We start from the raw sequence: 127,324 nt of genomic DNA on the forward strand, positions 1-127,324 counted from the left end.
TTCAATATTACAATTTTTTGATGATTAAAATGAGGAAGCAACCAACGAGAAAAGGCGAACAACGGGCAAGGGAGAGAGGGAGCCATTGGTTCCCACTTCCCACATTCAGCACAATTGAATGCCAGAAAAAATAACAAAGTCTCAAATTATAAGATTTGTTTATGAATTGAAAAACATTTTTCAGTGTAAAAGAAAATGGGGCTTAACTTAATCCAAACATTTTTTTTTTGCCTCCACCACAAAATTAACACTGGGAAACTTGAGCCGAAAATGTTGTTTTGATTTGGTTAGGAGTCTCTGTCAATTGTGGTGAATAGATGGGGTCATAGGCCTACATCTTGGTCCCAAGACAAGACTAAACCCACCCACATTAAGTCAATATCAACTACCCACAAACCCAAACCTCACCAATCATTGAACAACTACTACTCTGCTACAGTGTTACTTCAACAATAGCACCACCAATTCACCATTTCGATTTTCATCACCGCATAATAATCCTGGAACCAAAAGATAGCTAACAAAATAAAGCGAAATCTGAAAGATAATAATAAACGACAACAATGACAATATTTAAAACAAAAAGCTCTCGGTGCAAATTAAAATCTCAAATTCCGATCTGATACACATAGATGCTGATCGAAAAAATGAAAAATCTAAAAATGACCTCTCAACAAAAGTCGTTTCAATTGGTAATACAGTAGTAAATTAATACGGTAATTAACTTATGTTATGATCCTATCATCCTATGGTAAGGGTCTAGTCCTGGAATCCCGTTTTAGCCCAAATCGCGTTTCGAACCCTACTGAGATCGCGTCCTTTGAGAGTCCTCCCAACTCCTTCGTGCACCGAGAACGAAGCGATTCTCGTCCTCGCCAGAAACTCGTGCGGAGGCACTCTCCCAACTCCATCTTCCTCATCGCTCCGCGCTTCGTCGTCGTCGTCGTAGTTCCTCCTCTGGTTCCGTCCGTACTCATCGCCGAGAATCTTCGACCAGTCCGGCACGTTCACCGGAAGCGACGCCGGAGCACCGACGCGGGCGGCAGAGGAAGAGGAGTAGTTGTGAAATCTGGAGGAGCGTACGGATTTGGCAAGTTCGGGAGAGTTAGCGCGCGCGGAGTTGTAGAGATCGGATTCGTGGAATTCGAAGGTGGAATCGGAGAAAGAATCTGTGTCCATGGCAGGGAGAAAGCGATAGGTTGCTCTACGAATGTTGGTGGCCATGCGAATCGCACTTTGGATAATCTTTGTTAGTTGTGGAGTTTGAACGTTCTCAATTGCTCTCAAGTTTTCAACTATACTCCGTGATGTGCTTTTATAAAGGTTAGATTGCTTTTTGAAAAGGGGAAATAAATGGTTGGTTTTTGTCTGGATAAGGGTGGTTGGAAATTACCAATATGCCCTGGGATGAGAGGAGAGTGAGTTTGAGGGTTACGAGAAGGATTGGAGCGGGTTCGAGAAAAGAGGACAGAGGTGGTCCCGTTGAGATGTTGGAGGAAGAGGACACGTGTGAAGGGGCATGATGCACGATCATGGGATATCAATTGTCCTCTCAAATCCGACACGCCATAATCACCATGTTCATCGTTTCAAACTTCCAAATTATATTTATCATTCCCCAATTGCCAATTTGATTAATGGAGCCCTATGATTTTTGTTTCGTCCTTTCATTTTCTCTCATCATTAAATTATGTCTTTTTCGTCTCCAAACTTTTTCGGCTTTTATGATTTTGGTTCTTTAATCTTTTAAAGGCTGGTCTTGATTTTTAATTTTTTCCGTCTAGTATTTTAATTATTTCCATCCAAATTCATAGTTAATTGCCTGCGTGATGGTATTATTTATATTAAAATTCTTATTTTTTTTTAGTAAATTACAGCAATATCTTTTGGAATTTTCATTAATTAATTATGCATGTATTTTCTTTTTTTAATATCTCTTTTACACTCCCTTGTTTGATAATACTAACTTCTGATAAATTTTTGAAGTGAGTCACGATAATATTCTTAATGTTTAAAAAAAATTAAAAATTAAATAATTCTCACATTTTCTCCAAACTTTTCCTTTTTTCTTTCAACTCAGTGCACTATCATAACATGACCACGATTCAAATACCATCACATAATTATTCCAAGTTAAACATGTTTAACTATAGAGTTCTTAAGTGATGGACTATCGAAAACTATATGTATCTTGTTAGTATGAGTAATACCAAATAATTATTTTAAGTTATCTTCAATTATACAATTTTATACCTGTACAATTTCCAAATCTCTTCCGTTCTGGTGTGATTCATCGGGGTGTTGCAACAATCAGCTTCACCCCACTCATCCTCAACCATTCAAACTTCAATGCCACCACCTTGCAGCACCTACAACCTTCACCCATATCACCGCACGACCCATCACCCACTATAACACCCATTGTGCGTGTCACCATCGCCAACAACACCCTTCCTCACACATGTTTGTCGAAGCTCATCAAAGGAAACAATCCATTTCTATCGCTTCGATAGGAAGAATCATAAGCAAAATAATGTGATTGTTGTTGTCGTCGATGAATTCATGAGCGCCAACGAAGATGGTGTTACTTAAGGCCTGTAACGGACCCACAACCCTTGTCAACTATGGTCAAGATTCTGGAACGGTTTCCTACATGAAAAAACATAGCTCAATGCAAAATGAAGGTGGAGTGCATTTTTCCACCGAGTGTTTACAAAGCTACTTGTTTTTCCTAATTGGGTATTTTGATGTTAGAAAATTGAAAAATGTGAAGGAGAAGATGAAGAGGAAGAAGAACGAAATGAGAAGGTTCTTGTCGTGTTTGTTAATGGGTTCCGCCCACGGTAGGTGTTAATTCTTATTATGTTTACTATTAATTGTGTTCATCGTTTTCTTTCTATTGGTATCTTTGTTGATTTAACTCAGTTATAGTGTATTGGTTTTTATGGTTGTGATGCTGCAAATTATTTAGTGGTTTGGTGGAGATTTATTATTGAAAATTCATTTAACTAAACTGGCCATTGGTGAAATTTTGCTGTTTTGCTGGTGGTTTCTTGTCACCTAGAGTTTATTCCATCTACCACGATAATATTCATTTAACTAAACTGGCCATTGTGTAAAAATTATGCTTACCAAGTGAAAATTGCTTTTCCATTTTTTTCAAAGTTGTTCACATTCTGAAAATGAAATCTCAAGAAGGGGTGAAGATATTCTGGGAATAAAAAATCATTAAAATATCGTGTCATGCCACATGCATAAACCTATTAACAAATGTAACATTGATTGAGGCACTGGGAGACATGTGTAACGAGAATGTAAAAGTTAGAGCATTTTGTGTAGGATAAAAAAAAAGGGTGCCTGTATAATTAGAGTAAACCTCATGAGATGTTGTTATAATTTTCTCTTTATTTTATTTTTTTACATATTTTGGTTGTTAAAAATCATCAGAAATTGCTTGAGTAATTTATTTAAAAGATCATAAACATATTCACTAATTGAAGTCATGCTAACCAAGAAAATTTCCAAATCCAATTCACTACAACGATTGAAGCATCACCTTAGACTTTCTTGTCAATCTCATGATTTGAAACTCAAATATAAAATCGATACCCACAATCAACCTTTCCCTTTGTGCAGGGTGTTTGGGTCGGGTTGCTACCCGATTGTGATGGGTGCTAATCACAGTGGTTAAGTTTGGTGGCTATGGCGGCACGATGATGGTAGTGGCCTTGGTGAAGGCGACGCGCGTCAGTGATGGTGCAAGTGCTGGTACGGTTATGGTTTTAGATTTGGTTCTTTCCTTGAGCAATTCCTTCTTTAGTTCTCACAAATTTATCATGCTAAATGATTATGCGAATCGAGAGTGATTTCATATTTGACTCGTGTGGTTTCAATTATAGTTTTGAATTTTTTTTAATATGTTCTTCAATTTCATGTGGTTTTTAACGGCCAAAAAATGGATCATAATAAAATAATAATAAAACGACACATAATCATTTAATGGTTAAACATAAGGAAAGGATCAAAACAATAATTGATAGGTGTCATCGTTGGGACAATAACAAATCTTTAGAAAGTTAAAAGACCAAAACCTTACAAGTCAAAAAGTTCAAAGATAAAAAACATAGTTTACTCTTACAATTATTGATAGGTGTCATCTTTCTAACTACAATATTTCTTTGGGTATTAAATATAATAAAAAGATATGACACACTAATTAAGAAAGTTAATTAATTACGTTTAATTGTACTAATTTCAATTGTGTTTTTTTTTCAACTTATCATTTATTGAAACTTTATATCAAAGATAAAATAAAGTTATTGAAACTAGAATATCAACTAAATGACAATTATTTTAGAGATAATAACGTTAAATAAGATAAAATAATTAAAATTTTATTGTATTTAAAATCAAGAAAAAATATATATTTTTCCATATATTTGAGACTGAAAGAATACCTTTTTGCATAACTACTCATAAGCTAGTACTCCCTCGGATGTCAAAAACAATTTCTTATAACTTGACGAATTTAAGTTCAAATATTATCAAGAGAGGTTGTTTCGTTTAGTATTCAACCATGTTTTACATAAGATTGCTTTGGAAAGATGACATACATGTGGGAAAAAAAGCTAATACAAATAAGTTTCAAATAAATATGAAAAATATTCATTTGACAATGCCTTTCTATTTCTCAGCTTGTCGACGAAACTTGCTTCGCAGGCTAACGCAGAATTGAAGACTCATTGAATTATTTGTATTCATCTCGCCCTTTGCTAGGGTCTGCTTCATAGGACCTAGGCTTGATTGGTTGGAGTTTTCTTGCAATAAACAGATACATAAATGTTATTTATGCACGAAATTGCAATTTCTACACAATTGTTGCTATATAATCGATTGTACAGGTTAATTAAATTGGATCCATGTTAACCGTTGCATTATTTTATATATATTTGACGCTTGATAATCAATGACAAAATGATGGACCAAATTTTCCCAAGTCCATCCGCCTTTCACAAACACAAGGAAGATTTTAAATTATGAGACTAACCCCTTCTAGGTTGTAAAAAAATATTAAGTGATCCTTGTTGATTATCATCTGGTTTATGGTCTCAACCAATCTTTACGTTATATATGTAATACATATTTTTAATTATTCTATCTTAATTTACAAATTTAAATAATGTTACTCAGAAATTAGTCGGAACCATGATAATAATATAAAACTATCTAATAATTTTTCATACATTGCACCACCTATTGTGATTGGACTTGTCTTATTTTTGTGACATTCGCAGTACGTTACTGTAGTTGGGCTTTGGGCCTTTGGGCCTACCATAATGGAAATTGTTTTTAGGCTAAATAGACATCAACACTTGCAAAAATGAAACGTTCCTACTCTGACAGAATGGGGATCTTACGCTCATGCATCATGCGGTTTAAAATTATGTTTTTAATTACGAGGCAAAATTTATAATTACAAACCATAACCTCGTGTCTGCGATCTTTTCAAATGGAGATTAAACTAGTATATATAATAAAAGGATGAATATTGGATGAGTTTATATATACAATGAGAGGGGATTATCCATCTGTTGTGGATTCTCCGAGTAGTGAAAATTAGCCAATAATTTTAATTGATCTTACTATTTGCCACTGTCAATGGACGACCCTAGCATGTCATCAAGAATAAGATTTCAATTGTACGCGTGTATGCAAAAACACCCTGTCAGTATCCTGTTCTATCGATGATGCACGGAAGAGAGAAAGAAGAGTAAGTAAAATGGTTTTGAGAGTGAAGTATAATAACCAAATTTGGCTTCAGCTAAGAAGGGACGAGAAAGAGAAAGATGGACTCTTGAGATGGTGCGATGGTGATTCAAGTCAGGTGACATTGTTTGATGGGTTAAAAAATTGACTCTCTAGAAGAAGGAGGGTGAAGTCACAATTTGCATGAATTATATATAACTTATTTATCCTATCCATTCAGTAAAATATAAATATTTCTAATATCTAATGGTGGCGAGTTAGTCGCCTTTGCAATTCTGTATCTATGCGCATCTAAAACTTAAATACTGTAGTAACATTATAAATATTTTTGAGTTCTTTGTTTTATTTTAATGATTAATCGTACCGACTTTCATTTTGTGAATCATGAAAAATAAAATTTATTTGAAGAATGATATTAAAAAATATTTATAATATTATATATTTTTTTCTTTCCTCGAAAGTTGTTTGTTACAAAATATTTAAATAATTAATTTGTGGAGGAAAAATATTTACATCTACAACAGAGATTAGTGTATGTTTGGTTTAGGAGAAAAAGTAAAAAAAAAAAGTAGAAAGTGATACGAATATATTAAAGTTTAAACGTTTTTATTTATTAATTATATAAAAAGTAAAAGAAAAAAGCATGTATATAAAATAACATAAATAGAAGAAAAAATCGTATACAAAAAGAGCCTTTATTAATTATTAATTATTATACAAGTCACCTTTTTATTTTCTCCCCAAAACCAACTGATTATAATTGGTGGTAAGTTAAAAAAAATATATAACTAAAAAAAGAAGGATTCTAAGGGTAAAAATAGGTTAGAGTAGACTTAAAAAGATCTAAACTTAATCTAGGATGAAGTTTTGAGGCCTGAGTCTGATCTATAGTCTATCAAAGGTTTTTATTTTGGCTCGGTTTGACTTTTTTAAAATCCTAGCCTGACGTGATAGCCTTTTTAAAAGTCTTCTCCACACTAAATTTTTAATATTTCTTTACTCTAGAGTAGGAACCTAATAAGAAAATGTTAAAGGAAAAGGAAACGTTAAGAGAAGTATGAAAACTAATAAAAATAATAAGGAATATAGAGGGGCACATGACTCACACCTAAATTGTAATTAAATTCTTACTTTATTATAGGAATAAAAGTTATAAAGCAGTAATGTGTTTGTTAGTTTTAAAAAAAATTTAATTGTACCCAAAAAATAATATAAATATATATTGCTACCCAAAAAATAACATAAGTATATATATATATATATATATATATATAAGTCGGTTTATCAGGCTTATAAGACTTTTTAATAAGTTTAAGTCTGATTTATTTAATTTAATAAATTTTTTTAAAAATTTAAACTTAATCTTTTAATTAAATAAGTCAATTTAAACCAAATTTTATGTAAGTCAAGTCCTAGATCCCTATTACATATTCCACCCCTACTCATAACAAACGTGTTCATATTTTTCACCTAAATCTAAAGTTCTTATGATGTTTGGGCCACTTACTGTTTTGCTGGACAGGCGGATGTGGATATACCTACTAGGCTTGGTATACGTAAGTTCCCAAGCAATTTGGACAAGTACTACACTGAACATCTTTTAAAAAGGTTGGCCCATATATAGGACCAATTTAATTAAAAAGAAGGTGAATGTTTAGAATACCACAACAATTATTGGCAGACTCCAGCGTGTCAATGCGCTGTCATATATGACAGGCTCAGTAATCGAATGGGACCTAAAAATAGTTAGTCATCTTTTGCATAGTATATAGTATATTAGAAAGATGCTATGGTCTTATTTTTTCAACCACTCTCCGGACATGGACAACAAATCTGCCATTGAAATAAATATATGGAGCAAATAATGATGACGACCATTGCGATAAGAACACAAAATTGACGTGTATCGCCGCCCACCTAATTCCAGTACATATATGGTTTAGTCATATTCCCCTATTTCAAATATCATGTGCATATGAATTTCGATTTTCCAATACCCTAAGTGATGTTGTGGCTGAGAATACACCACGTGTTGAACGCTTGTGCACCAAGATTATGTTCTCTTATTGCCCGTGTAAGATGAGAATGACTCTTTAGGTGGACGGTGGCTCCTTTGAAATTTTTAAGCAATAAATACAATTTCATTAACTTATCTTTATCTTTGTGTTTCAGCGGCATTTTCTCGCTGTGAATAGAATTATTATTATGTTTGTTGCTCATTCTGACTGGAACTACCACATTTTTTTATTTTTATTTTTATCATGAACAAGGCAGCTTAATCATGTCACTGTCCAATAATTCCTTCTCTCTATTGAAATTGTAGACAACTTCATTATTCACTGGAAGATGAAGGAAGGAAATTATAAGCAGAGAAATAGCAAGCGAAGCAGAATATCAGGAATCCCTGAAGGCATGCATGATCAGTTAGTCAACGAAAAAAACTTGTGATTCTAATTCATGAGTAATCTTTTCGACAGTCCCTACAAACAGGAGAAAGGGAAATTGTTCTCGTCCATTAATTTATACATGTTTTATGCGTGAATTGAAAGAAGTTGATTTGTGCTACACTCCTACGGGTGATAAAATCAGTTTACCTCGTAAATATAATTAAGAAATTCTCTCTTGAATGGATAATAACAACATATATAATTTCCTACCCGTAAGAAAACTATATATATATATATATATATAAGCTATTTTGTTCAAAATTAAAAAATTTAATTTGCTTTTAAAATATTTATAACTAAAAAATGTATGCTATTTTTTGTTAGATTATAATTACATAAAATATTTTTATTTTATGCCAAAAAAGTATTTTTTATTTATTTTAAAAATTGGTTAAAATTAAATCTTTTAAAACTATTAAAAACAAATTCTCAAAAATTAATAAATATTTTTTATTTTACTTTTCTTTTGAAAGTTTAAGTATTACGTACACTGAAAATTAACTTTTTGAAGTACTTTTTTAAAATAAAAATAGAAACAGATTAAACTTACTCATAAGTGGCGAAGTACACATTTTGTTATGTTATGTTATAACAATTTATTTGAATCAACATGTATGGTTGGGTCAAAGGAAAAAAAGTTACTAAAGTTTGAAATTCTAATAGAAGATGCGTCGATATTTAATGTTCTACAATGTCTTGAGAATAAGATTATTTCAAAAGCAAAATACGTATTTCAAACAAAAAGAATTGAAAAGAAGAAAGAAAAGGAAATGACAGTAGTATATTGATTATTAATTGAGGAATTTTTTATTGTATTTTATTTTATAAAATTGACTAATAATAGTATAATAAAAATAAAATGAAGTTAGCATTAATTGTTTCATATATATTGAAACAATAACTTTGTTTAGTCTTTTTGTTACATATTATTTTTTGACAAAGTTTAGATATAATTTTTAAAATAAGTTAAAACTTAGCTTGTATATGTCAATCTATATATCAAATATTATTTAGTAAAATAATTTGTGTTTAATTTTTATTATGTATAAATTTTTGTCTGACTCATGGGTTGGGAACAGTCGTGATTTATGACCGAAGGAAGAAAATATATCAATTACTATTTTCTGTTCTCTTTACCTATAATTGGTCATTAAATATTCATAATAATTTTGCTACAAAAGTTTTGGTACCAACATGTGTATAATTTTTATATTACACATATAATAATATGTAAACAGAATCAGCAATTTAAAATGTATATATAATAGTATAAAAGTGCAATTTTTGATATAAAAAGTATTTCAAAGTATTATTTTCCAACTGTTCCCAACCTCTTTTCTATATTTTTTTTATAACAACTTGTCAAATAACTGAATAAGACAGCAATGAAATCATAGGAAACTTTGAATATTCTTTGTTTTATGGTTTAAACTTGTTCTTCTTGTTGGATTATCAAAGCGGATGCAGAAAATATAAAATTAGAAAAAGAACTGGAAAACCAAGTTTAAAATAGTTATTGTGATTTAAACTTTGCATAATTAATTGATTTAATTACAAATATAGTGGCCTCGTAATTGTGACGAGGATAAGGTGAATCGGCCTTTTGTTTTGAACCTATTTGGTTTTAGGTGCGTCCAGATAAGTTCATCTGGCAAGCCTTCGTCACCCAACAAAAGTGACAACTACTTTTCTCCTTATTTTAATCACATCAACAATTACACTAATTAATGATTGATAGCTTTCTTCTATTTCCCAGTACAAGATATCTTAATATATTGCTATTTTCTATGCTAATATTTCTTGGCCACTAACTTGTGCTCGAAAGTTCTACAAAGGTATACTCAAATTTTAAGAAATGGCAAAGTTCAGGCAAATTAACGATAACTTCACATCCAATACATTATCCTCAAAAATAAAAAAGATAACTTCACATCCTTTAGCAAAATAAAATAATCAGCAGTTTAAAAAACTCCAATTTTCTATGTGCCACGAGATCGATCGTATGAGATTGGAGTTGTATTAAATTCATTTTATGTGATGAAGTTCTATTAATTTACGTAAGCAATATTCGAAACACACAACTGTACAAACTAATATGAAATTTCGTGGCTAATTTTTATTTGTGTATCTATTTAAATTCATTATTAATAATTTGTGTACGTTTGAGAAGTATTTTTAGTTCCTTTTACAAGTTTGTTTGAATTTATTAACCATTTATTATAAATAAGTTTATTTAGTAATTTGCAATATTTTTTATAATTTTCTTTTATTAATGTTGATGGTTAAACATTTTTGGTGATAATTTATATTAAAATTTCGATTAGCAACGTTCTTTAGTTGAAATTAATGCTCAGTAGATGTAATTTATCCAAAAATCTCCCACCAGCATATCGGTGGACAGAAAAGCATATCAGACCGTTGAATTGGCTATTGCTTGCTGCTTAACTTGCGTATCTAATTTAAATCTCATGGATTTAAGTAACCTATATTATTTATTTGTCTCTTTTGTTATTTTTTAGTTAAGAAAATTTGCCTTTTTTTTTTCTATTTCTCATAACATCATATATTATATCTATTTTTTTTCATCCTTTCTTTATCTCTTTTTCTTTCCCACCCTAGTGCTCTCAAAATGAAATTCATGTATACAATTTTTCAAAATAAAAAAGACAATAATTATTAGTTAATTTACTATTTACAAGACTTGGCCTTAGCCCTTAGCCACATGTAACCGTTGAATTAAAGAACGTTATTACTTATTAGGCGATGTTGGCCCACCGAAAGATAAATGTAATACTAAAAAAATGCAGATTTAAATATAGAAAAGATAATGGCAGAAAGAGAGAACATTGAGAAAAAAAAAAATAAGGAGCACAAGGTTGCAGTGTAGGGTAAGCCGCAGCATGGGACCATGCAAGCGAAATCAAGCTAATAGGGCGGCAAAAAAATACGCTAATCATGTCATCCTTCCCACATAGGCACATACGTACAAAACCTTGACAAATTAATTATTAATTCCACTCATTACAGCACTCTTCCTTAAATACCATCATCTTTCTTCACACCACACACCACACACCACACACCACACACCACACACATAGTAGCTATTATACTCTCTAGAGTAATTGCGGAATCTGCTAGAATTTTCTAATAATGGCGAAAGACGTTGAGCAGGTCACAGAGCAAGGTGAATACTCCGCGAAGGACTACCATGACCCTCCTCCGGCACCGTTGATCGACCCAGATGAGCTCACAAAGTGGTCCTTGTACAGAGCCGCCATAGCTGAGTTCATAGCAACACTCCTTTTTCTTTACATCACCGTGTTGACCATTATTGGCTACAAGAGACAGAGTGACACCAAAATCCCCGGTAACACCGAATGTGACGGCGTTGGCATTTTGGGCATCGCTTGGGCCTTCGGTGGCATGATCTTCATCCTTGTTTACTGCACTGCCGGAATCTCTGGTGCGTTCACCATAATTATAGTTTTTCTCACAAATCGCACACCGAACATAATATATATATACACACACACATAAATGAAAAGACAAAGTTAATGTTTATGAAATTGTGTGTATTTAATAATTTACAGGGGGACACATCAACCCTGCGGTGACATTCGGGTTGTTCCTTGGACGCAAGGTGTCTTTGGTGAGGGCGTTGTTGTACATGATAGCACAGTGTGCCGGTGCAATCTGCGGTGCTGGGTTGGCCAAAGGGTTCCAGAAATCGTTCTACAACAGGTACGGAGGTGGGGTTAACACTGTCAGCGATGGCTACAACAAAGGTACCGCTTTGGGTGCTGAGATCATTGGTACCTTTGTTCTTGTCTACACCGTTTTCTCCGCCACTGATCCTAAGAGGAACGCTAGGGACTCTCATGTTCCTGTAAGCATACCTTAATTCTTATTAGCTAGGTTTGGTGTTTTTGCTGGAACATATATCTGACGATATATTTTTTTTTTCTTAATTAATAATTACTTACTCATTCATTCAATTTACTTTAATAAAGGTGTTAGCACCACTTCCCATTGGGTTTGCCGTCTTCATGGTTCACTTGGCTACAATCCCTGTCACTGGAACCGGCATTAACCCTGCAAGGAGTTTCGGACCAGCTGTGATCTTCAACAACGACAAAGCCTGGGACGACCAAGTAAGTAAACCTTAACTTTTGGACAAATTAAGGGTTTATTTTTTACATGAAAAAATATATATATTTGTTAACACCAATAACATATGATTGTGATTGTTCTTTTTAGTGGATTTACTGGGTTGGACCGTTTGTTGGAGCTGCGGTGGCTGCAATCTACCATCAATACATTCTTAGAGGTTCTGCAATCAAAGCTCTTGGATCCTTCAGGAGCAACGCTTAATTAAAAAAAAAAAAAATCAAGTTTCTCCACTACCTAAATTATGATGATTTGGTCCTGTGTCACCCAAAACAAGAACAGTGTTTCAGTTCAAGTCTGTCTACAGGTCCCTCTCTTTTGGCTTTTCTGCTTACCCGTGGGTTTGGGGGAAAAGCCAAATACCGTGGGCTCTTGAATTTGTAGATAAGAATGCTTTTATGTCAAGGGTGTATTTGTATCCCTTTTGTTTTTAATTTCTTTTTTCTTCCAAGTATTTATCATCATGTGTTCACTTTTATATAATGTGGAGGATCATTAGCCAAGTTTTCTTTTTGCCTGTTTCATTCGTAAGTGGTGTATCTTCATCATCATCATGCTTCCGCACAAAAATTTATCACTCTTTACCTCTGTTCCGAATGCCTTAACAATTATCATCAATCTTGACTTTAGTAATTGAACTTTTCCGCACTTAATTATTGCTGGTTATTATTTCATTCACACACCTACCCGTGAAATAAAATAACTAATAATATACATAGCCTTCTTCTTTCAACTATTCTTCAAGTGGTATTTATGGAAACACTTGAGTACCTCTGTGGAACCAGTCTTGTAGTACGTTTACTTCTGATAAATTTTAGCAATAAATTTTTTAAATAGACTATAAGAAGAATTTTAAATATAAATAATCTAATTTAACTGCATACTTAATTGTTAAACTTTCTGTTTTGTGTCGTACAGTATTTTAAAAATAGTTTACGTGTTATCCTTCATCATAGCCTCTTAGACTTGAAAACGGATAAGAACAAAAGTGAGTGGCCCTTCCAATAGGCAAAATTTGTTGTGCTTTCACAATCATGCTACCCGTAAATATGTAAACTACAAATTTCTTGAACCTTCGTATTAATTCACCTGTTATCCCCTCACTTCATCAACTTCTTTCCCTAAAGAAACAAACATAACTTCCCCTGTCTCTGCTCTGCTACAGATTCCTCAAGTACTGTTGTGTTCACTGTTGAGGCCTAATCTGGACAACTATTCTCTCACATTTTTTATAATAAATTTATGTTTGAATGCTTATCCCCCAATGTTTAATTTATTGGAAAGAATAACAGTGTAATTAGTATCGTAGTTAAATTATAATTGCTGTAGAAAACTCCCAGCTTATAATATTATCTGACTCGGCTTTCGTGCTGGTCGTATGACACGAGATAAAGCAGTGGGTTTTTCTTTTTCTGAAAAAATTTCATGGTTGTAGTTGTTATGGACACTATAATATAGTTTGAAAGAAAACATATAAAAAGAAAGAAGTAATAAACACGTTAGGTTGATCATTCAGGATTCCTTAGTTTTGTGCCCCTCTGTTCATATATACAATAATAGATTGATGAGGTAATGTACTTATCTTTGCCATATTTTATATGTCTCTGGTTGGTATTTTGTGGCTATTTTCTATGTATAAGATTACGAAACATTTAGTCATTGAGATAATGAGATATAACATTTATATAACAAGTCGAAGAATATTTTTTTGGTCTCTCTTCTAATATCACTAATTTTATTTTACATATTTTTTCTTTTGCTTTTCTTTTATTATATATATATAATATGTTTTTTGTTTAAGATAATTTCTCTTAATTGTTTTATTTATGATCAGAGTTTGAGTATGGATAATTGAAGTGGGGCATGAGTGGGATGGTACAGAGTACAGACAGAGACAGAGCACTCATTGTCATAATAATAGTAGCGGTAATTAATTTCTTCGTGATTTGAGTATTTATGAAATTTGTCATCATCCCATAATTGGTTCTTTTCGACTATCTCACGTTTTCAACTTTCTTTGCTATTCTCTCCGGTTTGGATGGTAATGAATAGAGTTTGTACAGGATACCGTCTCTCTGTCTATAAGAAAAAAAAAAAAAGGACAGCTGAGTTTATGTTGGGTGCCAAAATTTTATACTTATATTAATATTAATTATTTTTATGTAAAATATACTGCCTCTCATACCCGCAAAATTTTTGTAGTTAATTACCCTCATATAAACCCAAACTTATTCTATAAATTCGTAGGCTTGAGTTTACTTTTGATATTATTTATTATTAATTCTTAATATAATCCTTATAATTTCTTCCTTTATCTTAATTCATTAATTTACTTAATTTAGGTTTAACCTTAAACTATCATAACTTTAAAAAAATTTGGTTTGCTTATTACCACACCATGTTAATGGTCTCACAAGTTCGAGAGACATGACGGTTCAAAACCAAAAAAAAAATGATGATTTTTTATTATATTAATACAAACATATATTACAAGTCATAAATTATAGTTATAACTTCTATAAATCTGTTTTTCTAAAATAAAAATTTAAAATTATAAATGTCAATTACAAATTTTGTATTTTATTATTAAAAACAAAATATAAAAATAAAGTCATTGTTAGTTTTTATCAACGACCATATTTATTTTATTATTTGTCTTCATGTCACATTCATTTTATATAAAAAATAGTAGTTAACTTGAAACTAAAATTATTAGTTTGTTGATTTAAAAGTATAATCATATACCTAAGAGAAGAATTTTTCACCATATCAATACAAATATATAATATAAGTTATAAATTATAGTAACGACTACGAAACAAAAATTGAAAAAAATAATCAAAGCCACAGATGACAACATATTTTTTGCATTTCATTATTAAAAAATAAATTCGTTAACCCTATCAATGAATTTATTTAATTTATTATTTGTCTTCATGTCATATTTATTTTATATTTAAAATAATAAGTTCTTATTCACACTTAGAATCTTTTTTTTTTTTTTTACAGAACTTTGAACCTACTTTTGTAGTCATTATCCATATTCGATAATCACGGCTTACATACCACTTTTAAAAAATATTCAAATTGTTGACTAATTTAGTAATTTTTTAAAATAAAATCATGTCACTTGATGAAAAGGCCAAATAAACCTAATGAATCCACTATGATTGGTCTTACATCAAAGAAATTTAGATAATGTTTATGAAGTTATAAGTTCAAACCTAATCAACAAATGTTCTATATACTTCATGTTCAGATCCAACAGTGAATAATGATCTTTCTTCGCCATTCTCGGATGTACAAAGCTTCACACTGACTCACTTTATCTGGTTCGCAAAGGTTGGGGCTGCTTATCTTAAATTGCAGGGACATGTGGGTTTGCTGTGGAAATTGGTTGTGCATTTTCAGCCCATAGCAAGTTTAGTGGCCTGGGCAGTAAATAAGCAAACACAAAATTTGTACACACATTTCCCCCTCAATATCCAATTAATTTTTTTATAAAGATTGTTAATTATTTTCATTTCTTTGTTTTTTGTATGCATATCTTAAAGCCTCTATTCATTCCAAATGGGCCTTAGTCCGTGGCTTAGTTTTTGTGATAAATTCGAATAAAACATAAAAATCTTGAAAAAAAAATAAAGCATAAAAATAGTATTATGTGTGCATTTTTCATAACAAAATTATATATAGCGACAAAATTACAAATATTTTAAGTAGGTAATTTTTCTTTTTGTCTGAAACTCATTACAATCAAACAAATGGCGGGATATTAACAAGTATGCATGAAGTCTTAAAACACTTTTATTATTGTTATTGTAGAAAAGAGAAAAAAAAATTAAGTCTGAAAATCGTGTATGAAAAGATATGGTCTAAATAAACTTCGAGGGATACAAGTGAGTAATAAGAATGTGAAAAAAAACCCTAAAAGAAAAAAATATTTTTTATTTGTTGAAATAAAAAAATAATTTGGTTTTTTCGAACATAGTCAATATGCTTATAATGTGCTTATGTGCATATTAAGGTTAAAAATGCAAATAAATTGGCCAGATAAGCAAACATGTTAAACAAACGTTAAGGTTGTGTACCTGTGTTTGTTCAACACGAAAAAAAATAATGAGAGGAAAAGTTGCTGAGAAAAAAAATGGATAAAACATGTTTTTCTCTCGCATTTGCTTCGCATATATAGAAGTAGAACCAAGCGAGTATAGAGAAAAAAGTTAAAGTAGGATACCCAATTTGAAAATATCGGGAGAGAGATACTTATTATTTTATTTTTAATTTTTCTGATGCTCTTTGTTACATCAAGTTATATAATATCACATTTTTAAACTAGCTGTAAAAAAATTAATATTTCTATAAAAAACAAAAAATGGAGGTGATAAGTGAGTTTAGTTACTACTAGCTTTGTGAAACACAGCGCACACGATTCTTAATTAACATAGCATCAACTTCTCACATACATGTAGTGGAGGAGTGGGGCCTAGTGGGAGAAGAACACATTTGATTAATATTCAGCTCTTGCATGCGCTTTGTGCCTTTGTAATAATGTGACAGAGTGGACCAAACAGAGCCTTTGCTGCCCCTCTAAGCTAAGGCAACCCCCATGCTTCAATTACTACTCCTTTTCCCCGTAGCGACTAAGCAAAGCATAACCCCCCTTCCTCAATATAGTAGACATATACACATTAACAATTGCTGAAAAGTTCACAAAAATTCTATTTGGCTATTAACACGTGAATAAGACCCCGATGAAGATGAGTTTGTGATTAATACGCCAATAACCAATGCATTGCATGCTTTGCATAATATTAGCAGTGAGGGTTTTACTTCAAGGAAATGATTAGTTAGGGTGGTTGATTAATTACTGTATGATTTATTCTCTTGTAACTAATTACTCGTATTAATTGTATGCACTCAAGTACATGAACCAAGCTTTCACAGTCCCTACTTACTCAAGTGTAAGAATCATTCTTGGAGCCACGTCAAGACATTCCAAATAGCACAATAATAATCTGTATGGTCATGACAAGAGGCCATTTGACTCTTTTGCCCAAGCTGTTCCAATCAGTACATTTTCTTGTACTTAAAGTAGAAACCATTTTGATGCGGTCAGGGACAACGAGGAGAAAGATCAAGGAAAAAAAAAAAACCCACGTTGATAAAGGATTGAACAAAACTTAGATGCAGTTGTGATTAAAAGCTCGTATTAAAAGTCAACATTGATTATCAAAATAAATTCCTATTTTGATTAGAAAACAAAATCAAAAGTAACTCTATAAATACCTCTAAGTTCTGTCCTAAATGATTACCAATTCAATTAGTAAAATATTTAATATTATGAGTGGCAGTAGAGACGACATGAATGTAAAGACCAGTTGTGAATTGGAATCTAAAAACTGTTACACTATCAGAACTAGCTAGAAGTAGGTAGTGGTTCATGGTGACTGTTTCAATCAACAGAAAGAATAAACAGTAGAATTTATTGACCTATTGAACAGGAAAGCTCATTTGGAGTTCTCTTCCTTTACTGGAAACACAAGGAAGGTGTCTGCATGAAAATCGATGATGGATTAGTAGCCAACATAATTTAGTACAACTACTACTATACTTACTAAGCTTAGATTAATATTTAATGGGCAGTTTGGGAATTGCAAAAACATTCAATGTTGGAGTTGGAGTCCTCATAATTCTGTTTCCGATTCATTCATTAGCCTCCTTTTCCCAACACAAAAATTCATGTCCAAGGAACAACCACTTCCTCTGGAGTCAGGACCATACCATTATAAAAAGCCAGTTCAACCCACCCACAACACAAAGTCAAGGAGACAAAACAAACTAAACATGAATCCCATTGGTTTCTCTCTTCTCTCCCTGGTTTCTCTAGCACTTGTCTCAATTGTCACAGCCCAAGAAAGAGCCCCTCATGGGCTTGTTTACGAGAACCCTGAAGCCTTTTCACCATCAGCATATAACTTCTTTCACCCGAATGAACGAAAGCCCGAGACCAAAGACCCTTGTGCTGCATCCAAATGCTCACCAATGCCTTTAGCAGCACAAGTGGAAGCTACTGAAATTCATGAAAGCAAAGCCTCAACACCTCAAGGAAGTAAGAAACAATTGGTAGCTGGTGGCGTAGCTGGCATTATCTTTGGTGTTGCTTTTGTTGTGCTTTTAGCTATGGGGGTCTACCATGTAAGGGTCACTGGCCGAGCCAAAGCCAATGGTGCTGTTGCTTGATGTGCCTTGCCTTTAATTCTATCATAATTACTTCAAATCTCACCCTAGATTTAGAACAAGGCAGTGTAATGTAATGCCCCTCAACTTTTATTCCTCTAATATCTTACTACTAGACTATTAGTTATCTGCTTTTATCTTCTTCAATTTGTTTTTGGTTAGCCAATGTATCTACTGTTGTGAATTGTGATATAGTGATCAGTTTCAAATTTGGATATTGTCTAACAGTCATCAAGGTCAATCGTTTTCAATTTCGTGCCAGCTTCTTAGATTATTCAATGGGAACACCTGCAGATAGAAGGCAAATATGATACGAGTAATGCAGGAAAAATTGTGTAGGTACTAATTATAAGAATCCTGTCGTGCGTCATATGCACACCGATAAGACTTCAGAATTAAAAATGAAATCAAGGACCAAGGAATATATAGCATTCCTGTACATTGCAATATTTTCTTCATAAGCTAAAATTTATTGAAATAAGTGGATATGGATTGTTTGAACTTGTATACTAGTTCAGCTCATAACTACATTATTTAGACCTATAGACAATGTTCAATAGATCTGTGTGTCCTTTGCAATATTAAGTAAGAACCACGACTACTCTAATATTACATAAAAAAAAACAAAGTCATTTTTTTTTTCAAAAGTCCTTTTGTAACTAGAGAAATTCCGTTGTACTCCCTCCGCTTTTTTTTTAAGTGTTAGATTTAGAAAAAAAAATTGTTTCTATTTATTTATTATTTGTAAAATTCAGTGTCACATTAATTATTCTTTTATTATTTATATCTTTATTTTTTAATATTTAATTATTTTGAACATGTATTTATTATAGAGTGAGAAGAAAAAGAGATAAAAAAATCCATGACTATTTTATTAGAATTAAGAAAAAAAATTTCTTTCTTAATTTCTATATAAAAATTTTAAACTACACATAAAAAGACGGAAGGAGTATATCTTAACAAATTCCATCATGTATTTCGACAGAACTCGTTCAGATATACAATGGAAATAAATCTTTACTGTGTATTTCGATAAATCATATCAAAATATATTAATAGATCTTATCTAAGTACGTAACAGAAATAAACTTCCGCTATGTGTCTCGACAAGATTTATCTGAGACATACGACAGAAACATTTTTTTTTTTGCAGGATATTTTGATAAAAAAAAATTCTTTAGAAAGTTAGGACGAGCTTAGCAAAATAGGGGTGACGGGGTGAGAAGAACCGTCCCCATGGAGGAAACAACGTCTTTCAATGGCAGCCTAACAAGTTTGGCGGGGATGGGAAAAAGAAGGCTATTGCTTCCTGCACTTTTGTATTGCTTCTTGCACTCCCTTTTTATCTTTCGGAATGGTAAATCTGAAAAGTAAAATTACATTCTGAAATACATTCCTTTTTTGACTTTTAAAATAGCCAATCCAATCCAGAAGGTCAAAAAAATATTTCAGAAAAAGTGCAAGAAAAAACTTGAGAAGTGCAAAAAGCACAGCTGAAAAAGAAAACGATAAAAGGTTGAATATTCACGACGTCGTGTTGGTCTAAAATATCCGATGGACTTAGTTGTAGGGTTATTCTCTCGAGTTCAGCCCAAACACATGTTATATAAATTTTCAGCCCATATTTTTTCTTTTCTGTCTTTTATTTTTATAATAATTTAAATAAGTAAATTGATTCTGTGAAAATTTCTTATTGTATTGTCGCTTCAGTAAACACCTAAAACGTATTTGAGCATCTGAGTTTGGGTTAGAAGAAAAATCCATGTCATGGCATTTTAGTGTATGTTTGTTTACAGTTTAGAATAATTAATTTTGATATTTAATTTTTTTTTATAATTATCTCGTAAAAAATTAATTCCATATTCAATGACTAACTAGGATATTTATGTTATATTTTCGACCATAAGGATGATGTGAGAAAAAAATGATTGACAAGTTACAAATTCATATGTTCACGAGTAAAAAGTTTAGTTGAAAGAGTTAGAATTAGTTTTAGTAATTCTTTTTATAAGCACTCATAGATAAAGAAAATAAAATGAATCAATGTTTTAAGTTAAAAATAATTTAATCACCTCAGTTTTTTTACAAACTCTCTCGTTTAATTTCATCATAAACTAAAGCATATAAATTAATTTTAATTACTTTTGTATAAATCTTGGGCGAGAAGTTTATTTAATTTAAACTTAACCTTCAACTTATTTTGGACGCAAACATAATTCAGATAATCGTAGCCTTAGATAAAAAATGTTCCATATAACTTGCTAAATGTCATTAATTTAGAAAACAGAGTAATCTTTTTGACCATCAAAGTCAAAAGTTTTTTTTTCTTTTCAGCATGTGACTTCCTTGTTAATACAGTACACCTTCTTCTCATGTGATCTTTCTCTTCCCTTATGCTGAAACATTTCATCACTTACGGTCCCCACAAACACCTTCTTAAGTCAGCATCGTGCAACAGATCACTCCATTGAATCCAAAAGTCCCATGGTTCTTTCTTTTTAGGATATAGGATGTTTCTCTCCATCTCGTGTCCATATCCTTTCAACTCAACCACTTCTTCTTACCCTTTTATACTTACACAGTGACACATCATTTTATTATAACAAACTTTTCAGCATGCACACGTATTCCCATGTTATTCGACACACCACACCTTCATTCTCAACTTAAAAACCAAAATCAATTCAAAAAAAAAAAAAAAGAAAAAGAGTTCGAGTAATCATCGATCTCATTAGATTTTAACAAACTTTTGTATTTCTTCTAGTTGGACAAAGATAGCTGTGGATTTTATTTTAACCACTAATTGTTGGTTATTCTAAATAACTTAATTTTTATGCATTGTTAGTATAGATTATTTTACACCGTGAACTAATTATATATTATGATTTGTTTTAGTAAAAATTCTTTACAGTACATACACTTTATTTTCTCTTTACTTATTACCCATTTTAACTATTTAAGCTACAACTTAATAGGTCTATTAGTTAGAGGGCACTAGTACTTCCCAAGGACACGTGAAACAAGATTGAAATTTAAAGATCTCATTCTCAACTAGTCACGACTCACGATGGATATAATGATTTGGCTGAAAGAACCATCTGTGATTGGGATTGTCTGCACCATTTGTAGTGGCTGCTATCAAGGCAGTGGAAAAACTCTTTTCCTCCAATGCTAATGGGTAAGCAAAGCAGCCAATGTGCTCTTCTGTGGGAGCTATAGAGCTTAGAAGTAAGCATTTTACATTGTCCCCGAAAATAAAAAAGATACTATTGACAAAATTAAAAAAAAAAAAAAAAAAAGAAACAGCTATTAGGTCTTCTGCAACACTAGAAGAGCATGTACTGTATTGATGTACAGATTCTCTCTTTCTCTCTCTGTTTGTTTGTCTCCTGTTACTGTTTCTGTTATGCCATGAGTCCTGTAAATGGTGATTTTTTTTTCTTTTTTCTTGGGATTATATCTCTTAAATCAGTTCTAGACCCAACCTGAATTATCATCACAATTTGCCACTTTTCTAGTTGTACTTTACTTGCTTTAGCCTCAGCTCTTTCTAGAGATCTAAAATTCCATGAGCTTTTGCTGACAAAGATCATGTTTTTGGCTTTTGTAGTTTACCTTCCTGAGAATCATCACTTTATGCTTTTACCATGGTCCACACTTACAACATTTTCTGCTCTCATTGCACTTTGCAGGACCAACTATGCTGTTATATGAAAGAAAAAAAAAAATAGAATCTTGATTTTGCTTTCGTAAAAATGATAACTCTTTGCTGAATCAGTGAATCTATTTTCAATTCCTTGCAGGTAATTGGGGATGAGCTAGGAAATACAGGTAATGGAGTTTTTGAGTAATCCATCAGTGCTTGGAAAAACACTTGGCTCTTAGTCCAGGTTTTGAGATTCCTTGAGAATATTTTGGGATTTGGAACTCCATTTCCCTGCTGGTGAAATTAGTGGGGTTTTTATTAACAATGTTCAAAATGAAACCAGCAATTCCACCTGTCCATTTCAATGAAGACAACCTGTTTAAAGCTTTTTCCAGCTTTTCTTGTTGCCTTTCTTAGCTGGATAGTATACTTATTATAGTCAACCAAGACCACTGTTTGGATTTTCGGGAAGCTAATGCTATAGACTAGAGTCTTAGTCTTACACTAACCTTCCTTTTTCAATCACTTTCACAATTACTTCTCTTACTACTTCCACATCTCCTTGGTAAATATGTAGCTTACTCTAGATGCATGCAAAGCGTGTGTTCCATTCTTTCTCTATTTTGACCGCTCTATAAATCAGTGTGCTGTGTGACTGTCTAATCTATTCTCATTATGGCAGTTCATTACATTTCTTGGTATGTTTCATTGCATTGCCCCCTTGTGCTATTTCTTGTTATTAACAAATACACTTCATTGTCACTTTGGATCTTGGTTTACTTTTAGGTGTCTCCATTAGTTTTTCTGAGAAATTTGACTGAAACTTACTCATCTTTCACATTTATTTTCGCCCCTTGAATATGTCATATGTGCATACTTTACTATGTCTCTTGAAGAGCTTATAAGAATGAGAGTTTCTTCTTAATATTTAATGACGATCTTTTGAAACCATATAGGGGTGGATCAGGGACGTTTTAGAGGCGAGTTTGATGCCTTTGCTTTTTTAAAAAAAAAACAAGAAGAAACTGAAACTGAGAACTCATTAGGAGTTCATAGGGGGATGCATGTTTACAATGCGATTGCTATGGGGGCTAAGGCTGCCCCTACTCATACTGATTCAACTTCTATACTCCAACAAATCAACCTACAAATTATACGGTAAGCTTTTGTTATTTTTTTTTTAATCTTATATCATGTTCATGAACAAGTTCTCTGTATAAAAAACTTTTTGGAACTTCAGTAAAAAATGAGAGGATTTTTCATGATCTTTGTGTTTAATTTATTGAGTTCCAAGTGCTATTGGCTTGGTACTTCCATTAGAATGATTGAATGTGGTAGTAATTGACATGGTCTAGATTTTGACTTGGGTAGAGTGCTGTTAATTGGACAACTTAAATAGTAAATTTTTCAACTATGTTCTCATTTTCCCATGGAAGTGTACATAGAATGTGGGAGAGTCAATGATTTCGCTAGTTACAAGAACTGAATAGGCATTTATTAACTGCAGCTGAGGCTTTGTTCACTTTCAAGGGTTCTCTTGGAGGTCCACAGCAATTAGGATGCAGCATTGTGAAATATCCATGTCAAATGCAATGGCCTTGTCTTGACTGCTATAAACTAAAAGATCCAGGTGCTTTTTTCTCAAATTCTCTGTAAGCTCCTTGTCTCCGTCTCTCTGAATTTGTGTGTGTAGTGATTGATTCCGAGGATATTGATCATTATGTCCATACTTGTATAAAAAGATAAAATGATTTAGGAGTAATATTTTATCCATACTTGTTTTTCAATTTTTGTAACTTAAGGTTTGAGATATTAAACATCGGTCTCCTCTTTTGACTCCATAACAAAAAATTGGCTAAAAGTCTAAAACACATTTTTCCCTTATCTTATTCTTTTTAGTTTAGTTCGCTAAGTTTAAAAAAAATTATTTTAGTCTCTAATAAAAGTGTTTGACAAAATTGAGTTTTTCATCAATCTGGTAATATTTGGTCAATTGTACGATATGTCTCATCATACGAGCATTTGCAACATGCCCACATCAATTTAAATTATTTTTTTAATGCAAAAAACTGATGGAAACAATAACGAAAACTTCGAGGAACCAAAAATGAAAATTTTCAAACTTGAGAGATAAACTGAAAAATAAGGACCAAAAGTGTATTTTACTAGTTTTAGCCTCACTTCAAATGCTTTCCTTGAAAAATCCCAGTTCAATCATAAGAATCGTAAGAAAAGCTCTCTACTGAGAAACAGGTGGAATAACAGCAAAGATAGATGGGAATAACGACGTTCCAACACTTACACCTCTTCAAGAAACTCAAGTTAGAAAACCAGGAGGAACAAGGGCTGCTGCCATAGTCGGTATTGTTGTTGCTGCCTTAGTCGTCATTGTCATTTTGGTGACTGTCTATATCTGCTTGATGCGTGTTAAAAGATTTATGAGGCAAACATCTGAGGTTGCTTCTTCTATGCCATCTCCCACTGGTAAGTTAATGTCTCTTTAGGATAAATACCCAAATTTGTCTCTAAAAGTGTGAGGGCTAACAAATTGATTCCTGAAAGATGAAAATAAATTAAATTTAGTCTTTAAATGTACAAAAAGTACAACAAATTAGTCATGCAGACAATTTAATGACAAATTAATCCCTAAACTTTACAATTTAATGTCAAATTGATCCTTTCAAAACATATAACTTATTGTCAAATTGATCATTAAATATTACACAAAATGGTCTCACAAATTTAAAGGACTAATTTGTTACATTTTTTCTTAGGAACAAAATTTGTATTTTTTATTTTTGAGGGACTAATTTATCACCGCATGACACTTTCGGAACAAATTTGGTTATTTACCTAAGTTCTTTATTATCATATTATGAGTAGATATAGTTTTGATTCATCTGGTTATAATCCGACTATGATATTATTTTTTGACAGTTGAGATAGGAAGAGTCAACAACGCACATGTTAATGCTTTCTCTCCACATTATACGCATAACACAAGACAGTTAACAATTCTGGAACTAGAACAAGCAACACGAAATTTCAGTCATAGTAATATTATTGGTGAAGGTGGATTTGGTTTTGTATACAAGGGCTTACTTCAAGATGGATCCATAGTGGCTATAAAAAGGCGTCTATTTGTTCTGACACAGGATTTTGTCCTTAAGGTAATAAAATATGTAATGAAGTGTGTTTCTTTGTATCTCATAATATATGTATGAAATATTGGAAACTAGCATTCTTCGCTCCAATATTGGCATATATGAAGGTTTAGACAACTTTTACCAAGTATTTTGATTGAATGGCAGGTGAAACAGATAGCTCATATTCACCACAATCATCTTGTGAAGCTCATAGGCTATTACGAAGATAGCTATCAACAATTACTTGTATATGAATATCTCCCTAACGGCAATGTAGGGAGTCACCTATATGGTACTCTTTCCCTCTATGTTTATGTGACATTTGTTTCACCTCGCCTTATATCTTTAGTGCTTAATGCATGTGGTTATGCAAATATGCAGACAGTGAAGGTTTACCTATTGGAAGGTTGGATTTGTGGCGAAGGATATCTATTGCTTCAGGCGCGTCCAAAGGTAAACTTATCTTGGCTATGATTTTTGCTGTTTGTTGTATTTTTCTTTTGAAATTCAAAACAGTCAATTCAGTCTCTACTTTGCAACAGGTGTGGAACATCTTCATAGTTTGGTCCCTCCTTTGATTCACACAAATTTTAGAACTAGCAATGTTCTGTTAGATGAAAATTACACGGCCAAGGTTTCTGATTATGGATTCTGCAATTCGAAAACACAAGTTGATAATGTTGGCTCATCTTCAAATGTAGACTGTTTTCTAGACCCAGAGTATGCTACAGCTTACTCTTTTATAGTTTTATGGAATCCAAAATCATTTTGACTTTCCATGTTGATTTGAATTAAATAATAAACTTTTTTTTTTATCTCTCACAAAGGCTGAGCTTTCCACAAAACTATACGGAGAAGAGTGATGTATACAGTTTCGGGGTCTTCTTACTAGAGTTGATTTGTGGTTGTGAAGCACAAAACAAAAGCATGTCAAACCCAGATGAAAATATAGTGTTTCAGGTATACAGCTTCCAAACTTGATGGATGTTGGATTTTTCCACTTTAAGCTTTACTTATCCTAACTTTAATTAATATTTTGAAGGCAAAAAATAGCGTTGACTTGGACAAGTTTGTTGACATAACGCTGGGGGAGCAAGAAAAGCATGGTGCTAGAAGAGTGATGAAATTGGCATTGCTCTGTGTGGATGTGACTAGTAGAAGGCCATCAATGGCTCAAATTGTGCATGAGCTGGAGCAGATTCAAAGAGAAATTGCTCCAATGTATTCTCAATTCAACGAGGAGATTGGTGCCGTGACTCTAGGGAGTGAGCTCTTTCAGTAAGCCTTGCGAATTGCGATGCCACTTTAGAAACCTTTATTTTTCCCCCTGTTTGTTGCGTAACTATTATTATTGTTATGGTTATTGACTTTTGTAGGTATGTTGGTCCTGGAAGGATATTATTCATTTGTAATTATTTCAAAGTAAATAAAATGTTGAAAATAAGTAGAATTAGATTGGATTTAATAATAAAAAAAGATTTCATTTAATAATTTTTTACAAAAGATGTTAGTTTTCAAGATATCCTGGGTTTATCTAATAGGTATAGTTTAGTTGATAACACACTCGGACCAGAGTATGATTTTTGCATAATACACTTTTTGGAAGAGACAAAAGAGTTTAAGTGTCATTAAGTACAGATAGATAATTAATTTCATAATCGATCAAAACTTGTGGAAATATCTTGATATATAATTGGGGAACCTAAGGTCTTAATTATGTTCTCAATTATAAATAATAAAAGTCAAATACAAATAAATTTTAATTATGTATCATTTAATGAGATTTTCTCTAAAATAACTTTTATTTAATAAGATTAAAAACTTTTTATGGATTTGATATCAAGTTCCAACGAAAGATAATTTAAGAAAAATATTTATTTTTTAATTAAAAAATAATATAATTTAATGAAGTTAATAATGCTGTTAATAAAGTTGAAGTATTTTTTTTTCTTATAACCTAAACCAAACGAGTGGATTGAATAGAATTAATGGGGTGGAAAATCAAGCTTCTTAATTGAGCTTGAAGGATAACACTAGCTATGTCTGCCAAATTCGACTCCAAATTCCAACAAACTTCATGCAAAATAAGCAGCTCTTTTATTGAATGATGATATTAGGATGATTAATAATTTAAACATAATATTGCTCTCTTTTTTATCAATAGTTTTAAAACTATTATAAATGAATGAACAAAAATATTTGAATGAATAAATTAATATTTACTACTATATTTTAAATTAATGTATTGGGCAATGATATTAGAATGATGTTAGGGCATGTTTGATAGGAGATAAAAAACTTATTTTTAAAAAATCATAGGTTAAAAAATGTAATTTGTCATGTTTGATATGTATTTTAAAAAAATAGCATTCATAATAATTTTTTATGAAATTTTTTTCATGAGAAAGTGAGAATTTTGTTTTCCTCGATCTATTTTTTTTGTTATATTAAAAATATCATATTATTTTTTTATTAAATTATATAACATGGTTAATAATTAAAATAATCAATAAAAATATTTTATTCATCATAGAAAACATTATTCCACTTCTCCCCGTAAAAAGTGTGTGAAGTATTTAATTATACATTTGTCTTTATTAATTAAAATGCTGACAGACTCTCGCGGCTTAAAAAAACTTCTAATATTGTACAATTCTATCAAATTGACTATTGATTTTTCTTTAAAAAAAAGTAAACAAAATTGAAAAAGAGAAAAATGATATGGAATGTACAATGATAAAAAAATTCTATTTAACTGACGTATTCTAAAAAAAAGTAATACTGATAAAAACACTAAAAAGGTAATAAAGAATACTAGGTGTTAGTATTAAAACTAAATATATTCAACAGAACAATTAATTATGAATGAAAAAAGCATTAATGTAGTGGAATAAATTTAATTAAAGAAAACCAAAATTTCAATATGTCAATGAATTTGCAATAAAAAGTGTATGAGCGTTAAAACTGGATACTTGAGGCAAGAAACTGTTCCGCTCTCAGTTGAAAGTCAACGAAGTCTCACAGCACACTCAGATCTCTCTTCTCTTTCTTCAATTCCATTGTTGTTTGGTTCCCTTCACTCTCACAATGCGAATCCTCGTCCTGCTCTCTCTCGCCACCCTTCTCCTCTTCTCCTCCTTCTCTCCCACCTTCTGCGACCACCTCGCCGACGACGAGGACCTCAGCTTCCTCGACGAGCCCTCCGCCGCGCCGGAGCACGACCACCACTACGGCGCCGATGACTCCAATTTCGGCGACTTTGAGGACTTCGAGGAGGACGACGCGGAGGCGTACAAGCAGCCCGAGGTGGACGAGAAGGACGTCGTCGTTTTGAAGGAGAAGAACTTCACCGACGCCGTCAAGAACAACCGCTTCGTCATGGTCGAGTTCTACGCGCCCTGGTGCGGCCACTGCCAGGCCCTCGCGCCGGAGTACGCCGCCGCCGCGACGGAACTCAAGGGCGAAGACGTAATTTTGGCAAAGGTGGATGCCACCGAGGAGAATGAATTGGCGCAGCAGTACGATGTTCAGGGTTTCCCCACTGTCCACTTCTTCGTTGATGGCATTCACAAGCCTTATAATGGCCAAAGGACCAAGTAGCTCTTTCTCTCTTTCGCTACAACTTTTTTATTTTTATTGGATCTGACGAGTGACGATTTTTGTTTTGTTTTGTTTTGTCTTTAAATTTGATTGAAATGCAGAGATGCTATAGTGACGTGGATTAGGAAGAAGATCGGACCTGGCATATACAACTTGACTACAGTGGAGGAGGCTCAACGCATTTTGACCAACGAAACTAAAGTTGTTTTGGGCTTCCTCAACTCTTTAGTTGTAAGTCTTCAGATTTCTTTCTGCATCGTTGGATTCATGTTGAAATACCAGTTAACGTGAATTTAGCTAAATTTCACATTTTTGGTTCCAGAATTTAGCTAAATTTTATACTGAGTTTTGCTAGTAACTTGCTTCTAGAATAATAATAACATTCAAACATAACTCGCATCACTTTAGAATTAATTTTAACCAAAATCAATTTGGTAAACACTCACCCATAAAACACACATGAGATTGACGATTTTAGAATATAAAGGCCTTTTGCAGATGTTGATTTGAATCTCTGGATTAAATTATAGGCTTGAGCTGTAATACTTGAATGTATGAAATTGTTGGTTTTTATGCTTTATTTATCTTGTGATGCATAATGTGCAGGGTCCTGAGAGTGAGGAGCTTGCTGCTGCTTCAGGGCTTGAGGATGATGTCAATTTTTATCAAACTGTGAATCCTGATGTGGCAAAGCTTTTCCATATTGACCAAGATGTTAAGCGTCCAGCATTGATCCTCATTAAGAAAGAGGAGGAAAAACTTAACCACTTTGGTTTGTTTAATTTCTCATTCTTAATCTTTGTTTCCCTTTGCCAGGTTTTTTCCTTCCTTGTAGACTTGATGTATTTTCACTCTGTCTCTGCAGATGGCAAATTCGAGAAGTCAGCAATAGCGGACTTTGTCTTCTCCAACAAGCTTCCTTTGGTAACAATTTTTACAAGAGAAAGTGCCCCATCAGTCTTTGAAAATCCAATCAAGAAACAGGTAGGTATTTATATACATGTATCTTATTATATTGTAATCTCTTGAAGAAAAATATTCTTGATAATGCTGCTTTGTGTTTGAAACTTCACTTTTAGTTGTTGCTGTTTGCAACTTCAAATGATTCAGAGACTTTGGTCCCAGCATTTAAAGAAGCAGCAAAGTCTTTCAAGGGAAAGGTATATTTTATACAAGCTACTAATTATTACACTCTGTTATGTTATTCTTTCTCTGGGAAAATTTGCATGTCTTTAATTTCAGAAATCAAAACAGTGCAAATAAAATAGAATTCATTGTTTTTCATGCAAATTCAGGGGCAGGGCATTGCTTAGTAGGTCATGAAAGTAGATTGAGAGGAAGGAGTTCTGAAAATTAAGTGGTGGATGTAGTTTTGTATGGTTATTTGCTAAACTTATAAAGTGGATAACTAGGTACAAAGTAGGTTTAAAATCTTACAGTTATGGTAATTGCTGAAAATTTGAAAGCTAGTTCTTATTTGATTAGCTTTAGATCAAGATGAGTACAGAAGAAAGTGCTGCGCAGAATTGTTTCTAAGCTAATCACTCTTTACCTTCTCTGTTTATTGTTTTCTCATATCTATGTCACTATCCATCTGTATCATTCTACTTTATTTGATATTTTAAAAATAGCACTAGCATTTAGCTAACAAATATTTTGTGTGAAGTTTGTTTAAAACCAATTTTTAAACACAATTAAGTATGTTCAAATTTATAAAGATTGGCAAAACTTAAAACTTGACCAGTTATGAACTTTTTACCATAGGTGTATACCTTACTATAAGTAGTGACACTGCCCGATTTTACCGATAAAAATCTCATATATCATTTGTTTAGCTCTTGCCCCAAAAGGGTACTTAGATTTTTCATAAGAATTTAATTGTGTTGCAGTTGATCTTTGTATATGTGGAAATGGATAACGAAGATGTTGGAAAGCCTGTTTCAGAATACTTTGGTATCAGTGGGAATGCTCCAAAAGTAATTGTTTCTTCCCTGTTTTAATTTTTTTAAAATGATAAGTCATGAAATTCATTACATTAACATGTTACATCCTTTAAATAATTTGGAAGTATATTTAAGTAACCAGTTGAATTTCCAATATAGGTACTTGGATACACTGGGAATGATGATGGAAAAAAATTTGTGCTTGATGGAGAGGTGACTACTGACAAAATTAAGGTACTTGTTGCTCCCTTTTTGCCTAGGGTTCTGTTAATTTTGCTAACATGTTAATGTTAGGGAATGTGCATGGATGGTTTATCTATCACTTAATAAGGTTTGAAAGCAATATTTTGACTAAATTTCTAATCTTCATTTTTCCACAGGCATTTGGGGAAGATTTCGTTGAAGACAAGCTAAAACCTTTTTACAAGTCAGATCAAGTTCCTGAAAGTGTATGTTACTTAATTTTCCCACCGTCAATTATGTCCTATTAATTTAGTTTTTCATGCCTAACGTGTTTGCTAACTTGGTAACAGAATGATGGTGATGTGAAAATAGTAGTTGGGAATAATTTTGATGAAATTGTCTTGGATGAGTCAAAGGATGTTCTCCTCGAGGTAAAATTTAACCCTTTACTTTTAGTTATATTTGCATCTGCACATTGATCATGTTATTTAATGCTCGGTTGAATCAGATTTATGCTCCCTGGTGTGGCCATTGCCAATCACTGGAGCCAATATACAACAAGCTTGCAAAACATCTTCGCAATATTGATTCTCTTGTAATAGCCAAGATGGATGGAACAACAAATGAGCATCCCAGGGCTAAGGTAAACACAAATTTTAACTGCAAATATATGGTGCATGCTATTGTTAATTATCAATAGAAATGGTATTCGGTGCCCCACTCATGCTATTGTTAATTATTAATAGAAATGGTATTCGGTGCCCCACTCATGCTATTGTTAGTTATCAATAGAAATGGTGTTTGGTGCCCCACTCGTGCTAGGGTTTGGATTTTCAATGCAGAATCGGAAGCCGTTATTCCTTTCATAATCCATTTTTACTGAGTAATGAAAGATCTGACAATTTATTGGTCCATATTGATTTATTTTAACTGCAGCCTGATGGATTCCCCACTCTTCTCTTCTTCCCGGCAGGAAACAAGAGTTTTGACCCTGTACGTGAATATTAAACAACAGTACTTTTTTTTTTTTTATCAATTTTGCTATTCTAAATGTGCATGTATGCTTTATCATTGGGTGATTGAACTATATATAATTGGTTCATTGTGTCTGCAGATTACTGTTGATACAGATCGTACAGTGGTAGCCTTCTACAAGTTCCTCAAGAAACATGCATCAATCCCATTCAAGCTCCAGAAACCAACCTCAACTTCTGAATCCGATTCCAAGGGGAGCTCTGATGCCAAAGAGAGCCAGACTAGTGATGTGAAGGATGAATTATGAGGAGTTAAGTGATATATTTTTATTTATAGAAACTATGATTCAGACAGATGATGACATAGTGACTGAGGGAAAAAATACCAAGTTGCTTCTCACCCCTGGTCAATAAAAAACAAACGGGGAGTGGGGGGAGAGAGACAAATGCGAGGCACACATGTATTACTATTAACTTCAATTTGTACAACAGTGGGTAATTTAGAATTTTGATTTTGGGTTGAGACTTCAATAAATTCCCCCTTAAATTTCACTTTTTTCCTCCGCACTTGTGTAATACTCCATAAACAAAGTTGCATTGCATGTATCGTAGATCTACTTGATACGCGTTAATTAAATGTACGCAAGAGAATTAACAAATCACATGGACTTCGTGGAGAAAAATGCTAGAAATTTTATCATTTCTCGTGCTGAAGTCAGGAGTATAGATTCTGCATGTAGTATAGAGTACCGGCGAATTGGCGGCTATAGTGATTGGCTTAAAATTGAAAATTTTAGAGTTTATTTGTTTTTATATAAAAAAGTAGGGTAGGATCAATTGATAACCGATAAGCATCGAATTGTGTAGAATTATACCTTCAAAAATACTTTAAATAATAATATTAATATTGTTATTATTACAAGATTTTATCATGAATGATTTAGTTAATGAATAATTATAATTTAACAGTTAAGTTAATAAAACATTATATTAAAAAATTATTGAATAAATATATAAACAAATTAAGTCTACATCAATCCCTTCTTTTTATAGTAAAACAAATAAAATTTAATTACCGTGCGTGAAGGAGCTTTAAATTCTTGAAAATGAAACCTATAAATGGCGTTTGCGTGTTTTGAACATGGCATTCCATCACTGCCATCGATAGCTTTCCATTATTTAGATCAAGTTGACGTTTGGAAAATCGGAGAGGATGAGGTTTCCTTTTCTTTTTGTTCCTTGTATTTAGACGTCAAATTATTATATAACATACTTTTGGTTCGAATGTAATGAAGTTAATTTTATTAAGAAAGCATTTGAACTTGGAATAAAAAAATGTGATTAAAAAAAATCTTACTAAAAGAACAATTATTCTTTAAAAAAGATTAGTCAAATAGACGGTTAGTGAACTCCGCACCATTGTGGTAATGACCTAGACAATGTGTAATTACACTTATTAAGAATAAAAAATAAAAAAATTAAGCAAAATATATTATTAAAATACTAAATATTATTTTTCATCAAATGTTTTTCATTAATCAATTCTTTCACAAATATTTTCAAAGAATAATTATAAAAATCCTCCTATAGCATCTTAGTTACTAATCCTGCTACTTCTGTGTTTTATATTTTTAAAACATAAAATCGTGTACTTTTTATTTAATATTTTATTTATTAGATGTGTAAGAAGATTAATTATCTAATTTTAATCTTAAATTCTGGAACAATTTATGTTTTCATTTGTATATAGTTTTCTATTATCTATTTTGCAATTTAGATTTAGGAGCGGTTTGTGTTTTCATTTTGTTTTTATTTGTTGCTAAACTTGAAAATGCAGTTGACAATTTGGGAGAATTAAGTTATCTATTAATTAACAATTTTATATCAATTAATTTGTCTATCCCATAAGTCATCTAACTAGTAATTTAAATGTATATTTGCGAAGATCACTTTAGTTATTCCAAAAAGGAAATAATACCAGCTCACTTTCTAAATACTTCTCTGCTTTGGAAATATTAAGGGATTGAGGATATCAATTTCTTGTCTTTCTTCCAAAAAAAAAACTCACACTACTCGCCTCCTTTAAATTGCAAGCAAGAACGTGACAAGACCATGATACAATTCATACCCAGTGTGGGATAAATACACGGCGTATGAAACTATGAATCAACGTGCGCCGACGTAAAAAATAGACATGCATATTTAAATTTAAACCGGCAGAAAATGTGAAGCTCTTTCCTAAATTACATGAAAATTGAAAAGCAAAGTTTGTCATCTCCTAAAAAACGCTTCTGCGTGTGTCCAAATACATAGAATCCAATCGATGACATCCTCTTTTCCTTTTCCTCTACATGTACACCACACCATATCATAATTGCTTAGTGCGTGTTTGGTTTGTTGGCAGCATGAATTCCACAACTTTAAAATGAACATTATTAACTATTAGCAATGAAGTACGGACACTCCAATCCCTTGTCGTGTCCGGTGTTCGACACACGTCCATATCAATGTCCGACATCGACATGACACTCGTACTATATTCTGAATATTACAGATATTCACGTGTCTGTGTCTATGTCGTGTCCCGTGTTCGTGTGAGTGCTTCTTAGACTATTAGTCATAGGTAAGCATCAACGTGATTTTGCATCACGTCAAGTCTCACTCTTCTAAAGTCTAGTTTCTTTCCATTGCTTGCATTTCCTTCCTTCAGGCTTCAGCTAATACAAACCCACTTTCTTTCCTTACCTATCAATCCAGTGCAACAACGAATCGCGCCGTATTTCCTTTTCTACATTGCCACGTGTCGCATATCGAGGTCTTCCCTCGCTTTTTAACTTCTTGCAGACAGACTCAGATCCACTACCGGTTTTCCATATCTTCAACTTTTCAAACACTTTTTCTCTCATTCTCTTCAGAATTCAGAATTTCAGATCTACATTCTCTCTTCTTTTTTCTAGCAATAATTAACCAATGCCAAAAGCAAGATTATTATTCGTTCTTCCTCTCTTTTCCACAACACCTCACTCTCTGTCTCCCTCTCCGTCACATTCCCTCCATGCTCCGAACGCTGACGAGGATGACAGAGCAGAGAATTCAGCATCGTGGCGGCGATCGTGATGGTGTACAAGAAGCGGAAGCAGAATATACGGCGCTCTCATTATGCATACGCCGTAAGGAGAGAATTTCTCTAAACACGTACATGTACACACTCTTCCGGAGGTTTGTTAATTTTCATCCTACACTCCTTCCTTCTTTTTCTAGATTCTTTCTTCTTGCTCTTCGTCTGTCACCATTACCACATTACTTGTAATAAAGATTCTGATATTTTTTATTTTTATATTTGTCAACATTAATCATTTTATTTCATATTTTTTTTCTTTTACAATAAAAAATTTGAAATGTATTAGTGTGATGATTGATGAAGGAAAAAATATATAAGAATTTATTTATTTTTCTGATATCCGTCGATCGGTTGGTTGATCGAGTGCATCCTTCTTGTTAATCCATCCATTTTATGTACCATCCATGTTTGGAAAATGGAAGTTTATTAATGTTAAACTGAACTCCTTATGAATATATATACAAGAGTTAAACATTGAGTTTAGCCTCCAACCATGTCAAGACTTGTAATAGTAGTATTTTATTATCATCATATAAATGAAAATACTTTATTTAGTAAGAGAATCTATATTTAATTCTCATGTAAAAAATTTCTTGAATCAGTAAGTCACGCACGGTAAGTGTGAGATTAGTCTCTCATCAAGTGTGTTGAGCGTAGAATTGGACGTGCAAGTAAGCTCGTATTAGTCTCTCATCAAGTGAGTTGAACGTAGAATTGGATATGCAAGTAAGCTCGTCCCATGAATTCACATTTTAAATGGGCTCAAATTTAATGAGCTTGCACCCACTTGCATAGCCCACAAGTTTAGCGGGCCAACCCGCATTAGACAAACACAATTAAGAAAACAAAAAATTAAATTTGAAAATATAAATTTGACCCATTTTAAAAACTTTGAAATGTTTGATAAAAAAATTATTTGTCCAAAATGATAACATAATTTACATCTTAAGCCACCTCTCCAACAAAAGTGCTTACATGAGTTGTTTAATTTTTTTTTCACTTGAGCATATGATGTTAAATTGCTTATATAAGAAACCATTGCTTAATAATATTATACCATAAATAACATATTTTTAAGCATCATAGGACTCATATATTATATCATATGTTTTGCTTGAAATGCTTAAATCTATATGACATTATAAAACCCACAAAATTATGATAAACAACTCATGCAAATAACTATGCATTGTAGATGCTCTAAAACATTTTTCTATATCATATTTACTTAATATATAATTCTATACAAAATTAACATATTTTATCATCATGCACCAACCTTTGAACCATATATAAAATACTTAAATTATATATATATATATATATATATATTAATTTTACTTAGTTTATATTCCTTATTTATTAGTATTCTATGTTTTTATATTAAATTAGAAAAAGTCCACCAGACCCATAAATCTTGCAAGTAAAACCCGCTTAACCTATGACTTAATTGGACTGGGCTAAAAAGCCCCCAATTTAAATAGGCTATAAAAAGAGTGTTGCTAGGTGCACCCAACATTATTGCTGGTGCACCCAACATTCTAAAAAAATGGTAAAATTGTCCTTGCTTGATTTTCCTCTTACAGATCAACTTGATCTGTAACTTTCGGATCAACTTGATCCGTAAGAGAAAAAATAAAATTTTGTTAATTATACAAGATATTTAAAGATATTTATTTTATAATATAATTTATACATTTAAATATATTTATTTCATTAATTATAATATAATTAAATATATTTATTTATTTTATTAATTATAATATATTTATAAATATTGATTTATTATAAATAATTCATGTTAATCAATCAATCATGCTAATTAATCAATCATAATCATAATTCATGCTAATCAATCATAATGCTAGGTGCAAATTTCAGAATCAAAAAATGCATTTTTAAAATTGCTAACTCTAAATTTTGTGTATTTTTTATTCTGAAATTTGCACCTAGCATTATGATTGATTAGCATGAATTATGATTATGATTGATTAGCATTAATTATTTATAATAAATTAATAAAATAAATAAATATATTTAATTATATTATAATGAATGAAATAAATATCTTTAAATGTATAAATTATATTATAGAATAAATATCTTGTATAATTAACAAAAAATTTATTTTTTCTCTTTTGGATCAATTTGATCTGGAAGAGACTTCCGGATCAACTTGATCCGTAAGAAGAAAATCAAGCAAGAATAATTTTTTCATTTTTTAAAAATTCTGGTGCACCAACAATAATGCTCAATACACCTAGCAACACTCTTGTAAGAAAACAAGGCACGTATATCGTACGGACCGTGGGTTTCATTCCATGAGACTAAGATTGTTTGTCCAACTTTAGTTGGGACATCCATAATCTCTTATAAGAAAAAAAAAATAATGAGTGAATGGACAAAAAAAATTAGATAACTAATTCAACATTTTCATATTATAACAAATTATAAAAAGAATTAAAATAGATAGATTTATACCAATATAAATTAAATCATTTTTACACTGGTGCGAATTTTAGTTTTATACTTTTTAGCATATTTCATTTAGAAAGAGAAGTTATATGATTATTTTATATTGATCCAAAATCCTAATTATTCACTAACATGACCGAAACTAGACCAAAGTCCTAAATAGTAGTATATATGTGGTCCACCATAAAGAAAGAGAATATCATAAAAATAGATAGACAGTAAACATAATTAAAGACATTTAATAATACAAGAAAAAAGTCAAAATAGAGAAAAAATATAAATGATGCTAAAATATAAAATGTAATAGAAAAATATTATGTAGTTGACTGTGTAAAACTATTTTAAATGTAATTTTTTTAAAAAAAAATAGTTAATTGGGTTATTGAATTAGTTTATTTGAAAAAAAGTTGAACCAAAATAGAGTATGACTATAATGGGTAAAACTAAATGTAGGTTGAAAGCTTGAAACGGGAAAATTAACTTATTAAATTATAAGTATTCGATCAAATTAATTATTGAAGTAGTTAAGAAATGTAACTATAAAATGACTAAAAAATAGGGGTGTCAAAACGGGTTGACCCTCTCCGCCTTGCCACTAATCGGTCAAAAACGGGTCAATTCACCCCTCCTTGCATTTCATATATGAATTCAAAGTATCAATTCATTCTTTTTTTGTCAGGTTGGTGGCTTGGCCAGTCAAAATTAAAATATTAAGAAAAAATAAATTATAAATATATTTTAATTAATTTTATCTTTTATAAATAGTAACTAATAAATACTTATTAAAAAATTAAATGTGTTACCTCAAATTTTGAATAGTAATTTATTTAGACAAAAAAATAAACTAATTAAAAATTAATATATATATATATATATATATATATATAAAATACCAAAATAAATATTAAAAAAATATTTTTTTTAATAAAAACGAGTTGACCCACCCACTTTTCTCTCAATTCATTTTTTAGTGGGCTAAAATGGGACGGGTTGAAATCCTAACCCGCCTCGCTAAAAAGACTAGCCGAAAAAGGTTGGTTCGATGAATCCAACCTGTTTTGTCAGTTGTCATCCATACTGAGAAATAATAAAATTATGATTTATTTAAAAATAATAAATAGAAAATTTAATAAATATATTAAGGATAAAAAATAAAAAAAAAATATAAAAAATTAAAAACTAACATTATAAAAAACATCACTTCAACTAATGTTTTAAAAAAACATTAGATTTTTTGAACTAGTAAAAAAATTTAAAAACTAACTAAAATGTCTTGCGAAACATAACCTATCTACTCATTCAATAAATATCTTAACCATCGATAAATTTATCATATATATATTAAAAAAATATAAAAAAAAAAACTTTAGAAGTCTTTTCCACTATTATAGAATATTTACTATTGTACACCATCATAGACTATTTACCCATTCAACAAACCTTTTAACAAACCAATTTAGACTAATTTAATTGCTTTGGTTGAAATGTCATTTTTGGACTCAACCTAATATGGTAAACATGCTGCAAATGGAATGAATTTCTTCGTTAGTTTGTTGCCTTTCTTTTTCTTTTTTCATTTTTGGTCAACTTTGCTGGCTTAGATGTTGGAACGATTAGAAGTTGGAGCGTCTCGCTAAGAAATTGAGTCCCCATGCATGGTGCATATGAAAACCTTATGTTAATAGCAACCAAACAGTAATTACCTGAAATATGAATGATGGAAATAACGCTTGACTAATCTAAACAAGCTGTATAAGTATAACTGGCAATATTCCAAGAAATTATCATTATTATTATTATTATTATTGATGTTGTCTGTATACTTGTTATAGCTGTCGATTTCCTCACCGCCCAAGCTTTAATTGTGATCCTTAACTTAAAACTATGCTCAAACTTAAGCATTCAGTGCTTACTTTACATGTGTACAATAATAGGCTATAACAATGATCATCTTACATTGGACTTGAATGCCAATCTCAAAATTGAGCTCTTGCCTTTACTCCTCTGCAGGAGGGTCCACCCATCGTCCATGCTCTTTTATTAGATCGATCAAGGCATTGGTTGCATGCTCCATTGCAATTCCACGCTTCACCACAGTCTGTAATTGTAGTAATTCCATTGAACTTATGGTCAAAATCCATTCAGCATATATAGAAAATTGAAAAAAAAAGTTGGGTTTTCTTTTTCAGGTTGTTAAGATTTAGTAATTTTGGTATAAAGAACATGTTACCTTCCCAACATAGAGGTCAATCTTCCCGGGAGTGCCTCCCACATACCCAAAGTCTGCATCAGCCATCTCCCCTGGTCCATTTACAATGCATCCCATGATTGCAATCTGGTGCAGGAGAAAGTAAACATTGTAAATCAAAGGCTTTTCTCATTTTGTGCAGATAAATCAATTTTCACGGTTGCAATTGGGTGGTAGGAACATGATCTAGAGAGGAAAGGATTAGGTTATTACCGAAACACCAGGGAGGTGTGATGTCTTCTCCCGAATTTGTGCACTTACTTCTTGAAGATCAAACAATGTTCTGCCACAGGATGGACATGAGACATACTCCTGCAAGTTCATGTTTGGCATATCAATAAATAACATGGCTATTTCTTTTTCTAGTCAATCTATTTCTAGTCTGCAGTTGAATACATACTGTCTTTGTATTTCTCATTCTGCAGCCTTGCAACAAATTGAAAGAAGTGTTTCTAATAAATTCAAAATCCTTGTCCGGGGCTTCCAAAAGTAGTCCATCTCCAAGCCCATCAACCAGAAGGGCTCCAGCATCAGAACCAGCACCAATTACCAAGTCATCCCTATAAGAAGAAATGATTAGATTTCACAAGGACTACATATTTGTTGCATATTTACCATGACTAAAAAATTACCTGTGAATCCCATTTGGGAACTGAATATGGTGAATAACAGGGAAGTTTAGAGAATTGTCAGATAGGTACTCAAATAACCTGACACCAATTCAAAATTTCAAAAGATATCAGGATTAGAAAAATTAAATTAACTAATGAAGCTGTAGCCTTTCTTTCTTTCCTTGTGTTATCTAAAAAAAATGAAGTTAATTTTATGGAATGGAATCATATATACAAGAATCTCAGATCAATGTAGACTTGTAACTCATCAATTATGATTTTACTATTTAGTGCCCATCAGTGAAATTCAGAAAGCAAGGTCAACTAGTTATTCAAATTGGATTCGCATTGCCATATTGTTGCAACAAATGATTAATCATTTGCAGCATTCTCACCGTCTGGCTGCATGCACTCTGCTAATTCTGTCTTCTGTATAAGGAAGGTCATGGAGAAGCATAGTAGCATCAACACCCTTAAGAATGTCCAGTTCTTCATAAGGCTCATCACCTCGGACAGACACAACCAAGCGTGTTCCTAAAAGGACACCAATTGATATAAAATCACATGTGAGTTTTGAAATGGACAAGGAAAAGATGTTATCAAAGTAAAGTACATGTTAAAAAAATCCATGGACCTTCCTTGCTTTAAATTTTAACAGATGTAGATCCCCCTTTAGCTTTTATGTTATAATTCAAAGCAAGGGAGCTCTACATCATTTTCAAAACAAGGTCTGTTTAATGTTATTAAATCTGAAGGGAGTTCCATGTAATCTATTTAGAATCTTAAAATAGGGGTATCAAAATGAATAGCACACCTTGTGGCAAAAGCTTATAAGCTCCGGTAGATATTTCCTTAAGGTTTACTAGAACCATGGCATTGGGTAATGGCTTTGTTAGCTGCTCTGTCAAAGGAGTTATAACCCCCATGCTGATATCTATCAGTCTCTTGAGTGCTAGTCGCTGATCACAGTATCCAAAATCACAAGGAGGAAAAAACCATTTCAATTGTGACAAATTGACAAAGCAAAAATAGTTTGATGGATAATGAACCAGAAGAAGTAAATGCTTCTATTTAGACTTGGCTGTCAAAGTGGAGATTCTTACAGCATCAGCATCATCTACTGGAGGAAGTTCCCGTAATAAAATTGAATCTACTGTTGCCAAATCCTGAAAATATAAGACATATTATGTCAATAACTACTTATATAAATTCACAAGAAATTCATTAAACAAAATAGAGTAACAAAAACCTTAAATGGCATGCCAACAATGAGTTTGGCAGCAAGTGACTTGTAGAGGACCTCTGGCATCTGTAAAAATCAGTGCAGGAAAATGAGATGCACATAAACAAATAAACTGATAGAGAAATCCAGTCAGACAAACAGAAGAGTGAACAAGAGAAGCATTAACCAAATGTTACCTTTAACTGATCCAAGGAGACTGACATGAGAACAGAACCGTCACGGTGCAGTGCACCTCTGTAATCCACCTCCTCACCCTATATAAAGATGGAGAGTTCAGTAATAAATGTATGGGCAGTGCCAGAAGAAGGATAAAGTTAAAACAATTTCAGAGTTTGTGTGCAATGTTGAAATATTTTTAGAGTTTATAATATATAACCTCTTTTTGCACTGGCAATTGACCAGATCGGCGCTGGAAGTCAAAATAATGTCTGTGCTTTTCTTCAAAAGGTTCCTGATGGAAGTAATGTCATCAAAGGTAAGTTCTTAGTATTTGAGGATACCAGACTTTAGAAATTTTAGGCATGTATAATTGAAGTGTTATTTTGAATCATACCACCCCCTTCTGGAGTTCAGAAGCTCTCATTCCAAGATTTGCCAACCTTCTGCAAGGATCTATCTCCTCTTCTGGTGGTTCTGTGAGAGAAACCCTAATTGTATCACCCAATCCATCCTAATGAACAGCATATTGTCAATATACACTGTAAGTTGGTAACCAATGCTACACAGATGGAATAATATTTTGATTTTATGGCAATTTGAATAAATTTCATTTAATATGAAATCAATCACATGCATACCTGAAGAAGAGTTCCAATGCCAATTGCAGACTTCATCCTCCCATCCTCACCTTCTCCAGCTTCAGTAACACCCAAGTGTAATGGATAATCCCAGCCTTGGACATACATTTCAGCCACAAGTAAGCGGTATGCCTGAACCATGATAACCGGGTTGCTTGCTTTCATAGAAAAAACAAAATTGTGATAGTCCAACTTTCGGCATATCCTTGCAAATTCAAAAGCAGATTCTACCTGTCCAATCATTGCTTTGTAAGAAGGACAATTCTTTGAGGGACACACGTAAATACACAATAGATGTGTTGCAGATGCAGTATAAGAGGTGGAAGAACTGCTTACCATTCCCCTAGGTGAATCTCCATAGTAGCTCATTATACGATCAGAAAGACTTCCATGGTTTGTCCCAATGCGCATTGCTCTCCCATATTTCTTACATTTCTCAACCAATGGTGTGAAAACCTGGCATTTTATAAAGCTTGAATAGGTCAATAACTTCATATTTCAGTCATGGTATAATTAATTCTAACAGGAATCGAAAAGAAGAAAATAGACTTTCCATTTTCCACACATCAAGAAGCAAATACAGATATGACAGACATTTCTGGAAATGTTTTGTTTAGACTTTTGTTCAACTTTGGTGAAATCATATTCTTCTTTTTTTCTGGATAATAAAGGATACGGAAAGAATGTTGTGGACAAAATGATACAGTATCCCACATCCATTTTTTGCATTCTCAATTTTTTTTTTTGGAAACCATGGTATTGGTATGAAGTTGTCCCTGGCAAAAGCAGTGACAAATCTTTTTCAGGGACCTTGAGCACACACAAAGTGAGTATTCTCCTCTCAACACAATTTCTTTCATACCCAAGGGTCAACCAAGATTAGAACCCTGAACCACAAGCCGCTACCACTTGTGTCAATCGTTGTTGGTCGCATCTTTAGTAAGCACATTTGCATAATACATAAATTATTCCCACATCTTCAGTAAGGACTAAGGAGGGATGTATATGTGTATGACAGAAGAGGGACCTCAAAAGAAGTACTGATAAATTAGCATACAGCATGCTCTTCACTGAAATTTGAGTTATAAAACTAACAGATGGATGATTTAACCTTTTCAATATGCTCAAGTTCTTTCTGATAGTCTTCTTCTGTGTACTCTAATGTTTCAAATTGAGCCCGTCTATCAGCTGTAGAAGACCAACATCTTGGAATCAGAATGAAAGCCAACACATGAAAAAAAAATGATAGAAAAAAACATAAGACTAATGAATTAAGAAGAGATGCTTACCAAAATTTCCAGGGTTTACACGAATCTTATCAAAGCATTCAGCTACCCGCAAAGCAACAGAGGGAGCAAAATGAATATCAGCCACCAACGGTATGTTGTAACTGGACAGAGATAAATAAGGACCCAGATGAATACATAAACAATATAGGTCTACAGCATCGACCATGTCCTATGACTTACATAGCTCACTATAATTTATGCTTACTTTTTCTGCACAAGGGTGTTTTTAATCTCAAAACAAGCATCAGCTTCTTTCTTCCCTTGAACTGTTATCCGTACAATATCAGCTCCTTTATCTGCTATTCTCATCACCTGCCAATAGATACCAGATAAATAAACATAACTACTCAGTCCATGAGGTAGTTGTATTGAAAAAAATAGATGGGCATAGCACTGTAAATTGGCCACAAGCAAGTGTTATTAGTGCAAAGCAGAATAACAGTTGTATAACCTGTTCAACTGTCCCAGCAACATCCTTAGTGTCAGTTGTAGTCATGGTCTGAATTCTTATAGGATGCTCGCTACCAATAGCCACGTTACCAACCATTACTGTGCTTGTTTTTCTCCTGATGGGTTTGTGCAATGATTCACAATACTTTTGCCTAGGAACTACATTAAAAATGTTATCCATGGATCAGGCCAAATGAAACTAAAATAATCAGATAACTACTATAGCATAAACCCAAATAATCACAGAGACACGGCATTTAGAAATGAAAATTGATGTACAAACAAAAATGCATGTTTGGTTCCACATCCTAGATATGATTTTCCACGTTTACCGAGAAGCTAATAGTTATAGCTTCCACATCACAGACAAAATTTCTTAGTTCTCATCAGGTTTCCAAACACACTGAAAGCAATCAAATTCAAAGCTTTAAATTTCTCAATAAACAATAAACCAAAGCTAAGAAAGAAAGCAATCATACCCAAAAGAGGGCTTCCTGGGGATGCAGGTTGAAGTTCAGCAATATCTTGGCCAGGATTTGAGTTCCTGATAATTGACACCCTTTTCCTCGCAGAAGATTTCATGCTCTTCATATCGGAAACTCTCACAAAATCTATGTTTTTTGCAAACCCCAAACTGGAATCCCATGTCTTGAGGGTAGAAAACGTAGTTGGCACAGCAGCTCCGGTAGCCATTTCTGAAGCGCAACAACCTCACGGATTAGAAATTCAAATAAAGTGAGTCGATATTGACAACACCATAGAAACCATAAAAGTTTCAGAATTTAATCAAAACAAACAGTCAACCAAACTGTGCTTCCTGTGAGGAATTTCAAACTCGCACAGCATATTTTATTTAGTCAACAAGAAAAAATGACAGAAAACATTGACTACAATTTTATTTTGTGATAACATGACTGCATTTTATTTTTTTAAAATTTGTAGCAGAAAAAGTTGAATTGAAGTGAGATAGTTTACCTGGTGGAGATGAGAAGAAGGGTGTGGTGTGATCAAAATTCAGAGGCTCTTTACAACTCTCTCTGCCTCTGATTTACAAAATTGACTTTGTAATTGAAATCAGTGAGCTGAATGAATAGGAATAGAATACACGACAAAAACATGTTAGTAGGCATCTAAGTCCAACATTAATATTATCCTTTACTGCTAGCAGCCATTCTCTCAACTTCCATTCTTGTTATTTCCTTTTCTAATCCCCTATATTTTCTTTCTTTTATTATTACTATTATTATTAATTGCTATTAAAAAAAATTTGGAAGAAAATTAATTATTATTAATTGTTAACCATTCTTATTATTTCTCTTCGTTGTAATGTTTATTATATTTTTTTTGTTATGTTTAACGGAATTAATTGAAAAATTATCTTATTGAATTATAAAACATAAAATTAATAAAATTTTACGTTAAAGAAGATTAAAAAATATATATAAATATTTAAAGAAAAAGAAAAAATAAATATAAAAAATTAAAAACTATCATTTTAAAAAATATTACTTTAAATATAAATTCCAAAAATGTTAAAAATTTAATTTTATTAAACAGACAAACAAATTTTTCAAATAATAAAAAAATTAATAGTTAACTCAAATGTTTTGCGAGACACATTCTAAAAAACTTTTAAACTTTTTTCCTTGATTTTAAACATTTTGTTGTATAATTTATTTTACTGTATAAGTATAATTTCCCTTTAAAAAATACTAAGCCACGTAAATACAAAAAGATTTAATTAACAGTTTTATGTATGTTCATGTATGCATTGAGCGTGAAGAAGACACGCGCCAAAGATATGCAAAACGAGAAAAATGAGTTCTAAATTTGATAATCGAAGGAGTTTCTCAATTACTTTATTATAAAAGAAACAATACCAATATAATTTTTTACACATTTTTTTACTTTTTTTTATAAATTTATTGAAAATAAGAAAAATAAAAAAAATTTATAAACTAACCATATAATTTTTTTTTACATAGAACCATCTAATCATATTCAAATAATGATATGTAATTAAATAATAGTATATATAAAGATTAAACTCATAAAACATGTAAATCTCATATCTTATTTATAATTTTACAGTTTTTAATAAAATTTAACTGATAATAAAAATGTGTTAAATAGTTTGTTCCTACCTTATTCTTACTCTGCTACTCTTATTATAATAAAACGGATAAATTCCAAAGAGAATATACTGAATACCAAAATTATATTAAGGATATTCCATTGTTCCGCCATCAAAATAAAAAAATAAAATGCCGCCATCGGCAAACCGGTCAAATCCGCCACCCAACTTAACGAAAGTCCACTATAAAGAATCAAACTGCATCATTATTTTGTTAAAATAAAAAATAATAAAGATATTAAGTGGAAAGGTAAAAATATTTAAATAATTTAAAGACAAGAAAAATATTTTGTGTTCTTTAATTAAAAGTATCTCATAAAAAAATACTAAATAAGCCAAAAATTAATAACAAAATCATTAATATTGTCGTGATAAAAAAATTTAACTAACAAAATACATAAGAGGGAAAGAAAACATAATTAATGCAACAGAAACACGTTACATCCTCCTCCTACAAAGTAATGAATGAAAAAAATAAATGTATTTAATTTATTAGAAAAATAAAGCACATACTTGCCTAAATTGTAGAGAAATTAAGTATTTTTTCCGTCCTAAAATAATAAATGTTATTATAGGTTGTTTTATATGGATATAAAATCTAATAAATAAATAAAAAAGAATAATAATCTTATAAAAGTATTTTTATTAAGTAGATGAAAGAGAATATTATAAATTTAATTTTTTGACTCAAATTAATCATCAATTTGATTGAAATATCTAATGAGTCATCCGTTGACGTACATAATCTGATTTATGTTAAAAAATTTAAATAATTTAATAATATTTAAACATATAGTTTTGAAGTTTAATAAAATTTAACATATTTAAAACTATAATTATGAAATTGTTTAATAATATTTGAACATCCAATATATGTTTTAGAATTCTATATATATAAAAAAAGTAAAAATTCGAGTTTTTGCATTAAAAACTAGTTGATACTCGAATTTGCGATGCAAGACTCAAGCCCCACGAGTGCTGATGGACAAATGGGGATTACTATTGAATCCAAAGTGAATCAAACCTTTTCTTATCATATCTAATCTTTGGATTATGAAATTAATGAGTTTTAATCATTTATAATAACTGAAACATGAAAAGGATCTTCAAAGATATCGATTTAACTTTTATAAAACCAACTTGAATTCTAAGGAATTTTGAAAATTAATGGTTCTATCTTTTTAAATCCTAAATAAATGAAGCTTTCTCATCGAAACAAAAAACCAAGAGAGAACCAAGCTAGAAATTAGAATTGGATCATCAAGTTTTAATTGTGCTTTTGCTTGGATGAAAAATAGAAAGTGCTTGGAAGCTTTCAAGTTGTGCTATTTTACTTCACAAATAGGTTTTGTCTCTACCAAAGACTACAAAAAAAAAAAAAAAAAAAAAGGCCCGGAAGCATTCTTGTTTTACTGTGGTGAAAATGCTTGGTACGAAGAAATAAACAAAATGATTAAACAGCAAGAGACACTCTAGTCCTAAGTTATTCTCTATTACGACAATGTAAGCTGTACAATGAAGTCTAGTGCACATGTACACACTAGTAAAATCCTGCCAAAGCTCAATCGTCTATACAATGACAATTGGCAATTAGTTCTGCCAAATTCCCTTAGCTTGGATGACAATAAGAAAGTTAAGAAGCCATAGAGACACTGATTCAGCTCTGATTTCATAGTCCTTCTTGTGTCATCGCTGAAGAACCACGCTGTTGTGCCTGCCATCTTCTTCTCCATCTAGAAGACTCCAAAAGAATTGAACTTCCACTCATCACCACACCAAACCCAGCAAATGTTGCAAGAAGGATTGCCAAAACCGCATGCTTACCAACCTGCAATTGACAAAGTTAATTAAATGAAGTTAGTATACATGCGATTCTTCACGTATGAACATGTTTTGAACACTTTGTCATACATTTGACTAAGCTCTAAAGTTTGAATTTTGATCCATTTGACTATTTTCTTTTCTTTTTAGTAATAAAAAACTCAGGTGAATGAGTCTCATTCTATGATCAGGATTCAGGACATGCCACGAGCCTGAGGATTTACAGTGGTAAGTTGGATTTGGAACCAATTTTTTTGTCACAGCTATTCCATCTTGCCAATATTTTTTTATATGTAAGAATCGAATATAGTACCAGAAAATTTACAACATCAACGCATTCTGCTCAATTAACTGAGCTAGACTCCCTTGGTCTATCTTACCAATATTTGAACCAACCCTCGATGGCTGATCCTGATTCCTTTGACTATCTATTTCTCAAAACAATATTATCAATTTTGGCGTGAAGTGAAAATTTGTGTAATAAGAATTTAGCTCATATCAAAATATATTACCAAGGGGTAAAATATGTGGGCGAATATGACCACCAAAACAAATTGGACAGAAGCATAAATCCAGATGAACCTGCTCTTCACTGGAAAACAAAATTGAAGTTAGGATTTGCATATGTTAGTGAAACCCAACCAAACATTAACAAAATTAGCAAAAAGAAAAGGTACCATGAATAATAATTCTCCAAAAGTATCTTGTAATATGTAATAAACCAATCAGCAATAGGCATTTTCGATTTGTAAACTAAACTATACAGTGTGATGAGTTTCACAGACAAGTATCTTGACAATATTTGAGTATCTTTTGCGAACCTACCCATGGTCGATGATGTTACGGAGGAGAGTAGACCCAGTACACAGGCAAACGGAAGAGAGATGAAAATTGCCTTGGTTCTCATTCTTCCAACCTGCAGAGAGTTGAGTAATTGAGACTACACAAAACTGTAACTTTGATAGATCTGACACGATTTTTTTTCTTACCAACAGCTGCTCAAGGAAACAGAAATATGCAAGCATGCTGACAATGACAAGCACTGGAAGTTCCTGCCAAGCCCTGTCAAATTAAGCAGAAAGATTAAGAAGTATTCTGTGAAACAATAATCTATAGCACAAGAAAGACTCAACAAGAACACTATATTCCTTCCAGCTGTATCTTGAAAGACAGAAGAACACTAGTATTGGCTGCAGAATTTCAAGGAAAATATTGATATATTCTATAAACTACTTGAAGTATGAGAATTGCAATTTGAACTACAGATTGCAAGGAACCTCCAACTTCAACACAGGAAGTTAGAGATCTGAATCTGATTATTATGAAAGTAAAACATATGATTCACGTCACAAAGTTATCATAGGGATGTCCAAACCCTGTGAAAATTCTTAAACGATATGCAAGTTTATTACTTCAATTTGGACGCAGGACAACAAACTTGGCCCCATATTCTAGATAGTGCCATAACAATTTTGGCAAATATAAAGAGAAAGTGGTAACTAGGGAAAAGTAATGCAAAATTTAGTTAAATATTGACTCACTGAATGGCAGGGTTGGTTCATGATTATTAACATATTGAGTTAGCATGATTCTAAAAACAAATTGGCCATAAGATTCTATAATATCCATTTAGCTCCCAATTAAAACTTATTAGCATGACTCATTCATGGCATACTAGTACTGATCTTTATATAAGAAAATAACTACAAACAAACAATAACAAAGCCTTATCCCACTAGGTGAAGTCACCTACATGGATCACAAACACCATCTCACACGGTTAAAAACCAAACCTTCAGGAATATTATATAAGAAAATAACTACACTTGCCTGAAGTCATCTCCCTGTTCGGACCTTGCTCTAGTATTCTGAGCTCGAACACTTCGGATCCTTAAGAGAGTGACAGGGAGGTTCCGAACCTCCTCCTTGCACACATCACAAGTCTTGTTACCCTTGATACTAAACCATTTAATAGCACATTCTTGGTGAGCCAGAGCAAGTTCACCCTTGCAGCTGCATTCCATCTTTAATGTCTCGCCTCCTTCACATAGATCAACCAAACAAATTCTACACACAGCTTCCTCTTCAGCAATATCTTCACCATCATCACCATTTTCTGAGCCAAAAAAGGCTTTTAAGTTAACAAGTGCATGTAGGTTCCAAAACAATCTGTTCTAGATTAAGAAATTCAACAAAGATGCATCGAAAGATAGTGGGGAAATTTTTAAAAAGGAAAACTTTTAGCTATTTGTAAGTTCCAAAAAGACAAAAGACACCACTCCATGAAATATATATATATATTATTTTAAACAAGAAGTTCTGGGTATAACACAACAGATAGAAATAATTGTATGCAATGCAATATGAGATGCCAATTTTTTATATTCAAATAATATATATGTTAAAAAGAAGTCATACAATAACAAATAAATGTTAATATTTTTCCTAGCTAACAATATATGACAATGAGATGTCATAACTGTGTCAATCCAGAGAATCTTGTTAGAGTTTGGAAATGAAAATTTTATTATTTGCCATGAGTACTTATAACAAGATACCTGTATCCTTTCTTGTTTCATTCACTTCAATTACGCGAGGAGTGGAAGGAATAATACGGAAAACCGAATCCAGCCTCCTTATGCCTTTTTCTTTGGTGTTAACAGGCACTGAACGAGAACGAGCTATCATCCCCTGAGTCTCTCTTCCCTGCAAAAGGACCAAACACATTTATATGATGCAAGACTCTGAAACATTTTCATACCAGAAGTGACAGTAGAAAAAAGGAAAAACTATTACATGATACGCAACACTATAGACCTGGTCAATCTCCACCATGATTCCAATCAAAGCAACACAATGGAATTTTATTGACTCTTTCTTGTAAACTGAAAAAGTCGATTATATCTCATGTGGATATTGATCAACACTATAACTATCTAGTGATCTCAGATGTAATAATTTCTCTGATAGTCATCAAGCTAATTTTCAATGTAAATAATTATTTCTCTTTCTTCTAAGGACCCATGAAACAATAATTTTAATTTCAGTGGAAGAAGTGCATCAAATAATTAAATCTTTGTTATTGAAAAGACAAGCAGCAAATTAATTAAAGAGTGGTTTTAAAAATTAAAACTTTACAGCTATAGGCTACAGATCTTACACATGGAGAAGCACCAAGAGTTCCACACAGAACAGATTCTACGTTTGCACGCCCAAGTTCTTCAACCGGTAATGAAGACGTTCTCTTAATCTTAGGAGTAAACATCTTCGTGAGAGACACTGATCTTGGGATTGAAGACTTCTCTTGATGACCAGAAAAGGAACCTTCTTGAGCAGCAGTAGTAACACCCTTTTCAACATCAAGCGATATCGATGGTGCACGGTTCCTGAAGCCGAATTTTGGTAAGATGTTTCTCATGGATGATTTGGCTCTGGATGATGAAGAAGGAGGCTTTGGAGCATCAACAGAGCGAGAAGTCACAAGAAAATTCACTCTTTTCTGACTTGGAGTTGGACTTGGCGTCAATGGCATCCTTATTCCAACAAAATCCTGAGAAGAAGACTCTTCCGATGTTCTGGCCGGTATTTCCAGCTGAAGAAGATTCTGTCGCTTCCATTGATTACTAACACGCAAGGTTTCGTTTTCATCGGTCACCCCCATTGGATCATCCACCTATAAACACAACAACAACAACAACAACAACATGGAACAGAATTGGATTGAAGATAAACAAGTGATATGGTATGATGTTGGCTAGTCCTAAAGTACAAAAGAGCAACAAAGTGAAAAGCAAGACAACATAACATAGTATGTACCTTGTGAAGTGGATGAGAAACCGTTGGTTTGGACGAAGGTGTGTTATGTTTTTCTTTTTGATGAGCACTCATTTTCTGGTGACGAAGCAAAGCAACAAGTTGGAACTAACCAGAATGCTTTGGTTATTGCTTAGTGCGTTTTGAGTTTGTGAATTGAAACAGCTTAAATTGGGTAACGGAGAAAGAGAAAAAAAAAATGAGCATTTACGAAACAAAGTGGGAGGCTGTCCTGCTCTCACTCCCACACACTCTTTTCTCCACTATGCTCCGGACTCTCGCCTCATACATTTACGTACCAAAATTTTTTGCACTCACTTTTTTATATTCATCATCAGCGCCTATAAAATAATATTTTATCAGAATCCTGTCTTTTTTTTATGAGGTTTAATTTATTAATTTATTAGGATTAAGAAAATGAGTGGAGATACAAGGTGAATTAGATTGTTAAAGAAGATGAAAAGAGAGAAAAGGTTTTCGACTTAATCTTTGTTAACCAAATTAATAAACTAATGATTAATATTTATCAATAAAAAATATTAAGAAAATTAATTAATTTAATTAATAATAGTAAACATTTATCTTAAATTTTGTATAGTTTTCAAAAAAAATGCTTGATATTAATGAGATATAATTTATTTATATATTTTTTCAAATTTTTTATTAACTTTAATTTCTTTAATATATCTCTTTCAAAAAATTGTTTAGTTTTAACATGAAATATGTATATATTTTTTAATCATCACGGCAATTATAGGTGTAAGATTTTTTTGTGTGCAATTATAGGTGTAAGACTAGTGTGCAATATTTGGTAATAGTACAGAGTAAACTACCAAATCTCTGAAGATTTGGAATGAGACGTCATATTACTTATTATATTATCACTTTTGTATATCTTTCTCACTATAGATTAGCAATTGAGTGTCCGGAGTCACGAATCTCTATTCTTATAAATTAGCTGGTAATAGAAGGTTACTTACTAATTTGAGTACATGTAACAATTGTTATGATCGGAAAGTCGATCACGTGAATGAGCACTAGATTAAACATTATCATTTTTATCATGTAATTCCTTTAGAAGTGTCATTATTATTAAACTCATTGAGATGAGCCAATTTATTAAGAAACCCTTGTGTTGAAGGTACGTGTCTATCAGTTCTGGGCCCTGACAAGAACAAGATGGGAAAAGAAGAAAAGAATTAAATGAAGCGTTGTTAGATAACTTTCACGTCTAGCACTTAGTAGTGTTTCTCCACTATTCCAACGTGGGATGACGACGAATGCCGGTGCATAAGGTAGCTCAGTTATGCACTTTCCCATACTTTGAGCTTGTTTTCAGGATCAGTAACCAACTTCCTTTTGAGTCACGCAATTCTTATGAAAGTTCTTCAGACAAGGTGTAAGAAACTGTGGGCACACTTTGTTCTTTTGTGAGGGGGGAAGGAGAAAAGGAGCAAAGTAGTTTCCATCTTTCTCTGCTACAAACGAGTAAGGAAACATCATCATTAAACTCAATCTTTATGTATTCGTGATAATACAAAATTAAACACTGGTGATCAACATTTGTATTTTATGTTCATTTACAACTCTTTCAGTTGGATTTTTTCCCCACTAAATGTTAATTTTGTTAAAAGAAATTTAAACATATTATTTTATAGACGAATTTATGGGTATGGATCACCTGTGAATTTAAATGAATTCAAACCAACAAAAAAGTTTGTGTTAAGTGTTTTTTGTGTTTGAATTAAATCCAAATCAACTCATTTAAGCACGTTGAGTTTTAGATTAGATCATGAGTTTTAATATTTGAACATGTTAATCCATTGACCTATTAATTTGTATTAAATTATTATTTATAATTAATATATATTTTGAAATTTTTAACAAAATAGTTATTATTTTTATTAGACTTAATAATTAAGAGTGAGACTGTTTTTTTTATTTTTTTTCAGTTTTCATGATTTCACTCTGTCACTAATTAGGATATCAACTTCCATCTTCTCTTCATCGCATGTCATTTGATCGATAGTCACCATCGCACCTCAATCATATCAGAACTCAAAAACACACCGGAATAGTATAATAAAGGTTAATAAAAATTTAGCTTATAAATAATATTAGATTTTAAATATGTTAGCAAACAAATTTAAATGTTTTGAATCCAACTCAAATCATTTATAAATAAGTTGATTTGGATTGAATTTTTTTTTTTGAAAAATCGATCAAAATCAACTATTTAAATTTAATTGGATTGAGTAATAAGTTTCACCAAATCCAATCCAAACTCATCCACATACACCCATACTACCTCTCCCTTCACCCTTATTTAATTATTGGATCAACTCATATCTCCTCAGGTGGATTTGTTTTATTAAAAAAAAATATTATTTGTCCCATTTGATATTGATATTAGTAAGTATTTTGAATATTTTTTATATTTGATAATCATTAATTGATGTCAATCCTAATGAACGCATACATGCGAATTCTTGAAAACAGGACAAATATTAAACTAAATTATTAGTGTTTGTATTTAATGACTCTAGAGCTTTCTTTCGGCATGAATATGGTAGGGTTGGGAAGATGACCTTTAATAGTTTTATTTGGATATTCTTTCTCTACCAATTCGGTCTCTAGGGAAAATTGCGTGGAATGTAACCTCAAATAGAATTGCATCTTGGCTACATCATTGAGATAGAACAACACATATTTGATATAATTATATATCATATGATATTTCAAAATTTAATTTTATTTAGATTTTATATTTAAAAAAAATCAATTTTATATATTTTTTTCTAAATATTTCAAACGAATATTTTTAGCTAAATAAAAATTTGCGTACTATGTTACATATCATAGCGTATTGAAGTTTACTTACCTTAGTTACCTATCATAGCGTATAAGGGGCTATTGGTATAAAATTATTTGGAATTATTGATAAATTCAAATAAAATTATATTTGATTTTATTCAAATATAAAATAGGGTGTGTTTGTCCATATAGGGAAATAGTTGACAACGAGTTATATATATATATATATATATATATATATATATATATATATTGTACATAAAAACCTTAAAATTATTTGTATTGTAGTTGTTTTTTTTTTTGCATAAAAATATTATTAATTTAATAATTTAAACAATTAATTAAATGTTTTTCTTTTGAAGGAAGAATAATTAAATGTTTGTACACCAACAAGAGAGTGCAGAATTATGATTTGCGTGACCACTGATAAGTCAGCATACACAAGTTTGTCTTTCACATTTATTTTCTTTAGACCCATTTTTTAGGGATATATACGTGAGTCAGAGGAAAGTTTAATGGTCTACTCATTATCATCATTCTTAATTAATTTCATTGCTTCCAGGTATTGAATTAAATTAATTAACATTAACATATCAAACAGGGAACATTACATAAGTATTTCAAGTGGACGGCCATATGATTATGATTATTCAGAGATGTGCTTTTCCCATGGATATATACTTGTGGTTTTGATGAAACCGAAATTTAAAAGAATTGAAGAGTACCCTTAGCTTTCTCCTACAGAAAAAGGCCACCAGCAACCACTTTTATTACGTGTTAGAGACGACACACAACATTTGAATGGTCAGATTAATTACAAGTTTACGAGTCCAACAATATTAGGACTGATCGTGACATAGTATATATATTATATATCTTTGTTTTGGTTCATAATTTGTGTCCTCAAATGTGCCATGTCATTTTAAATTCGGGATGCACAAACAAAATGTAGAAGAGGTTGGGCCACCGTCACCGACTTAAATTTATTTATATGACAAGGAAGGAGCAAGGTATCATAGTTGAGAAATGTTTTTTTAATTAATATTGTTCATTCCCAAATATAGTTGGATGAGAGCTATTTTACTTCTGGATTATGCAACGTAACTTATCATCATTATAGCAAAATGTGCTGCAAAATCCCAATTGGTTGCTTTTAGAATATGACATACACGGATTAGGCTAGCTAGTTCTTCTAAACTATAGCTATAATTAATTTATAAAGAATATTACTTATTAATTTTAGGCTTAAATATATTTTAATTCATGATATATACCTAATTTTTTATTTTAAAAAATATTAAAAAACGTCCAGAGTAATAATAATAAAAAAAAACGTCGACTTCCCAGTCTTTCCCGTGCGCCGACCCTCCACCACCACCAAACCACCATAAGCGACCAGATCTAATCCGCAACGCCTCCGACCGCCATAATCGCAAGCGGCGCCACCACTATCTATCAGATATCAAAACCATTCGGACCATCACGCCGTCACAACCACACCCTTCACCTACCATGCCAACACCATCACCACCACCTTAACCCATCCAAACAACACCCACAGGTCCAGATCTGAGCCAAACACCAACACCCCGACCAACCCCAACAACTACAACAAAAGAATGGGTGGAGGCTAAACAACAAAAACCACCATCAGATATCAAAACCACCACCGGAAACCAAAACCAAAATCACCGTCAGAAGGTCTTTGTTGAAGGGTTGCTCTTTGTTGTCGGAATCGACGTCGGCGGCACACCGAAAAAGGGTTGTGGAAAGATAGGGTTGGGAGGGCTAGAGGATCCGCCCCGTGCTCTGCATCACCATATGCGAGCTCGTCAACGGCACCATGGCGCTCATCCACGACAACCTGCCCTATATGGACAACGACGACCTCTACCACGGAAAGCCGACCAACCACAAGGTCTACGACGAGGACGTGGCAGTCCTCGCCTTCGCGTTCGAGCACGTGGCGGTGTCCACGGAGGGCGTGTCGGCGTCACGCGTGGTTTGCGCGATTGGGGAGTTAGCAAAATCGATTGGTACAGAAGGGCTTGTGGCGGGACAAGTGGTGGATATAGATTCGGAGGGGGTGGCGAATGTGGGATTGGAGACGCTAGAATTCATTCACGTGCACAAAACAACGACGTTGTGTTGGGGGCAATAATCGGAGGTGGGATCCACGAGGAGGTTGAAGGTGTTGAAAGGGGTGGAGGGGGGTTCATTTGGTCTAAGTGCCGTGGGGAAAATGTAATATTTTACCTATAATTTTTAAAAATATATATATAAAAATGAAATGTACCTTTTGTCCTTTTTTTTATAAAAATCAAATTTTAATTTTTTACTTTATTAAAACATAAAAAAAATTAAATTTGATTTTTTTTATTTAAAAAAAGGACAAAGATGTTTAGTTTAATTTAATCATGGATAGCTTATTTATGTAACTGGTTTGAACTTTAGTTAGTTACTTGAGAGTCAACTAACTTTTATATATATATATATATATATATATATATATATATATAACTATAACTGACTAGTAGCTAATTAACTAAAGTTTTAACCTCTAATTATATAGATGAATTAATCATGATCAAGCTAAACTAAGCATCTATTTATGTTAAGACTATGTACACATTTAATGTAATTCACGCATCCTTTTTTTTCCTTTTTTTCTTGGTATCAATCGGTGTTCAAAAAATGGTGATTGTGAAGTTGAAAATGTTCAAATGAAGGGACTATGGACTTGAGAAAATTTTAGGCGATAGTTAGAAACTTTTGGAGGTTTTGATAAAATTGAATAAATCAAGGAAGTGAAGAAAGTATATTTCGGGATTATGTCAAAATTGTCCTTGATTAACTCAATTTTGTCAAAACCCTCTAAAAGTAACTAATAGTACAGTCAAAAGAAGTAATCAAGATAAACTACAAAACTAGAAGAAAAACACCGCATTTACAATTTCAACACAAAGGTAATAATTTGAGGAAATGCAAATGCAATTAGTTATATATTAGAGAATTTCATGTAATATTGTAAGTTGTCCATGAAGAACTTTCCAAGTTTCAATAGAAGATGGGACATAAGTTTCTTTTGTTTTCTTCTTTGTATGTTGATAATGTTTCTTTAGTTTTTTTTAATAATCATATAGTATGTTATCTAGAGAGGTTTTACTTGATTCGATCATGATAATTTTTGGCAAGTCATTTTATATTAAACCAGCAATGGAAGGGAACTAATTAGCAATGATGTTTAAAATTGAACCAAACAGAATGAAAAATAAAAAATAGACTAAAAAAAGTTCAAATTACAGAAAAATCAATGCTTAATGATTTGATTTTTATATTTTTCAAATCATGCGGTAAGGTTTGGTTTGTGGTTTGGCAAACAAACTAAAAGTGAACCAAATTAAACCGCACCGCAAACACCCCTAAAAATTATTATTGCAATTAATATTTTATTGTTGGATATCTACTTTCTAACTTCCATGGTTAAAAACAAATACTATGTTGTTTTACTTTTTTTTTAGTTCACTCGTTGAAACTTAAAAATAAGTATTATGTTTTGTTTTGACTTTTAAGTTGAATAGTTACTTTTAAGTTAATGATTAATATTCAAGTATTATTTAACTTGAAAACAGTTACTCTTTTAGTGTAAGTTTAATTGTTTTTCATTTATTAAGTTCATTATTGAACTAGTTATTATTAAAGTTTTATTCAATTAATAAATACATTTTTTAAACATTTTTTTAATACTTACTAGCATAATTTTCAAATTGTAAAATCCAAAATGAACAAAACCATAAAATATTGATTTAATTTAAATTTTATAAATAATTTAAACCGAACAAAACCACATCACACTTAATTTTCTTGTGTTGATTCAGATTAATTTTAAGTTAAAATCTCACTCTGAACACCTTACTAATTACTAACATCAAATCACTGTGTTATGCAATTCACAACCATTTGTTTAATTTAGTTTAATCCCTTAGACGATAAATCATTTTTACCCAACTATAAATCATAATCCCTTAGGTGAGCAAGATTAGTCATAACTCAAGCATTAAGAGAAGGAAATTCACATGGAAGCATACAATCTATTTGTATCCCTAGGCTTAAGAATTCTACAGTAATTGAACTGAAACAATCTAAATTCCAATTTCCCAATAGAAAAGCATTAAGCACAAATTCAATAATTAAATAAAAAAAGAAGGATTTATAAATGAAATTAATCACAATAAATTCAAATCAAGGCTCATCCTAACCTAATTCAGAGAAGGAATCAAATTTATGAAAGAAAGACGAGAACAAATTCATGAATCTCTAAGTATTGTGATAAATATGAAGACATTTTAATATCTTTTTTGATTTGATCCCTCAAGATAACATTAGAGAATTCAAAATAATTCAAGCGCTCAGCACAATCAATTAAGTCAGATCTTCTCAACAAATATTTTAATATCTTAAAAACACACACGTTCACAACCTTTATTTTTTCTAAACAGGGAAGGTGCACACAGATTTAAATTTATGATCATAATCTGAAAATAGAAAGCTTCTCAACTCTGAAAAGCCCCATAGGCAAGAGGCAAAACTAAAGCATTCGTGTTTATAAAAACCAAAATAGCTTTAAATATTAACATATTAATTTTAATATCTTAATATAAAAGCCTTTAACTTAAGAGTTATAAAATTGACTTCTTTAATTTTTGTCTTTTTTGCATGTATAACACTATCCAAATCCTCTCAAAAGAAAAGCACACTATCCAATTGGCAAAAATGCTACGACTGCCCTCTAACTGCTAAATTTATCGTGTATCGACTGCTTGAAATTCCTTTCATTAATCAAACCACAAATCTCAAGCTGTCTAAGAAAAGGATTCTGGAATATAAACTTAACCAATTATTTGTGTCTACCCCCATATGTTTGAGTTTGAAATTACAACTAATCATTGCTCCGTCAAGAACACGATGAGCAAATGGTTTACAAGCACTGCGCAATATGGAAAAATTTCATCCTCATTCCTCAAACAAGACTCATGCACTGTTTTTTTTTTCCTCTCTGGTCCATAACTGGTACAAAAACAAATCCAGGGAATTTCAGTTATACAAGTATATGGTAATATTGTTTTGATTGCAGCTTGCAACACCTATTGACAACATCAAAGCCAGCCGGTTAATTTGCTAAAAATCAGGAAACTGTGGTAGAAAAAGAACTAACATTCTGTTGAATGTAGATCTTCATTGCTCACCATATCCATTATTTACTTTAATTTCCAAAAGCCTCTCAACTGGATACCGACAGATGGGGCAGTTGGCTGTATGAACTTTCAGAAGATTAGCACAGCCACTGCACATGCACTGCACCCCAAATAATAAAAAGGGAAAATTACACAATGCAGGAGAAAGAGAATTATCTATCATTCAGCATTTTAAAGCTAGCACAGACTCAAATTCTCAATCTAGCATGAACGTGCGCTATAGAGTGAACCACTTGGAAACATCATGCATCAAACAAAGCATATAATGGGATCTAAATTGGAAAGATAAAAAATATCTTGCACCAAATCAAATTCATCCATAAGTCGTTGAAGCAATCAAAGACTGAAACCAAATAATTTTAAAGAGTCTAACAAAATTAGGTAACAATTATAGCATGCATTTCTATTTACAGGTGAATTCATATAAAAACAATTATGCAACAAACTGGCTTATATGGTAGGTACACAATCATACACTCTAAAATAGTTTAACATCTTTACTCCTTGGACCTGGCGAATTCAGACACTGCTATCTTGTCTGTATATGAGTTGATAGAAGAACTAACTATACCAACTGAAACATCAATAAATTACCAAACTAACCAAAACTACAAGAAGAACAAGAAGGCAGAGGAATAGAGGATAAAAAGAGAATCAATAAATGGAAAGTACCATGTGTCGGCAAGGTAGGACAGTTATGTCTGGCGGTTCTGACAAACAAATTACACAATCTCCACCAGATTCATGGCTATCACCATCACTAACATTCCCAATGCCGTATATCTCCTGCAGTTCATACCTCTTCCCATTGACCCAGAGAACCTGTTTCATTACTTGGACCTTGTACTCACCCCTCTCCCTTTTTCCAAAACTAGCCAAAGTAATTTGAGAAGATGGGTTTCCCTCATTTTCATAATGGTTTAATGGTCGAACCTCAGCCTTCAGCACAAGAGGATAAACTTCTGTGTCACCTACTTTGGTCAGTCCTGTCTCCTCTAACATTGAGATTTCAATGCCAGTTCCAGAAGGTTGTCTGAATTTCTGACAAAGACCTTGCTGAAAAGGCATTGAGATTTGTTTGAGCAAGCTTTTCTTTACAGCTATCAGCTTACCATCTAAAGTTTCCTTGGCAAAAAACATTACTGTAATGCTGTTCTAGGACACAGAACACGCGTTAAGCATAAAAACACATGAAAGAACAAAGCACAGGTATAAAAGGTAAGCTGTATACAAGAAGTATCACATTTATTTAAGAACGACAGCTATCTCAGACTCATACTGATACTAAATTAAAAGCATAAACAGAAAAAATAATGAAGGGTGGTGTCTGAGAATAGAATAAATTACTGATCAAGCAAAGTATATTATATAAGGAAATTTCTAACAATGTTTAAAACATTCAATAGCGGGGTGATGTCCATGAAATTTAACACGGTTGGACATGGCAAGATGTTTTATTGATAAAGTCATGGTATCTCCTAAGTCCTAATCAAGAGAGTCAAGGACTAATTCTTTGAGGCATATAGATCAATTTAACATCTTTCAATAGATATTTTCATACATACAGATCTAAAGATCAAACCTCTGATGACATTCTTAAAGATTAAGCATATGGCACATCATTTTAGTACATGACGAAAATCTAGGAGGAAGACAATTAAACTAAACCAAATTGTATCATCATAATAAACTAATTTGAATGCAATCATCCAATGACATGTTAACACATCATTTAATAAGTCTAACAAACAAGGCATGAGACGTCAGATGCATTAATCGGAGTGTCATTAGAAGGTAGCTTAAAACTTTCCAAGACTTAGAGTGCAATATTTAAATTAAACTCAGTTTTTATTTGTATCCATATCCATGGTAAGAACTAAGAAGTAAAAGCAGAGAAATTGGGGGATACCATCCAGGAGCAATGGAATCAAAGGTGAAAGTGACAAGAAAATGGTGAGGGTTGTGTTGATCAGGCTCCATTCGAAGAGTGTCCTTCTTGATATTGACATCATTCCTGATGGTGACAGCTTTCTCGTGGTGAAGGGAAGGTGGTTGTTGAGGGTAGTAGTGATAAGGAGGAAGAAGGGTGTTGGGGTAGTAAGGAAGACGAGGTGCAAAGTAGTAGTTTGTGTTTGCCTCTTGTTGTGGTGGTGGTGGAGTGGGGTGGCGCCGCCTCCTTCTCCGGCTTTCGATATTCCCCATTTTCTTTCTTTTTCAACACAAATCTTTGTTTCTTTGTTTGGACTATGTTGTGTTTCCTCGTACTTTGAACTATCGAAATTTGTGGCCAAACTATACTATACTCTCCACTACTGTACAGTGCTACGCTTTAGTGTCAGTGTCACAAGCGGACATGACTAAACAAGAGGACGACGCAGATAGTATAAAAAGTAATCTAACGTAACGTTGTTTGCAGTTACTTACTGACCTCAAGCACATAATATAATATATTCGCTCTTTTTATTATTCTCTAGTTTAATTAACCTCTCTTTTATAACTTTAGAAACTCCAACGAATTATTACCGAATAAAAAAATAACTGTTGAAAGTTGACTTCACTTATACATTAGAATTTATCAGGGAGGCAGGGATGGTTAAGTTACATTAATTAATAGGAAAAAAAAGATAAACATCCACCCCATTTAAAAATAGAGAAAAATTATAGAAATCATGTAATGTAATGTAATAGAAAGAGATAGAGAGAAAAATATGGTGAAAGTGAATTGTAAAAGATTATAATATATTATACAGATGAAAAAAGGAAATAGTATATTTAAATTAAAAAATCTCCTTCAACCAAACGGTAGTCATATGGATATGCAGCTACAAACTCAAGTTGCAATCTTATATTGGTTTTTTTGGGTTTATTATGCTCTCTTGGTCCAAATGAATTGGGCTTCTTGGTTTTTCGCCCAATCCCAATTTTTACAAAATACTCCAACAATAGTCTAGTAGAGGTAGTCCGAACGTTTCATACAAGGATCTCATTTGTCGACCAAAAACACAAGAAAAAAATAAATTATCTCATTCCATTTCAAATATGCAAATAAGTTGTATCACTATCTGCACACCAAGAATAAGTTTTTACGATCATCCATGTAAAAGCTAAAAGCAAAAAGGATTCACTAGAACAGCAAGTATTGCTTTGTAAAAACAAAAATTAAAAAGAATTCACTGCTTCAGCGACTCAACCAGTGATGATGATCATATATATATATATATATATATATATATATATATATATATATATATATATATATATATATATATTGATGAGACTTTGGTAACTACAGTAAGTTTTTGTTTTGTTACCAATTACATTCAAGTAAATGGCCGTTGAACAACAACACTAAAACCTTATCCCGTTAGGTGAAGTTGGCCGTTGGACGTAAAAATATAAATTCTTCCTTCTCAGTTTCATGTTTTGAAATGTGTCAACCCCCGTTTGCAGTGATGCAAACAGGTTTCCCAAACTAGTTTGAGTAAAATTCTTAGGAATCATTACAAGTAATAATAAAACGGAATTGGTGCAAGTATTGCCCTTCTCGTTCTCGTACATCCCAGGGCTCCGTATGTCCTTAAGAAAAATGTGTATTTTCAGTTTTTTTTGTCCTTCTCATATTCGTAGAGCTCCTAGAGAGAGAGAGAGAGAGAGATGCTAAAAAAATGAAGAAGAAAAAATACTAATCCTCTTTCATAGCTCCTTTTATACATGGATCAGCTTCCAACATGGAGATAAAGGATTTCAATGTTTTCTTGTTTGGAAAAAAGTCAACTCTTATGCGTTTGAGATTACTCCTTTGTTTCTTGTTTCATCCATTAGAAACCTAATTTCCTTTTTTTCATTACCTAAAATTAAAATAAAAATAAAAGAAAATAAATAAAAATTCAAATTAAATTTAACAGACAGTAAAACAGATAATCTTTTTTTTTTGGTGAATTGCACAAAATCATCTTTTTGAAAATAAATCGTTAAATTTTAAAATTAGTAGCTTACATGACATACCTTTAAAATAAAAGGAATTGGATTATCATATATTGCTTGGATTTTTCTACCTAATTCTCTCTCTGCAGAAAAGGAAGTCCTAGAAAATTGGTAGACTGTTGGCTACGAATACCTTTTGATTAATTGGCATTGTCTGTATATCATTTCACTAGTTAGGAGTAAGTTGCATCCGTCATTTTATAGCACAAGATTCCAAATCAGTTCCTGGAAACAGTAAGCAATTTATTCACAAACTCACAGTTGCTCCAATAAAAAAAATAGGCTACCCGAATAGGTCTTGTTGAAATTTTATGGGTGGAAGGAAATTTTAGTTCTTTACAGTAAAAGTGTGCAGATTCCATCCTCAAACAATAATAAATAAAATGATTCCTATTCTCTAACTCATTGCTGTCATACAATGTGAAAGAAAATAAAAATAAAGAACGACAGTTACACTTCATGGATTAGTCATTAGTCCCGCGCTCAAATAATATGATAGTTAAAAAAACAAATTTAGTATAACTCAAAATGGCCACCTAATGACTTAAAATAAGTGTGTAAAATGCATGTGCAATGATCATTAATCAATAAATAAAGTGGGCATTTGTTTCATGATTCACACAATCACGTAGTTGGTTGGCGGGGAAAGAGGTCAAACGATCTATTCATCTCAACATCAAATTGATGATGAAGTGTACTAAGGACTGTGAAGCATTAAATAATGGGTTAGAAACGCAGAGGACAAAGGAATCAAATAGAGTAATGAAGCATGGTCCCAAAGACTTGAGAAGAGAGAAAATCATTTTAAAGGTCATGTTGTTGATTAAGTGTATACCACATAAATAGGAAGACGAAAACTTGACCTTAATTCAGGAAGTACAGCTGGAATGGATGGACAAGGAGCACGAACACATTATAGACCTGAGGGGACCTCGTTTTCATGTTACACAAAAAGGTAGCACGAAGAAAATGATTTCAAAATAGTTGGTAACTTTGTTTTCACCTATGCTTGAAATGTAAACATTAAAAATTTGAGCCAAATGTGAAGATAGATTGCTGAGCAAAATATAAGGAGCAGTCTCTATCATTTGACTTTTCTCAACAGCCTACAGCTCAGAGAAACTCAACTCTAGTCAGACAAAATAATTTGAGAATCCCTTCCCCTACAACACACACTAGATTTCTCTAATAAATGAACAACGGGCATAAATTTTGACAAACATACTATATATATATACAAGAAGATTGAAGAAGCAGCAATGAACATTAAACATTAAACAATGAAAATCCTTCATTTATTGGTTTACATATTTGGCTAAAGAAGATAATAGAACATATCTCTGTGTAAGCCTACTCAGTAATCTCAAATGCAATTTAGAATTATGGACCAGGAAAGTGAGAAATACATCCAAATAAACCATGTTAAAAAAGAAAGAAACCAAATTCTGAGCTAGGGAAAGCTATCCCAGCAACAATTAACTCTCAGTAAATGAGGTGATTGAACATGGAGGCACCCTTCAAGGCTAAGTCAGATTGTGGATATCAACATTCTCTGTTGAGTCAATCTAAAATCATCTCAACAACCCATAACAGCACAATTATACACGAACACCCCGACATGCTCCTTCACGCCAAGTACCTGCCAATCTATGGTGCCATTGCTGATCCCTGACTTAGGACACCATGAACTCAGCACAATAGCTTCACCTTCTGGACCCCTTTGTCCACCCACAACCAAAAGTTGCTCTCCACAAGCCTTGAAAGCCAACCCCCAACCATTAGAAGAATCTGCTCGGACTGGAAGCCTCCCCAATTCATTCCAGGTGTTCCTTTCCTTGTCATATTTCTTCACCATGTTAGTTAGATGCTCAACTGCATATAGCTGATTATCCACAACAGCCACAAGTGGAGGTGCCTGAACACCCACGTTAACATATGGATACATCCCCTCTATTTTCCGCCAACTCCTTGTCTTGAGATCATACTCCTCTCCACAACTTAATGAAACAGTTGTACTCGACATTCCACCAATCACGTAGAATTTGCCATCCATAAAAAAACCAGAACACAATCTACGCGGTGCGTGCATGTTTGGTAAAAGTTCCCACATACCTGTTGAAGAGTCATACAACTCAGCTGATTTTAGAACATTTCCATACTTATCACTTCCCCCAGCAACAATAGCAATCGAACCAAGACTACTAGATCCAAACAAACAACGGGGTTGGTTCATCTCCTGGCACTTCACCCAACCACGACAAATCATGCTATACTTCCAAATGGCAAACTCCATCAATTCTCGACCGAAGACCAACAGTTCGCAGCCCACGGCCAAGGACTCCTTGTCTGCATGATTAAAGCACTCATCACAAGGTATCTTAGGTAAAGAAATCCACCTGTTTATCTTGGGGTCAAAGGCCACCCATCCTCTTGGATCACAAACCATATACACCAAATGCTCCACAGCCCCCAATTGTTTCCTCAACCCATATAGATACCCACTATTGATCAGTTTATTGAACCTTTTATTAATACACGATAGCACGGCATAATCAGATCCACTAACCCAAGCAAGACAATTCAAGGCTACATCATCAATAAGACCAGGAATAAGTGAATCATTTGGTCCAGGTCCAGAAAAACCATCATTCACTCCTTCCCCCCTATCCATTTCCAGAAAGTTATTCACTTTCTTTCCATCCTCCTCCCCCTGAAAAGAACAACCCAAACGTAATTTCTTTGTCATGACAAGGAATCCTCACCACACCCCAACAAAACCATAGCAGATGGGAAATCAATCATGAAAGGCAGAAGCAAAAACCATTATTATAATTATTCCAACAACCCCTTCAATTCATGTGCCGCCTCTACCCACAAAAACAAATTCATTCATCACACCATCGACATGCCACCGATCTCTTATCTATTCATTTATTCCATAGTTGCCTTTATACTTAATAAAAACAAACCACCCCTCCCTCTAGAAACGAAAAACCATAACCTTTGACGAAAACAGAAAGAGAGAAACGCGAGTGCAATACAATACCAAATGAATCACCGACAAGATTTGAAAATTGAAACTCTCCCCCCCAGCAAATTCTCCTTTCGTCTGATTCCAAGCTACAGAGACAGAACCATCTGCAAAAATTCACGAGAACAGGAAATGAAACAACCTTTGATTGAAAGGGTAAAAGCATGCCAAAAAATCAAATTTGAGCAAAAGGGTATGCTCTGATCCAATTCAAGGAGCAGAAACCAGATTCGGATCCGGAAAAAAAAAGCATTATTATAGAAAAAGGAAAATGATTGATTTTGAAAAGCGGGTAAGAGAGGAAATAGAAATGCGGAAGAAGGGTACCTGAAAGTGAAGAGAAGGTGCGGATCTCAGAAATGGAAGAATTGATGTGAGGGGCGTGAAAGCATAATGTTGTTGCCGGAAACGGTGTGTGAGTGAAACACAAACTGGGCTTAGATAACTTGCAACTATGGACACGGAATGACTGAGGGGTACTATGTGCGAGTTACGAGCGTATAAATATAATAACTCCAACACAACACAACACCAAATAATGTTGTTCTTTCTTTGCTCTTGTAACCCCACTTATTTGTTTTAATTCCCCTTTGTGATGCCTTTTTTTCGCTTATTCCTGTTCGCACCCTTTGTTCTGTCGTTTTTGTTTTGCTGTAATCACAATAATAAAACTCGGAATTTATTAGTTTATTATTATAGTCGCGTGTAAATTGTTCAAGGCTTCAAGCACTTCAATTTTGGTAACTTATCATTCCTGTTGTCGTTGGACGTTAACAAAGTCCAAAATTACACACGCCACGCGTATAGAATAACTTGTTGATATACTTCAACTTGTTTTTTAAGAAGAATATATGTGTTGGAAAATTACTTACAATCTTTAATTTGTTAAACTGCTTTTAAAATGAAATAACTTATTTTTTTTCTTGAGATAATATGGACTCTCTTTTCACATTTTTTTTCTTACATTTTTTAACCTTGACATTTCTGAGTTTTTTTTTTACTAGAGTCTAGCCAATTTATTAATTAAGCGTATTTTTTTTGGGGAAGCACATTTCATTTGAACATTAGTTTTGTTTCCTATCAATGTCGTATAATTTATAAAACTAAAGGAATCTTTGGCAAAATTTAAAATTTAATTGCATTGAATAAAAAATTAATTGCATTAAAAGAGGTTCATTTATATTAAATCGACTAAAATATATATTATAGTGTATAAGAATTTTTAAGATTATTGTGTTACTTTTTTGTGAACAAAAATGAAATGTGGGATATGTTCTATGTGATTCCTCAATGGTGGATACAAATTGCAATTGAGGTAATTTCAAGTCGGCAGAGCAAGGCAGAATGTGGCTGCAACACGATAGAGAAAGAACTCTAGCTGGTAGTGATAAACTACATGGACTCCAATGCTGAAGTTAGTGAGAGTCAAAAATGGAAAAAGTAAAAGATTAGATCCATATCTGGTATGTGATCGAAATTGCCTTATATAGAAGTCATTTTGGTGAGAAAAAATGGAAAGTCGTTACAAAGCATGTGGGACGTGTAGCAAATGGTTATAGTTATATGAGATATATGCATGATGAAGTTGAAGTTGAAGTCGATCAGCTAACCTTGAGAATAGGTTGGTTCATCATCTCAATATCGAGTCAAATAAGTCATAGAGAAATCGATGCCTAAATACAAAAGAGATGATGGCGTGAATCTACGTCTCCATGCTTGTTAAATTGTATATAATTTATGCTAAAAGAAATAGAGCATCGAAGAGTATTTAAAGTTAGACGTTGTTATATAATAATGTTAAAAATATTATAAAAAAAACTATAATGAGAGAACAATATATATTTTTTAACTTGTATACTTTTTAATGGTTGTCTTTAAAACATTTCAATTAATAATCAATGATATTAATTTAAATATAAAATAATACTTGTTTATAAATGTCCTTTATATAATATTATAGAAATATAAATTATAGTTTCGGGATCTATTGTTGTAAACATTGGTTTACAATTTTTTAAAAATTCAGAAAGATGCACTTAGAAATCTAATATTGTACATATTTATGTTTTTTTTTATAAAAAAAATACATTATTTGGGTTTGAGTCGGATAATACTGTTAAGGGAAACAAAGCTTTTTTTAGTCGAGATTTATACTACACTTATAAGACTTGAATTTTAAAATTATTGACTAAACTAGAGCATACTTGTGTTTTGTTTTGTTTACAGAAAGAGCATACTTATGTTAGTGTATTTATGCGCTTGGTAGTTTATGATTTTATTTTAAGTACTCTATAAAAGATGGCAATTCATTCATTAATTAAGTACATAGATCATGATGCAGTTTTGTTAAGAAAAGGATCATGATGCAATAGAAAAAAACAAAAAAGTACATAGATCATGGTACATTCAAGTTTAACTTAATTAGATTAATTATATTAATTAAAAATGAAGCTGACAGTTTCAATACTGTAGCAAATTTGTTTCACGATCACGGATTTTGCCTATTTTTGACCTGGTTAACTTTGTGAAGTATAGCTAAAAACTTGACCAGGTCAACAGTTGAAGTTGTTCAATTCATGGGTTGGATTCAATTTTCAAAACCTGGGTGATTGATGAATAACATAAAATCTGTTGGTCAGCGACCTAGTGGTTAAATTGTTGGGTTTCTCTTAACATTTGTCCTTTCACCAGCGTTACATGTTTGGTACTTGGTACTTGGTACTTGGTACTTGGTACTTGGTAGGACAACGTCTTAGTAGTAAACTAACGCACTAATAACGTCACCCAATTAAAATATTACAGCAATTTATATTAACATTATAGACATTTTTGTGATCAGACTAGACTATAATCATTTCTTTTTCAGGAATCGTGAATAAGAAGAGGAGACTGAAAATACACTGATGGAAATGAAATCCAGACTATTCTTTTCTAACTGTCTAGACTTTATATTACGTGAGTTACATCACGTAAATTTTATGTGCACTGTTAGTATACAATGCTATATTAATTATTTTATATTTGAATTTACAATTTGATTCCTAGGTGGTTCCGAGATATATTTTTTAAATTCAGATAAATTTTAAGTGCACTATATTAAAATAATAATAACTAATTTGTTTAGAGAGACAAGAACTGTGCCCGAAAAAATATAGAGAGGAAGAATATAATTTTTCTATTTATTATTAAATAAAATTAATGTAAGTCTCACTATATAGTAGCCTTGTAAGTAGGAAATTATTATAATAATTTAAGCAAGCTGTTATATTAATTCAATATATAGCAACCTGGTTAAATTTCCCTATAATTTGTGCAACGAGTTAACAAGGCAAAACTAATCTTGATTAGTAAATTAAAAAAATCAAGAAAAGAAAAACAAGGTGATGGTCATCAATCTTAAGGGTATAGTTATAAGTCAAGTTAAATGTTAGAACTTAAGCACACGAGGATAATCCAACTTAAAAGATTAGTTTAACAACATCTATGATGACTTTTATTCTAATAATACTAATTCGGTGGTATGTTTTTTCTTTTACGATTTTACTCACCTATCAATATTTAATTTGTACCTTAATCAAACCTATGGATAACTGTTTTCATAGATCAATTCTCAATGAAATATTACTTGCTAGAATTTAACCGGTCAAAATTTTCTTCAAGAACTAAAAATTAAATTTCAAAAAAATTAAAAAACTTAATTAACTCGTAAATCTTTTATACTTGTTGGATACATCAAATGACTTCTCTACTTAGATACCTCTAAATCTTGAGATTTTTCTTATTAAGCAAACCATGTGATAAATTAAGCTAGAAGTCATTTATCAAACAAAGCTTAAGTACAATCCATCAAGTGACCTTCTACTCAAATGATGCAAGCAATTAAGCAATCTTGTAGATTTGGAAGATGTTGGCTTCAATGCAACACATGTATTCTTATATATTTTTTTGTTATCGTTAAAACTCACCAGTTAGATTGTCTTAGACCTAACAATATAATTTCTTTCCTTAAAAAAACAATAGAGTTTCTTGATTTATTTTTTAAAATAAATGTTCAAGAAGTATTACGTTCTATTAAAAGATTATAACTTTTTAAAATATATTTATTGTTTTTATTATATTATTGAAAATATTTATAATTATTGTTATTGTTAAAAAGTAGTATCTTTTTAAAATTAAAATTACTCTAATTTTATTATGTTAAATAATAGATTGAATAAATTTATCATCTTATGTGTTATAAATTTTTTATCATGGTAACAATCGATGAGTTGCATTGAAAAAAAAATTAATGTATATGTTGTCAAACACGTGCACCCATAAAGTTTAATCCAAATTTGCACAAGATAATCTAAATTATTTGAATTTTCATATAGCATATACATATATAGACATGTCAGTCCAACAAAATATGAGACTTAAAGTAAAAATTAATAGCGTTAAAAAAAAGTAACATGTGACGTCTTTTAGTTAATACGTATGATTTTTTTTTACTTTAAAAAATTAATAAAAAATATTAGTAGGATTAAAATTTAAGTTTTAATTATTTTATCTTTGAACAGTAAATAAGTGTATAAGATAGTGCAAATTACTCGAACGAGAGAAATTAGTTTTGATTTTGCATTATATTTTGGATTTTGGGAGTATAAATCTGGCAAAAAAGTTGACAAATGGCTGTCACAAATAGGATTGATATCAAAAAAGCACCTCTTTGATAATAATTAATATAAAATAGGACTTGGACAAGGCAGTTTTGGCATGCGAAAAAAGATTAAGAAAGAAGATTGGAAAATTCTATCCAATCTGATCTAATTAGCACCAAAGTTTTGACTAGTCGACACCCGTAAGTGTCACTTTTCTCTCATTAGATCGAGTCTCCATTCCTTTGCCACCCCAAATTAATTATATCCAAAAAGTCATTTTCCAAACCTCGTTTCCTTTTCGAAAAATTGAAAAACAAAATACGTTTTTGTCTTTGTGAAATGAATCCCAGTTGCCACGTTTTTTAATAAAGTATAAATAAATAAACTTTGATAGGAATTGGCTACCTGAGGCGACTACATATATAATTTAATATATTTGCATGTTTTTTAAATTGTTTTTTTATTACTCTTAGTTTAGATCATTATCAACAGAAATTTTGCTGTTCACACATTATTTTGAGTTAACGTTGTGGCAAAAGTTTTACAGGTATGTATTAATATGCCGATGAATTAATTAAGAAGGCTGCGAACTATTTTAAACACTGTATAACTGAAAAACTAGGAAAACAAAAAAAATATCAAATGATTAAAAGAGTAATTAATAAGTTTTCATAAAAATGTTTTAAAATGAAAATTAACTATTCCATTTTTTTATATTTGTATCTATATTAAATTAAATACATGCAACTATAGTGTAGTTAATACGTGATTCTTTTATATTTTTTTTAATTTTTGTAATACTTAATTTATACTTCCTAAAAATTGTAATTCATTTTTATTTTTCTGTTAGTCTCATTTTAGAAGAAAAGGCAAAATCTAGCAACACATCGATCAAATGGTTTTAAATATATACTATGTGCAAACTCTTATAAAAAAGTTAACAACATAAGTTTTTCAAGATTTATCTCTAATGCCGATGAATCCTGTTGTATACCTGCGAGATCGAGCAAGGGAGATATTTAGGAATAAAATATATTCTTGAATCTAGCTATTTCAGTTGTCATATATATAGACCCAAATTTTAAGAATAATTGTAATAAAAATACTTAAACCGTTTTAAGGCCATAAGAATAAAAGTATTATTGAAAATTTGGTAAAACTATCCAATTAAACGAGAGTAGGCGTGATGTGTTAGATTTTCTGTTGGGCATGTCATGCCTTCAATTATTAATACAAATTGCAATTGATTTGAAACATTATGGAGAAAAAGAGGATGGGATTAGCAAGAAGAGGACGGGATGCTGGTCACCAGAAAAACAAACAAGTACATGAAAGCGGAAAATAATTGTGCATAAAAGGAATAATTTGAAAATATGAAAAAGTGTCTTTTCTTTGTAATTTAAATATTCTATATATTATCATAGTTTTGGACCAATATATATTTTCATAGTTGAAGCCATAGTTTTATTTACTTTTTAATTATATATAATTATAATAATACAATTATTGGACATTTTGATATTATACCAATGATTATATCTAACTTTAAATAAATTAAACATTTTTAGTTATATATTTTTAATTTAATAGTTATATTAAACTAAAAATGTTTAATGTCAGATATAACCATTGATATAATATCAAAATGTCCAATAATTATATTATTAATATTTAATATATATATATATATATATATATATATATATATATATATATATATATATATATATATATATATCCCATTATTGTACGATACTAAAAATCATTCATATAATAACTTATTCCTGCTCATTTTTTCTATTCTTTTTGTATGATGTGTATTCCAATCATGAAATTTTTTTTTTATAGATAATCACTGTAAGCATTAGAGTGGGATAGATATCTTTAAAGAAAGGGTAAGATTTATCAATAACTTTTTCCACGTTTATGTGAGTAAAAACAAGGTAAGCGTACAAAATCAATAACTTGTTACACTTTTTTTAATCGGCAAATAAAAAATTCATTAAGAAATATATAGGATTAAGGATACAACTTACCCAACATTCAATATGACCTATGTGTGTTGGACCAATGAACGATTAATTAAGATGGTACTGCATGCCAGTCTCCCTTAAATAAAGTTTAAACTTCAAACTTTATCTATTAACAAAAGAAAAAAAAAGTTCAAATTTTATGTATACAAAATTTTCACTAAAAATTAACTTCTTAATATCATGAGTATTCTCAATTTAAGTAAAATGATCATTTATAAAAAAATTGTATTCTTAACTCTTAAGTATCCCTTTTTCTCAGATAACCAGACTTATACATACGACTTCATATATACTATTTCCACCTATCATTACTGATCCCAATGGATTCAAAAGATGTATGTTATTTTTGGTCTTTCTCTTTATATATTGTCCCAATTAATTTGAAATTTCATACTCAATGAACAACGGTTTTGGATTTAACCAAATTGTATAAAGTAATTCACGGTGCATTATTTTTTTCCACGTAACTCAGGTTGTTTTATCCTGTGAAAGATTATCAAGCTCAAGACTCATGAAAAATTCATAGATTAAACTCAAAAAATTATAAGAATTTATTTCATATAAAAATAATAATAAAATATTTATAAATAACATAATGATTAAATATTTCAATAATATAATAAAATAAAATAATAAACTATAATTTTATAACAATTAAATAATTAAGTCTAGTAGCATATCACTATTAAATTATAACTTGTAAAGGTAATAGTTGTAATAAAATGTTTTTATCAAAAAAGTGATGTTATTAGATACAAAAGTTTTTCGATTCAATAATAACGTGTCAAATGGAGGTATGTTAAACCCTAAACATGAAAAAACAACTCAAAACAATATATTTTTTGTCTAATTTTCTTGACTTGTTGACTTGATGATAAATTCGAGAATTTATTGAATTTATATAAAATTTATACAATCTATTCCGAACCTACTAAAAAGATAATTTGCACATAATTAAATTACATAAAATAAGTAAACTCGATAATCATAATCGTATGCATGGTACTCTTAACATTATATATAATATATGCGTAAAATTAAATAAGAAAAGTGCAAAAAATTGTTGAACTTTAAATTCAGAAAAAACTCAAGCTTGCATGTCTCTCGATAATTTATCCTTTTTCAATAGTATTTTAAAAGTTTTATATCCCTTTTTTTCTCATTTATTCTCTCTCTCTCTCTTTTTCTTTTTTGTTAAACTAAACATGCCAACGGCCGGGAATTAAATAAAAATAGACTATTATCTGTTATCACATGCATAATCTTGATAAAAACATACTATAGTATGTTTGCATATAATCGATCAGATATAAAAAAAAGAAAGAAAATTGTGAATGACAAAATATCAAGGACGGAATCAGGAAAACTAACAGCAACATGAGAAGGTGGAAGAGAATCTAATACGTTTTCTTTATTCCAATAGAGAGAGAGTCACGTGAATGCCGAAGCCGAACGATCCCAGCAAAATAAAAATGAAAACAGCCATCATTATGCCATTTGTCGACCTTCAAAAGCCTTATTGCTTTTTCAATGCCACTACTTGTTGATTCTGAAAAATGTAAATTCTAAGTAATAAGTGTATTAATCAAACTCCCCAAAACTTTTAAAATAATACACAAGTATTTATGCTATGCCCCCCTCTAATTTTAAAGGACAACTTAAAACATTTTATTCATTGGCATATATAGCAGCAGAGTTCACCTAAGATAGCGATACCACAACTGACAATTATTTTTAGGAAAATATGTTCAGTGATTGAAGATTGTGTGTGGTGTCGGGGTGTTAATTTGTTCAGTATAATTTTCTCTAATAAATATAAACGTGTTAAAAAAAATCTAAAACGATAAAAGAATTTATATGAGAATTTTTTTAGCTTATAAAATAGGTTTTGTTAATTTTTTCTACACGTGAAGCTTATCAAAATAAGTTTTTAAACTCATTCTAATAAATTTTATGATTAAATTTATGGCATGAGCTTTTCGCTATAAAAGCTTGTTAAATAAATACTTATTTAAGCATTCAAATGCACTGAAAATAATTTTAATATTTTATTTTCAATAAATAATATGAACAATGCATTTAAGTTATTTTTCAATATGGTTGATGTCAAATAAGATGTAAACAATTTTAAAGTACCTAAAAATATTGTTAATATTGAATAAAAATCTATTTTTCGATAGTATACTGCTTGTAATAATTTATGTTGATAATTTGTTTAGTACCTTCAATTATGAAATTAAATCATCATCAATATAAAAATTCTCATTAAAATTTATTTAATTTTAAAATTAATATATTTATTTTTAATTCATCCTGGCTTTATTAGATTTTTTAAATTCAAATAGAAAATAAAAACGTTAAGGGAGAAGGTATAGAGAGAATTAAAATATTATAACAAGATAATAATTTAGATATAAAATAAAAAATCACTGTAATTATTATAGGATAAAACATAGATACAATTTAAAGATGTTTTTGGTACCATTTTAAAATAAAAAATAGAGCTTTACTGAATAATCTATATTGACTTTTAATCCAATTTTTTAATATGCAAATTACTTATATACAAATCTAATTATAATGGTGGAACAACATCAAAACACTACATCTATGAGTTGTTCATTATTGTATTGATGATAAATTTATTTGTTAAACAAAATTGTTCCATAAAAACATTACAATAAACTTATTATCTAATAACTTGAATTAAAAAATAAAAAATAAAGGCGTTAAGTGATTAAGAAAAGTCTTAACTCTTAAGGAACAGCCTCACAAACCGAAAATACGCTACAACACCTGGGGAAGTAAGTACCTTTGTTTGAGAGACAAAATATTCATGGTATGTTTTGTTTAAGAAAGAAAGTAAAATGAAAGAAAGATCTAGAGAAAAAATAGAGTAAAAAGTGGAATGAGTTTTTAGACAGTTCGATAAGAAATAAAATCTTTTCTTCTTATTTGATTGTATAAAAAGTGAAAAAAAAACGCATATAGAATGATAATGGCATCTTTATTAAAAAAAGATGGTCAAATAATGATATTTTGATCTTTAATTTTATTGTATGAAATAATTTTCTCTTCCTCTTTCTTTCCATTTGAGACGGTTTGCAAAAAACGTGAGTCTCACTTGTTATTTTCTTTTATTATTTCTTCTTCCTCGAAGAGGAATCAAATGACTAAAAGATTTGAATTTTATTTTATTTTTCTTTCTCTTCTTTTCTTTCTTTCCTCATTCACTCATCCTAAACAAAACTGAAGGTATATTTGCTTGAAGGATCAATTGAGAAGAAAACTAAATATAATAGGATTAGATTTTTTTTATTTAATGTTAGCAAAGAAAAAAAGGATAGTTTTTTTTATAATTTATCTGCATGTTATATAAATGACCAAACTCGTGATTTTTTAATATTGATATATTGTTTGTGAATTTTTTTATGTTAAAAGAATTTTTTTTTCCCACTTGTATACGACAAGCTTTTGTTTAAATTATGGTTTTAGAGTTCTAGAAAACTAAATCAAACGCAATATAGTGACAGAAACATATGTTTACTGGAATTAATACCTAGGTAAATTTTTATTGGGCATAATCATCCTTAAAGTTATATGGTAGATAAATGATAATCCAGTATGGTGTATGGAATAAATACAAATACTACTTAGTTACTAATATGATCTAAAAAAAACACTTATCATAGTTGTTGTACTAATCTAATTAGAACATTACAGACCACATGTTCGATATCCCGTTCATTTTGTTAAAGTTTCGTTTTCATGTCAACGTCACTCCAGCACGAACGAACAACTTTATTTCTTCTTTCTAATAAACAAATAAATTCGAAAACTTTCTTTTCTTCGATTTCTTCCTCTGTTTCTGCCGCACCAAATGTCGACTCATTATGTCAGTCATGGTAGAAAGAACTGTTACGGCTGTTGCACATCGTACTCCCTCTTCCAGCTAACATTATTTTACATCAAAATAAATTAGATCCCTTCATAAAAATATTGTTTAGAGTGTAAAATTATTTTATATTATAGCTTAATCACATATTATCATATATTATAATAATAAAGAATTTAACTAGTTAAATATGATTATAGATTAAAGAATTATCATATATAATAAATTTGTTAATTTTAATTATAATTATTTTTAAAATATATTAAACTTAATTTGTAATTGATTAACAATATAAAATCCTTTACTAATGAAGATGCATTTACATTGACGATAAAATGATGATAAAATTTGTTTTAAATTTAATTTCGTTTTTTTAATCAAATAAAATACATTAATATTCATATTTTTCCGTCGTTCAAATAAATCATAAGATTTGACGAATAGTCAATCAAAATCCACAAGTTTAAGTTCACGTTGAGCGTGCTTCAACGTTGATATAAACACGCTTTTGGTCAATGCTAACGTTTATCAATATCTACATACAAATGGTTATAGAAGTCTTTTATCATAAACTTAGAATTTCTCATCACAAATATTTAATATTTTCTTTTCTGAAAAGTATTTTACGTGTCTTTTTATAAGGATTGTTTACTTGTCAAAAGTATTCTTATTTTTTAATATAAATGTTTTTTCTGATAGAAATATGTTAATAATAAGTTCAGTAAAACACTTATTGTCTGTAAAAAAAGACACTTATTGTAAAAAATAAATATAACTAATAAATTTTAATAGATTTATAGTTTATTTATATTTATTAAAATTTAAATATTAATTTTAATTTGATATAATGATTGTTTAGTTTCATATTAGATTCTTTATAATCATATTAAAATAAGTTAACATGATTTTATGTAAATTTTTATATGTTTGATGTTATGCTAACGTATTAATTATAACTTTAGTATTAATTTTTAATTGAAACAATGCTATTTTTTATGTTGGATTAAATTTTTATATTAAATTTTATTGTTATTTTTATAATAAAAACATCTAAATATAAATTATATCAATTAAAAACAATTTTATTCAAAATAACTTTTTTTCACATTCAAACACACACAAACTGTATTCAGAGAATGTTGATTCGGCTGACACAGGTCTCATCAATCAGTCACTGGTTGACGTGGTTCCCTCTTTTTATTTATGTACTTTCACCTTATCTCAACAACATCATATACATTATTTTTCCGATTATTCACCCTTTCATTTCTTTTATTCGTTACACTTTATTTCAATAAAAACAAAAAAGGGTACAACCAAGCCATAAAAATATAAATAAAATAATAGGGTCTATTCTATTTAATAAATTTTTGAAGTTAAGTCTACCTCCAACTTGTACATAGTATACATTGTTGGTGCCGTATGAAACTTAAAAATATATATAGATAAGGAAGCTCTTGATATTTGTTGAAGGAACCTTTCCTAGCGACCAAAATACACGTTTTTTTTCTTCTTAAAACGATACCAATATCCTCCTCCATGCAACGGTTCATGCTAGCTATTGGCTATAGTAAGAGAAAGAGCCGTGGAGAATGGGATTTGTCAGTTATATATAGTTGAAGACCTTAAATTGCAAGTCAAATGGTAAAAACAAAGCTTAAGGAGGGTGGTGACGCCAATACAGCCAAAAACTGCCTCTACTTTTGTTTGTTTCCGTGGATGAAGAAGACTTTTCTTCTAGAGTACCACGCGTTTACGACAACTAGAACCGAACTTATGCAACGAATAACAACTTTATCCCATTATATTATAATAGTTGCAATGGCTTTTGAGTTGGAACTTCTCACTTCTCATATAAAAGCAGATTAAAAAGTAAGTTCAATAGCCAGCTGCTCGGCGGGAGGAGGTTTGGCAAGAATCCACTGTGTGACAAAGACCTTAGGAGTGGAGTTTCGTAAATTTTGACAATAAAAAAACTAAGTTCATGCTTAGCGTGGATTGTTGAATAATCAAATTCTTTGAATGTTAAACCAAAGCAAATGTAAAAACAAAACACTCCAAGGAATGTATAAAGAGTATGAACTGAACAGAATTCGGCACGTGTTTGAGAAAGAAAGAAAAAAACTCGTTCTATGCGAAAGAGCCGTATACAAGACCTCTAAGTCCGTAGAGGACACCAAATGCTTCACAACACAAAAATAAACATGACTTAGTTGACTACATATCGTCGGTAACATGAACTGTATTTTCTTAATTCCCAATTATTCTTTGGAGACTCCCTCTATAATAATCATAACATCTCTCCGTGGGGCCAAAGTGGGGGAAAAATTAATGGGCCTTGTCACTGTACATAAGAAATCCAACTTAGAATCAGCGTGGATCAAGCAAGTATATCGCTCCCATCAGAGTCTTCAGTCACCATGCTCTTGCGTTTGCACCAACATAAGTACCCAGGAATAGGCCCATCTTCTCCAATAACCCAGATATGCTCAGCAACATCGCCCAATGTCATCCTCAGTTCTGGGTCTGCAGAACACAGTTAAATTGAGAAACATAAAATGATGGGCCCCCAAAATAAAATTAGGATGATGATGAAGCTTGTTAGTGGCGAAAGGAAGAGCAAAATTGAAATGGGAATATACAGTTATTTATGTCTGGGAAAAGTTGAATGCCACATACCTTTGCATAGTAATCCTTCTATTAAATTCTTCAACTGGGGGTTAATGTCATCTGGCAGAACTAAAGGATCATTGACTATCTGGATAAGGGAGGAAACAGTAAGCTCAGATTTCTGTGACAGGTTAAAAACATGTAGCATCAATTCTACTTAATATTATTAGAGGGTAAGTTAACATATGTCTTACTTTGTCATATGTGTCTTGAAGTGTGTCTCCAAGAAATGGGTATTCACCCAATATCATACAGTACAAAGTAACTCCTACTGCCCACGTGTCAGAAGCTTTACCATGATAAGTAAGACCTAAATAATATCAACAAAAACTGCACTGAAAATATGTACTTTCATAGAGTCCACAGAGCAAAGTATCTTGCAAGCTTGAAAAGAAATCAGTAACCTAAACAACATTCTGGTGCAGTGAAAACTGGAGTGCCAGGTGATCGACGGAGTTCATCATTGCCATCCTGCAAAAAGAAACCAAAGTGTTGATTCCTATTAGTTGTGAAGATATATCTTAGGACACATGTAACATCACCAATATATATATTCTCTATGATTAATCATTTTCAACTTCCTTGGTCCTGACCACCTCAGACAAGCTAAATTCTTCTACATACCATAGAAAATTCAAAATTCCAAAGAGTGGAGTCATAATCCCATGGATTCACAAAGACATGATATCAGTACAATGAAGCAAAATATTAACAAAAAAAAAGGCTTCTGCCTCTCAAATTATGTAAGTGACACATTAACAAGGTACATTCACCAGCTTTCTTTCAAGTTTCAACCAATCAAATTTTAAACTCATAAAATAATGTCACAGGCTTGGAGTAAACTCTTCAGCTTTCATATCTTTTAAATTATCATTAAGTTCAGTAATTACATCACCTCAAATGCCTGGCTGACACTGAAATCCCCTATCTTTACAGTGCCATGATGAGTAATCAACAGATTATCAGGTTTTATATCCCCATGCACTATATTCTGCATTGAAACAAATCAATATCGAATCACCATAGGAGCATAGTCAAACTATTTCAATGCATGTAACATGAATGTGCCTGAGCACGTACAATAAATGATATGTTGGTTGACTTACGAAGTTTTTTAAGCACGCATATCTAGTATCATGTATTTCCAGTGATATGCAAAAATATACTTCAGTAAACTTTAGACATAAACATAATATTAACAGGCAACAGCTTCACATAGACAAACAAAACAAAACTAATTTTAAGAGTGCGAAGGATGGCATACATTAGCCTACAAATTACCAAATACAAAATTTGCAGCAGTGCCTACTGGCTATTCAATTCAGAAATGTTTTTGGTTCAGGGAAATCATAAAAATATGAAAGACATTAACTAAAATAACTGAAAATTATGGGCATATGATGGAAGGTAATAGTGTGTGTGAGTGAGAGAGAAGAGAGGTGGGGGGGGGGGGGGGGGGGGGTGGGGGTGGGGGCACTGTATCATCATTAACCAGAAAAAGATTTGGCTCAGAGATAATACATGAGCATGGAGATATGTTAATCCTGAGACTATATCGCGCAAGTATTTCCTAGCAGTCTCTTCACCTAATGCACAAGGACGACCTGTACCCTCACACACCCATTTGCTTTCCACATATTCAAGTACTGTAAAAGTAAACAACAGCAGTTAAGCATAGAACTTATTGGAGATTCTTAATTAAACTCGAGGCTCAAATACATATGTACAAATTACAGGAGCAGTCATCGCTATATAACAAAACCAAGAAGCAACTAGCATTGAGTACCCATGTAGAAGTCATCCGACTCTGGATCATCAATCACCTCAATGAGATTGACTATATTAGGATGTTCCACCATTTTCATAATCAATACCTGAAAATAACGTATTTGTGTCTATTAAAATACTGCAGGATCAGTAAAGAACATCCAAAAAATTGAGTTAAACAATGTAACAAATCATAAAATGAACAAAACAGGAAGTAAAATAAAAAGTAAACTCTTGGAAAAAGATATAAGTAATGTTAAAATGTATTGGGAAAAACCAAGTCCCACATTATTAGAGATAGTGCCTGAATAATATATATAAATGGAGGACAACCCTCACCCTATGCGTTAGCTTTTGGGGTTGAGTTAGCCTCTAAAAGCTCAAATTCTAAGATGATACAGCCTATCTTAGCAACTGTTGTTGGGCCTATCGAGCCCCCGTTATTGGGCCGTTTTCAAACCACCTACAAATGTTCAGTCCTACAAACTTCACACTCGAAATGTCTAGTTCTCAACACGAGAGTGTGTTGGTGATCTCACATCAACTAGTGATATGCCCAAAACAGAGTATATAATTGGGAGGCAATCCTCACCTCTTGAGTGCTATTTTGGAATTGAGTTAGGCCCAAATCCAAATTCTAAAATCATATCAAAGCCTATTCTAGATCCATTATTGGGCAGCCTACCATATTATCAATGTACCAAGCCTAATAGTGTTGGCGAGAGGGGTGGTATTGGGATTTGGGAAAACCCAAATCCTACATAGACTAGAGATAATGCAAAAATAATATATATAAATAGAGGACAATCTTCACCCTATGAGCTAGCATTTCAGGTTGAGTTAGGCCCTAAGCTCGAATTCTAAGAAAATGGAACATAAAACATTGGCAACAGAAAATAAAGTGTTTTCCAAAACTGACCTATATGCATGCTATGTTGCTATGGTATTAAAAAAATAACGGATGACAATATATTCCATAAGAACAGTAAATCTCTAGCAGCAGCAAATTTAGTAGTTGTTTCCATTTATTGTTAGTGAGGATAAAGTGCCATATGTAGCTGGCTAGCTGCTAGTTGCTAGGTAATAACCAAGGTATTGGCAAAGTTCACTAGTTCAATATATTTACACTTGTATAACATTTCAGAAACAAGTTATGATCAAAGAAAATAAAAAGAAAAGGCTAATGCCCTGAATATAAATGGGGACCCCCTGAATAACCCTATATTGTTCATTTTTTTTAAAAAAAGATACTAAAAAGAAATATACCTCACGTAGAACATCAGTCATAGCAGTCTCAGACGGTGCAACTCGAAGCTTTTGTAATTGAGACTTGTGAAAGGACTGCAGTTCAAAAGAGTTAACATCTAAATAATTGTGCCCGTATCTTGATTATAACATTACACACATGCATGTTGCAGTGAGGCAGTGAGCCTTTGATTATTTCTTATGTCCTAATGTAATACAGAGCAATTTGTCAGTCACACTAGCTAGTCCAACAATCTACCAATGTCGCAATTCCCTACTGTCAGGAGCAGTGATTACTGCCCTGTTACAAAAATATGCTATTATGAAGTAATCTGCCTGCAAGTGCTCATACAAAAAAGTGTCCTTACCTTAATTGCGTAATGCTTTCCATCAACACTACTTCGATAAAGAGCCTGAAATACATATCAGGGAAGGGCTCAGGGCAGTGGATTCCATGAGAATAGAGAAAAGATAATTCTGCAAAAACTATGCTTACCACTTTGCCATAGCTTCCAGAACCAATTTTATACTCTCGAACATATCCATTTATCATCTTGTTCCCATTTTCATCCTGAATATTTAAATAAAGGCGATGATAAAAAAAATAAAAAGATATTTATTACAGCAGACAAACTTTGCCTGAATACAGATCACACCATTCAGATAGGTTTAAACACACTGACAAGACAAGAAATTCAAGACCAAGACTAACATGTAGAATGTAATCTCTAAATTTATGGTTACAACTTACAAGTGAAGGAAAGTAGAACAAAGCAACAACTAGCGAGAAAGAAATTGCACCAAAACATTTCAAAGTTCATCCCTAATTCAATGTCATGTCACCAAAAATGGTAAAAATAGTGTCTAAAACTAAACCCAACTTCCCTTTATCATGTAGCAGTCATTAAAAGTTAACAAGCGTTTTTTTGTAATTATATTAAATAAAATTAAATAAATTTCACAAAATTTCAAGTAAAGGTCTGGATACCATAAGGTGATCGAAACATGGTGAATTCAGTTTTCACCAACAATGAACTCAAGACCACTAACATATCAAAACAAGCCAACCTAGTATTGACGTTTCACTATAAATTGAAAGCAACTTTATAGCAAAAAACAAAAAAGCTACTCCCATGGATACCTCTGAGCGATCAAGTTTGCAAGTCTCCTTAACAGGAAACGGCCTGCAAACCATGCCATTCTTAGCTCTAAAGTTTAAAATATCCTCTGAACGGTTGCGTACAGCTTGCACCTCATTGTCATCTACACTGGTGCAGTTACTAGTAACGTCACCACTATATGTCTCATCGCCTTCAGTTTCTCCATCCAATAATAGCCCCTGGGAGAGAAGATTACTGATGCCACGTTTATCCCGACGCCGTCGTCTTGGTTTTTGGACAAATCCGAAGCAACCACAGCAGCCCATCATTTTGGAAAATGAAAAACTCTTATAATCTCCCATCACAGCATCAATCTGACTCACCCTCAAATGGCCAAAGCCAATATATATCCTAATAACTAACTTCTCTTCTCTCTGCTGACCCTGCAAATAGCTTTCACAACAGGAATCTCATCAAAAAGGGTGAAAGCCAAATTGGGTTAAGCACAATCACAAAACAAGATTGTAGTTTGCTCCATAAGGGAAAGATGATTACCTGATACGAGAGGAACGGAAGGGCCTCAAGCCCTGTTTAGCATTGCTATTCTAATGGATGCCATTCAGCTAGGTGGATTAAACGGCTACAGAAATTAAAGCCACTACGATTCACACCCAACATTGCGATAACTCCAGTTTATAACAACGGTTGCAGGCTCAGCCCACAACTCACCACCAAAAAATTCGTTGACCTTTAGCATAAACAGGAACAGGAAAAAAATTTAAAATTAAAAAAATATAAAAAAAAAAATAAAAGCTACAGATTAATAAAGTAATTTTTATTGAATATCGGGAAAATGGAAATAAAAGAGAGAACAGAAGCTTTGGACGCCATCAAAGAGAAACGTCAACGACGGAGTCCATTATTATAATTAAATTACAATAAATAATAAAATGTTCAACAATTTACCCCTCTCTCTCTCTTTTTCCTTGGGGAACATGACAAAATGGAAGAACCCTATCTCTGCGGCTCCGAGAGCCTGAAATTCCAGGACGAATCGACGGCTTTTAGAAGTAAGACTCGGAATCGGAACCCTAAATCCAAAATTCAATCGAGAAAGCTGCAATTACCACAGAAGCAAGCCGAAGGAAACGAAAACCCTATTGCAACTGTGATTGTGAATGCGGAGGGATGGGGAATCGGAATGCAGAAAAACCCTAGGCGGAAGAAATCGATCGATCGGGAAGAAAGAGAGTGAGCCAAAAAATGATTAAATACATCGAAGCTAAAAAGAGGGGCAGAATAGCAATTAAAATTTTTGTTCAATTTTTATTTTTAGGAGGAATCCAACAACGGTAACAGGTTGGCCACGTTGGGGATCACAATATAAATACAACTTATAACTGTTTCTAGCATTAGGATTACAATCATTTTTAATTGGTTTAATTAAGTTTTTGACATGAAAGACAGGGTGTCACGTCACCATTTTCAATAACGTGTCAATGATAAAAAAAATATTCATATAGAAGGAGACTAATAAGATGGAAATTTGAAACAAAAATTTTATAAGTAATTATTCGACAAAAAATGAATTTTTAGATAAATCCAAAAATAATTTATTTTTTAGTTATGAACAACTTAACTAAAGTTGAAAAATAATTTTTTAGTTAAAAAATGATAAAAAAGAGTTTTATCAAAATAAATAATTTAATTTCAGATAAAATGATAAATAGTAAATTTTATTATTTTATTAAAAATAAAAATAAAAATGATAATCATAAATTTAAGTTATGTTTAAAAGTAAATCTTATAAGTTAACAAGAACAAATCATTTCTCAAATACTTTTATTTGATCAAATATTTATAAACTTGTCAAAAAACTAAAAATTAATTAAAATAACTTGATAAACATATATGTAATTTACTTTTATATAGACTCGAGAAACTTTATCCTATTTATTTTTTTTAAGATAATTCCTCATTCAAAATAAGAAATACATTAAATTAATAAGATATTTTGTATTGATAGAAATAAAAGAATACTATTTGAAATTTACAAGAGCTCACCTATCAATTTATCATGTTAAACAACTAAAATAGATTAATGAGATAATATTAAATGTGAAATTAAATAGTTAAGATGCCTAAACAAGATCAAATGGTGAGATATATATATTTTGGGTCCAAGAATAATGTAGAAAAAGTGAGGGAAGACATAACATGTTATATGTGTACATTGATCATAGACCGCAAAACACCAATTATATATGATTTAAATAAGTTTTTCATATTTGAAAAATAAGTTGTTTTCATATTACTATCTAAAAATTCATTTTTTGTTAAATACTTCCATGAAATTTTTTTATGTTTCAACTTATTACATGTCGTTAATTTATTTCCATTAAGTGATAACATGACAGACAAAGTATCACGTCATCACACCCAATCAGTGACACTTCATCGCCATATCATTAAAGGTGATTATGTGACAATGACATGTCGTGGTTGTGCGTGATGACGTGATACTTCATTTATCACATCATCATTTAATGGAAGATGACTAACGACATATAATAAAATGAAACTGAAAATTTTTTAGATACTTCATTAAAAAAAATTAATATTAGATAATAATCTCAAAACAACCTATATTCTATCAAAAACTTAATTAAACTTTTTTAATTTATAATTTATAATATACATACACATATAACAATCTATTATAGTAGTAATTTTTAAATTAGTTTAATGAAAAAACAACTTTTGTTTTCAAAATCTCTATAGTTTCTGTATAGGTAGGAATGGTATTCTTAAATTGTTTTGTGGTTCATTGACAAAGAAATAAACGTTTTTTTTTCTTAGTGTGATTAGTAACCTTTTTAAGTTTTATAGTATTAAACTCAAAATTTAGTTGAAATTGATAGTAAGAGATTATTTTTAACTAATAATACTGGACAGGTTCAACTATTTGTTAAGTACTTCAGTTTGTGAAACATTAATGACATAGATTTGAATAATGTGTATTTTCTTATAAATCTCTCTATTATTTTAATAAAAATAAGAACTAGTATTCAATAAAAAAATATTTTAAAAATATATTTAATATTTAAAAAAGAAAAGCCGTAAAACATATTCAATATTATTATAGTATAAAGGAAGTAGAAGAATTATTTAATAAGTACTGTAAGAAGATTGAGAATTATAGTACCATCAAAATAGTTTTTTTTAATATATATGATTTTATTTAATCTCCGTCTTACTCCCAGCTTCAAGTATGTCATTTAGCAATTGTTACGCCTTAATCATGATCAAAACCTTAAAATTTGTTGAAGTTGTGGCATCTCAAATCCCAAATTCGGAGGAGGGTTTTTCTTCTTCTTTATGTTTTTTCAAGTTGAACTTGCTAGTACTAACGAAGGATTGCGTAATACTGATATCAGTCATGAGTCATGACAAAAAAAGACATTCTTCATAAACGAATTGTTCATATGCTTTGTAATGTGTATGTATCAAAGAAAAAAACATGGCCTACCATAATGTTTCCCATCGCAATCATTTTCTTAAATCTTGTACTGGTCACATGCACTAAAGCTTTGCATTTATTCCTTAATAATGGAAGGCTCAACTTGTTTGAGAATGCTCACAGTTTGTTGATGACAGTACGACACATTAAGATTGAAACCACTACCCCTATTTAATTTACGAAAAAGCACTTGGAGAAGCATTTGGTTGATTACTATTTTCTACTGATCAAAAAACTTATGAATTTCAAATGTTCCATACATCCTGTTCTAATTAGTAAAATTTTATAATACAATTATGCCACACTCCCAAGTTTCAACATTGTAAGCCAGTGTTTAGAGAAGTTTAGCTTATTTTTCCTTTGTTATTTTCTTCTCATGTGAATGTTTATGTTGAAATTTATCTGAACAGGACCTCACTGTCCAGCTTCCTCACACCAACTCATGAGAACAACTTGTCTTGCAAGTTGGGAAACCAATCATCCTTTTTCAGTGAAAGCAAGCAAAAGTAAAAATACCATTTATCACGTACTATCTTGCATCAGCTTAGAGACTTTTCTTTTTTATTGCATGTGAGACTAAACTGTTTTAGTTGACTATATTTTCTTGGATGTTCCTAAAATTACAAATCTACTTTTGCTTATTAGAAGGAATCATCTTCAGAAAATTGGGAAGTGTTATTGAAGAAACATGTCTGTCTACGCACAAGTAGCTTCAACTGCTAAACTTTTTGCCACTCCTCTACAAGGGTTTCCGAATGTCTCACTTGATACTCCAACACTACAACTGCTTGATCCAATGCAGGCCTGTTTTAAGATCATTTGAGTCAGTTTAAACCAAATGAAACATATGAATCTAACCAGGGAAATAGAAAGCTAAAAATATTTGATAATACCTTCTGCACAATAGAAAGAGCCTTGTTGCTGCTGCAGCGTCCGTGGTAGAAGTTACCACAGGTTCCAAGGGGTGTTCCATAGCTAGCAAATTTAATGGAAGAGATGACTTGGTTATCATGAGGGCAAGTGAGTGATAGCACAGGACCTACTTTTCTTCCTGATTCTGTATCTGAGTTCCACAAGTCTACGGGTGGTGGGTGAGAATCGGATACATGTGCACACAAACTTTCTGTCTGTTTTGTGACAAAAGATATTTGTGTTGGATCACCTCCCTTTTCCTCAAACAATACAAGAATGTTGCCACTTGGTTTTAACCACGATCGCGGTACATGGTATCTGCAGGATAAGTGTCTTAGTGACATCATAAACTCAAGATTATCTTCATTTTTCAGCTCTTCTCTTTTATGATATCCAACACTTACAGTGTCTGTGATGGCTTTCCACAATTCCTGCGACATTTGGATGCACTGTAAGGTCCTCTATAATTGCATGAGTCCGTGCAACCAGCATCTGAAGCCACATATGTAGGCCAGTATCGTCCGATGCTTTGCCCATTCACCCAAGCCTCACCTTTTCCCATCCCCGTGAAGTCAATTGCAACTGGATCACTGCCGGATGGAGCAGCAAAGGTTGTCTAATCCAACATGTACTACATTAGTTAGTAGCAGAAATATTTTTCTTATATTATCATTCCCTTAATTTAATTGCTGTATGCTATTGCGAGTTGAAGATAACAGTTGTAGACACTGCTGAGAAAAAAACTATAAGGATAAAATGAGACTGTATAAGAAGTGGCTATGAGGATGGGAATCATTTAATTGTCTGTAAGCACAGGATAAGTATAATTTCAAATTCCCTTATAACCAGTGAAACAAGAAAATGAAAATCTGATTACCTTGTACCAAATCAATGGTTGGTTCTTAGGGAAGGTAGATTGTGAATTCCACTGTCCAGAACTTCCACTAGACAGACCTAAGTCTTCCCCTTTGAGGCCAACCTGTATCAAGAAAATTAAGACTGCTTTCTATGACTTCAACCAACAAGGAAAAAAGCAATCCAATCGACTTGAGTTCTATAGCTTCAGGCTCTTGAAATAAATGATAGAATTTTATTCCTTTTAGCATATAAACTTGTTAATCTATGAAATTCATAGGCAGGGAAAGAGAAAAACAATGTAACATGCAAGTAAACTTCAAGGATAGATTTAAGTATTGCATGAATCTCATCAATGTTTACTCGAGTTTTAGAAAGGATAAAGTATAGTCTTTAACCAAATGTGAAGACTAACCTGATAAGTCCACTTCTGGTAGGAGAGATCAAGTGTGTTTCCATTTGCCAAACCTTTCAATATCACTGGACCAGTGATCCCCGCTCCCCATGTGTCAAAAAAGGCTCCATAGTTCTGATGTGTATAAGGTCTAATTAGTTGATGTAGTAATGACCAATGAGATAAATCACTAGACGAGCAAGCTAGATCATGTGGGATGGAAACTAACAAGCCAATGCATAATTGCATACTATAAACCATAATTTCCTCTCTTGTAAATGCTTATCATGGTCAGAAAATCTGAACCTGAAGTCCCACGGTTAAACTCAAGAGATCAATTGTGTTCTTTCCGGCCACTAGTGTGACAGGGATGTCCACAGTGAACTTATATTTGCCACTATTGCCTGTTTGACTCCCTGAAAAGTTTTCAATAATATCACAGATAATTAATATTAGTTAACAAGAAAAACCCAAAATTACAATCATGTTAAAACTTGGTGTATTCTCTTCTTCACATTTATTAAATCTAGACTTTGGTAACATATTTTGAACCACTTCGAGTAGTACTTAATGTTCCATGTAATTTCAGTAATTTGATTTTTATTTAGGTTAGATAGTTTTAAGGTCATAAAATTGGGTGAAATTTCATCTAAGAATTTTAGTTATGTCTTTCTGATCTATAGCCAGCCAAACACTTCTGATTGCCTCCCTATAATGAAAGGCAAGAGTAGACTTAGGTTGCTTTACACCTCTCTAAGTCTAACTTCATTACCAGCACTTCAAGAGGTGTGCCAAGAAGATAGGAGGGAAGAACCTATTTTGGAATGCAGGCCTTAAAATGATAACAAGGTCTACATAACCAGCAATTAAAGAGGAATCTCAACTCATTAAAGAAAATAATACATAGGGATTCAATTATATAAAACATAAAAACAGAGAATATTTAGGAAGAACATTTGTAGATACAGGATACATATAATCAATTGACAATGCTTTAGTTTGTATTTACCTGCAAGCTTCCCATTAATAAAAGCATGAAGGGCATGACCAAGTGATTCAATGTGAAGGACAGTTTGAGAACCAGCATCACCCTTATAATCAATGCTTTAAAAGAGTACAAAAACAGTGTTATCAAGGAGCAGAGAATTATAAGTCAGAGGGAATGTCTTTCAACCTTGGAGGCCTATATCTACCTTAATGAGTACCACAAGTAATCACTTTTATCAGCTGTTGTATTTATTTGCTCCAGTAATCCAGTTTGTGGGAATGAATCAGCCTTTGAAATACCCACTGGTTCACTTATCCAACTCCATCCTGTACTAGAAGCTTCTGAAGAACCGATATCTTCTTTTAAAGATTCAGTTGTGAAGCTTGAAATTGCAGATGCAGAATTAATCTGTCATACAAAAAAGTATTTTTAACAGAAAGGTTTTTGACTATCGATACATTAATCACAAAATGACTATTAATTACACTTTCAAAGTAACTCCCATCAGTTAAACTATCTACTTTGATTGGGAAAATCAACCAATATTACATTTTTTGTTACGAAATCCATTTGCGAAGCCACATAAACATGGAAATAAAGTTGGTGAGGCAAACCTTTGCAGTATTAAGCACTACATTCTTGCAGTCTGGTAAGATGCTCACAGACCATGCAGGCAAGTGATATGAATTGCCACTAAAGTTTACTGTTACATCAGATTTGGTGTCTACGTTGGCAAGGAAGGCCGCACATACAGATCCTGTCTTGTAAACTGCCGCCTGGGGTTTAGATATTATACAATACATCATAGACAGACGAATTGTTCATAAAGCATATAAAATGTGGTAGTGCAGAAAGAGAAACTGGCATCAGCATACAGCAACATTTTGTCACAAACAATAAAAAGCAACACTTAGGAAATTGCAAAGGAGGAGGTGACCAGAGAAACCTATGACAATGAGCCTGTATACAATGGTTAATGGTGTCAAAATTCCACTCTAAGCAGGTCATTTCCAGGGAAAGAAACTTCCAAATTTGAAAAACTAGGAGAACTTCAGGTTCAATGGTTCATAATAAGTTTATCCAGAAATTCCATCCCAAGACATGGAGTAAAATGTTTTAATGGACCAAAAGTTTCAAAATAAACCATTTATACCTCTAGGTTTGGACCAAGGGATGTAATTGTTGGATCAGTAGCTATCAATGCTTCTTCACAAAGCTTTATGGCCTTATGAACTTCTTTAAGGTGGCCCCACTTAGGCTGTCTAATAATTCCTGAAGCCCATGGTAAAGAAATTTATAAAAACCCACACAAAATTATCAAGCGTAATTTGTCTTATATAAACAACAAATAAACTGTACATGCAATACTGTTTATTTATATTCTTCAATGCATATAGAAGATAAGCTGAACTCAACTGACAATTGGTGGTGCATTTGTGATGTCTACGATGTCAACAATAGATATGCGATATGAAAGTAGAATGAGTGCATACCATACTCATCAATTGGTGCATCATAATCATAACTTGTAGCAATGAAAGGTCCACCAGAAGTTCGGTCAAAGTTGGTCCCTCCATGGTACTGTTTTAGAGCAAGCAATACAAAGTGTTACAGATTTCCTCTTAGGGACAAATTCTTTCTTGAAGTATTATATAAAATGAACTTAAGCCACCACATTTAAGGTTGCATTACCATATAGTAATTTTGAAATGTTCCTCCTCGCTGGAAAAATCGTGCCACGGCAAATGCAAGATCTTCCACAGGTCGGTAAGGAACAGCACCACCGAACGGAAGAAACCTACCATTCCAAAGAATTCAAAACAACAATAACAACTAAAACCTTATCCAAATAATTCAAAAGATAAAAAAAAAAGAGTGGAAGTAATAAGATATAAAACTGATCAGATGGCATTTCAAGGGAAACATTTCATTGAATAGCCAACTGATTTAAATAGAAAAAGACGCTAACCATCCACTCCAATTCTCAGTCCACATTTTTGGTTTTGTGTTAGAGTTTGGTGTAAATTGATCGCAGTAAAATCCATTGCATGTATTAATCTGCGGGTGGTTACAGTATTAATAAGGTAAAATGAATGTATACATCATACTGTGATTGCTCTTTTCAGGATGACAAATAATCTAGTAAAACACAAGCCACCAACACTTGATGTTGACAAATAAAAGAGAAAACTTACAATTGGATCAGGAGCATCAGCTTGCTGACACATGACCCATGGAACCCCTGTATCAAGAGATGTAGCCATAGTTGCTGCCCACTTGATGTAGGATTTACCCGCAGCACCGTAGGCCGAATCAATGTTTCCATATTCATTTTCAATCTGACATTAGTAAGACAATTATTCTCATATTGATCAAACATAACCCAAAAATAAAAATCCAGAAAAATATTATGATTTGTAAGTTATAACTCTACTTCAACATCTGGTTGCTACTAATATCATTAAAAAGAACATATGCAAACAAAGTTGACTATGTATATAACCAAAAAACATGACATAAAAACCTGAGATAATATAACAGGTCCTCCCTGTGAGGCATATAGATTCTCTTCCTTGATCATATCCACAATTTTGGCAGTGAATCGCTTCATTTCTGCCTGAATACAAAGTTCTGATGAGTGTACTTGGATCCAAGGACAACATCTCGAAATGAAAGGAAGAGGGTTACCTTGAAGGGTTCATTGTCAGTTCGGAACTTGATTCCTGGAATGAAGTGTAGCCAAAGAGGGAAACCACTGTTGAGAAATGAAACCCCTCAATTAGACATGAACACCCCTAGAAAATAAAGAAGAGAAAGGACCAAACTTTACCCATAGTTCCATTCGGCACACACGTATGGACCAATGCGGAGATGCACATATAGACCCGCTGCAGCCACTGTCTTCACAAATTTCACCAAGTCCTTCCTCCCATCAAAATCATACTGCCAAATTTCTTTTCATTAGTCTTTTCATTCAAAATCACACACACACAAATCAAATAAAAAAAACTGCTCAACATTTCATGCGTTCAACAAATGCAATGCTGAAACTAAAAGCCATAGGAATGTACAAAAAAAAAATGGGAAGAGAAGAAAAAGAACCTGGCCTCGAACTGGTTCGTTTAAATTCCAGAAAACATAAGTCTCAATCACATCCAATCCTCCATCTTTGGATTTCTGAATAAGGTCTGGCCACATCTGCAATATTACCCTCTTTAAGTTCAAAGAAAAGACACATACAAACACAAAGAAAGAGAGAGAGAGTGAAACCTCTGGAGTACTACGAGGGTAATGGATGGAACCAGAGATCAAGACCCTGCGCTTGCCGTCGATGACTAATGCTCGATGATCATACTCCACATTGGCGCAGAACAACGTGGGACTGTGAATGCAGAGCAACCAAAACAGAACCAACACAATCTGTGTCGCTCTCATATTTTTTTGTTTTTCTGTTTTCCAGAACAGAGAGAACGGAGCAAACCCACAACTAAAGTAAGAAACTTTTTCAGAACCAAAGTGGCAACAAATAATGAGGTTGCCTTGTTTGTTAACACAATGCAAAGCAACCTTACTTTGCTTTGTGTGTTATTTGGGTCGTGTCTCACATGCGTGTGAAATGCAAGTGGAGATGATGTTGCTTTGTGAGTAGATATAAATGGAAAATAAAAGTAGTTGAGGAAATGACAGAGATCATAAAACTTGGTGAGAGGGAAGGGAATCAAATGGGAGAGGAAGGAGAGTGAAGAATATAGAGCCAGGCTAAGCAACTACTATATATGTACATTTATTAGTTAATTAATATTTATTTAATCTGCAGTGAGAAAAGGACACGCCAGGTGTCAGATGTGTGTGTTAACGAAGACAAAAAGGTTGTCGGTGAGATCGTCGTGTTGCTCTGCGTGTGAATGGTGGAGGGTGGAGAGTGGAGGAGCATAGAGGAAAATGGGGTCTTTTCAATCAATGTGAGAAACTGATCACAATGGCGGTCAAAAATGAATAGTGAGAACTGAAAAGAGAAAGTGGGATGTGGCGTACGGTGGAACGATGAGTGATGGAGTTTATGACATAGGACAATAATGTGATCCCATATTAGGATCTGCGACAAAGCTAAGGTTAAACTATTAAAGAACCACTGATAGAAAAGGCTAGTGTTTCATAAACAGGGCTGCAGCTATAACCAGTACTAAAATTCATCTTTCAAGTGTGATGGGGCAATAATTTTTTTGTACATTCAGCAGAAATTTCATCTTTTAAAAACTAATTTATTATCGCCTCACGCATTTAAGGATGAAATTCACTGTTTATCTTCTTTTTTAAGCGTATCTGCATTTGGATATTCTACTCTTGGTTTTTGGTTGTGATGTTTTCATGCTTTTTAGAATTTGTTTTCATTTAGCGAGTAAAATGTATCATTAAAACCAAACCAATTCTTAAAATTCTGAATATGCAGTTTGGAACAAAGTGTATTATTAAAGGAAGAATTTTACTGATAATGATCTTAAAAATTGTCGCTTATATAGATATAGATATATGCGATTTCTACTAAAAGCCAACACTTAAAATCAAATTTAGTCCTTCTATACCTTTTATTTCCTTTATGTTTTTCTAAAACCAAAATCCACACTTAAATACTAAAATACATGATGTTAGAAATAATTAGCACAAAATAAAGAATGTAATTACTCCTACAATTTATTAGGGTAATTGTTTTTTCGTTTTAACAAGACCATATATCATATATAAAATATGAAAAAAAATTGGATGAATTGAAAAAAAAAATATCATATTAAAATAATATTTTTATTAAATAAAGACCTGGCTGATTATAAAATTCATTTTTTAATTGGAATAGTGTTTTAATTTTTTATGTAATAAGAACGATAAAAAGAATTGATGAAGAGAAATGACATAAAAACGAATATTTTACACTAAAATTGAAGGGAACTTATATATATATAAAAAATAAATTATGGACATAATTATAGATAAAAGGAAAATTAGGAAGGATCTGAAATAAATGAGTCAAAAGTCACGAATTAAAAAAACGATATACTTCGTTTGTTGGAATAGGCAAGTGTAGTGGCTATACGCCATAAAAAACAACAAAAAATTATACTAAAAGAAAAAGAGCTAAGTGGCAAAATATAGTGCACAAGGGAACCGGCCAACTACTAACTACTTCACCAATATCAGTGGTCATAATTAATTAATTAGCATCAATTATCATCAGTTATTGGATTTTTTAAAATTAAATAAATTCCTGTAAAAAAATTGTCGGGAAGATAAGTAAATATAAATGTGTTAATTTAAAATATATGATAATTTTGATTTATTAAAATTAAAAAATAAACCATTACTTTGCTTTGTATTATATATATATATATATATATATATATATCCATTTTAAAAGAATTATTATTTCAAATACAGGTAAAAATAAAAAACTAAACAAAGATAGTGAAAATTTTAAATTTATTAAAAAAATATAGAACTAATAATTAATAGGGAAATATTTAAAAATAGGGATTAATTCATAACTCATACAAAAAGTTTAAAAAATAAAAATAAAAGAATAACGTGCTATTAATTATTTGTAAAAACATAAAATAAGATCGAGATTGAACTATAGTGTTTGTGTGGATATTTTATAAACTAAATAATATTATATTATTTTAAAACATTAGATAATGTAAAAGTGATTGTTTTTGTCCAGTAAGCATTATTTTACAAGCAGAAATTAAAGGATGTATTTAATTTCTTATTGTAACAGTAACATGCAACGTCATCACGGGGGGAGTTTTTTCTTATACCGAATAGATGCGACCACTTTAGGATTATGACATTTCGTTGGAGTAAATAAATAGCAGAATTCAACGGTTGATCACTTACTTCAATTTCATTCATCTTTGCTGCAGCACAAATCAATTTCATTCGTCTACTGCCACAACTTCCACACCTAAATGACAAAGAAGTGTCTCCTTTTTCTTTATTTTTCTCTGAAATTTTATTAGGGTTCATTATTAACAGTTTGATTAATTAGATAGCTTCTTACCTATTAATAACATTCAATTATCGATGCCAATTAAGTGCTGTAACTAACTGTTATTGCGATTTCAGGGGACAAAGCTTTTCTAAAATAAGAAAACCTTTGAAGCAGTATAGATGAAGGTGTATTCATCTTCAAATTAAGAACTTCAATAAGTCATAATCGAAAGAGACAGATGATTTATAATATGGAAAATAATTAAGTAAAAGTAAAATACCTTAAATATGTATATAATGTAAATAAATTTAAAAGGAAATGATACCTTTGCATGCATTTGGCTAAAAACTTTTTTAAAAGGTAATAAAAAATACTAAAAATGAAGATAAAAATAACATTTAGTTTTAGGGTTTGAACTCAGCGCGGTCCGTGAGAAGAATGAACATAATTGAAACTTGGTAGGCCATGCATGTCACGAACTGTGATGGTTGAGTCATTCAACAATTCAGCTACAATTTTTTGCAAAAAAAAAAAAAAAATAACACCCAGATTCCATTGAAATCGTGTTTGATTGGTAGGGGCCTTTGCAAAAGCATAGTATAACTCAAGCACAGCCAGCTTCCATGCGATATGTGCGTGAATTTTTTTCTTATTCTGAATTACTCAAATTTGTGAGCGATTATGAAAGAGGTTAATTTGCAAGAAGCGTTGGATGAGTATTTCCTAAGCACAGCCACCATGCAAATATTATTATAAGGGTCGATACTTCACTTTTTCACCTAAAAAACGAGAGAGTGGGACCATATCAAAGCGACACAAATTGTGAAATTGCGGAACCACACTAGACCATAGCAACTGTAGTAGGAACTTGACAATGGCTTCTTGTGTCGTATTCACCACTAAGAAAAAAAGTATTGGATTTCCCAATTTGCCGTGCGAGCTACACTTCAGTGCAAAGTCAAGAATTACAAATTAATAGATTTCAAAAGTCATCCATTCAAATTGAAGTTAAAATAGCCATATGGCTTAGCAATTTATATATTCGAATTATATTCTATTAAATATTATATCTTTACACTATTAATTAAAATTTAACTCTTGTGTTAAAAGGGTAATATCCAAAATATTATTGTAATTTTTTTTGTAAAAACGTGTATTAAGGTCTTTAACTCTTTCATGTAACTCAGATATATAAAATTAATTTTTAATTTCAAGATTTAATCATAAGTTTCTTATTCTTCCCTAAACATATGTTCTATGGGACTAAATTATGATTTTACTCTTCAAACATATACTTTTTTGAATTTATTTTTTAAACTTATTTCTTGAATTAAACTTTGAACACTTAAGCCATGTTATCCTATATGATTTATAACGTACAAAAGTTTTATAAAAGAATTGATGAAAACAAAGTTGCATAAAAAAACATAAAATAATTGGATTAACATTTGATTTATAAAAGAATAAAAATAAAATAGAGGTGTATCTTTCAAAAACATTATGCATAAGCATCTTGACCATGGAGCACCCAACTCCTAGTAGCCTTCTAGAGAATGGGTTATGGGCGGTGCGTGAAAAGCTAAACTTTCTCTGTGTTTACCTCAGATTTTTGTTCTACAAAGAAGTCAAAATCTAAAAATTAGGTTGCAATAGTGGATGTTAAAAATCTAAAAATTAATGTTAGTGGAAAATCATGGACATTTTATCTATAACATCATTGTGTTTGTGGAATGCTCTAATATATAGTTACTTTTTAACGTTGGAGAATAGAGAAGTACAAGACGTGGGTTCTTTTCTCTTTGTCTAACATATAAAGTTTTTTAATGCTTGGTTTAGATTATGAACTAGTTTGTTGAGCCGTCAGAGTGCACGAGCCATCTTTGTGTTTAACGTATGTATTAAAATAATTTCTAAATTCTTTTTTTACAATTTTTTTTTTGTCTGTAAATATACGGTATATTGATTTTTTATATATTTGATATTAAATAAAACATGTTGGCATGCAATTAAATATGTAGAAACCCTCCCTTAAAAAAATGTAGAAGTTACTCTAATGAAAAGTTATCAATTAAAGTAATCTAAAGTGACGATTTTTTTTATATTCTATTTAGAAATTAAAATTTAGATTGAAGGTATAGATAATTGGCATGAACTCAGTTAAAAAATGGTATGAAAATTCACGAATTAATCTATAATTAGAAAACAATATTGTTAGGATAACATGTACATGAGCATATCTATAATATCTATAATTCATACATAATCAAGTATGAAAGTTCTATCCATACATTTTTCTTCATCACAGCAACTACAATACTCTTATTACTGGCATTAATCAAGTTCTTCGCTAGATCATATCTATGTAAATATTGTTGGATTAATGGTGTTTTAATCCTTGGAAAAATTTTAAATTTTGGTTTTTGTGCTTGACATTTGAAACATAGGTTTTAGTCCAAAAAATATCATTGGTTCTTAGGAGGACAGAGTATTACTTTTAGAGACTAAAGTTTACGTATTTTAAAAAATACAAGGATGAAAACTTTTGTTTTAAAAGTTAGGGATTAAATTAACTACCGAGCACATAAATCAATTTATCTTGAGTTTAAATATTAAATATATAATTGTGTTAAATATTTAGAATAAAAGTTTTGTCATAATGATCATAATTAGCATATTCAAGCATAGTTATCTCTAGTAAAAATACCCATGGTCTTTAACTTTAGATTTAGATAAATTACGAAATGTTACAAACATGTTTATTTTAATCATAATTTTTAATTAAAATTGATTTTTTTTAAAATCCCTATTTATTTGACACAAAATTGATTTATTAGTCTATTATTTGGCACTTTATGATAATTAGAAAATATTTTTTTTGTAGAAATCAGATTTTTGGTGGGCTTGGGCATACTGACCCATTTTTGGCCCAAAACGACATTTTAAAACACCATACCCAATTAGGTGTAAAATGAAAAATTATGGATAAAAGGTGGCTGGTTATTGACGCCAATTAATGACTCAACAGCCTAGAGCTTTCCTTACTACATCCTTACATTTTTTTTGAATTTTTGCATCACTTAATAATAGAACTTTCCATTATAAGTATGGACAATCTCGTTGCCTTGTGAAATACACCTATGGTTAATTTTAATAATTTGTTAATAATATTAAATATATATTTTTAATATTATTATTAATAACATTTTTTGTTTTATTATTATTAAGTGGGAAACCAAATATTAACAATGAAATTCAACACACCTATCCAAACCAAATATATAAACTATGTTGTTCGTTTTTAATTTTTTGACTAGTTAAAATACTCATCTGACTTTTTACTATATAAATCATAGATTTTAGTATTTTTTTGAAACATTACTTTGACAAAAAAATTTAGTTAGCTTTTAATTTTTTTTACTGAAAAACTTATTTAATTATTTGGTAAACAAACTTTTTTATAAGTTTCTCTATAACTTTTATTATTTTTTTAAATACTAGCTTTTAATTTTTTTTTGATATATTTATTTATTTTCTTGCTATCTTTTTAAAATAAATTATTATATTTATTTAAGTATAGAAATATATTTTTAAATATATATTTTTTATGTGTATACAAAAATTAATTTGAACTATATACTAGCATTGAACGCATGCCTTTATTAAAAAGGCTAGATTTTTTTTCTTTAGAAAAAATCCGAGGAAAAAATATAGAAGAGATGATACAGATAAAAAAAAAGATGGACACTTCCAATTTATTTCATATACTCTATGTTCATCCAAACAAAATGAGGTAAATGTCCTATATGGTGAAATGCATTTTTTTTTATTTTATTTAAATGCGTATTCCATTAAAGATGAAACTCATTTCCTCAACGACCATCCAACTGTGGCAGCTTTCATTTTCCTTCTTTAATTTCACTTATTTTATTGTAATGTCCGTGTTTATTAAAAGACTTGATAATAAGCATCTTTATTTAGCTGGCTTGTGTATTGCGATAGTGCCTTAAGTTGCGTTTGATGCACGTTGTATTTACAGTATAGAAGATGCAAATCTTAACACGATCTTGTGTTTAATTAATGGAGCCCCCAAATTCTGTTAGGTATAAAATAACCACAACAATCTCATTTGAGTTTCACAATTTTTTTTGGTCTAGAAATATCTCAAAAAGTAGTTCATGGTGAGTAAATATTAAGCAAGTGAACCAGGCATATCACATGACAAAAATCTGTTTTTTCTTATGCTTTTAGGTTTTTTTGGTTTGATTCCTAAAAAAAAAGGTTCTTTCGTTAGTAAAATAATCATTTTCATTGATTAAAACAAAAAAATGTTGCCTGAAATTTAAATTGCTATGGCCACAACATTCTTATTGCAGTAGCTGCAGCAGCAACTGTATTTGGCGGTGATTACATATTGCATTGGTAGCAGTTAAACGCGAACCGCAATTTGAAACCTTAATTGCTTCTACACAAAACTGAAGCATTGTTGGGAGCCACCATGATGCATATTCTAAAGAGCGACAATTGATTACCCATGCACACACACAAGCAGAAGCTTGTAACTAAATTTCATTTTATATGAACTCCTTTTCCAATTAAAATCGAGTGCACGTGAAGTGTGAAGCCTCTTTTTCATGACTCTAGCAAAGTGGGATTGAGATCATTTCCTGTTTCTAAATAATGGGATATGATTTTTGATCCACAGAGATGCATTTCTTTAACCAATAAATCATATATCAAATAATGATGAGTGCTTACATTACATGATAGAATTTAGTATTTTTCTCTTTTAATAGTATCATTTATCATTTAAGATTAAAAGATGATACAAATCGCAAAATTGTCAGTTCAAATGTAGAATATTAATCATAGCTTGCCGATAGCTAACCAAAGGGGGAAAGAACTCTAGAGACCTTGATCCTGTTTGTGGGATGTTAACTTGAGCTGAACCTTTCATGTTCCAACACTCAACAGCTAATTTTTCCAAGCTGATAAACAAATATCCACTAATGGATTTCCTTAGTTGAATGGTCAAGATCAAGTCAAAATGAGTATTTGTTTTGTTAGTTTTAGTTATCAATGTCGTTGCTAATTTTAATACAAGTTGTTCAACCTTTGAAACCACTTTAACCTTGGTCTCATTGGTTTATGGCCATGTGCACACAATAGCCCTGGAGCTCCACAATAACTGAATTTAAAGATCAAAATATCTATACTTGATCATATGAAGCAATAAAATAGAACCTTCAAAGTGAGACTTTAACTTGTAAAGAAAAAGGGGTTAAAGAAGCATTTGACAGTTAGTTACATTTCCTTCTTTGTACATACACAGGACAATGAGAAAATTTTCTCAACAAAAGCAAAAGGACACAATCATATACATGACCCACAGGCATTGAACACCGAGCAAGTAGCAATGCAACGTAGGTTAGAGGTTACCATCCAATATCCATGCGGGATTTGATCAGGGAACCCAACTCACGTTACTCACCCAACCCAAATTATCATTAATCATCCTCAAATTATCAAAACAAAAATAAATAAAATAATGAACTTGTTCCTTAAGATATCGGCAAGCACTGGATTCTCTTACCAATTTCAGAACAATATCAACTTACAAGCGAACGTTAAGCAATCATGCTCATCTTTTTTTGCCCCCACTTGAGAGATCCCACTGTTTTTCCTGCTTTCCTAAGCAAAATCCAAGTGGCTACTACTAGCCTACTACATTACTACCACCACCTCTCCATTGACACACACACCCCACCTTTCAATAATGTCCAAGATGATACTATAACAGCCTAGTTTTTTCTTTTTCTTTTTTAAATAAAAAGTTTAGATGAGTTAGATCTTTGGAAACTCACGAGGATCAGGATAGGTCTCAAGGCTCAACGAGCACCTATAGAGATATTTATAAATTATTTAACAACAATGTTCTTACATCAGCTACGATAATTAAACCCACGTCCTTTTAAGATGTGAATTCGTTTCTTATCAACCCAATCAACTTTGCTAATTGCTAACTAAACATTCCACCTAATTTCATCTTAATTCCTTATGAATCCTCAATAAATTCCACACTCCTTCCCTCACTCCCACACCAAGCAAGGACCACTCTTCCATTCAGTCATTCAACACCTCACTCACTGATTCTCAGAACACAAAAGATGGTGATGATGATGAAGAAACACCTTCTCTTCTCACTTTCACTTCTCCTAATGGTTCTCTTCACTTCAGCTCAAACCACCCCAGCACCATCACCTTCCTCAGCCCCAACAGACATCATCAGAATCCTCAAAAAAGCCGGAGGATTCACCACCCTTATCCGTCTCCTCACCACAACACAAGTCTCAACCCAAATCAACGCCCAGCTTTTGAACTCAAACAACGGATTAACAGTGTTTGCACCAAACGACAATGCCTTCCAAAGCCTCAAACCCGGCTTCCTCAACTCCCTCAACGATCAACAGAAGAATGAACTTATCCAATTCCACGTGCTACCAACATTTGTTTCAATCTCAAACTTCGACACTCTTAGCAACCCGGTTAGAACGCAAGCCGGTGATGACCCTGATAGGTTGGCATTGAACATAACAAGCTCAGGGAACCAAGTGAACTTGACAACAGGTGTTGTTAACACCACAGTTGGTGGAAGTGTTTACTCCGATCACCAGCTCGCGATTTATCAAGTGGACAAGGTTCTTCTTCCGAGGGATTTCTTCGTTCCTAAGCCTCCTCCACCAGCACCTTCACCTGCTAAGGCTAAGGCTTCTTCTGCAAAGAAATCTACGGAGGGTCCTTCTGCTGCGGATAATGACTCTGCTGCTATCAGCTTGAAACACATGAATAGAATGTGGGTGATGACCCTTGCAGTGGCTACTATTGCAGCAGTGTTTTCGTTGTGACAATTATGATAGCTTGAACGAGTTACTGGTACATGAAGTATGCTACTTGGGGTCCGATGTTGTTGTGCTTTGTTAAAATTTTCTACATGCTTTTTTTGGGGGGATTGGTTGGATTAAAGGGGAATCATGAACTTTTTCTAGCACTTTTTAATTATTCTTTTGCTTCTTTTTGTATTGATTAATTCAGTCTGTGGTGAAATATGTATTGGATTTTGAAGGTTTTTCTTTACTCGTTCGCATCTTATATTGAGAATTTTGTGTATTGTTAGTTGCCAAATGAAGAATTTTTTCCACAAGTTTCAATAGAAAATGGGTCACAAGTTTCTTTTAGTTTTCTAGTGTTGCGTGTAAGTTTTGTTTAGTTTTATCCTACAGTTTCAAGTACGTACATATATACATAGATATATTTCTCGTTTGAGACTTCTATTGAGATACTGGGTTCCACTGAGGAGGATTAAGTGTTTTTTCAAATATAGATTTGAATCGAAATTCACAAGCTGGTAAATGACTAATCCTTCAAGTGAATCTTCACCCATTAGTATTTCTTTTTCCTATAAATATTCTCCATGAGAAATAATCATGTTCAATGACTTAAGCACCAAATGTGTGTTTACCACTTTACAGAAAACTAACTTTCTACTATAGATAGTATTGTTGGTGTTTATAGCAAATTTTTAATATACCACTATGCTTTTCTTCATTTTTCTGTCTCTATATTATCATCAAATACAAATTCGAGTGCAAAAAATAATTCCCACTATGGTAATAAGAATGATGGAAACCAGAGAATCACTCTCCACTAAAATCCTCTGGAAACCTCTAGATAGTGAGTTGTAGTCCCTTATAAGACACAGTACATGATCCCAAAGAAAAAGTGAGGCCTACTATAAAATGGCCAAGGTGATATCCCTGAGGGATGCAACCTGCAGCAGCCTTCTGAGTTAGCAAATTCAAATCCCCACCACAATTAAGTTTCACAATTAGTCCATGAGGGGGTCCCAATATACTGTTTTAATTTGAAGATAGTTAGCATTGGATGAGATGTTCAAGCTATAGACGGGGCAGGATTGGTCACATCTTGTAATTTGAACGCAAATCTTATCGTAACAACTATGTTTAGATTAGCACAGATTTATTTAGTTTTTTACCTAATTGGTAGTTAGACAACATTAGAATATATTTTATCTTTATCTAATTGTTATAACTTAGATTAGATTAGGATAGACCTTATCTTTATCTAAGTGTTACAACTTAGATTTGATTAGGATTAATCTTATTTTTATCATCTTATCTCTTATCAATGAGTTATATATAGACTCCGTTAATGATCTATACACTCACTCGTTTAAGGAGCCAGGGGACCCTTAGAGCATATGGAGAGTTGTTGCAGATTAAGAAACTTGATCATCAAGTTTCTCTAATCTCTAAATAGAATCAAATCTCTAATTCAGTTGTTTTTTTTACCATATATCTGATTTGATCTGTATTTTTGAATTTGAATTAGTTCAAGTTTGGTTTTGTATGCTTCTCCAACCCTGAGGAGGCTAATAAAACAGTAGTTTTCATGGCTGCATGCAAGACCTTCTCTTTTTTTCTCTTTTTTGACAGAACAGATGGAAATTACAATTTAGAAGCGTTGTGGCTGTTCTTGATCTTCATGTGCAGGAAGGACATCACCAAATTCTTCTCTTAAACGTTTGATCCCTTGTATTTCAAGATTTGATTCTTACGTTGAAATTGAAATACAAGGGATCAAACATTTAAGTGAAGAACATTGATGACACAAAGTTATGAGAGATGACAAAGGGATAAGCAAGGAGTTTGGCTTTGTCTGCTTCTCCAACCCTGAGGAGGCTAATCAACCTGTAAGTAGTTTTCTTCTTATATGTTGATAATGTTTCTTTAATTTTACAGATTATCATAGAAATACAGTAGGTGCAGATGTTTTCCTTGATTCATGATATTTTCCTGCATGTCATTTTATATAAAACCAGCAATAGCAGGGAACTAATTGGTAACATTAAAAAGAAAAAGATGGAATTCAGTCCCTTCCTCCTCCCAAGTCTCAATCCAATTACAGCACTATTTATTCCTAACAAATATGAACTGCATGAATCATTGAATTTTATATTTTAGGACAGTTCTTGTGTTACGTAAGAGGGCTCCTCTGTATCAACAACAATGTTATTGACTTGAACCAACACGTTTCTTGTGTTTCTTGGAGTCGGTTGATGTCCCTTGGAGTAGCTTTTCGTTGTAGTAGCAATGCTATTGACTTGAAGTCTTGAATCAACATGTTTCTTGTGTTTCTTTAAATTTTGTTCAGTCTTCTCTTTGTGTATTGGTGCAGCAGTAAAGTTGTGCCTTGGTGACTTGTTGGTCATGGGTTCGAATCCGGAAACAGCCTCTTTGCATATGCATGGGTAAGGCTGCGTACAACATCCCTCCCCCATACCTTCGCATAGCGAAGAGCCTCTGGGCAATGGGGTACGAAGTTTTTTTTTTCTCTTTGTGTATTTCTGATGAAGATGATGGGAATAATTGCTAGTTGTCCTTTTTGGCTTGTAAAAATGTCTGGCTTGCTTTGAGTATTTTGATTTAATTTGTAGTATGATGTATGGTATGAGTCGAAAACAATCTGTGTGGATGCCAAGAAAAAAAATACAGAAGAAGATTTGTTGCAGCACCCATTAATGTATTTCTTCACTGAGGAGGATGTGGAAGTTAATTTGGTCATTCGGAAGCTTTCAAGCTTACAGTTACAGTGAGTGAAGTCCAATATAAAGTTGAACAGACTATAACCGAAGAAAATGAATTAACATAATTCACAGTAAATTTATATCTAGGTTTTGAAGTGAATTTATGTCACTTAAGCTATTATAACTTTGAGGGAAGATGCAAGTCACTCCAACTTAGTGTGGCTATATACATCATAAAAGGTTAAAATTAATAGAGAAAAGAAGTACAGTAGAAAAATATTATTTAATTGATTGAGTAAAAGATAATGAACTGTCTGTCAAAAAAAAGGATAGTGAAAAAATTACAAGATGCTCTTATAATTATACTAGTGTTATATGAGTAAACGTCAACCCTTGATAACTTTCTAATATACTGTTAATGACAGTTGTAATATTAAAGAAATGTAGGGTAGGTGTGGGAATACAATAATAATATAGAACATTTATATATTATTATTTTATTCTTGCACCCATCCTTTAGCTTTGTAGCATTAGAACTCATACTTTGTAGCATTAGAACTCACAAGTCCAAGTTAACAAAAATAAATTTAGAGTGAAAATGCATGTCTTAGCTTGCTAGTAAGATCGATCTAGCTATACCTAATATTTGTTTGCAAAAGTAAAAGTTGCAATATGTATCCATCTTTTAAAAAAAAAAAAAAAACAGATATCATATATCAAGTATAGATCTTGCCAGCAAGCTAAGACATTTTCACTCTAAATGCATTTTTGTTAATTTTGGCTTATGAGTTCTAATGCTACAAAGTTGAAGGGTGGGTCTGAGAATAAAATAGTAATATAGAACTTTGTTTCATTTTTTTTCCTAGGTTGGTTTTCGTGGCCTATCTTTTCTGTTATAGATGACCAAACAGAAAACACCATAATAATTCGGAAAATGGGATAAGTATGCAAGGTTATTTAAGTGGACTAGCAAATAAATTAATTAAAAAAATAACGTGAAATGTCATCATACCTTTTTTTTTTATGAATATACCACTTTATGTTCATTTCTCTTACAAGATTTAGGGGAAATAAGGGAAAAAATAACATGATTTCTTTTAATTTTAAGAATTTAAAAAGGGTGGATTTAGGAATGCCTTGTAAATAGAAGCAACACATGCAATGCATCTAACTCGTATAAAATTATATACGCCTACATCAAATTGAGCTCTCACTCGTTTTTCCCCACCTTCTCGAGCAAAATTATACAAATAAAAAAAGTGTTCTATAGTTTCAAATTTCAATCCTCACATGACGCATCACCCTAATCTCCTTGCCAGATAGATAAACCAGACATACCTCACCACGTAACAACGCAACTCACGCATCCAAATTCTCTTCTTACATCTTATTGAGCTCTCACTCTCCCTGTCCGCTTAATTAACCTCTCACCCTCAATCACATACACATATCCATCCTAAATGATACACCACCTTAATAATATCCCAACCAAATAACACCACGCACGTTCACAAATCACAAAGAAACCAAAATCCACAATATATATATATATATATAACCCCTCGCTTCATTCCTCCAACACATCAACCAAACAAACACTCTCTCATTAGGGATTCCCTCCTAAAAAACACCAAACCCTCTCAAACCTTAATTTACCCAAAATGATAAAACACTCTCTTTTAGTCTTACCCATCTCATTAACACTTGTAATTTCTCTCTTGCATTCAACCACTTTAGCAGCGATAGCTCCGGCCACCGCACCGGCACAAGCTCCCCCCACTACTCCAGCGGCCTCCGCCCCAACACCACCCCAGCCCTCCGGCGGCACCACCGACATAGTGCAAGTCCTTCAACAAGCGAACTCGTTCAACATCTTCCTCCGCCTCATGAAAACCACCCAACTAATAAACCAACTGAACTCCCAGCTCCTAACCATAAAGTCCGGCGGGCTCACCATCCTTGCCCCCGACGACGGCGCCTTCTCGGAGCTGAAGCCGGGGTTCCTCAACTCCCTCTCCGACGGCAAGAAGCTCGAGCTCGTGCAGTTCCACGTGCTCCCTGACTTCGTCTCCGCCTCCAACTTCGACACCCTCACCAACCCCGTTCGCACTCTCGCGGGTAACAAGCCCGGTAAGGTCGAACTCAACGTTATTAGTTACGGGGGTAGTGTGAACATTTCAACCGGTGCGGTTAATGCCACAATGAATGGGGTTATATACACGGATAAGCATCTTGCGGTTTATAGGGTGGGTAAGGTGCTTCTTCCTTCTGAGTTTGTTGCTACTACCAAGAAGCCACTCGCTCCCGCACCCGCTCTAAAGCCGGCGCCGGTGACCTCCGCGAATGATGTGGCGGAGGCGCCTAAACCTGAAAAGGAGAAGCCGTCGCCTAAACCGGAACAATCCTCGGAGTCCTCGACGCAGGTTGTTCCTACTGTGACCTCTGGTGGTGTAAGAATTGGTGTAAGTGGAATGTGGGTGTCTCTTGTTCTTGGTCTTGCCTTTGTGGGAGTGTTCGCAGCATAAACTTGGATATATATAGGACGATCGTGTGGCTGGATATACCAATGAAGAATATTTGAACTAACTATTATGCTATATATATTGATATGATAGTCCAGTCTTGTCTTATATATATATATATACATATGAGTGGATTATTAGAGCATTAATTGAGATGTTTGTATCTCTATCATGAATTTATATATGATTGAAATAAACTTGTTATATATTACTCTTTTACATCTAAACTCTAAAGCATGCACCAACAATAAAGTTACTCCATTTGATGAGGAATCTTTTCCTCATCCATCCAATCAGGATCTTAAATGTCTACACAACACAAAAAGCTCTGGTATTCTTGATCATTGGGGCCCAACACGTGATCTTACTCTAAGTTCATTTAATATTGGGCCTTATTTGTATACATTATTGGAGAGTGGGCCGGAATCAAGCGACAAAGATGTGAACTATAGCCCATCTTCGCATTTGAGTTGAGTCTGACCTAGTTTTTCTTCTGATTAAGAAAATAAAGTTTTTTTTTTTTTCTGAATAGCAAATAAAGCATATCAATGTCCCATTGAATTGATTGAAGAATTAACTTCGGTTAGAGTAATGATATATCTACTTAACATTCATCCGTTACAAAGATCTTATTAACATTTTATCATTTTCTTCATATTTTCCTCTTCTTATTATACCACCTATTTTGCCTAAAAAAAATTATACAACCTGTTTTTTTTGTTTTTTGTTTATAACGTATTATTCCTCCTATTATATCTTAACTTTTCTTTCTTATAGTAGGTATAAGTAGATTCGAAGTGTCTACAAACCACTTTTATTTCAGTTAAAGCAGTCCAAGCCACCTGTACGTGGACAATTGACACGTAGGATGTTAGACTTTTTACACGTTAAAAAGTATTAATTGTTACGTTTTACATGGGGTATAATACATTGTATCGATCTAAGGTAACTTTGAAATAATATTCAAATTGAATATAATAATTGATTGGTTAAATGAGTTAGACTACTTTAATTAATACACTATAGTTTTGTTTAACTTACATTATAGGTTACTTTGATCTTGTCTTAATTATATATTTAAATATGATTTAAATTAAACTCATAAGTTATTAAATTTATTTAGCTTTAAGTTCGTGTTCAAATTTAAAGAATTGGTCTGAAAAAAAAATTACAACTAAACAAAAACATAGCTAACTTTTTATGTCTTCTTGACAATACTTTTACTGCACCCAACCAATAAAAAAAGTAGTAAAAGTGGCAAGTAAAACAATCGTTGTTGTTACATGGATTGGATTTAAGTCTTGACAAGAAATAAATTAGATTTAGTAACAAACAACAGATATACTTATCAAAATTCAAATAATAATAATAGAAAAATATCATACCAATTTTTTGTACTGCAATTATACCAATTAATTTGAAAGAAAAATATTTTAAATATAATTAAAAAATGATGAACGACTCAATATGCAAGCAAGCAGTGGCATCACTGCCTCGGAAACAAAGATTCTAATAATTTTCTCAATCCAAACTAAACTCCTGTCAGATTGATAACATCATCATTTCCTCCTTATTGAAGCAAGTTATCCAACCTAAATATTTAGAGTCACCACCTTTCAAATTACATCCCATACACACGTATATCTAACCGATGACAACTCGAGATGTAACAATATTAATGCGACAAAATAGGTGCACATCACAATATCCCCGATGACACTTCTCCATCTCCCACCTTCAAATGATTTCTCAATGATTCTGTGACGTCTAAAAACCATAATTGCCTTTCGTCCATTCTCTTTAAATGAAGTGCCACCTATAATTATGATCATGATTTTAAATTCTCAATCGCAATTGTAACTGCCACGTTAAGACATTTTAACAATTATGACTGCATTAGTCATATTTTTTCATAATTATCTGTAATGTAAAATTTTTTGGACTCATCGGAACGTGATCACACCCACAAATTTAAAACCATGATTATGATTATCAATTATTTCCTCCCATGGCAACAAATATAAAAAGAAAGTCCCTTAGGCCTTTTTCCTGACACGAACAACAGAAACAAAGGAAACTCACTCTCAACTCTCAAGTAGCTAGCCTAGGATAGTAGCATTTTTACTTTATCTAAACACACTTCCTTCCCAATCATGCACGTACTAAAAATGATGGTTAAGGATAAAGGCTTCTCTGTCTCACTTGTACTAGTTATCCATCAACACCCTTACAACATCAGCTCAAAAACTCTCCCCGGTTCAACCTCCGATCCACCAACGCAAGGAATGAACACGGTTCCCCTTGTACCCACATCACCCGCGGGTTCTCCTGTCTCCGCCACCCCAAAACCTCCCACCATAGACATTTCCCAAAGCCAAGAGATTCTCCGTACTCACCGGTTTGTTAAAAAACCACCCAACTCAACTCACAACTCATCACTTCATCTTCTTCAGGACTAACCCTTTTCGCTCCAGAAGACAGTGCATTCTCAAAGCAAAAACCAGGTTTTCTAAACTCTCTTAACGATAGACAAAAAGTGGAGCTTCTTCAGTTCCACACTCTCTTCTTTCATCTCTCCATCTCCAACTTCAACAGTCTCACCAACCCCGTTCAGACCCAAGCCGGCGATGGCTCCCCAAGGCTCCAACTCAACGTCACCACCTACGCCGGCAGCCGAGTTAGCATGGCCACCGGCGCCGTTAACGCCACCGTGACAGGTACTGTTTAGACTGACAACAAGCTTGCTGTTTATCAGGTGGATAAAGTGCTTGTTCCGCTTGATTTTGTGCTTTCAAAGGCTAAGGATCCCTCGCCGACGAACGGAGTTTCGCCGAAATCCGGTGAAACGGGCTCGTCCGCCGGCGGGAGCGGGAAAAGTGGTAGCGGTGATGATGTTGTTCCGGTGGATGCTAGTTCTGCGGGTTCTGTGAGTTTGAAGAAGGTGGAGAAAATACTGTGGATGACTATTGTTCTTGTTCTTGCTCTTGGAGTCACGATATGAGGATTTGAGTCACGATCGAGTTTGTGATTGTTTTTTTGTGCATATATAGTTTGGGTTTTGACATTTACTTTGGAGCATTTGGGGACGTATTTATGTAATGTATGTCTGTTTTGTTGATTAGGCTGCAACTTGCATCTTAAATTGAACGAACATGGTGATATATATAGCTTGGGCATTCATATCGGGTAGATATGTTAAAAAGTCGTTATCTGATTGTAGAATAGGACTCGTCTCATATGTTAAGGACCATTTACTGCGGCCCATTTTAAACGTGGGCGTTTCTTTTTTTAGAAGTGATAAGACAGGAGATAAATATAGGACATAACAATGCAAAAAAAAATATTGAACATCAGAGATCTATTCACAGAATCATTACATTTCAAAAAGCATCATATATCATTCCAAATTTTCCTGGTCCCAAGTTGCTGCCAATTGGTTTTGCAGAGCATCTTCTTTTAAGTTTTAATCTCAGCCATTAAATTACAATCTAACAGTCTTCATTCTTGCTGGATAGAGCTAGCCGGATGGAGGGAAATTCTTGCTGATTCGGACTCTCGTACATGGTATTGTGGTTTCATTCCAAACGAATAAATCAAGAAAATGAAATTCAAAAAAAAATATATATAAAAAGTCAGTGTGATATCTAAAGTGCAGAAAAAACAGTCCTGAGAATTTCTCTCTCTCTCTCTCTCTTTTTTAATAACAGTCGTATGGTCTAACGCTATATAACTTTATGTTTTAGCATTTGTTATGAACATACGGACTATTAACAATTAAATCAGGTCGGAGGTAAAGGAGTTTTAATTCAAATATTTGTTGAAAATATTTTATGTACAATTAAAGTCGAAAACTTATTGTTGTCTCTTTTAATTTTATACGAGTATTTTTATAGATTAAACTAGTAAGGAAGTTCTAAATTAATCGTAAATTTAGAAATTAATTCTTAAATTATTATTATTTAATTGAGTTCTTAAGATTTTTAAAACTACCACAAATTATCGTTTTATGGTAGTTTTAAACCACTGAAAGATAATTTCATGGGCCAACTTTTTTTTTTAAAAAAAAACAGGAATTTATTAAAAGAATTCGTAAAAAATAGTGATCTATTTAGTAATTAATTTTTTTTTATATGCATGTATATCTATGAAAAAGATAAAAGGTAAGAAATCTAGTAAAAAAATGTAAATTATTTAATGTTTAAACTAATAAAATGATATGTTATTCACGGCATCTTTTGATTCTGTTATCCCGAGACAAACAATTATTAAAAATTATGTAATTGAAATTTAAATATAAAATTGTGAGTAAAAATAATAAATATTTTAAAATCATTATTATTATTATTTGGACCAAATTTTTAAAAGTTTTTATTTATTTAAAATTAGACATTTAAATTTTAAACAATTATATAAATGAAGGAAAAAAAAATTTCGACACTCCTTTAATATGTTTCCGGATCAAACTACTGTACAAATCACTTCGTTTAATTGTTGAATCACTCGTGATGCTGTTGTACATCAGATAATATATGTGAGTGTGAAAAACAACAAAACTGACATAGCTGGAAAGAAAGCTTTTGCCTCTTTATATAGTATTTTATTTCAGGAGGAAAGCAGTTCACTGCCACCCAAAGGTCACGAAAACAAATAAAGTAGGTCATAATAGCCAAGACACTGTAGCCAGTAAAGTTGTATCAACGTAGCATGAGCTAAGTTAAAGAAGAAATTGAGGTGCATTTTAATGTTTCAGAATGTTGAACCAAAGAAATACTTTATGAGATTTGAAAAATGATATCTGAAGATGAGATTGAATTATATTCTGAGTTGTGCAAATCCGTTTTGGTTGTATATATATTTTTAAATTATACTTCTTCTAATAATTATAAATTAATAATGAAATTTCTTAATTTAATGAATAACATAATATTATTTTTAATTATATACTATAAAACATATCTTAATTTTAATTGTAAAATTTAATTATTCATCACTCAATAATATGGAAAAGAAAAATGGGCGCACCTCATTTTGGAGTAAATGGGGTAGGAAAAAAAAAGATAAAAAAAAGTAAATTAAGTGACAGATATATATAATAAATAACTCGATTAAGACAAAAAATAAAGTAAATTGAATTTTTCTTAATAACACTTAATTATATATAAAACATAAATTAATTAGTGTGACTATTATAATTCTAAATGACCTGATAATATTTTATCTTAAAATTGACACATAGGTCAAGAAAGCGAGTGATCGACTATTAAGATAATCAACTAAGCCATTATTCAATCAACGCACGTAAGTGCAACAGTTTCTACAACATTCATGGAGGAAAGCGCTTTGTGTACGTGTATCTACTTGTTTGCCCTGTAATAATAATAATAATACATTATAAATCAACTACAAGAAGCTAAAACTTAAAAGAAATTAAACCAGGCAAATTAATTCTTAACCTTAATTAACAATATACAATACACCAAGCACAGCATAGAATGCAGGGAATATATATTGTCTCTTCCAAAACGCAATGGCCCCCACTTCCTTCACGGGATGGCTTTATGATATCGATATTTATGATCACGTGATATCACCCTGTGCACTGTGCATGCTTCCGAATCCGACTCGGTATCATGCCCCTAATCATCTCATTGTTATCGTGACTTTGAGGTACGTACATACAAGGTTGCGGCTTTGTCGGACTGCGATTTTATCGTATTTGTTGATATGGTGACAAATTATGAATAAATGTGCATGATTAATATGATCCTAATCGTGATCAAGTTACAGTCATGGATCGATTTTTAAAACCTTGAGTACATATCATCTGCTACACGTACTTATGTATCACACAACTTCACTACCTTAACCTTATAGCTTCATTAATTATTTTGAACCTAGCTCGCCCGCTCGATGATCAGTAATGTCCACGGAACTGGCTTTGCAGGTTGATCACTGGTCCAATACCCATGAAATCTTTGGTTAAGTGCTCTTCAGTAGCGTTTGAAGTACTTGAACGTAGTTGTTGCTTCTGCATTATTTCTGGTTCTCCACTCTCCCACTCTTCAATCCGCGGCATCACCATGTGCTCCAAACCCTTGGTGCTACTCAATGAAAACCCACCTCCAATAATATTGTTGGTGCTTGCCTGGGAATTCACCATGTGGTTGAAGTTCTCAACAGCCTGGTTTCCTTGCTTGAACAATTTCTGAATTTCAACCACGTTATTGTTGTAGCGGTTGTTGTTGTTGCTGGACGTGCTTGACATGTTCGGGTCCAACAGGCCAAAGTTGGAGTTGTCGAAGGCCAAATTATTATTACCACCACTCATCCTTGTAGGTTCCATGTGACTTTGGTACAAAGAGCTCACACTATGCGACAAGTCCCCTTTGTTTTCTTCTTGCTCTAGCTTCAGTCCATGAGGAATAGAAACGTTGGCATGTGTAAATGATGCTTCTGGGTGGTATCGGTAATTCAGCCACTGTCCCTGTGACGACGATGATGTCCCAAACATGTTGTTTGCCTCAGCCAAGGTTGTTCCTGGTGAGAACAAACTTGAAGAGTTGTTGCTTGAGACGCTTAGAGGATGATGATGATGATGATGATTAAGCTGAAGAGGAATATTATTGGTCTGGTCTAGCCATAGTGGCATCCTTAGCTTATTATGCTCGACATGGTTCACATCCGCAAAATTCCCCATGTATGGTTCTGAGCCTGGCCCACCAAACTCTGAATTATGAAACCCATGTAATTGTAAAGCCTGTGGCATTACTCTTGGACCTTGAGCAGCATTCATCAAAATCTCGCTTCCAAGGTTTGATAAAACCGCCGGAAGCCTCGCATTTTGTTCCGCCATGGCGTCACAAAAGGCTCCATGCGTTACAAAGCTGTCCTTCCTGAATTAATGTTACACAAGTATAACAATTAATTCCTCAACATTAATTCTCCGTTTCTCAAGTCAAAACTTTAAGCATTTAATTCATGTCCCGGCATGCATTAAATTCAACGAATTAGACACATTATACATATTTTATCTGGTGCCATAAATAGCTTGACAAATTAAATTAACTTATACTCATAATTAAACATATATGCATAAGGATGTTGAGCTTCTTTGACTGCAATGAACATAATTAAAGCAACAAATGAAGTACTAGCTAATATATAGTTAATTGAATGAGGTTGATAATATATTGAAGAAGTGGGGTAGTAGTATTAATATAGCTACCTGGAGAATATTGTGCCACAGTCACATTTGTACTGTCTAGTCCCACAAATCTTGTTATGGGCTTTCCAGTCAGATTGAACAGCGTATTTCTTGGAGCACTTGTCGCACTTCCACTTCTTCTCACCGTGCTTTCTGCTGAAGTGCTTTTTTATTCCGGTGAGGTCTCCCAGGGCTCTGCAAGGGTCGTGGTGCACACAACTCTTCTCTGGACAAACGTACACCTTCTTCTTCACCACCTCTTCCTTGTTTCTCTGCCGCAGCTTCCACGGTAAGTTGTGCCCTCGCCGGTGCAGCTGCAGGTTCTGGTCCCTCTGGAAACCCTTGTTGCACACTTCGCAGATGAATCGGTTGGTCGCCATCAGCGACTTTGGCGACAGAGCAATCACTTCTGCATTCGGATCTGCTTGATTTGTTTGATTAATCCGTAATTAATCATATATAATATTTTTCTCAATTAATTAAGAATTACAACAGTGCATATATAACATGAAGGAGTTGAATAACTTGCCTGGTGTTCCGGGTAGGCTTCTTTTTCTCTTAAGTGAATTAGGGTTAGGATTATTAGGGTTTGAATTTGAGTTTGAGTTTGGTTCATGAAGTTGAACCGAGGGGTCTCTGAGGTTGTTGGAAGGAACAGATATTGCTTCTTGAGACATCATGTTTTGGAACCGAAGAAAATTGAAGTGTCCTAAACAACACTACCTTGCAAATTCCGAAAGTACAACTTCAAAAGCTTTGAAAGCAGACAACCGTAACACAGGCACTGCATAAACAAAGTAAAACATCCAAGATTTTTTTTATAAAAAATAATAGAAACATTTATTTAATTTTGGATTTGAGACAAGAAAAGGTACATAGATATATTATAGAAGAAAATGAAATTGGGACGTACATGTGAATCGCTCTGACAGCACAAATCTTGAGTTTGGGGGGGTTGAAATTTTGGAGAATTGGTGAAAGAGAGGAGAGAAAGGGAATAATTAATAAAGAAATTGTTGCCCACTGAATGTGTTATTAAATTTCTCTCCTTATCAACACGGCTGCTGTGGGTGTCAGTCAGCCATAGACTAAGCTGGACCACTTTTCTCTCTGCCTCTCGCTTTCGAGCTCTATATATACCAATAGGCAATAGCTAGCTTCTATACTACTAATCAAAGTAACAGTGTAATTCTAGCGAGTCAAATTATACGAGCTTCCGAGGCACTTCACACTGTTATTTGCGTTAGACCCAGCACGTGCATTCATCAATCAAACTTTCAATTTCATATACATCTATATATGCATATATCTTTCTTAATTTCGTAGACTCATATGGAGCTAGCAACTAGCATTGCTTCTTCACCTTGCCATTACCTAGAGTACTTGCTAATGTTTTTGGAAGAGAGACCTTCCTGATAAATTTCATATATTTAACTTAGGTTTATATAACATCTTAATAAAATATCAATTACAATTAATTTAATATTTCAAATTAATGTTAATTAAAGTGTTGTCTCATTGGTTCTTTCAATATTTTTTGTTATAGCATGCATTAATTATTTTACTTTTTCATAAGATCAAATATGGTGAAAGTTTTAAATCTTTAAATAAATAAAATTCTTGGTAGATGCTCTAAGTTGCACCCAGCTAGCTCTCTGATTAACGAAATCTGTGCTTTAAGCCATAGGCTTTCTGGGCACAATATATTCAGGGAGATAAATTTCCCAACAGATGCTTTGGCAAAACATGGGATGGGTTTTGGATTGGGCCGGGGTTGCAAAATATTTGAATGTTCCCCCAGATTTTCTTTTCTTTCATTTGCTGGTCGATGATCGCCCATCTCTTTTATTCGTTAATTAGTTAGCTGTCTTCTTGTTTCCTGCTAGTTCTGGCCCTTTTCTAAATTTTCAAAAATAAAAATTTGATGAGTAAATTGATTTGTGATACTCATCATGCAACAATTAATTTATACAACACATTTTTTGTGCTTATCTCTTTCTTTTACCTTACTTTTCAAATTTTAATTTTTTTTATTGTACAAGTATTATTTCTCTTTTTTTAATTAATAGAAATTACCGTTATCCTTAGTACATTACTTTTAATCTGTGCCTGAAAGACAGATCTAACTTAATTTGTTAAACCATGCCGTTGTTATAAATTTTCTTTGATATCTGTATTTCTGAATATATATATATATAAAAAAAAAACATTCAGTCCATTTTAGAGTAGTATACAAATATAATGAGACTTTACAGCCAAGTGAAAACGATTATACCATAATTGCATGATTATTATATTATAGTTTAATAGTATATATAATCTCAGGACAAAGATGGAAGAGAGAGAAAGAGGGTGGTGGTGATGCTGTCCGTGAGTCTTAACTGGTTGGGAATGGGAACGGAGCCCACAAGAGAAAAACGATTGAGTTTGAGAGAGAGAAAGTTTGATACTACAAAGCCACGAGATGACGGGTACCGGTTGTAGTGTCTAATACGATCACGATTGCAGCAGATTGGACACTATATTTATAATAATATATAATATATTCGTTTTTATATCTGTGTCTTACAAAAAAACAATTCTTTTTATCTTTATATTTGAACCAATAATAATTTTAGTATTTATCTCTATCTGAATATTCGTAACTGTTACTTGAAAGTTGAAACAAGGTGGCCTAGCTCCAGTATAACGCATAGTAACGAAGATGACTAGATGAGAATCTTAAATGGCAATAATAATGGATATGACTTTTCAGTTTTAATATTAGATATTAAGTTATTAAAATAAGATTTAAATTTTAGTATTATCAAATTAATGTATTAAATATGCTCAAATATGACTGGATTGAATAAAAAAATATCATCACATTCATTTCTATACATTTTTACAAATGAATATTCATATTTAAATTTAAATTGATTTAACAGATAATTTTTTTAGACTTAAATACATATTTAGTTTTGCTAATTAATTTCACAATTATTTTATTTTCATCTTTATATTTTTTTTCGTTCTAGTGCTTGTAAAATATTTTTTTATTTTACATTCTTAAAGAATTTTAAATAGTACTTTTAACAGTAAAAAAAAATATTTTGAACAATAAAAAAAATATTATTTAAAATATTTTAAAAACAAAAAATAAAAAAAAAAATATTTTGTAAGGATTAAAATAAAAAAAATAAAAAAAACTACGAAAAATATATTTAAACTTTATTTATATTATAGATATTTAATATGATACTTAATTGAGATGAAAATATGATTCTTAGATCGGCACAAACATCCCTCTAAGACTATATTCCTTTTTTTTTATGATTAAGACTGTATCCCTCTCTTCAACGCATGTTTAAAATATTATAAATTAAAACATATTATAATGTTTAATTATTATTTCTAAGATAATTAATAATAATTTAAAATTTTCCTATTATATAGTTTTTTTTTCATTTTACTTATGAAGAATTTGATATTTTTATATTTTCAAAATTTTGAATATATATATATATATATATATATATATTTTAAACAATGAGACTTATTTTATTTAATATTGCGGTAATTAGCACAAAACTACTCCCGCCGCCCAAAATGACAACAGTTTTAGCTTTTTAAAAAAATTAAATTAATTAATATTCTCACTTTTTAATGACATATTTAAATATTTGTTTTAATTTTTTTTAATGAATAGTGTTATCTTTAAAGACTTAATAATATATTTATTTAAATTAATAGAAAGAATATGAATATTTTAGTAAAATTATTCTCTAATAAATATTAATTTTATTGGAATATTTACTTTCTTAGTTGATGTAAAAAAATCTTTCAATTTTTTTTAAAGGAGGGAGTATAAGGTTATATTTGAAAAAAATTAACTAAAAGTTAAAAATTTAAAAAAAATAATTAGAAGCTAATAGTTGAAAATTTAAAAATTTACTTACTAAATTATAAGTGGTTAATAAGATTAGTTAAAGTAGTTAAAAATATAAAATAAAAAAAATAATAAAATCATGATTTATTTAAAAATAATAATTAATAAATTAATAAATATATCAAACATAAAAATAAAATAAATATTAAAAATTAAAAACTAATATTTTAAAAAACACTATTAGATGTTATGGGATTATCTTTTCCTATATTAGTTTAGTTAGATCTGTGTAGTTTTGTTTCGGGGCTTGGTACCTCGTTTTAATAAAAAAAAGTTATTTAAATTAATATTTTAAAAAATTACTTAAAATTATTAAAAATTATTTATCAAATAATCAAACAAATAATAAATAAACCTAAAAAAAGAAACTGAATGTCGGAAAATAAGCTAAGATACCTCGTGAGCTAGAATCAATCATATTGCTTCACTTTTCTCCATAAATTCGTCCCCGTGGCCCACATCATGATCTGGTCTCCTGTGCAATTTTTTTGTCTTTTTTTTATTATTATCATGTTTGTCTTCTTTCTTTAGACCAGAAAAAATAATAATGAGAAAAATAAATGTGTTTTTAAATTTCGAATTTTTCAGCTAAAATTGAATTTGATTTTTATATGTTTGAATTGATGAGTTCAGTTCTTTATTTTTTTTTAAAATATATGAAACTAAATTCACATATTTTAAAAGTTAAAAAATTAAACTCATTAATTTAAAAGTATATGTAAACCAGAATCTAGTTTAATTCTATTGAAGTGAAAGTTCAAGAATCAAACACATTTTACAAATCTTCTATTGAAAAAAAATCGTATTCACATTCATCACGTATCCAATTTAATCTATGGTACGTCGATAGTACCTCGACGATAAAAAGTTGCACGTGAACGTGATCAAGAAATAAATAATAATCGGGGCTAAGCATGCATCCATGGTTATTTTTATCGATTTGCTTCTGCTTTTTTTTGGCTTTGGCATCTAATAATTCCAGATGTTAATGGGGGATCCCAAATACTATTCCACGTCTAGCTATCTCTGTGCTGGTATTTCATCAATTCTTAAAATACTCCATTGTTTGTGACGAGTTTGAAATCCGATTTTTCAAATTTAGGGAGAATGTTCACATGTAGGCATTGTAATTAAACCCTGTTCAAGTTAAGATATTTAAATTAATATATACGTGTGTGTGTCAGAAATCAGCGTAAAAGTTAGAAATATATTTTTTAAAATTATTTTTTATGTCAGTTTTTTAGATATAAGAAACATATAGTAAGAAAAGTCACATAAATAATTGGTTATTTTAAAGTGTGCAACTAGTTATTTATAATTAGAAAAAAAAGGTCAACAAATTAGACCCAACTCATTTCGAATAGCAAAAGTAACTTATTTTGGTTATATTAATATGTAAATTTTTTTACCAAAAATTACTATATTATTTATAAATGTTTGATTAAATCCTGGTATTTCAATTGATTACAGCTAAATCCTTAGGGTTTTAGATGTTTTAATAACTCCAACCTCCCGGTATCAAAGAGTAAAACAATCAGATTTTTCAAACCCCTAAATCTAAGAATCGTCATCTTTGGCATCCAATAATACTTGGGAAACTCTATTTCCCGTTCCCATCAAATCTCTTTAGCCATCAAAACGATACCTGTACAACACGCAATAATACAGGTATATCTTATCTCTTTGCTAGTTATGATTATTGTCTAATAAGGCAACAAATCATATTATTAAAATTATTCATCTTGTTTCCTGGGTAATTCAACAACAGACGCGAAAACAACAGTGAAATTATATTCCCATCAATGTTTTTTTTTATAACTATTGGCAACTAGAAGAGGTGTAAAAATAAGCGAAAAAGTGCGTCATGCGTGAATATGAATATATATAATGTGATAGAAAAGATAAGTTGTAAGAAAATGTTTTGGAAATATGTTATAGATAAGTAACTTAAAAAGATACGTACTTAACATTGTGAGTGTTTGCATTATCCAAAATAAAGAAAAACAGAAATTCCATTTGTATAGCTTTTTAGACAACTAAAATAAGAACGAATCCCCCCCCCCCCCCCCCCCCAAAAAAAAAAAAAGACAACTAAAAGAAAGATAAAAAGAAAAAAATGCGTTATAAAAAGATGTTAAAAAAACGTATATATATAAACAATATAACTCAGCAAAAAAAAACCTTGTAACAATTTGAAGAATAAAGAGAAAAACAGAAAGGTCTTTTGGATCTATCTCCGAATCAAATGTGTTTGCTTTCTCAATTTATTTAATTTTTTTTATTAATTATAATGTTGAATTTTTTATCACAAATTTTACACGCATTGGGTTTAAAGTACTTGGGATGAAAATAAATTATAGGTTATACATTTATATATAATTTTTTATAACAATTTATATATAAATTATCAAGACTTAACACTGATCATTTATATATAAAAAAACGACGCACATAAACATAATACAAATAAAATGATCATATACATATAACACAAACACACAACTTTAATAAAATAATTTAATATCCTTGTTACTTAGAATGAACAGAAATCAATAGCGAGGGCCTTGAATAATATTCGGAAGGATACAAATTTGAACACAAATATTATTTTCTAATTTATTTTATCCGACAAAAAGAGAGATTTCTATATAAAAAAATTATTTAACATTTATTTTAAATAAACAATAACGTAGATTAAGTTGATCGAGAAAGCTAACGAATTTGTCCATCTCTTTTCTACTCAAAATTATCATCCTTTCCTTGCCTATACTAAAAAAGAAATGATTAATATTTATAATGCAACGATCATTTTACAATTTAAGTAAAGTATGTGATGAAGTTATCAATGAGTAGGGGTCACAACTCACATAGACATGTGTCCCCAAAAAATTATGAAAAGTACATAAATAAACTAATATTTGATCATTATGAGTTTTGTTTTGGTTGCAACCTCAAATTTTGTTCAATTATAAGTTTTGTTTTGGCGTAAAGCTTTCAAAATTAAAATTACTGAAAGAACATAAATAAACTAATATTTGATCATTATTGATGTGTTTTGAATTAGACCTCAAGGATCTAACTACAAACAAAGTCAAGTATGAGATATGAATTAACAAATCTTCAAACTGAATATACTACACCTCAAATCTGATTATGAAGATTGAAGAATTCCTTAGCTACAAACAATTCTCTACCCTAAACCCAACACTTAGATAGAGTATATATAGCGCAAAATAAGCATACTTAATCTTACCTCAAGAGTTAAGAGGAACGTTCCCGCCTGCAAGATATAAAATTAAAACATCACTACAATTTTTAGAGTTCAAATTGGACGAGTTTTCTTTGAAAAACTTAGTGAGAGTGTGTTAAGGTAAAGAGAGGAAGAAGATGAAAACAAAAAGAGAAATAAAGAGAGGGTCTTACATGAAGCTAGCCATGAAATGTACTTACAAGATTATTAGCCTCCTCAGGGTTAGAGAAAGAGAAAAAAATCAAACTCCTCCCTCTTGTATTTATTATCAGTAACACCATCATCAATGTTTTTTACCTGAAGGTTTAGAATATTTCTAAACTGTCACTTGAAATTGTTCAAGTCTAAAATTTCGTTTCCCTTTGATCTAAATCTTTCCAGCTTTAATCAGAATCACCACTTTCTGACTAACAATTGATACCAAGAAAGAAAGAAGAAAATAGGACGTGTAAATATGGATAGGAAAGGATTTGTGAAACTTACCGTAGTTATTAAGATAAGAATCAATTCCTCTAAAAAAAAAGATAAGAAGTAATTCAAATTCAAATATGCATACATATCAAATAACTTCCTAAGATAATAACTATATACACATTGAATGTAATCAATACATATTCTATTTTCTCCTTCATCTCTTTTAACTGGTGCAATACAGATTTGATTTAATATTAAAATTCATAATTGCTCTTTTAATTCGTCTTAGTTTAATTGGAACCAAATAGCACAGCTCTTCAAAATAAATTAAACCTCTCATAAGATTAGTTGAGTATTAATTATGTGAGCATAGATAGAGAATTAAAAAAATAGATGGAATATATTAAATTAAACATCTCATAAGATTAACAATATTGCATAAAAAAACACCATTGTTCGTATATCTGAAAAAAGTTATATAATTTTTCTTACTTATTACAAACATATATAGATAAAAAAGCATATTCAGCAAGAAAAATCAAATGTGAGAACTATAAATCTAACCACCTAATATTATGGTTAAATTTGTAGTTTTCACAATGATGATTCAAATTAAAAGTTAATTTAAATCATCAAGTGTGAGAAAATCAAATGTAATGATTAGTAATTAAATAATAACAAAAAATTATATATATTTATAATTTTCATTTCTAACAGAAATTTTTATTTGATATATATATATATATATATATATATATATATATATATATATATATGTGTGTATATATGAAAATGCATATAGTGAGATGTCCTTTTAAATATGAGAATGAAAAAAATAAATATGAATTGTTGAATTTTATCTTGTGTAGTAAAAATTAATAAAGCTTTTTAAATAGTCACGTGATAATGAAATTTGAATCAATAATTAATTTTAGTGATTGGTATGTCACAAGAAAAAAAAAAAACAAAACATGACATGAAATTTTAATAATCAGATCTAACTAAGCACATACATAGTTGCTATATCACAAGAAAAAAAAATCAATACATTAGTGGAATAATAGTAAACTTTTCCCTTTCCTATATCTTTGGTTTTCTTCTGTCTATTAGTTCTGCATCACTAATCTAATCTATTCATAAAAAAATGTTACCGTGATAATACAAAAACCAAGTTATGCGAAACCGGCATGATTAAGCTGTGTGAAAGATGTGACATTGTTGAGGTTGGTGTCATTACAGAGGTAACACTCACAATCACACAGCAGATCTAAACGATCGAAAAAGAATCACAGATTAACTAAATTAATTGAGAAGCATAATCTATGGTCATGGTTTCATCATCTGATGGCTAAGATTGCTCCTCCTCTAAGTTAGTCACTAGATTAAAGAAATAAAACTTTCGTTCATGTGGCACGTCGGTCATGTGTTGCTTAGTTGGCTGTCACATATGCATGTCACTTACTAACTCATTTATTTTAACGACATCAATCAAATAACATTAACAAATAGGACGAAATTGATTAATGATTCACAATTTCAAAATTCTTTATTATTTAGTAAATATCCATAATTAATTTGACCGATTCTTATTGTTGCAGATTATTAGTTAAGTAAAACTATAACTGATGAGATGTTTAAATTTACTTTTTTTTTAATGTGTCGCCTATTCAACAACTCATCATTTAAGGATTTTGTAAACATGCATGTTTGAGTTATATTTTTTTTTAAAATCGTTTTTGTGTTTTATTATTAATCAATTAGCTCACCAGCATAACTCTATGCCATTAGAGTAGACACTTTTTATTATTAAAATTAAACTCATCAAACATAATGTGAAGTTGGAGGACCTCACTGCACACAGTAAAATGCTTGGCTACTAATTAAATAACTTAGTGATGGACGCATGAAAACACCCTCCTAGGATTCGAGGTCCTAATGGGCAAAAGATGACAAACAAAATCGATTGGAACTAAGTTTTTTTATGTCAACGTGAAGCTGTGTTTTGAGTATTTATGCCAGGTAAGTTCCAAATCAAAAGCTGCTTTCGCTGGTCACGAACAAATTGAAAACCTGGGTTTCATCGGTTTGTTTGCGACCAAAATGCTAGTGCAAAGTTTGAATCAAGATAATCTCTTTCCCCTGTTGCTTTTGGTTATCTCGATCTATTTTTATTAGCGAGATTCTAGTTCAGCAAGAACCTTTTTTTTTCATTTTATGTTACCATTTGATTAATGTAAAATAATGTTACAAACTCCTGTATTCATGTAATTAAGGCGTAGTGTAGTCCCCACGTAACTTGGTTTATAAGTAGTAGTTCACTGTTTGGAAACTCTACAGTGTTATTTCATCAGGAGAAGAGGGGAAAAAGGACAAGAAATGAGGACAAGGCTAATATTCATATTCAAATGAGGAAGTTTCAAGGCATTAGAACACTTAACATTTCAAGAACCAGAAGAAGCTTTATTATGTCTTTGTAATAAGACAACTCGCGAAGTTCTCCAAGGACCGAAGCTTAGCGCAGAAACCTATGACATGAGACTCACTAAGCTCTCAAAAGCATCTTTAAATTCTTGTGAGACTATTGACTATATTCTATGGGAGAGTAAAAAATCTTAATTATGATGGTAAAAAAATTATGATAAAAGAAAAATTATTAAATTTTTTTGCTTAATCAAAGGAAAATAGAAAAGATGGGAAAAATAAAGGAGTCCAAATTTAACTCCTACATAGTTGATTTGGCAAAAACAAAAAAATCTACAAACTACGGAATTTGAAAGACCCCAGTGGAATTGGTAATACCATAACAGTAATATAGTATCAATTCTCTTATTCTCATCAATCGAGTCTTGAAGAGGGTTCTTCAACTTAGCAAAACAAACAATAAGAAAAACAAAAGCCCTAGGTACCCTTGCTATTTTTTTATGTTTTATTTTTGTGCGGGAGCAGGGGTATTATTAGCTATGAATGATTAATAGAGAATTAGAGAGTCGGTGTCAGAGGCTATATAAATTGCTGGTCTGCATTGTGTAATCCAATCAAACAAGTAACTTATCTTCACCTGTGAATCTGCTTCATTTTGGATGCATTTTTCTTTTTTGCACAAGAGTACTATCTACAATACCGTTGTGAAAGTGACACTAACTTATTATGTCACAATATCAATTTTAAATCTCAATTTCAATTTTCTGCAAAGCTCAATTTATAG

General features: G+C 31.9%; 14 protein-coding genes, 1 long non-coding RNA gene and 2 pseudogenes across 23 annotated transcripts; 9 read left to right on the forward strand and 8 right to left on the reverse strand.

Moving 5' to 3' along the window:
- Positions 1–526: 526 nt before the first annotated feature.
- LOC114374648 lies at positions 527–1,436 on the reverse strand. The gene has a single exon (XM_028332314.1). It carries the CDS (start codon positions 1,222–1,224, stop codon positions 760–762), a length of 465 nt encoding a protein of 154 aa, XP_028188115.1. The 5' UTR covers positions 1,225–1,436; the 3' UTR covers positions 527–759.
- A 9,808-nt stretch (positions 1,437–11,244) lies between these two features.
- LOC114374734 (aquaporin PIP2-7) lies at positions 11,245–12,907 on the forward strand. The gene is made up of 4 exons (XM_028332405.1): positions 11,245–11,679; positions 11,807–12,102; positions 12,227–12,367; positions 12,474–12,907. Exons 1-4 carry the CDS (start codon positions 11,367–11,369, stop codon positions 12,585–12,587), a joined length of 864 nt encoding a protein of 287 aa, XP_028188206.1. The 5' UTR covers positions 11,245–11,366; the 3' UTR covers positions 12,588–12,907.
- A 1,310-nt stretch (positions 12,908–14,217) lies between these two features.
- LOC114374735 lies at positions 14,218–15,910 on the forward strand. Its single transcript, XR_003658620.1, has 2 exons — positions 14,218–14,309; positions 15,643–15,910. It is a non-coding gene; the product is annotated as an uncharacterized LOC114374735 (long non-coding RNA).
- Positions 15,911–18,136: 2,226 nt separating this feature from the next.
- On the forward strand, positions 18,137–18,845 carry LOC114375201. Its single transcript, XM_028332971.1, has one exon. The coding sequence runs from the start codon at positions 18,228–18,230 to the stop codon at positions 18,621–18,623; it is 396 nt and encodes a 131-aa protein (XP_028188772.1). The 5' UTR covers positions 18,137–18,227; the 3' UTR covers positions 18,624–18,845.
- Positions 18,846–21,717: 2,872 nt separating this feature from the next.
- LOC114375007 (probable serine/threonine-protein kinase PBL28) lies at positions 21,718–26,865 on the forward strand. 4 transcript variants are annotated; one of them, XM_028332740.1, is made up of 11 exons: positions 21,718–21,798; positions 22,424–22,451; positions 23,223–23,424; positions 23,774–23,896; positions 24,520–24,750; positions 25,204–25,436; positions 25,578–25,704; positions 25,794–25,865; positions 25,955–26,132; positions 26,240–26,372; positions 26,455–26,865. In XM_028332740.1, exons 3-11 carry the CDS (start codon positions 23,331–23,333, stop codon positions 26,692–26,694), a joined length of 1,431 nt encoding a protein of 476 aa, XP_028188541.1. In that variant the 5' UTR covers positions 21,718–21,798; positions 22,424–22,451; positions 23,223–23,330; the 3' UTR covers positions 26,695–26,865. The 4 variants fall into 4 exon arrangements, with proteins under 4 accessions (XP_028188541.1, XP_028188540.1, XP_028188539.1 ...); XM_028332739.1 differs by lacking the exon at positions 21,718–21,798 and adding an exon at positions 21,964–22,047; XM_028332738.1 differs by lacking the exons at positions 21,718–21,798; positions 22,424–22,451 and adding an exon at positions 22,478–22,964.
- A 1,501-nt stretch (positions 26,866–28,366) lies between these two features.
- Positions 28,367–32,672, forward strand: LOC114376641 (protein disulfide isomerase-like 1-4). Its single transcript, XM_028334845.1, has 12 exons — positions 28,367–29,008; positions 29,114–29,243; positions 29,619–29,784; positions 29,878–29,996; positions 30,092–30,172; positions 30,902–30,988; positions 31,115–31,189; positions 31,336–31,404; positions 31,489–31,569; positions 31,647–31,781; positions 32,075–32,131; positions 32,253–32,672. Exons 1-12 carry the CDS (start codon positions 28,500–28,502, stop codon positions 32,418–32,420), a joined length of 1,677 nt encoding a protein of 558 aa, XP_028190646.1. The 5' UTR covers positions 28,367–28,499; the 3' UTR covers positions 32,421–32,672.
- A 6,805-nt stretch (positions 32,673–39,477) lies between these two features.
- On the reverse strand, positions 39,478–45,519 carry LOC114376104 (4-hydroxy-3-methylbut-2-en-1-yl diphosphate synthase (ferredoxin), chloroplastic-like). 2 transcript variants are annotated; one of them, XM_028334025.1, is made up of 20 exons: positions 45,322–45,519; positions 44,826–45,041; positions 44,348–44,505; positions 44,102–44,208; positions 43,897–43,997; positions 43,719–43,795; positions 42,944–43,063; positions 42,608–42,838; positions 42,364–42,480; positions 42,187–42,261; positions 41,987–42,064; positions 41,817–41,876; positions 41,671–41,733; positions 41,382–41,526; positions 40,963–41,101; positions 40,589–40,666; positions 40,357–40,516; positions 40,170–40,268; positions 39,939–40,043; positions 39,478–39,806 (listed from the first exon to the last, which is right to left on the reverse strand). In XM_028334025.1, the coding sequence occupies exons 2-20, from the start codon at positions 45,037–45,039 to the stop codon at positions 39,705–39,707; spliced, it is 2,229 nt and encodes a 742-aa protein (XP_028189826.1). In that variant the 5' UTR covers positions 45,040–45,041; positions 45,322–45,519; the 3' UTR covers positions 39,478–39,704. The 2 variants fall into 2 exon arrangements, with proteins under 2 accessions (XP_028189826.1, XP_028189827.1); XM_028334026.1 differs by having other exon boundaries at positions 44,826–45,056; positions 45,322–45,448.
- Positions 45,520–47,790: 2,271 nt separating this feature from the next.
- On the reverse strand, positions 47,791–52,415 carry LOC114372931. Its single transcript, XM_028330496.1, has 8 exons — positions 52,118–52,415; positions 51,462–51,974; positions 50,860–51,007; positions 50,132–50,417; positions 49,291–49,363; positions 49,127–49,217; positions 48,814–48,893; positions 47,791–48,308 (listed from the first exon to the last, which is right to left on the reverse strand). The coding sequence occupies exons 1-8, from the start codon at positions 52,187–52,189 to the stop codon at positions 48,150–48,152; spliced, it is 1,422 nt and encodes a 473-aa protein (XP_028186297.1). The 5' UTR covers positions 52,190–52,415; the 3' UTR covers positions 47,791–48,149.
- Positions 52,416–55,762: 3,347 nt separating this feature from the next.
- LOC114374442 lies at positions 55,763–57,219 on the forward strand (annotated as a pseudogene).
- Positions 57,220–59,742: 2,523 nt separating this feature from the next.
- On the reverse strand, positions 59,743–62,596 carry LOC114374439 (probable E3 ubiquitin-protein ligase LOG2). Of its 3 annotated transcripts, none has more exons than XM_028332076.1 (4): positions 62,093–62,596; positions 60,856–61,333; positions 60,175–60,283; positions 59,743–59,995 (listed from the first exon to the last, which is right to left on the reverse strand). In XM_028332076.1, the coding sequence occupies exons 1-4, from the start codon at positions 62,383–62,385 to the stop codon at positions 59,949–59,951; spliced, it is 927 nt and encodes a 308-aa protein (XP_028187877.1). In that variant the 5' UTR covers positions 62,386–62,596; the 3' UTR covers positions 59,743–59,948. The 3 variants fall into 3 exon arrangements, with proteins under 3 accessions (XP_028187877.1, XP_028187876.1, XP_028187878.1); XM_028332075.1 differs by having other exon boundaries at positions 59,743–60,072; XM_028332077.1 differs by having other exon boundaries at positions 60,144–60,283; positions 62,093–62,595.
- A 2,816-nt stretch (positions 62,597–65,412) lies between these two features.
- On the reverse strand, positions 65,413–67,777 carry LOC114375288 (F-box/kelch-repeat protein At5g60570-like). Of its 2 annotated transcripts, XM_028333068.1 has the most exons (3): positions 67,526–67,777; positions 67,214–67,305; positions 65,413–66,877 (listed from the first exon to the last, which is right to left on the reverse strand). In XM_028333068.1, the coding sequence occupies exon 3, from the start codon at positions 66,836–66,838 to the stop codon at positions 65,744–65,746; it is 1,095 nt and encodes a 364-aa protein (XP_028188869.1). In that variant the 5' UTR covers positions 66,839–66,877; positions 67,214–67,305; positions 67,526–67,777; the 3' UTR covers positions 65,413–65,743. The 2 variants fall into 2 exon arrangements, with proteins under 2 accessions (XP_028188869.1, XP_028188868.1); XM_028333067.1 differs by having other exon boundaries at positions 65,413–67,305.
- Positions 67,778–79,764: 11,987 nt separating this feature from the next.
- On the reverse strand, positions 79,765–85,852 carry LOC114376603 (serine/threonine-protein kinase GRIK1-like). 2 transcript variants are annotated; one of them, XM_028334787.1, is made up of 14 exons: positions 85,676–85,851; positions 85,515–85,584; positions 85,104–85,296; positions 84,590–84,991; positions 83,945–84,019; positions 83,817–83,861; positions 83,470–83,544; positions 82,223–82,310; positions 81,958–82,082; positions 81,332–81,427; positions 80,841–80,907; positions 80,631–80,746; positions 80,446–80,524; positions 79,765–80,292 (listed from the first exon to the last, which is right to left on the reverse strand). In XM_028334787.1, exons 4-14 carry the CDS (start codon positions 84,908–84,910, stop codon positions 80,147–80,149), a joined length of 1,233 nt encoding a protein of 410 aa, XP_028190588.1. In that variant the 5' UTR covers positions 84,911–84,991; positions 85,104–85,296; positions 85,515–85,584; positions 85,676–85,851; the 3' UTR covers positions 79,765–80,146. The 2 variants fall into 2 exon arrangements, with proteins under 2 accessions (XP_028190588.1, XP_028190587.1); XM_028334786.1 differs by having other exon boundaries at positions 84,590–85,001; positions 85,515–85,852.
- Positions 85,853–88,551: 2,699 nt separating this feature from the next.
- LOC114376069 (beta-galactosidase 8-like) lies at positions 88,552–95,229 on the reverse strand. Its single transcript, XM_028333984.1, has 19 exons — positions 94,488–95,229; positions 94,320–94,415; positions 94,048–94,160; positions 93,906–93,972; positions 93,742–93,834; positions 93,413–93,556; positions 93,187–93,275; positions 92,910–93,015; positions 92,711–92,798; positions 92,371–92,489; positions 91,832–91,993; positions 91,423–91,625; positions 91,239–91,333; positions 90,536–90,645; positions 90,251–90,364; positions 89,858–89,959; positions 89,385–89,596; positions 88,962–89,298; positions 88,552–88,872 (listed from the first exon to the last, which is right to left on the reverse strand). Exons 1-19 carry the CDS (start codon positions 94,650–94,652, stop codon positions 88,765–88,767), a joined length of 2,523 nt encoding a protein of 840 aa, XP_028189785.1. The 5' UTR covers positions 94,653–95,229; the 3' UTR covers positions 88,552–88,764.
- A 7,942-nt stretch (positions 95,230–103,171) lies between these two features.
- LOC114373931 (fasciclin-like arabinogalactan protein 12) lies at positions 103,172–104,432 on the forward strand. Its single transcript, XM_028331510.1, has one exon. It carries the CDS (start codon positions 103,365–103,367, stop codon positions 104,100–104,102), a length of 738 nt encoding a protein of 245 aa, XP_028187311.1. The 5' UTR covers positions 103,172–103,364; the 3' UTR covers positions 104,103–104,432.
- A 3,926-nt stretch (positions 104,433–108,358) lies between these two features.
- On the forward strand, positions 108,359–109,542 carry LOC114374910 (fasciclin-like arabinogalactan protein 11). Its single transcript, XM_028332635.1, has one exon. It carries the CDS (start codon positions 108,463–108,465, stop codon positions 109,324–109,326), a length of 864 nt encoding a protein of 287 aa, XP_028188436.1. The 5' UTR covers positions 108,359–108,462; the 3' UTR covers positions 109,327–109,542.
- Positions 109,543–111,314: 1,772 nt separating this feature from the next.
- Positions 111,315–112,444, forward strand: LOC114375884 (annotated as a pseudogene).
- Positions 112,445–114,662: 2,218 nt separating this feature from the next.
- LOC114377290 (zinc finger protein BALDIBIS-like) lies at positions 114,663–117,619 on the reverse strand. The gene is made up of 4 exons (XM_028335736.1): positions 117,441–117,619; positions 117,057–117,311; positions 116,549–116,948; positions 114,663–116,216 (listed from the first exon to the last, which is right to left on the reverse strand). The coding sequence occupies exons 2-4, from the start codon at positions 117,205–117,207 to the stop codon at positions 115,238–115,240; spliced, it is 1,530 nt and encodes a 509-aa protein (XP_028191537.1). The 5' UTR covers positions 117,208–117,311; positions 117,441–117,619; the 3' UTR covers positions 114,663–115,237.
- Between the last annotated feature and the right edge of the window lie 9,705 nt (positions 117,620–127,324).

This window comes from Glycine soja, chromosome 11 (assembly GCF_004193775.1).
Source record: "Glycine soja cultivar W05 chromosome 11, ASM419377v2, whole genome shotgun sequence".
Taxonomy (NCBI): Eukaryota; Viridiplantae; Streptophyta; class Magnoliopsida; order Fabales; family Fabaceae; genus Glycine; species Glycine soja.

What these genes read in the sequence shown, in the direction of transcription:
- LOC114374648 (XM_028332314.1), bottom strand. Translation starts at nt 1,224, where the DNA reads ATGGCCACCAACATTCGTAGAGCAACCTATCGCTTTCTCCCTGCCATG.
- LOC114376603 (XM_028334786.1), bottom strand. Translation starts at nt 84,910, where the DNA reads ATGGGAGATTATAAGAGTTTTTCATTTTCCAAAATGATGGGCTGCTGT. An exon ending in GTCGGATGACTTCTACATGG is followed by an intron (nt 82,083 to 82,222) that starts GTACTCAATGCT and finishes TTACTTTTACAG; the next exon opens with TACTTGAATATGTGGAAAGC. An exon ending in TTCAAGACACATATGACAAA is followed by an intron (nt 80,525 to 80,630) that starts GTAAGACATATG and finishes TCCCTTATCCAG; the next exon opens with ATAGTCAATGATCCTTTAGT.
- LOC114374439 (XM_028332075.1), bottom strand. Translation starts at nt 62,385, where the DNA reads ATGGGGAATATCGAAAGCCGGAGAAGGAGGCGGCGCCACCCCACTCCA. An exon ending in GATTCCATTGCTCCTGGATG is followed by an intron (nt 61,334 to 62,092) that starts GTATCCCCCAAT and finishes GTCCTAGAACAG; the next exon opens with CATTACAGTAATGTTTTTTG. An exon ending in TCCTACCTTGCCGACACATG is followed by an intron (nt 60,284 to 60,855) that starts GTACTTTCCATT and finishes TTTGGGGTGCAG; the next exon opens with TGCATGTGCAGTGGCTGTGC.
- LOC114374734 (XM_028332405.1), top strand. Translation starts at nt 11,367, where the DNA reads ATGGCGAAAGACGTTGAGCAGGTCACAGAGCAAGGTGAATACTCCGCG. An exon ending in CTAGGGACTCTCATGTTCCT is followed by an intron (nt 12,103 to 12,226) that starts GTAAGCATACCT and finishes ACTTTAATAAAG; the next exon opens with GTGTTAGCACCACTTCCCAT. An exon ending in ACAAAGCCTGGGACGACCAA is followed by an intron (nt 12,368 to 12,473) that starts GTAAGTAAACCT and finishes TGTTCTTTTTAG; the next exon opens with TGGATTTACTGGGTTGGACC.
- LOC114375288 (XM_028333067.1), bottom strand. Translation starts at nt 66,913, where the DNA reads ATGACAAAGAAATTACGTTTGGGTTGTTCTTTTCAGGGGGAGGAGGAT.
- LOC114376641 (XM_028334845.1), top strand. Translation starts at nt 28,500, where the DNA reads ATGCGAATCCTCGTCCTGCTCTCTCTCGCCACCCTTCTCCTCTTCTCC. An exon ending in CAGATCAAGTTCCTGAAAGT is followed by an intron (nt 31,405 to 31,488) that starts GTATGTTACTTA and finishes ACTTGGTAACAG; the next exon opens with AATGATGGTGATGTGAAAAT. An exon ending in CAAAGGATGTTCTCCTCGAG is followed by an intron (nt 31,570 to 31,646) that starts GTAAAATTTAAC and finishes CGGTTGAATCAG; the next exon opens with ATTTATGCTCCCTGGTGTGG.
- LOC114372931 (XM_028330496.1), bottom strand. Translation starts at nt 52,189, where the DNA reads ATGAGTGCTCATCAAAAAGAAAAACATAACACACCTTCGTCCAAACCA. An exon ending in TGAAACAAGAAAGGATACAG is followed by an intron (nt 50,418 to 50,859) that starts GTATCTTGTTAT and finishes TTTTTGGCTCAG; the next exon opens with AAAATGGTGATGATGGTGAA. An exon ending in CCCACATATTTTACCCCTTG is followed by an intron (nt 48,309 to 48,813) that starts GTAATATATTTT and finishes TGTCAATTGCAG; the next exon opens with GTTGGTAAGCATGCGGTTTT.
- LOC114376104 (XM_028334025.1), bottom strand. Translation starts at nt 45,039, where the DNA reads ATGGCTACCGGAGCTGCTGTGCCAACTACGTTTTCTACCCTCAAGACA. An exon ending in AACTTGAGCATATTGAAAAG is followed by an intron (nt 43,064 to 43,718) that starts GTTAAATCATCC and finishes ATAAAATGCCAG; the next exon opens with GTTTTCACACCATTGGTTGA. An exon ending in TTGTTGGCATGCCATTTAAG is followed by an intron (nt 41,734 to 41,816) that starts GTTTTTGTTACT and finishes TTATATTTTCAG; the next exon opens with GATTTGGCAACAGTAGATTC.
- LOC114375201 (XM_028332971.1), top strand. Translation starts at nt 18,228, where the DNA reads ATGAATCCCATTGGTTTCTCTCTTCTCTCCCTGGTTTCTCTAGCACTT.
- LOC114375007 (XM_028332740.1), top strand. Translation starts at nt 23,331, where the DNA reads ATGTTTACAATGCGATTGCTATGGGGGCTAAGGCTGCCCCTACTCATA. An exon ending in CACAGGATTTTGTCCTTAAG is followed by an intron (nt 25,437 to 25,577) that starts GTAATAAAATAT and finishes ATTGAATGGCAG; the next exon opens with GTGAAACAGATAGCTCATAT. An exon ending in TGTAGGGAGTCACCTATATG is followed by an intron (nt 25,705 to 25,793) that starts GTACTCTTTCCC and finishes GCAAATATGCAG; the next exon opens with ACAGTGAAGGTTTACCTATT.
- LOC114376069 (XM_028333984.1), bottom strand. Translation starts at nt 94,652, where the DNA reads ATGAGAGCGACACAGATTGTGTTGGTTCTGTTTTGGTTGCTCTGCATT. An exon ending in CTGATGCTCCTGATCCAATT is followed by an intron (nt 93,276 to 93,412) that starts GTAAGTTTTCTC and finishes AACCACCCGCAG; the next exon opens with ATTAATACATGCAATGGATT. An exon ending in TAGTGCTTAATACTGCAAAG is followed by an intron (nt 91,626 to 91,831) that starts GTTTGCCTCACC and finishes TTTGTATGACAG; the next exon opens with ATTAATTCTGCATCTGCAAT.
- LOC114377290 (XM_028335736.1), bottom strand. Translation starts at nt 117,207, where the DNA reads ATGATGTCTCAAGAAGCAATATCTGTTCCTTCCAACAACCTCAGAGAC. An exon ending in AAGCCTACCCGGAACACCAG is followed by an intron (nt 116,949 to 117,056) that starts GCAAGTTATTCA and finishes CAAATCAAGCAG; the next exon opens with ATCCGAATGCAGAAGTGATT. An exon ending in TGTGGCACAATATTCTCCAG is followed by an intron (nt 116,217 to 116,548) that starts GTAGCTATATTA and finishes ACATTAATTCAG; the next exon opens with GAAGGACAGCTTTGTAACGC.
- LOC114373931 (XM_028331510.1), top strand. Translation starts at nt 103,365, where the DNA reads ATGGTGATGATGATGAAGAAACACCTTCTCTTCTCACTTTCACTTCTC.
- LOC114374910 (XM_028332635.1), top strand. Translation starts at nt 108,463, where the DNA reads ATGATAAAACACTCTCTTTTAGTCTTACCCATCTCATTAACACTTGTA.